This window comes from Leptodactylus fuscus, chromosome 11 (assembly GCF_031893055.1).
Source record: "Leptodactylus fuscus isolate aLepFus1 chromosome 11, aLepFus1.hap2, whole genome shotgun sequence".
NCBI lineage: Eukaryota > Metazoa > Chordata > Amphibia > Anura > Leptodactylidae > Leptodactylus > Leptodactylus fuscus.
The window spans coordinates 5,254,087-5,398,265 of record NC_134275.1 but is presented as its reverse complement, the minus strand read 5'-3'; the positions used below and the strand labels follow the sequence as shown (position 1 = coordinate 5,398,265).

Genomic DNA, 144,179 nt, shown 5'->3' with positions numbered 1-144,179 from the left:
TAAGAAATATTATTATCATAATAATAACAATATAGTTAATACTAGCCTCTGCCCTCGACTTCTTCTGCGTGTTGTTGGCGTCGATGATCCGCCTGCTCCGACGTTTCAACAGCTCTCAAGCTGTCCTGCTGCTGAACTTGTTCTTCGCGCCATGCCTGTGATTGTTCTGGCATCTCAGCAGCTCACTGTTATGCCATATAATGAGCGTGTTGTCGGCATCAGTTATCTGCCTGCTGCGGCGTTTTGGCAGCTCTCAAGCTGACCTGCCGCTGAACTTGTTCTTCACACCATGCTTGTGGTTGTTCCAGCATCTCAGCAGCTCACTAGGACGCCATATAATGAGCATGTTGTTGGTGTTGATGATCCGCCTGCTTCGGCGTTTTGGCTGCTCTAAGAACCGCTTGATGCCTAGCTTGTTCAATCCTCCTCAGCTCCGCTTGAGGAGAACTCTGTGACTTCTGCCTACCTTGATAGCTCTCGTTGTTTTAGAATTTTGCAACAAATTAGATTTTCTTTTCCTACGGCACATTTAAAATTGTCAAACTGCCAATTTGGATTAAAGGGGTTTTCCCATGCCAGTGTCTCAGCACTGGAGCAGATCAGATAATATGCAAATGCTTGTACACAAAGGACTCAGTGTTATCTGTGTGTTTACATAGAGAGACAGCAGACCTGGCTTTATCAGCAAACTCCAATTAGCTGATTCTCCTGGCAGCAAGATCAGTTTAATATAGTATGTGAACATAAATTCATAACAGTCGTGAAGCCATGTCATTTACCAGGATAAAAAGTAGCCGATGTGTTAATCGAAAATTAGTTTTATATTTTCACAATATTACTGGAACGTTCTTGTTTTGACAATTATTCATTTGCACGTGATCTTATTCAATACACTCATTTTGTCGATAATATCTTGGCTCTCATACTCACTTGCCCAAGCACATCCCCCCCCCCCCATCTTGGTATGTACTGACATATACAGTAAGGCCGATGTCTGGTGTTCAGCTGGTATGAGAAAGAGAACAAGTGTGAACATGGGGGTTAATCAAACAGCTGTTAAAGCCGCTAACAAGATGTACAGATAGAAGTTGTGTTGTGCATTGTAAGATGCTGCCAAGTGGTGCAGAGCAACTCTAACCACATCAGATGCTTCCCCAAAAAAACAAAACATGTTTTTAAACTCAGCACGCGGAGTGAGAATACCGACCAGAAACTGGAAGAGCCTGTGAAACCAGTTTTATACAACTGGTATCTCATATGAAAATAACACATAAGTCATGCAAAAAAGTGCCAAACAATAGTCTGAGTATGTGCAATGAGTCATAGTGACATATTACATCCTGCATACAAACAGACAACCATCAGACTATACTAGGGTATCAATGATAAAAGCGGCTGTGTGAAGATAGAGCAGTAACTATCCAGATGTCCACGACCTTATAAGACTCAAGGACTGATGCAAATACCTTAAAGGGATCCTATCATTGGATACCCCTTTTTTTCTTGATAACACGTAGGAATAGCCTTAAGAAAGACTATTCTTCTCCTCCCTTTAGATGTCTTCTCCGCGCCGCTGTTCGGTAGAAATCTGGGTTTTCTTCTGTATGCAAATGAGTTCTGTCGCAGCACTGGGGGTGGTACTCAGCACTCAAACAGCACTGGAGGTGTCCCCAATGCTGTGAGAGAACTCTCCAACGACACTTCTATCTTCTTCTGGAACGCCCTCTCCCTGTGTCTTCTTCCATCCTGGGTTTCAATTTTCTAGGCCTCGGGCTGAGCCGACTGCGCATGCCCAGGCCACAAGAAAATGGCCGCTTACACAGTAAGCTGGTGTAAGCGGCCATTTTCTTGTGGCCGCTTACACAGTAAGCTGGTGTAAGCGGCATTCTCTTGTGGCCTGGGCATGCGCAGTCGGCTCTGCCTGAGGCCCGAGGCCTAGAAGATTGAAGCCCAGGACGGAAGAAGACGCAGGGAGAGGGCGTTCCAGAACAAAATAGAGGCATCGCTAGAGAGTTCTCTTGCAGCATTGGGGACACCCCCAGTGCTGCGAGACAACTCATTTGCATATAGAAGAAAACACGGATTTCTACTGAATGGCAGCACGGAGAAGACATCTAAAGGTAGGAGAAGAATAGACTTTCTTAGTGCTATCCCTATGTGTTAGTCAGAAAAAAAAGGGAATCCAATGATAGGATCCCTTTAAATAACATTTTCTCTTGCATGCACAGGTTGATGAGTATTACTCTATGGACACCATAAAAACAAATTTGGAACAATGAGTAACTGGACCTTTGTCTACATTGGCAAGACAAGTGATTCTATTAAAATCCATATTAGTATTTGATAACGTGATAATACTTGACACAAATTAACAGTGACAACTTTGGCAAAAAAAAAAATAAAAAAATAAATAGAAATTTGCTAATATAGACAGCATGCTTACAAGTTTTCTTGATTAAAAATATCCTACCATTTTGTGTTAAAAGACCCTATGCAGACTGATTTGTCTCTATGTTGACCCTGCAGTCAGACCTTCCACCTGATCCTGACACTTAGTACGACTACAAGATCAGACAACACAGGCATTGCTACTATGGAAATGTATCCACTGTCATAACTTCCAGTTTCACATGAAAACATTTGGGAGATCCTTCCTCCTACTAATCCTACTATCCTATCCTATCCTACTAATCCTACTAATATTATAAATGTGAAAGTTTGTATATTTGTTACTGGAACGGATTTGAATGAAATTTGGCACATAGATTGTAACCTCAAATTAAAACATAGGCTACTTTTTATCTCAGTAAATAACATGGGTTTACAACTGTTATGAATTTATGTTCACATACTACAGTACACTGCTCTTGCAGCAGCTTATCTCAGGTTCTGATAAAATCAGGTCTGTTATCTCTCTATGTAAACACACAGCTAACCCTCAGTGGATTCTGTACTGCATTTGCATATGATCTGATCTGCTGCAGGCAGTGCTGACACACTCGATGGGAAAACACCTTTTGCTACTTTTAAACATGTCGGGGGGAAAAAAATCTAATTTGTTATAAAATTCTAAAACAACGACAGCTATGAATGTAGCCAAAAGTCAATAGAGTTCTCCTCAAGCGGAGATGATGGGGATCATCGGCACCAACAACACGCTCATTATATGGTGTCCCAGCGAGCTGCTGAGATGCCAGAACAATCACAGGCACAGCACGAGGAATGAGTTCAGCTGCAGGACAGCTTAAGAGCTGCCGAAACGCCAGAGCAGGCAAACCATCAATGGCAGCAACACGCAGACAAAGTCACGGGCAGAGGCTAGTATTTTATTAATGTGTTGCTCTCAGGTATGAGGTTTCTAAATCCATATTGTCTTGCTTGTCTGTACTCTGCACTTTTATCTAATATGGCTTAGAGATTTGTGAATGGAAAACACAAATTGTAATGTACTTTTCTTTCCTGGCATGGAACGGTGTTACTCCACCCTTACACCCATTGTCCAGACACTCCAATAATATGCACCTGGTTCTACAATACACCAGGACAACAAAACAGCCAAGTCCCCAGCTGTACACCCCACCTCTAATAACAGGTAGCAGACCAAATACACAAGCTATGACCAAGCACAACTAATGCTCAAAATATCCTCATAGACACAAAACAAATAACATGGAGAACCATGAAGAACAACACAGGGAGATGATCTCATGTATGGGTGCCCTCATGCAAGTCATTTTTACACGGGCCAACAATCTTCAAGACACAAGTGACTGATGATTACCAATAGGGGTCTATTAGAGCGGCGTATCCTAGCTAACATGGATGTGGAATCTTTGGATTGTAATATCTCAGATTGGGATGGAAATGGCCTGTTGGATCTACTTAGAAAATAAAAGAACTAGCCCTGAATTTATGGTGGAGGTTACAAAATCCATCCTCAATTCCAAGGACTTGTCCTAGGGTGAAAGCATCTACACGGAATAGGACGGAACAGCAATGGGAAGTAAAAAGTGATTATTCCTGTCCTGGAGAAAACCCTTTTAAGCTATTAGATATAATTGTATATGTTCTAATTCTAAAAGTGAGGGCAAACATCAAAAGATGTTATGAGTCCGGGCTACCATCCAAGAACACGTGATAACCAAATTGTCATCGCCACCAAAATAACAAGAAGTAAGCTCATACAAGTCGCGGCTAAAGAAGAAAGCTATCTAGTGACTTAGGCCCGGTTCACATCTGCGTTCGGGCCATTCCGTTCCTGCAATCGTTATAGTTTATGGAGTCTGCCGGTTTCCAAAGATAACCGCTTTTTTATGCAGATAGATTTCTATTTGGGGGGCCCCAAGCAGTCGGCTCAGCCATTGGGCCTCTGCACATGCCCGTGGTCATTTTCTTGTGGCCGCTTACCGCAGCTTACTGTGTAAGCAGCCACAAGAAAATGGCCGCTTACACCAGTTTACTGTGTAAGCGGCCACAGGAAAATTGCCATGGGCATGCGCAGTCGGCTCTGCCTGTAGCCCGACGGCAGAGTCGACTGCACATGCCTAGAAGTTTGAAGCCAGCGCTGGAAGAAGATGCAGGGAGAGGACGTTCCAGAAGAAGATGGAGGCGGCGCTGGAGAGTTCTCTCGCAGGATTGGGGACGCCCCCAGTGCTGTTTGAGTGCTGAGTACTGCCCCCCGTGCTGTGAGAGAACTCATATGCATACTGACGAAAACCGGAATTTCTATTGAACGGCGGCGCGGAGAAGACATCTAAAGGTAGGAGAAGGATAGCCTTAAGGCTAATCTTATGTGTTAGGAACAAAAAAATTCATTTTAATGATTGAATCCCATTAAAGGGGTTGTCCCATAACAAGGATCCTATCTATACTATATTGCTTTATCAAAACTGCTTTGTTTGGCCGCTATCTTAATTTATTCACTTCATTGTTTACACTCCATTTCTATGGCCCTTGGGATTATCTGCTCATTTGTCAAGTGATGTAGCTGCCTGCTCGAGGGGGGGGGGCAGCTCTGAGCTGTTTGTGTCTGATAAGTAGCGGAGCTTCTCAGATAGGGGAGGTGAGAGCTCCGGGATTTCTGAGCTCTTATCAGTCGGTTTAATTGAATTTGGCTGATAGGAGCTGAGATAGAGAGTCCGTTACCTCTGTATGTAATGCAAACTGACTCAAATCCAGCTCTGGTACATCAGCTTCACACTGTGGTAATTAATTTACAACCAATCCCATGCAAGTGAAACCCTGCCCACCAATGTGCCGAGAAAAGCAGGAAGTGAAAAGAGCACAACAGCCTGCAGGTTAGTGAACAAGTGTCATGAGAATACCCCTTTAAGGAAACTTCAGAAGTCATAGAGATAGTCCAAGCTCATGACAACCTTTGACACACGTGGCTTTAATGTGTTGCGTGGATTTATGTCATTGTAGATCACTTAAAGAGAACCTGTCACCAGGTTGGGAAGGGACAGAACTTTGTGTGGTGCTGTTTCTCCTATGACCCCTGAGTGTTATCGGTTGGGGTGTGTCCCTTTTTAATCAGAGTCAGTGTTGACCATGTCATTTCATGGGGAATGCAAATATTTGCCAAAGTAGACATGTCAGGCGTGGTGGCGAGTCCACTTCGCGGAATGTACCAATCCCACCTCGTGGGGGCAGCTATGGACCCAATCTCAGATGTCTGACAAATAGAAAAGTTTGACACTTCTTATTGATGGGCCGCTCTGACCTATTTCTAAAACTATCCACTATACATTCTCTTCCTTATATTGATGGCTCTGCTTTATATCATTTGTCTCATTTTCCACATTATGTATTTGACGGGGTTTTTTGTCTATCAATATTGACTCCATGTTGACTCCATATTAAACCATTACTGATGGAAAAATCTTGATAGTGTCATCACAGTTAGTGGAGGAAGTGTTGACCCGCTGGATTGTGATGGATTTGGCTAACCATGCAGCAGAGCCTTGGCGACTATGACTTCTTTACACTAGAGTCCCTGCACATAAATATGGACTTTGCCACAGGAATCTCCGGCTTGCTAACCCCAAAGTAGTCTTTATTTGCAGAGGCTTTTGTGTATAGGGACTGAAGAAACCCAAAGTATGGTACAAAGGGAGCAGGTGACAATTACAGTCAAGCATGCAGAGGTTAGGAAAGGCTAAGTAGTTTCCCTACAATGTGCAACCACACGGTCAATGGACCTTGGTGCAAAAACTCAGTTTGGACTACCTATACCTTTTCTCCTTATAACAGCCAGCTGTGCCCCCTGCATACATTTTAGTATCTTATACATTTCCCTTTTTCTTCCCTCTCTGGGCCCAGACCTCCAAGAAGACTTGTTCACAACATGTCTGAGCATACAAGCTTCCCATCCCCTTTCAGTGCCCGCACACAGTAATCAGGTCTGCTGTTGTGTCCCAGGCTCCCTTCATAGACTCCTTCTTCAGTATATGCTGACCGGCTGCTAAATTTGGCAATAAAACAATAATTTTCTCCTTTCTGACAGTAGAAGACTGTATATCATAAATCTTCTTCTCCTGTCCTACTCCAGTGCACCAAAGGGCAGGGGTAATAAATTTACAATGCACAACTGTCATCCTTCAAAGGAGATCAAAGAAGTTTAGTCGACCTTAGTGTGGTTTGGGTGATTTCTGGGCCCCCTGGCTTATATGCCAATACAGGAGAATAGTCTGAACTAGACAGACATAGGTAACAAGCTATGTTACATCATACACAGTCCAGTCTTATTAATGTGACCAGCGCCTACTATTGACGTTAACCTTAAATAACCAATGGCAGAAGGCGCGTGTCATCAGCCATCTGAGTGCACTCATCATTGTGGAAGGAACGATGGATCGGCACAAGTATGCATCTATCCTTGCGGACCATGTTCACCCCTACATGCGAATTGTTTTTCCTCAGGATGATGGCATCTACCAGAAGGACAATGCGACGTGTCATAAAGCTCGCAGTGTACGTGCGTGGTGCAAGGAGCACCAGGATGAGTTTACCGTACTCCCTTGGCCAGCGAATTCCCCGGACTTGAACCCAATGGAGAATCTGTGGGTCCACCTCGATTGGGTTGTTCGCGCCATGGATGCTCAACCGCGTAACCTAGCACAGCTGGCCACAGCACTGGAGTCGGCTCAACATCCCAGTGACATCATCACAACATCCCCTCTCTTCCTGCAGGTCTCGCAGCGGTCCGCTCTGCCAAAGGGGGTTATTCTGGATTGTGACGGGTGGTGACATTAATGTGACTGGACTGTGTATAAACAAGAAGCCAATACAGAAGTAGTATGACTAGTGAGCCATGTGTAGTGATGTGTGGGGTGTCGCGTCCTGATGAAGAGAGGAGTTTCTCTCTTATATTCCTACACCAAGACACTTTTGACGTCCAGGACATGATATTAATTTGACTCAAACACTGATGATCTGCTAATGTCACCGAGAGATCCTCCAACCACTTCCTCTTCCTGTAGACGATCTAGATCCTTCCTTACAGAGAGCTCCGTCTTCTCTAAACTGTAGTTATGCACCAAGAAATAATACTGCTTCCTGCATTTGGAAATGATGGTGCTTTTTATATGCAATATGGTTCAACTTGCTTTATTCTGTATTTAGCAGTAGAGGTCATGGCCCCTTCATCAAGCAAACGTTACAGGGTTTGTTTATAATCACCGTACGCCTCGGTTCTTCACCTGTGGTGTGTGTAGCTGAGTGGGTGCGACCTGCCCCCCTGCTGTGTGTGACATGTTGCAGGTTTGGACCCCTTTGTCACCTAACCATTTTGACTTTTGCATACTTCTGAGGGTGTTGTGTAAGTGGTCCCTTCCATTGCACCCTTTAACGCCTATATAGCGATCTTGTCTTTGTTGCGTGAGGCCACAGGTCTCTACTTTTTTTTAAGAGTGGTCCTTGTCCAGCTAACAGCTGACCCAGGCAGGTTGGGAGACGCTGATGTATAGTACGGAGTGATCAGGCAGGGGAATAGTCTAGGCACAGGCCGAGGTCAGGACTTAAACAATGTGATCAATGTCCAGGGAATAGATCAGCTCAGTTAGTATAGGAGGTCAGAAACAAGACAGGGTCAGACACAGGTAAACGTCAGAACACTGGTCAGATAGCAGGAAACAGAATATGTGGACTATGGAGTTCAACTCCTCTATTTTTCCACAGCCCAAATCAGGCTGATCAGGAGGGCCAGCTCTGTCCTGGGGAGTCCCCTGGACCCAGTACAGGTGGTGGGTGACAGAAGGATACTGTCTGTGGTGACCTCCATGCGGGAGAACAAATCCCACCCCATGTATGGGACCCTGATGGGACTTGGCAGCACTGTAAGTGACCGTCTGCTTCACCCCAAGTGTGAGAAGGAGCTATCGCAGGTCCTTCCTTCCAACCGCGACCAGGCTGTATAATCTACATCAGACCAAGCGAAGACACTCCGCACAGACAACTAATGATTATGACTATGACGTCTTCCTTCTTTCTTCTTCTGTTCCTTAGCTGCTATGGACTCCTAGTATATCTTCTCTTCTCAGTATATGTGTCCTGTAATATATTCCTGTGTATTACCCTGTATCTGTATTACTAGGCTGCTGTAACATACTGAGTATCCCCACTGTGGGACTATTAAAGTATTATCTTATCTTATCTTATCTTATCTTATCTTATCTGAAAGAAACAGTAAAGTAGCAGTAAACCCAGTGCATGTATTGGTCCAGATATCTCCTTCTTATTTGCAGTAAGATACAAGTTCCTATTTGTCCCCTGTTCTGTTTTACTGTAGATCTAACTCAATGGATTACATTAAACCATTGCACATAAACACAAATCGCTTGACATTGTGGTTAGGAACACGGCTGTCCACACAGGCCTGCTTTCCATAATAGGAATCCCTATGGTGTCTTTATAGTAACAAGCAGTATGATCCATTGCAGCGCTTTGGGGTGACTTACACCCATATTTATCAGGCATTACCATATGACAATAAATATTCCATTAGACTGAATAGTCTGCAATGTGTCTGAGAGCAGACGGAGTCTCCCGGCATAATACCGCTTTGTGAAAATGGCTCCATAATAAGGAGAATATTTTCATGCATCAAATCTAGAAAACAACTGTTCCAGCTTGTACAACGTCTTTTTTTAGCAATGCGCTTGCAAGCTCGAGAGTCAGTCTAGACTGGCCACATGGGACCGCAACAGTGACTTGTTGTATATGAGATTGACCTAATATGAATAGAAGCAGCAAGGGCTGAATTATACACTTGTTCAATGAGAACAAGAAGGATTCTTATTATTTAGTCCTAAAGCGCCAACCTAGACCGCTGCAATGTACAACCAGTTAGTAATGGCAGAGACCACAGATCCTCGGGGGGGGGGGGGGGGGGGGGACCTCTACTAGTATATTAAAGAATTGAAGGAACAGCGATTCCCTAATACATGCGGACTATAGCAGAGTCCAGGGTAAAAATTCAGGTTGGTATCTAATGCACTGCCAAAATGATACAGGCCTGCTGGAACCCTCTTAGCACCCAGAACAGTGATCAGCCTATGGCACGGGTACCATTATTATACTTTGAGGTCTACTCAGATCTCAGACTATACTAAGTGGGGGCTCAGGAGAGATGAGTAAAGATAACAAATTGTTATACTCACCTCTCCTCACATCACCTCTCTGATGTCAGCCAGAGGATGGAAGAGGCCTGAGGAGGACACCAAGGGACTGCTGGATGCCACGAGGATGACGAGGAGCCAAGTTAAGTATAATAGTTTATTTGTCTTACCCCCCCCTGAGCTTACACTTATTATTCTCCGGGGTCTTAGAAGATTCCACAGGACAATGATTGCACTTCCAGTTTGTGCCAATCAAGTTCAGCCATAAATTAATCAGAGGGCTGAAGCTTACGAATCTTATACGGTTTGCCCATCAGTAGTAAATGTATAGCACTGTGCAAATATTTTTGGGTAGGTGTGAAAAAAAGATTTTCCAAAGTAAGAATGTTTTCAGGAAAGAAAGTTAACAAAATAAAATGAACAAACTAAAGAAAATCCAAATCCTATCAATAGTTGGTGCGACCTTTGCCCTTTGGAGGAGGAGTCCTGAAAGTGATGATCCGGCCCCCCACAGAACCCTGATCTGAACATCATCCACTCTGTCTGGGGTGAGGCCTGGTTCACATCAGCGTTCGTATTCCGTCCAGGGGAGTCCGCATGAGTTACCCCCTGACGGAATACTGAATGCAACTGCAAGCGGTGTGCCAGTGAAAGCACATGGACCCTATAGACTATAATGGAGTCTGTGTGCTTGCCGCGCACTGCCTGCACGAATCATGCGGACAGGAAAGTAAGATTGTGAACTACTTTCCTGTCCGCATGATCCCTGCGGAGATCTAGCGGCAAGCACACAGACCTCATTATAGTCTATAGGGTCCATGTGCTTTCACTGTCACACCGCTTGCAGTTGCATTCGGTATTCCGTTCGAAGGGGTCCTCATGTGGACTCCCCTGGACGGAATACGAACGCTGATGTGAACAAGGCCTTACATGAAAAGACAGAAGGATTGGAGCAAGCTTCTCCAAGATGGCAAGAACAATCTCCCTGCCGAGGTCCTTCAAAAACTGTGTGCAAGTGTACCTAGAAGAATTGATGAAAGGTCACACCAGATATTGATTTAGATTTCTCTTTTCCTCATTGGGGTTCCAATTTTTAACAGAAGGCACTCGGATGAGATCTGAATGCCTTTTGTCTTACATTAATTTCAATGGGTGGTTGTGATCTGTTTCCAGTGACCTGGATAAGACATGCTCTATATGCCTGGGACACACCATTGGCACCCCCTTGGACTGCTCAGTTTCAGCATTTGCAGGCTGGTGGACTGATTGAAATAATTAGGATGTTAAAGAGAGTCTTACACACTTGGCAAATACAGTAGGCGGTGGCGGTAAGATGGATGGAAGGCTCCATTCTCCATCCGCCAGTAGTCAGGAGCTAAAGGAAGGGCAACCCCTGAAATGTAGATCTCTGCAAGGCGCACTTAGCACTGCTGAGAAACAATAGCTGCCTGTAGCTTTAACCTTTACTGTAATCTTCCAAGAAAGCATAGGCAGCTAATGGTCTTCACCCACGCTCCTGGAATAATATTGAAATGCTGCATCAGGTTGACCTCTGTAATCAGAAATATTTCAGTACAAAAATAGAAGAGCCTGTTTTCCTTGGCAAGTGATAGCACGTCTTTTCTCCTCTCCTAACCACATCACTTGATGGAATTGTTCACTTTTAATCAATATGGCCAGCCTCAGATGACTAACCCTCGAGGAGGAGACCAGGCTTGCTTCACATGTCTTTTCAAGTCTCGGCAAAGTTGTTATCTTTGGCCGTCGTAACATGTAGCTGGTCAATCATTACACACTAAGAATAACTTGTCAAATGCACCCAACCTGAAGCAATGGCTTAATAGATTAATAAGGCAAGTGTTATTTTGTATCCCCTTGTATAGGCGAAATGTTATAGTGGTCTAAAGAGGGAGCAGATGACTCCGGGAATGACAATAACCATCATGACCTGTCAAGCTGGATGTTATAACAAGTATATGTAAGAGGGTTACTGGTAGAACAGCCATTCCCTGTCGTCCCAACAGCGGCACAATACGGGCCTTGTGCCGCTGTTGGGACTAAGGAAAAACAGATTATCTACATAATCATCCATTAGTATCACCGCCCCATAGGGTCTAACACACTGTTTAACCCAATATAATCCCAAGGTTATCAGTTCCACTTCAGCTTCCAAAACTGGAACCCACCAAAAGTCATTCTGATCTGCAGACATCAGTGATGGACCGACCACTGGACTCCTTTTTGCCTTAAAAGAAATGTGTCGCCACAATCCAACATGTCACCCCAAACCAACATATAGATAGGGTGGGATCACCGCAATCAAACAGTGGTTTCCCTTTGTGAATCGATGCCTTTGTTATCAGAATATTGTCGTCTATGTCAATATGCAAATGAGCTCTTTGGAGCAACAATGGCATACCCCTGTTTCCCCGAAAATAAGACAGTGTCTTATATTAAATTCTCTTCCGAAATATATGACCTGTCTTACTTTCGGGGGATGTCTTATGCAGCGGCTGGAGCAGGGGACAATCGGCAGTCATGCCGACGCTTCCTTAGTGGAGCGCCGGCATGACTGCCAGTTGTAGGTGGTCCAGGAGGTGAAGGGGGTGGTGTCTTATTTTCGGGGAAACAGGGTAGTTGTTGCTCTAAAGTGGTAAACCGCAACGGCCCCGTTGCTCCAAAGAGCTTATTTGCCCATTGACAAAAACAGTCATATCTTAGCAACGTAGGCACCCATTCCCAAAGGGATTCCCAGGGGATGGAAACCCGGCGGTCAGTTTTCAAACCCATTCACCTGAATGGGTTTGCAAAGTGTCCGCCCTTGAGCGTCTTGTGCCTGTCCGCATTTTTTTTTTTAGTTGGACATGCAGGACTTTGTGTCCGGTTAAAAATAAAAACGGTTTTGGTGCGGGGAGGTAGAAAACGCTCACAGGTGGTCACTTTGCAAACCTATTCAGTGTCTCAGGACAGAAGACGGAAACCTGCAAAGTGGAGACCGGGCGCAGGTGTGGACCCGCCCTTAGCAGTTATGTATAAAGCTATGAGTCCCAGCGATTTACTATCCAGTACTGTCATTGGTATGGGACAGTATGTGTCAGAAAGGCAGGGACTCCTAGGAGCAGAAGTAACTATAATGCTAGGACTGAAGTTCACCCTGGTAATTCCAGCCAACACACGGACCTGTGGACTCCATGTGTAACCACTTTTTGTGGTCCTCCTATCCGTTCCTTTGGTCCTTCGGAGGTTAGGGAACACTAGTGTGAACCTCGCAGCAGAAGTTACTCACATTGACATTGAATTTACTTATCTTAGAAATCTCACAGAACTCTACACGTATATTCAGAAAAGAATTTTGGACCAATGTCAAGGCTAGCCATTCATTTTGAGGACTAATAGATTTGAAGGGTCCTTAGATCCCGGGTATAGGAGTACACGTATAAACATACACACATCCATCCAGTGCCGACCCACAGATCTACACGAAATGTTTATCAGAAGGTATAAGCGCTTTTTATGCTACGACAAGCCCTCGCACAGAACTTTCACTGTAAATTATTTGATTCCATTTATTTGCGTTTTCGGGTTTCTCTTCTCGTTTCTGACCACGATGCCAGGCGTCATGTACAAATGCACGCTTGTAACAATCTCTATACAGTATATATCAATTTACAGTGAGCCTTTTAGCAGTTTCTTCTACCCAAAGCAAGAACTACAAGTCTGAGGATGCGATAAATAAAAGACTTATGTTGCAGATGGATACATTGGCCGCCCTGTTTATTTGACCGTCTTCCCAGTATGATTATAATCGCTATGTAAAGACTATGAGACACTGTTGCCTGTTCGCTCCCCATTGCACTTAAGCGTGGTGTCTTATGGTTTCAGCAAGTCTTTCTGTACTGAATGCCGGCGTGTTTGCACAGGTGGCGTCTAAGGATCGGTACGTATAAAGTTGTCAGTGTGATTATTGAAGCCGTACGTTTAATAAAGTACTAAATAGAGACTGTAAACATGCGATACAATGTAGCGGCTGTAAACACTAGAAGCCATGTAGGCCGCTCATTTAGAGCCCAGAATTGTAGCGCACTCCATTTTGTTGGTCACCGTTTATTAGGCACAAGTATCTCGCTCTCATGGGATTCTCAGCTGGTTATTAAATCTAAGAATGAATAACTTATTCTACCATGGATGAAAAGCCTTTTCTTCTCCTGATATAACTATATGAGCTTAGGGAGTCCTTGCCAAAAGTATGGACCGAGAAACTGCATTAAATAACCGAAACACTTACAGCCATTGTGCTTTTCTACAAGACATCAGCTGTGATGCTCCATAACCCACAACCCAAGGATGGGCTGACGTGTGCCAAGGAACCTGCCAACAAGTTATAAATAACCCAATAAGGTTTCTGCGCACAGAACAGGTCTGCTGGACAAGGTGCGGGATAAAACTGCACTCAGGCATCATTTCTTTTCAGCAGGTTTCTTTATTTGAATGTTCCCTTCCCCCAATATTTGAAGTTCTGGATCCAATGATTAGGCCTGGTTCACATCTGCGTTCGGTATTCTGTTCGGAATACCGAATGCATTGACAAGCGGTGAGCTTATAAAAGCACACAGACCCCATAGACTATAATGGGGTCCATGTGTTTATTGCGGTATTATAGTCTAAGGGGTCCGTGTGCTTTCATAAGCTCCCTGCTTGTCAATGCGTTTTGTATTCCGTTCAGGGGGGTCCCCATGCAGACTCCCCGAATGGAATACCAAATGCAGACGTGAACCAGGCCTTAGACACCCTCACCTTGGATCCAAATTCCAGCAGAAAACTAAACGCACCCATTAATATTTGGTGGTGCACGGTGGTATTATGTGGGGTATAGAAGTTTTCATTAAACTTTGTATAAATTAATAGTAGAGATAAAAATAAGAAACTTTGAGATGCATCTTATTGCAGAAAAATGCCTCTTTCTACACTTACCCTTGGTTCACATTTGCTTATGTATTCCGTTCAGGGGAGTCGGCATGAGGACCCCCTGAATGGAATACCGAATGCATTTGCAAGCGCTGTGCAGTGAAAGCTTTCCGCTCGGTGTTCGCACAAGTCATGCAGAGAGGACAGTAAATTGTGAAGTACTTTCCTGTCTGCATGTTCCCTGCGGAGATCTCGTGCCCCACCAAGCACACGGACCCCATTATAGTCTATGGGGTGCATGTGCATTCACTGCACACTGCTTGCAAATGCAGTCTCCATGCAGACTCCCCCAAACGGATTACCGACGCAGATGTGAACGAGGCCTTATCAGGCACGGTTTCACCTTCTCCTTACTCCCAAACTGACACTAACTCTGAAGTCTCTGCTGAATCGGTCTTGGTTTCCCAAGATGAACTTCCAACTGATGGAAGTATCTAATTACATGTATCTGTAGAAGTATATGGAAATGGGCAGAAGGGATCCAAAAACAAAAAAAGAAAAGCAGATCTATAGGCAAACAAAGGGTGCAATAGACAAATTTTCAGTATACCCCAAGCACTTAATGCATATCAGTACTGGCCTTATATTGAGTCTATAACTGAGTATTATTTGGATTCTACTTATTATTTGAGCCGTATATATTGGCATATCTCTCACATAGGGGGTGCAGCGGTAGCAGATTTTCCTGGGCTCTGGGACCTAAAGCTGACTATATATTGGCCAGGCACCTGTGTTCTCCATAGGGAGAGTAGAGGAAGCCCCTGCCAGACACCTATCTCCCAAAAGGAAGGGATCGGGCATGTCAAATTCAACAAACCCCATTCTTCTCTTCTGGTAAAGTTGGGGCGCAGTGGCTGGCCTCTCTAAAATCAGGGGCACTTAATGGTACCGTTCCCCTTGGATATCCCAGTATATATAATACACAGATCTGATACAAGGTGCATGCACTGCCGCTACCATTACTGATCTGTGACTCATCTTCATGTACCAATAAAGCTTTTCTAGATGTTTTTGTTTTCCGACAAGGATTATTTTAGCGCGGAGATTCGCGAGTTTCCTGAAGGAATTTCCTGATGCCGTCTGTCCACAGCCGCCCCTCTAGGTGACGTCCAATCCCCTCAGTGCTTTACCCCCAATAAGAGCAAGGACAGAGGTTAGCCAAAGCAAATAAATCAGAAGGGATACTTTGTGCAGACAGGTGCGGGGTGGTTCAGATTTCATAGCTTGTACTGAAAAGCTCACAGATGTGCCAAACTGATTCCTGACAGCAATAAAACCTGTTGTTGCGGCTGTTTGGCAGAAGCGGTTTGAGATCATCCTCCTATGTCTGCGCATGTCTACGTGCCAACGTCTATTCAGTCTGAAGCACCTGTTTGCAAACATATCTTCATACTTGTGAATGGCTTTCCTCAGAAGTCTGGAACCGATGACTATTATGTGCAAATCATCCTGAGATTTATCATGGTGATCAATGCAAAGGGGCATAACTGAAGGTTCATGGGCCCTGGTGCAAAAGCTGCAAATGGACCCCTGACAAGCGTGCACCGCGCTCCATCCAGGGTTTACTTCTCTTTTCTTCTCCACTGGGTCCAAGGGGCTGTGACTTGCTCACAACCTGTCTGTGTCATCTTCTCATCATTCCCATTCCGTTTTATTGCCCCCCACATAGTAATGGCACCTCTTTTGTACCACAGCCTCTCCAGAGAATCCCTTCTTGACTATATGCTGCTGTGCTGGCCAACTGCTAATTTTGCCATTAAAAGGTTAATTTTCTGCTTTCTGACAGAGTTAGCCTGTGCATCATAAATCCTACTCCAGTGCACCAGAGGAAATACATTTATGATGCACAGAATGTGGCCCCCCTGGCCTTGTCATAGCTACAATCACTGAGACCCCTACGGTTATGCCAGTATATGGAGGTGAAGGTTAATCTCTTTAGTTGGGTGATCCTTGCATGACCAAGAGAGCTTAGCATTGCATCAATGTCAACGTTGGGTTTGATTGTTACTCTTTTCCGGATATTCTGTGCAACCATCGGTAATGTAAAGTGTTAGGTTTCCTTTGCAGGTGCAACGTTTGCAGGCAGAACATTGGTTGCACCCAGGTGTTGTACCAGTTGTTTGAATGTCCCATAGTATATCAGTATAAACTCCATGCAAATGTTGGGCATGGGGTTTGGGCACAGTATATGGCAAAACAGTGGGAACAACTTAGGAAGACCTTTAAACTCTGGCAAAGGTTATAAGTAGAGATGAGCAAACGCTGTTCAGATCAGCCGATCCGAACAGCACGCTCCCATAGAAATGAATGGAAGCATCTGTGACGCCGGCCGCCGGCAAAATCAACGTCACAGGTGCTTCCATTCATTTCTATGGGAGCGTGCTGTTCGGATCGGCTGATCCGAACAGCGTTCGCTCATCTCTAGTTATAAGCTCTGTTCACACACGGTATATAATTAAAGGAGGCCTATCACTATATCCGTCTATACACTGATCATGATAAGTAGAAATAAAACGGAAATAATATCAGAAGGGCTTTGCAGAATTGGTGCAGGTTCTCAGACATATAAGCAAAGAAATACGTCAAAAGGCAAATGCCATAGAAGAATATCAGGATGTATACGCTGAACGTAGAACCCAAATCATTATATGCACCTAGCCTTAGTGCCTTAGAAACTAATAGGATCCATTCACATAGTAGTCACGCTCAGGTTTTTGCAGTATCGGTTTTGCAAGTTGCAAAAAAATACAGAAGTGTGAACAATGTAAACAATATTTGCATCACTGCAGCCGTTAGGAAATCAGAAGCTGAGAACAAAACAGGATATTTTTTAGAAAGTGTCTTTATTTCCAACCTGAGCTACATTATATTTACTTTACAATATTCCATTTAGGGAGAAAAGATTGAATCCTGATCAGCGATTGAGCAAATTTCACGATCGTGATTGGCTGGAAAATGATCAGAAATCAGATTTTAAAATCGATCCTGAAATCTCAAGATCGGCTGAGCCCTGATTCCTCAGTTAAAGGGGTTTCTGGGCTTGTTAGAAATCCTACAATAGCAAAATCGTTCCCTTACGTTGGTGATGTGACGTGACTATAGATCCATGCGCTCCTTACCAGTGGTCTGATCTCAGTCTTATGTTATACAATGTGTTATTCTAGGAATTTGGGTAAATGTTATTTATCATACTGGGATTTATATTCTACTAGATTTATTGTCAGGGCGGAGTTGTATTTTTACGGCGCATTAACCATTGATATAAATATGGCAGCCTATCCAGACTATATTTTAATGAGGTGAACCTTGTGTTATTCAGACAAGTAAAAAATCTTCCTGCCTGGGGAATGCATGTAAAGCATTGTGCAACTCTACAGGAGGCATGAGTCAAATCCTGCCGGAGACAATAGCCGTCACATTATAAGATAGTCTGGGTCTGAAACACTAACAAAGTGCACATTGTCCTGACCTCTGGCTTGTCTGTGTGCCAGCATCCCAGTCTACCGCAAATATGCAAGAATCTATTCACCGGGTCATTTGTGACTTAAGATGAAAATAATCTAATGCTTGGTATGTCATAAGTCATTCTCGAAACTTGCATTCATCGTAAGCCCGGGATAAAGAGAAATCATAACAGGACAATATCTTATGTTTGGCCAATTCACTGTGCACAGCTGGGCGAGGGCAGGTAGCCCAGAGATAAGCTGCAAGAAACTGCAGATCATTGTGGATGTTGCCAGGACGTGAATGTGGAATTTATCAGCGTGGTCCTGGACCCGTGACGTGCCAAAGCCTTGACCATTCTGTTGGACGAAGAGCTGGGGAGCTTGGGACTTGTACCTATCCACTGCCTGTGGTCAGAGCATAGGCTCACAAAATGTAAAACTGGCTATAGATTAGGAAATTAGAGACATCCGCTTAGCCATGCATTGCAGGGGTAGGGAACCTTGGCTCTCCAGCGTTGCAAAACTACAACTCCCAGCATGCATACTTGCTCTGCTGTTCTTGGAACTCCCTTGGAAGTGAATGGAGCATGCTGGGAGTTGTAGTTTCACAGCAGCTGGAGAGACAAGGTTCCCTACCCCTGCATCTGTTCCTTTTGGAATAGAAATACTAATTTGGCAATAAACTCCGCATCATGTTAGTAGGCTTATTAACTGAGTCATGCATGATGTTAAGGGGGCTGCCCTCTAGAGGGCGACATACAGAGGCACTGTTCTCCTAATTACATCCTGGAGAATAGATTTGCATATTTTTTACCCAGTACCACTGCATTATACAGACAATCTATTGATTTCAAAGAGTGCTTAAAGGGCTTGTCCTCTACTTGTTCCCTTGACCAAAAAAACATATCACGGAGCTTCCAGGCGCTGGAACCTCAGGATGAGAATCTTAAGAAAGGGACCCCTCTATTAACTCAGGAGCAGGACCCACCAAACACTTACTGCCAGACTCCCACACAGGAGGTATCCGCCGGAGGATACCCGAAATTTCTCGAAAGGAGACCACCTCCATTCATAGTGTTATGGAAAAAATGACAAGGATGAAGATTTCCAAGGAGAGAACGTTGTAATGTTGTACATATGTGCACTAAGGGCGGCATCTTACTTAGACAGCCTTTTGGAGTGATCTGTAGTCAGCGCTAGGACGCCCATGTCCTTTTAAGAGAAAATATCTTGTTTTCTACACGAAAAGATCTCAAGGGACAAAATCAGGAAATTCACAGCTGACTATGGATATATTAGAGAACAATGAACTCCAAATAATTCTAGAGACATTTGTTCATGGTTTAGCTAATTATGTAGGAAAACTAAATGCTATGGAAATATCCCAGGGTTAGGCCCGGGGGCTGTATACTATGGGGGCAACTGGAGCGGGGGCTGTATACTGTGGGGGCAACTGGAGCGGGAGCTGTATACTGTGGGAGCAACTGGAGCGGGAGCTGTATACTGTGGGGGCAACTGGAGCGGGAGCTGTATACTATGGGGGCAACTGGAGCGGGAGCTGTATACTATGGGGGCAACTGGAGCGGGGGCTGTATACTGTGGGAGCAACTGGAGCGGGAGCTGTATACTGTGGGGGCAACTGGAGCGGGGGGGGGGGCAAACATTAAAAAAAAAAAAATAATTTGGTCCCGTCCTTTCCAAATAAATAAACTTTGAGGATCTGAAAACAAAGAAATATCCCCTGAATAAATTCTTAACATGGACTGGCAGCAAGTCACATCTACAGCTGGTTCAGAAACTTATTTTCTGAGAAGTTTTCCTCTTTCTGGTCTGGTAAATTGTTAAATTCTAACACCCATTAAAAAAAGAAGTTTTGCACAAATATTTTCACGTCTGCACCTATTAGCACCTTCGCCAAGGTTTCCGGTCCTTGTGTCTTACGAGCGGCTGACGGTGGAGCTGAACATCAGCATAACAATAGCACGAGCCCGCACCGCTCGGCGCACACTTCCTGTTGTTGAAGTGAATGAAAATCTAGGCTAAAAATAGTCGCCCGGCTGCAGTGGTGGGGACGCGAATAACTGCAGAACGTTATAGTATGTAACGCGCGGATACATTAATGAAGTAATTGTTTAACATTCCTCGGCTTCCAGGCTCGATGATGTGAACGCTTTTGGCTTCAGCCACAGTTTATGTTATACGTAGACATGTATGGTATGAATCGTCTTCGGGAGATGGCGGTGATGTGCAGACGAGCGCAATAGTCTTTAGGCCGGAGGGTATTGGATTTGGGTATTTTATAACTCACTGAAATGATCCCCTAAAACTCAACCAATAATTCTAAATAAAACACATGCAACTAAAAGACAGACGGATACATAATAAGCATCTGCTCCAGTGACCTGTATAATCTATGGCTGCTCTATAAATATCCCCAATGCACCAGGGACAATAACACCCCTGTAATTTAAATAACCCTGATAACAGGCGATGCAGCCCCAGCATAGAGGACCCCACGTGCCTGTCCATCATACCCCACAGGTCAACAAGGGACTACGTTCCCTGCTCCATACACATACATAGACCAGAGCAACGGACCCACGTGGGATTCTGCACCAGTAACAATGTTGTCGGATACAAAAATAAAAAGCTGTGCATAGATCTGTATTAACATGCCCCAATGATAAATGGCTGGCAATAAATGGAGCCCCAATAAAGTCCCCCAACTGGATATACAATAGAAAGCAACACCTAAACCCCACAGCTATATACTATAATTGGTACATAGGCACCATGTCTCCCTACAGAGAAAGCCCCAGCTGACCAGAGTTAACCTGTGCAGATTACAAGGGGTTAAAATCTGTAGGGATGTCAAAGGTGGAAGCGCTCCGCAGAGGTAACAGGCCCAAATAAATGGGGAAAAAAAAAAAAAAAAAAAAATCAGTGCAGAGTCTCAAGCCAAGGCCTCAGAATCCGCATCCTGCACTAATTGTTTTCAATGAGAGCAAGAACGAGGGAACAATCTGCAAAATCTGCTACAAAATCAGCGCCAGATTCCACCATGTGAACAGGGCCTGATTCTCTTAACAGTGCAATGAATGCACCAATCTGTATTAATGGAAGTGCTGAATACAGAGACTGCACGGGCCCCCACATACATATACAAAGTGATAGACTGGGTGTAATATATACAGGGATGTAACTAGCCCCTGCACAGAGTCCCGAGTTGGTCAGAATCTTCAAGGTGTGTGCGCGTGTGTGAAAAAACACCCCGGACACTCCTGGGCTCTGGCGCACTCCCTGCTGATGTTTGTCATCTTCAATCATGGAAGAGACATCACTTGAGCCAGCCCTGTGTTGTGACGTGTAAGGACGTGAGCCCAAGCCCACATGATGTCACCAAGTAGCCCAAAGCCTGCCGGAGCCAGGAGAGGTAAGTAACTGTTTTTTGTGTTCCCTCACCTTGCCCTCCCATCATTTTACTCGGGGTCTGCAAAGCACTTGTGTGGCGCCATTTCCAGAACCCGCTGTAGTAACATCACTGCACAGACCCAGGAAGGTTTTTAGGAAAGTTTTAATAATGCATCAATCTTACAATAATGGCAGACAGTCTACACCAGTCTGAACTGCGCTGTAAGACCAGACCTACAGCTGAAAGGACAAGAAATGCAACAAGTGAGAAAAAGCTAAAACGCAGTTACACAAAATCCGCATTCACTTGAGCTCATCTTAAACAAGGTGGACTGCAGCTCTGGAGGTGACTAGAGCAGAGTCTTCATTGGTGTCCCTTGTCGATATATCAGAACTACAAGTCCCAGCAGTGATTCGATGCACGACAATGGAGTTAAAAAAACAAAAAAAACAAAAAGTAAAGTTTTAATAAGTGCGAAGGTTACCCTACACATACACCGACTCTTAAAGAGCTCCACATTGACTCCCGGCTGGGTCTAGTAGTGCCATACAATACCGGGCAGCCAGTGGGCAGGTGTCGGGTATAAGGCAGACTTTTTTTTTTTTTTTTTTTAAAAACTAAGGTCTGGGGTCATAGGAAGCAAAAGAAAACGCAACCCGCACCCCATCTAAAAACACTGCACAGAACTAAAACACTCCTAGTGAAGAGCCGCGGAGCTCCAACGCCCAAACTAAAACCTCAGTCTAGTTTCCGAGAGGTAGCCATATGGAAACTGGTTGTACCACGGATTGAAGGCCGGCAGGTAGCCCATGGGTAGTGGCGGCAGCATCGGCATATAACCCCGCGGCCAGAGGGAAGCTCCCGCTTGAGGTTGGACCGTGGCTTTTCTGCCGCTTCTCTCACAGCAGCTGCAGAAATTGGTGTGAATCATCTGCAAGAGAAGAAGTGGAGCAAAATTATAGTGAAGCTGAAAATCTGGGCTGGATCCTCACTATAGGGAGGTCTATGGAATACCGTCCCTGATACTTGGTATCAATTCTAGATAGATTACTGCCGCATTCCTGTACACGCCATAGAGTGCCCCTAGTGCATGGGGGGGGGGGGGGGGACACGCCATAGAGTGCCCCTAGTGCATGGGGGGGGGGGGGGGAACACGCCATAGAGTGCCCCTAGTGCATGGGGTATAGGGGGGCATGCACGCCATAGAGTGCCCCCAGTGCATGAGGTATGGGGGGGGGGGGAACACGCCATAGAGTGCCCCCAGTGCATGAGGTATGGGGGGGGGGGGGGAACACGCCATAGAGTGCCCCTAGTGCATGAGGTATGGGGGTGGGGGAAACACGCCATAGAGTGCCCCTAGTGCATGAGGTATGGGGGTGGGGGAAACACGCCATAGAGTGCCCCTAGTGCATGAGGTATGGGGGTGGGGGAAACACGCCATAGAGTGCCCCTAGTGCATGGGGTATAGAGGGGCACGCACACCATAGAGTGCCCCTAGTGCATGGGGTATAGGGGGGCACGCACGCCATAGAGTGCCTCCAGTGTATGGGGTATAGAGGGGCATGCACGCCATAGAGTGCCCCCAGTGCATGAGGTATGGGGGGGGGGGGGGGGGGGACACGCCATAGAGTGCCCCTAGTGCATGAGGTATGGGGGTGGGGGAAACACGCCATAGAGTGCCCCTAGTGCATGGGGTATAGAGGGGCATGCACGCCATAGAGTGCCCCCAGTGCATGAGGTATGGGGGGGGGGGGGGGGAACACGCCATAGAGTGCCCCCAGTGCATGAGGTATGGGGGTGGGGGAAACACGCCATAGAGTGCTCCCAGTGCATGAGGTATGGGGGGGGGGGGGAAACACGCCATAGAGTGCCCCTAGTGCATGAGGTATGGGGGGGGGGGGGGAACACGCACGCCATGGAGTGTCCCCAGTGCATGGGGTATAAGGGGGGGGGGGGGGGACGACACGCCATAGAGTGCCTCCAGTGCATGAGGTATGGGGGTGGGGGAAACACGCCATAGAGTGCCCCTAGTGCATGGGGTATAGGGGGGCACGCACGCCATAGAGTGCCTCCAGTGTATGGGGTATAGAGGGGCATGCACGCCATAGTGCGCCCCCAGTGCATGAGGTATGGGGGGGGGGGAAACACGCCATAGAGTGCCCCTAGTGCATGAGGTATGGGGGGGGGGGCACACACGCTATAGAGTGCCCCTAGTGCATTAGGTAGTGGCGTTCACCATTGTGGGGGAAGTGTACCTACATTGGAGTGGTCACTCCGCTAGAGCATTTTTGGTGCGTGTGGTTTTTTTTTTTTTTTTTTTTTGGGGGGGGGGGGGGTGTGCTTATTTATGAGGAATACAGTGTTCTAGAACGGAGTCCAGCATTACGATGACCCTTTGCCTGACCTCTTACCCTCTTAAGTCCTGGTATTTTCTCAGCATCCACCATCCACTTCTCCAGCAGGGGCTTCAGCACGCACATTGACGCGAAGGTTAGCTGGCAGCACTCGAACAGATGTATGACCCACGGAGGGGCCATCATCCCTGTAAGACAAGAAGCCAACATGAAGGCTCCAAGATATGGAAACTAGAGAGCCGAGAAGGAGTCCACGCCCTACATGCTATAGAAGCCACTTACCATAGAGAATGGCTAAGGAATGGCCGACCTCTTCTTGTGTGAAGTTCAGGTCCATGCGCTTCTTTCTGAACAGTTTGGCAAACTCCTTCATTTCCGTCGTGGTGGGCACTTTCTTCAGGAGGAAGAGAACACACACATTATCACTACACCGCGCACATAGCAGTGCCCATAAACCTAAACACAGGGAGAACTACAACTACATTAAGATCCCTGCTGGCTGTCAGTGACTAGAGACATTCTGGTTAGGAAGACTATGGCCCAACACCTCACCGTGGAGGGTTTGTTACAGTTGCACCAGGTCCAGACAAGTCTTTCCTGTACTGATTAGATTCTGATACAATGTATCAGACTGGAGCATAACATTGTCTACACTGGATACATTGTAACACATCCTTAAAGGATCAAAATAAACCTAGCTCCTCCCCCCCCCCCCCAAACCCCTCAGCAGGTGCACTAAAGGTCACAATGGCCAGGACAGGGTTAACCCCATAGTACAAGACCCTGCAATGCTTATAAGTCTTTACATCATGGACACACAAGCCCCACTATACAGTCCCATTAATATTGTCAATTTTCTTGTCCCCAATTTTAGAGACTTTAGAGCAAGTAGCCCCCACACCCAGCCCCTTTAAGGACCAGATACAAGATGGCTGGCTCATAGTTAGATCTGTCCCATAATCATCAAAGTAACTACAACGCCTAAAAGTTAAAGACAAGAATTGCTGGGACTTGTGGTTCTTACCTCATCCCCAGGCACCTGCTCTTCATCACGGATTTCCTCCCGATTCATGGTCAGGTCGATTGGAGAATTGCTTTCCGTGGACCGGGTGTGGTCAGTCGGGGTATCGCTGTCGCAGCGGCTGCCCTCCATATTTGGTGCTGCAGGCTCTTGTGGAGTTTGTGGGCTACATTTGCTTGCAGTTGGGTACGCACCGGTGTTGGGGACAAAGAAGCTTTGCTGGGGGTGGTTGCTGATGCTGGCGCCCCCCATCCGGTAGGGGCTGGGATACTGACCAACGGGTAAGACACTGTGGGGTCCTTGGCGAGCTTTACCCTCATCTTTCTCCTTGACCTTGTCCACATCACAGGGGTCTTCCTCCTTCACCTGGTGTAGGGGCGCATGAAGGCCCAGGTGACTGGGGTGGGGCAGGGGAAGAGGAGGTGGGTGGGGGTACCAGCCCATGACCGGAGGCAGCTGCACCCCCACACCCAACCTCATTGCAGGATGAAGAAAATTCCTGAAGTCCGGCACCGTCCAGGGGTTGGAGGGGAAACCAAGATATCCCTGGCCATTCATGATGCCGCAAGAAAGGTCTGGAGGGGTTAAAAATAAAGACCAAGGCAAGAGACCAAGACCCTCAATGGAAGAAAAAATAAAAAGTCTCCAAAAAGTTTAAGATTTCTCCAAAGAGATCGCGGGGAAGAGAAGATCCTGGAAGTGGCGGCTCAGAAGCCTCAAAATCTGCCCCACAAGCCCAACTCTAAATGCACAAGGGACCCTTGGAAGGGCTATTTACAGCCCCCTGCCCCACCCGCCTTGATAGTCTCGGTAATTAACCTGATCAGCTATTGGCTCCTCTGCCCCCTCCCCCCTTCTACACCTTTTGGGATTACATTTTTTTTAACTCTTTATGGATTTCCCTCCATTTACCCCTCAGTTTCTCAAAATGATCAACCCCAGACTTGGTTATTAATGTTATAAGGGGGCAATTTAACCCATTAATGTGAATCATGGCAGCACGGTGGCTCAGTGGTTAGCACTGCAGCCTTGCAACGCTGGAATCCTGGGTTCAAATCCTGCCAAGGACAACATTTGCAAGGAGTTTGTATGTTCTCCCTGTGTTTGCGTGGGTTTCTTTCCATACTCCAAAGACATACAGATAGGGAATGTAGATTGTGAGTCCTATATGGGACAGCGACTGACAATGTCTGTAAAGCGCCGCAGAATATGATGGCGCTATATAAGTAAGCATAAAAAAAGAATCCTGGGTGCATGTATGTATAGTAATGTCCAGAGTCTAGTGCTGCACGACCGCTCATGGAACCCTGTTTTGCCTTTTGCCCCCACATCAGTGGGATCCATTCCCTGACTATTAGTTGCAATAAGACCCCGGCCTACTAGACCTTCTTTCACACGCACCCCTTTCCCTCCATCTTGCCCCTGTATAACAATAACATCATTACTCACAGCCCAATCTTGTGCTTAAAGTACACAACTTTATTGGGGGCAACACAGTGGCTCAGTGGTTAGCACTGCAGCCTTGCAGCACTGGAGTCCTGGGCTTGAATCCTGCCAGGAACAACATCTGCGTGTAGTTTGTATGTTCTCCCTGTGTTTGTGTGGATTTCCTCCCATTCTACAAAGACATACTGATACTTAGGGAACTTGTAAAATCGGACTGGATCAGTGAGATCAGCTCAGGCAGCCGAGCCAAACGCTGTCATCGCCTTCATCAGACCCGCCTTTACACACAACCATGTCCTATAAAGCAAGGCTAAAGACACTAACAGGGTAGAAAGCACTGGCTCCTCTATAAACCATTCGGCTAGTTAGCTATGCGCGTATAGATTGTATTTATGTTGGCGCTGCACTGAGTCCCATCTATGTACATGTCGCAGCCTCCCCTACAAAGGTCCTACAACAGAAATAATAGCGGCATGTCCACAATGAACTATGTATGAAATAGTATTACGTTATACCTGTTCCCGCTAAATGACAGACGTGTAGGTAAGGAGGGGCGGCAACGTTATGCTATGGTGCCACCGAGATTAACCCCTCCGATAGTCTCCCCTCAGCCATGAATGCATTATACGCTGTCCCATTCACATAATAACGTTAATCATATACTTCTCCTCATACAGACTGGCCAGGGCTATGTCCAGGGTTTGTGTGGGCCTTTGGGCGACAGAGCCTCGGTGGCCCCTTTTGGAGCAACCCTTATGCACTCACATCCCATCACAGCATTTTGCGATGGACTAGGCCCAAATGAATGGGCTGGAGCCTCGCGCTCCGGACACCGCCGCTGATCAGCAAGATAGAGCAGCTCGCTTCTTTTTTCCCGCTACTAACTAGCAAAAAAAAGAAGCGAGCGGCTCCCAATGAAGAAAATGGGTGCAGCAGATTTTGAGGCAGATTCCGCGTCAATATCCACTGCCAACTTGCCCTGTGTGAACTAGCCCTTATGCCATTACAGGAACTTATCTTCTGTCACGATAGATAGGGGATAAGTGTCAGATGGGAGGGGTCCAACCACCGGGAATGGTGTACCCAAATTTCCCCTAAAGCAGGGGTAGGGAACGTACACCTCTCCAGCTGTTGCAAAACTACAACTCCCAGCATGCATACTTACTCTGCTGTTCTTGGAACTCCCATGAAAGTGAATGGAGCATGCTGGGAGTTGTAGTTTCACAGCAGCTGGAGAGCCGAAGGTTCCCTACCCCTGCCCTAAAGCCTCCCTGTGAATGTAACCAGTGCACTCCATTCTCTTCTATGGGGCGGCCAACCTACGATCTGCAGCAGCCCAGTAGTAGAGAAAGGAGTCCATGGGACCTGGTCATGGGTTCAGCACTTACTGAGTAAGAAAGGAAGACTCCAAAAAAAAAAAAAAAAACACTTATTGCGTTTCAGTGTCCCTCAGCTATATAACCCTTACAACAAATTTCCCCCGAGGCTATAGTCCTACATAGTGCTGCCTGTTACACACAAAGCATCAGGACAAGGCAAGTCCCCCTAGAGACACGCTACGTAATCCCTGGCACAAACCTACATGGCACCCGCCACTCTGACACAGCTTCATTGCAATTATTTTATTTTTATCCCAAATATGTTTTTAATGTTGAAAGTATTAGGACGTCATGTCCTCTGATGACACCAATGGGATATGACGTCTGCAGTCACCTGGTTACAGAAAGTTGCAGAAATTTGCAATGCAATGCAATACTATTTTATGGCATATGACTAAAGTTGTGGTGCAGCCTTGTCCCTCTTTGTTTTTCGTGGCCTTTGATATATTTATATACAGTCCTATGAAAAAGTTTGGGCGCCCCTATTAATCTTAATCATTTTTTAGTTCTAAATATTTTGGTGTTTGCAGCAGCCATTTCAGTTTGATATATCTAATAACTGATGGACACAGTAATATTTCAGGATTGAAATGAGGTTTATTGTACTAACAGAAAATGTGCAATATGCATTAAACCAAAATTTGACCGGTGCAAAAGTATGGGCACCTCAACAGAAAAGTGACATTAATATTTAGTAGATCCTCCTTTTGCAAAGATAACAGCCTCTAGTCGCTTCCTGCAGCTTTTAATCAGTTCCTGGATAAAGGTATTTTGGACAAACAATTCAAGTTCAGTTAAGTTAGATGGTCGCCGAGCATGGACAGCCCGCTTCAAATCATCCCACAGATGTTCAATGATATTCAGGTCTGGGGACTGGGATGGCCATTCCAGAACATTGTAATTGTTCCTCTGCATGAATGCCTGAGGATTTGGAGCGGTGTTTTGGATCATTGTCTTGCTGAAATATCCATCCCCGGCATAACTTCAACTTCGTCACTGATTCTTGAACATTATTCTCAAGAATCTGCTGATACTGAGTGGAATCCATGCGACCCTCAACTTTAACAAGATTCCCGATGCCGGCATTGGCCACACAGCCCCAAAGCATGATGGAACCTCCACCAAATTTTACAGTGGGTAGCATGTGTTTTTCTTGGAATGCTGTTTCTTTTTGGACGCCATGCATAACGCCTTTTTTTATAACCAAACAACTCAATTTTTGTTTCCAAAATGAAGCTGCCTTGTCCAAATGTGCTTTTTCATACCTCAGGCAACTCTATTTGTGGCGTACGTGCAGAAACGGCTTCTTTCTCATCACTCTCCCATACAGCTTCTATTTGTGCAAAGTGCGCTGTATTGTTACCGATGCACAGTGACACCATCTGCAGCAAGATGATGCTGCAGCTCTTTGGAGGTGGTCTGTGGATTGTCCTTGACTGTTCTCACCATTCTTCTTCTCTGCCTTTCTGATATTTTTCTTGGCCTGCCACTTCTGGGCTTAACAAGAAATGTCCCTGTGGTCTTCCATTTCCTTACTATGTTCCTCACAGTGGAAACTGACAGGTTAAATCTCTGAGACAACGTTTTGTATCCTTCCGCTGAACAACTATGTTGAACAATCTTTGTTTTCAGATCATTTGAGAGCGGGCTGTCCATGCTCGGCGACCATCTAACTTAACTGAACTTGAATTGTTTGTCCAAAATCCCTTTATCCAGGATCCAGGAACTGATTAAAAGCTACAGGAAGCGACTAGAGGCTGTTATCTTTGCAAAAGGAGGATCTACTAAATATTAATGTCACTTTTCTGTTGAGGTGCCCATATTTTTGCACCGGTCAAATTTTGGTTTAATGCATATTGCGCATTTTCTGTTAGTACAATAAACCTCATTTCAATCCTGAAATATTACTGTGTCCATCAGTTATTAGATATATCAAACTGAAATGGCTGTTGCAAACACCAAAACATTTAGAACTAAAAATGATTAAGATTAATAGGGGTGCCCAAACTTTTTCATAGGACTGTACAGTGTGAGTATTCTGTGGCTATATAATAATAAAGGTTGCGTGCATGGGACAGATATAGCGGAGGTTTTCACTGCTACGGCTTGGGGTACGGCCATAGTTCCTCTGACTTTAGCTGAGCTTGCATCTGTCAGCTTAGCAATAAATGCAGTTACCAGAGGAACAGGTCTAAGTCTGGAATAACTTGTTCTCATTTGTTAGATTTCCGTCGCTCTGGTCGTCCAAGTGCAGGGTTTTTCTGCAGGAAATCCTCACACTGAGTTTGGTTTTTTATTAGACACAAGTTAAAGAAAATTCAGACCTAAAGGCTATGGATAGAACAGGTAACTGTAGTCTCCATCCCTTATCATCAGCACCTCATGGTGCACGTACAGTATATGACCAGATCTTACATCAATCCTAGAAGGCATAATGTTGTTTTCTCCAGTAAGTCTGTGCAAATACCGACATGTCTGCAATGTACAGTGAAATGCACTTGAGAGACCTAATACATATGCCCAGAATTGGTACCAGAAGATCTAGAATTGGTGTCAGGGGCGGACATCATCTATACCTGGCTTGTACAGGGCTAGCACTCAGGTTAACAGAACAGCTTGGCTGGGGAAGAAGAGTGACAACCATACCAAGGAGACAATGCAAAGCTAAGGCTAAGGCTTCATGCAGACACTTACGTGTACTATCTGCGTCTAAACAAGTGTCTTATGGGTCCATGTGTCCATTAGGATGGATCCAAGTAGATCCAAGGCTCTCGGATTGTATACTCTACTGTGTGCATGAAGCCTAAGGAGACCATCAATGACCCTCCAGGCAAAGCTAGCGACATCGCTGCCTGGAGAAATCCTTCGCACCATTTTGTTACACATGTAAATACCTTTCTAAACACATATTAGGACCCAACAAAGTGGCACACCTAATACTAATAGTGATACAGCGATTCTGTACAAACTTCGCTCTCTATCTAACTAAATTGGAGAGCCCTGTGCATATACCAATTGGACAGCCATGCAAATGCAGATATCTGCGGTCGTGATGTACGTCGTGCCTTCCGCCGCTAAATAGGAAACAGCATTGGAATTAGTGATATGTAAGATGCCACGAAGTGCAGAGGTGTCCGATTTTGTGAAAGGGGTAATTGTCGGTAATGGTCGATTCTTAAGGGACATAGAAAACGAACTGAATTACCCAAAATTGACAGCGGCCTATGTGATTACAAAGTGGAAGGTGAACGGAGATTGGTGGAATGTGCCCCGAGTCGGCCGACCCCCGAAACTGGGAGATAGAGAGCGACGAGTGCTGGCCAGAGAAACCGCACCCAACCGATGGCTGACATACACCAGGAGCGTCACCGGGCATCCGGGAGTATTGTGTCGCTCAATCCCATCCGTAAGGAGCGTCTGCTGGGGGCTACTGACTATTGGAAAGGAATAAGTGTTGTTTTCTATTCTACCGCAGGGGTCCATATACTTATTGGTAGGCAGAGTATAGGCAACAGTCATCCAGATTCAGACGGATTCTTCAAAGATCTGGAAATGCTCAGCGGACATTTCACTATAGTGCAATGCAGGATATTTTATAAAACAGGGTGCAAGTAGCCATATGCTTGGATAGGTATATATATATATATATATATATATATATATATATATATAGGTGTATACATACGCTACAGTATATTGGGATACAACCTGGTGATGGTTCCCTTTAATTTTGAATATTTATTTTTTCTAGGATTCAGTCTCACGCTGTCACACCTAGATTAACAGAATTGGCAGTAATATGTTCCAACAGCTGTCTCGCTGCATTTGGCACACTAAGGGAAACATGTGAGGACTTTTATAGACAGCAAACTCCATGTCAGAGGGGTGTCCCAGTTCTGCGGTTATTAAAAAAAAAAAAAAGCGTATTACCCAAGTCCTGCACTCCTACAGCTGTCTGCAAAGAAAACAGCCCTGTCTATATATTATTTTAGCATTCCTGCCATGTTGGGTTGGATTTCTAGATCTGTCTGTGCAGTTTTGCAGCTGAAGAACCAATTCCTGCTCTGCAGCACAGGCCGAGCTGTAGACCTGGATCTGCCGTCCAGACAAATTGCACGGCCACTATAATTTATACTGACGGGATAATTGAGGAGCATTTAGCAGATCTTAGCCTAGCGATTGCATAGAGATTTAGTTGCTAGAAACAATTCCCTTGTGCGGCACCCACATAAAGCTCCCCGGAGGTAAGACATTGTGGCTGTCCTCAATATGAGATCTATAAATTGAAGTGGAACGTCTGTGTCTGTTTCATTAAATATCTGCTCCGGCAGAGTTCATTGTTTAGTCAAGTCCTGAGTAATATCTCTCTGGCAGACATCCTACACAGCGTGGCTCCTATTTATCTGCTACTTGCCAAATGGAATGTTTGGCCAACTTTCCGCAAAGCGTTCATTTACAGCGGCGGACTCGGAGTTTCATTTCGGAGTATGTATTTCTTTTAATAGGAGTGATTAATGCTGGACGGCGACCGCTTCCTCGTGGCGAAGCGTTTCTGATAGGTGTGCGGTATGTGATCCATTGCGGTATAGGAGTAGGCTGTTTTATTATATTGTTTTTTTAGTTACAATTTGTATCTCTTTAGGTTTACTTACGTTATATGTTACGATACCAAATAAAATGATATCAATGATTTTCCACTGAGCAGCCTGCAATGTATGAGAACGTATGCAGGCTGCAGAGGACAAACAGAAATAAGCCACACAATGTCTCATTTCATCCATGAGGACGATGCCATCCATAAGCCTTGTATTATCTCGTATTGACGACTAATGCTGACCCCGGTGTAACTTGAGGTTCCCATGCCTGGGTGCAAACGCTCAGCTTGGGCCCTCCGTGTGACTTATCCTAAGAAGCGTCAGTCAGATTCCAGCCATACATTGTAGCAAGGTTTATATTCCCGCTTCCTTCTCTATATAACATATCCGTGTACACAAGTTTCCCATCATTCCCTTTCATGTTAGAGCATATGCCACTGACCAACAGATATTTTGCAATGAAGGGGTTATTTCTCTCCTTGAAGACATTGGAAGGCAGTGTATCATAAATCTTCGTACTCCAGAACACCAAAGGGCAGGAGTAATAAATGTATGAGGCACCGTCAGCAAAGGAAGTCAGAAAGTAGATCAAAGAAGTGTAACTGCCTTAGTGTGGGTTGGGGGGATATCGTCACTCCATAGGGAGAGAACCACCATTTAGAGTGGTGAGGGTGACTTGTGGCCCCCTTGGCTTTTGGGACCAGCGGCAGCTGCAACCACTACAACCCCTACTGTTAAATTAGTGGCACCAGCTAAAGCTTACTGATGCAAACCCCTGGTTATAGTGCAAGGATAATGTGCAACTACTAGTGTTGTTATGCCTGGTGCACCAATTAGAGATGAGCGAACGCTATTCGAATAGCACGCACCCATAGGAATGAATGGAAACGGCCGACAGACTTTGCCGGAGGCCGGACGCTTAACCCCCTGCGTGCCGACTGCGTCCATTCATTCCTATGGGTGCGTGCTATTCAAAACGGGAGTTTTGAATAGTGTTCGGTCATCTCTAGCACCAAAGGTTCAAGTCTGACTACCAACTACTACAGCATATATAAAGGCTGAGGCCCCACATTGCGGAAACGCTGCTTCTTTTTGTTGCAGATTTTGCTGCGGTTTTTTGAGCCAAAGTCACGAGTGGGTTAAACAGAAGGTAGAAATGTAAGGGCTTCCTTTATATTTCCCATTCTTGGCTCAAAAAAATGCTGCAAAATCTGCAACAACAAAAAAAAAGCATTTCCGCAATGTGGGGCCTCAGCCTAACAGCTTTTTTTGTTGCAGATTTTGCTGCAGTTTTTTGAGCCAAAGCCAAGAATGGCTACAAAAGGAATGGGAAATATCTAGGAAATTCTTATACTTCCACCTTCTACTCAAATCTAATCCTGGCTTTGGCTCTAAAAAACAGCAAAATCTGCCACAAAAAAGCTGCGTTTCCCCATAGTGGCCCCTGCACACAGTATTATCCCCCATAGTGGCCCCTGCACACAGTATTATCCCCCATAGTGACCCCTGCACACAGTATTATGTCCCACTGTGGACACCCATTAACAATTATTATACTCTGGGTATAATAATCGGAGACCGAGAGGGGGACAAACATAAACACTGTTACTTACCTATCCCTGCGCTCCCCGCTTCGGCTATTTTCAATGATGTCAGGGACGTCATGTGACCGGTGGCATGCGTCGCATAAGGACATAGGCCCCGGTCATGTGACGTTTGAGACGTCACACAAGTAGGCCCCGAAGCCTTTGTGGAGCATGGAGAGGTAAGTAACAGTGTTTGTTATGTTCGCTTACCTCTCCCGGGCCTCCGATCATTATACTTGGGGCTCTGAAAAGACTGAGTATAAAAATGATGTTTGCGGGGCCCGCGGTGTCACTTACCAATCCCAGCCCCTGCCAGGATCAGTAAGTAAGTAGGGCCCGTTACCGGCTGGAGTAACTCCAGCCGGTAACGTCCTGTTAAAAAAAAACAAACCCCGAAGTGGTAGCAGCTGTCGCCGGGCCCCCTACTGTCCCGGGCCCTGTGGCACCTGCCTCCGTTGCTGCTTCCCTGGTAGTTTCGCCTCTGATCTTAATCCAGACACTTACCTACTTTGTATCAGTAAATTTGCACTGAGACGAGATTGTTGCGCTGCGAGGCGGATACTGAACTCCATGAGCAGCTCCACAGTGACATCTGCAGGCGGAGCTCAGAATAAAACCTTTCCTCGGAGTGTTAGAATAGACATCGACAAAAGGAAAGAAACAGCAGGAGCTGCAGGTGCAGCCAAGCTCAGAAAACATCTGAAGCAAAGACGAGGCCAAGACGTCTCAGACTGGGGGGCTACAAGGGGGAGCAACTGCAACAACTGTAATGCAGCAAAGTGGAATTCTTCACACTACCGTTGGTCTCCGCTCAGCAGTGTCAAGATTTTTGCAACGGACACTCGCTGGTCTGTTTGCAATTTCCATTCAATTCAATGGCATTTTATCTTGTGTCCTTTAGTGTCTGTTTACAACCATGTCTACGCTGAAGGAAATCAGGACGCTACGTCCCGTGCCCTGTCATTCCTCAACTGCACGTGGCCGGACGATTACTTTCAGAGCATCGTGCACCTTTGGTGGGTTTGTCCACTTGTGGTCGTCAGATTGTGTCCATACTCTTAGTCCTAAACCTGCTTTCTGAGCCACAGCGAAGGTAATGTGGTTTCATGAGTCAAATTTCCCATTTTTCCCTCTGACCACATCTGTTTCTGATCGCCTTTAAGTTCTTGGTGCACAAATGGAGTAAAATCTGATTATTCTATTGCTTTGGATTATGTAATTTCCATGTTAGCGAGCGCGTTGCACCCTGCTGTGTAGACACTTCATCAGTCATGATGTTCCCCATACACAGCTACAGCAAACCCAAGGAAGATCAGGATAGAATATCGGCCATGGCTTCAATCGCCGGCTTAATCATAAAGCTTTTGGAGTGAAGGCGAGGTGCAGCTTTGCAACAGACCTTATATCGTTCCAAAGCAAAAATCTGCAGGAGACACAAACGGGCGAGCGAAGCAGCTGCAGACTCACAATGGTGGATTTACAAAGGGGAATCTGATTTCTTAGAGAACATCTACATTAGACACCTCCTTAGGTAGGAGAACAATTCCCGGCATCGATTAGGGACTAAAGAAAGTTGGAGGAGTGCAGGGTCAGAGGATCCCGGCTCTAACACATTCATGGTTTAGCATTCTATGGCCTAGGAGTTGTTGGCCTCGGGTCCAAGGAACCTCCTGGAGAAGTGGATGGTAGGAGGGAGTATTCCGGGACAGCGACCCCAGCAGGCTCACTCACTGTACACTGACACTCGCTTTTTCGTTCCTATTGCTGGAAAAGCAAGGGATAAAAACTTCTGTGATGTTTGGTTCACATCTACATTTGTATTCCGTCCGGGGAAGTCTGCATGGGACCCACCCCCGCCGAACACAATACCAAACCAAACTGCAAGCGCTGTGCAGTAAAAGCACACGGACTTCATAGACTAGATTGTTTTGATTGTTAGTTTTGATGCAATTGTAACTACACCATGTGAACGCATCCCTAAAGGTGCACCATCCTATACTTTCCACCAAGCACATGCAAAAATTCCACTTTTACCATTACCCCACATAGTATAATGCTCCCCAGTGGCCCACCACACATTGCATGCTTCCTAGTGACCCCCGGACACCTAATAATGCTCCCCAGGCAAGTAGTGTCCCTCTGACCCTCAGACAAGTAATGTCTGTAGTGGCCCCCTGGCCCATTAATGTCCACCAGTGGCCCAACAACTAATAGTGTCCCCCACGTAAGTAATGTCCCCCGACAACCAAGAATATCCTTCAGTAGCCACACTCACCAATCCTTGGTCCTGAAGCCTTCTGGATCCCAGGAGAGGTGAGTAACAGCGTTTATGTTCCCTCACCTCTCCTAGTCCTCCAATCATTATACTTGGGGGGGGGGGATGGACAATGAAGTAAGATTGCAGAATCCTTGTAATATGCAGATTTCAAGGTCTTTTGGACTATCCTATTACATCCTTGCCGATGGCTATTATAGGAAACTGCTCGTGGGAACTTTTTGGGTCCGATAAACTTGAGGAAATCATAGTTGGTCAATCTTATGGTCACACGGCCTCCTTACTCTGCACTAACCCGGACCCATTTTACATCCGTGTCCCATCTGAGTCAGCCCCCCCACGGGTCCATTCACACGGTGTGAACAGCTTTTCACTATACACATGTATGTGGCTCAGCCGATCTGTTCTTAGTAGGAAAATGAGAATAATCCTTAAGAACAAAAAGATTGGGCATACCGAAATCCTCCCCCACCCCATAGATCTGCAGTCAGGGAAAATTTGGAACATCCTCGTACCTATTAGAGGGTCACCTGGTCCCATTGATCAGCCGGCATCCATATCATGTACATGGCCACAGGTGGTGTAAAAATGGAAAGTGGGAATTGAGTTTCTTCTTCTCAAAGTCAATACAAAAAGTTTTTTTTTGTTTGTTTGTTATTTATTTACACATATACAAGTCAGAACATTGTTATTGCATTATGAAAATATTGTCAAAGACTCAAATATACAACATTCTACTGACACAAAAATACAATCTATCGTGTCTGGACCAGATCAGTACACGGACACTACACTCCAGTACCAATCATGCACGGGGGTCCTGTACAATGCAGAATTTATTGATATTGGGGGGTGATCAGATGGAGACTGAAGACTGTACGGCAGCTGATACAATGATGAGAATATAGATCTGAGCCAGCAAATGTTTCATTAGATTTACAGAAGACACTTTATACATCTATATACACAGAGTCGCACAAGTTACAGCCACTGATGTGAATACAGGACTCGGATTTTGGCAGCACTAGCAGAAAGCTAATGTGAATAAGCGGCAATTGCATTCATAAAGCAGCACGTTAACGCAACCATGGCACGGTAGGGTTTGTGTACCTGGTGAGGAACTTTCTCAATATATATATATATATATATATATATATATATATATATATATATACACATATAATCTAATTTCAACCTGTTGCCATACAGGCCCAAAGCCTGTGCTAGCAGTAACAGGCTATTACTACTAGCACAGGCTTTGGGCCTATATGGTACTACTAGCACAGGCTTTGGGCCTATATGGTACTGCTAGCACAGGCTTTGGGCCTATATGGTACTGCTAGCACAGGCTTTGGGCCTATATGGTACTGCTAGCACAGGCTTTAGGCCTATATGGTACTGCTAGCACAGGCTTTGGGCCTATATGGTACTGCTAGCACAGGCTTTGGGCCTATATAGTACTACTAGCACAGGCTTTAGGCCTATATGGTACTGCTAGCACAGGCTTTGGGCCTATATGGTACTGCTAGCACAGGCTTTAGGCCTATATGGTACTGCTAGCACAGGCTTTGGGCCTATATGGTAACATCCTAGACCACGTGACGTCTCAGACATTACCATATAGGCCTGAAGCCTGCTAGGATTAACACTGGATCCCGGAGAGGTGAGTAACACTGTTTATTATGTTCCCTCACCTCCCCTGGGGCTCCGATTATTATACTCGGGGGTCTGAAAAGACCCCCTAGTATAATAATAGCGGCAGTGGGATTGCGGCCTGGGCTCAGGACTATTCACTGCCGCCCTCTGTGGCCTATAGTATAAGGTGAAGCGGGGGCGGCAGTGAGCAGGTCGGGGGGGTTGGTAAATAGTCAGATACCCGCTGGGGATACTCCTGCAGTTAGTGGCCTATTATAAGACAAACAAACAAAAAGTTCTTATACTTACCAACCTCGCGCTGCGTCTCAGGGGGTTAATGTGAGGGAGATGATGGGGTTAACTGCTATTACTATGATCCCCATGGAGTTACTAAGCTGCAATGCACATGACCAGGCTTTTTATCAGCAATGGTGGATTTCCCCCAAAAACACTAACACAGAAGACAGGCAGGATTTTTTGTTATTCACTAATATGTTAAAAAGCTACACTGGACCTACCAAACTGTGACTGTGACACCAAAATCTAACTTTTTTGAGATTACACAGCATACCGTATATATAAACACAATTTAATAGTTCATATATACATCCACCTTCATGCAACTTTGCAGCAAACAGAGCAAAAATTGCACAAAAATTTAAAATTGCCACAAAAGTGCGGCTCAAGCAACCCAGCCTGCAAACACAATGTACTGTCCATAAAACTGCAATATGTGAGGAGTTCATACATACCACACATATATATATACAGTACATACCACACACACACATATGTACAGTACATATCACACACACACATATATGTACAGTACATATCACACACACATATATATATACAGTACATACCACACACACATATATGTACAGTACATATCACACACACACATATATGTACAGTACATATCACACACACACATATATGTACAGTACATATCACACACACATATATATATATATACAGTACATACCACACACACACGTGTATATATATATATAGTACATACCACATGTATATATTTACAGGGACAGGTGTTAAAGTAACGCCAAAATCGCAGAAATGCGCCATCCCATTTTGTGCATGCAAATTAAATAGGACTTTACATAAAAATATTATTTTCCATCCCCCTATAAATATTGGAGCAATCTATCCGTCATCTCTAGTGATAATCGTTATTACTATTATTTTAGCGTGTAACCGACATCACTAGAGACGTATTTTACTGTAGAAAGATCAGGTATGGCCAGGACAGGGATTGGGTGAAATGTAAACTTTATTCATGACTTTGTGTAAGTGTTTGGTGCGACTTTTTTTTGGCGCTGCAACCTGGACAATGGTAAACATCTGGGTCAAAGCGCCAACAAATTTCCTGGTTCTGTTTAGAGGGTATAACATAAGAATACCCCACTAGTAAAGCTCAGGGGAGAAATACATTATACCTGCATGTGACAATCAGAGAGCAAAAGTATAGTATAGTATGCGCTCTGATTGGCATGAGAGGGGTTAATAGGGACAGAAGAGCCCCTGCCACCCCCCTCCTGGGGTCACATGTAACAAGATTCTCATCTTTAAAATGAATCTTAAAGCATCAAAATATGTTTGTGCAGTCTAGAGGTTCCGGATTTAGTAGGGAGGACGTACTAGCTAGGTCCTCCTCTGCTGAAGTGTCACTCTGAGAGGACGTAGAGCTGACGTCCTCGTCTAGAAAAGGGTTAATCCCATCTAATGTCCTTTCCGTGTGTTCTTCAGCCCAAACAAGTCTCTTCTGCTTGTTGCTGGTCCTTAGCAGTGGTTTTCTAGCAGCTATGTTACCATGAAGGCCGGCGGCTGCACAAAGTCTCCTCTTTACAGTTGTTGTAGAGATGTGTCTGCGGCTAGAGCTCTGTGCGGCATTGATCTGGTTTCTAATCTGAGCTGCCGTTAATCTGCCATTTGTGAGGCTGGTGACTCGGATGAACTTATCCTCCGCAGCAGAGGTGACTCTTGGTCTTCCCGTCCTGGGCCGATCCTCATGTGAGCCAGTTTCTTGGTAGCGCTTGATGGTTTTTGCAACTGCACTTGGGGACACTGTCAAAGTTTTTGCAATTTTTCGGACTGACTGACCTTCACTTCTTAAAGTAATGATGGCCGCTCGTTTTTCTTCACTTAGCTGCTTTTCTCTGGCCATAATACAAATTGTGAGGGGAAAAATATCTGTGTAAAGAGAGAGAGGTTAGTTTTCCGCCATCTTGGTCTGCATGCTCCAATTTGTTCTAATATTCTTCATTGTTTAACAAGTTGTCTCATGTAGTTTGCTTAAACCTTGAGATTTGCAGTTGTGCTCTCTTATCTTATTTAGAAGAACAGGTTGGAATGTCCATAAGGAGATTGTGTCCCATAACAAGACAGAACGTCCACAAGATATGAAGTCAGTTCTAATCTCCATTTTATCAGACTGCGCTGACCTAATTACACACTAAAATGGTGGACACGGACAATCATGTGTTAACTCAGGGATAATGTATGCGCATATTTATCGTTCTATACTCTGACCAATGATAATGCCTATGTCTAGGTGATGTAGTTTGTTATGCCTAAATTAGCATAAAGCCAATATTCCTCTATATAAGCTAAGTAACGTAATAAAGGTCAGAATACTTTTATATACAGCATCGGAGTAAGTGTGTCTTTGTGTTCCCCCAGCTCGGCGGCCATGTTGTTTTAATTTGGAACCTACAGCATGTAATCCCCGGGGTGTTCCCCCAACGGCAAACTTGGCACCCAACGTGGGGCTGGAGGAAAGACATCGCTTGTAGCCAATAGGCCAGGACTTCGGATACATAAAACAGCGCTGTAAGGTAAGCCCTGGACTTGCCGTAAACTATCCAAGCTCCTGTGTTGTGTCTTCCCTGAATTGGTCCAGGTTGCGGACTTACATTACGGCCGTGTAAGACCAGACTAACAGGAGACAAACTTTGGTCTCTTCTGGATCCCCAAAAGTGAGTGGAATTTCTGGTGTGGAGTCAGAGGGCATTTGTGACTCTACCCAGAAATACAACTTTAGTCCAGTGTTATCCCTGGTGCGGAGTCATTGGGCAATTGTGTCACTACCCAGGAAGACTATAGTTTATCGGCCGGCTAGCTACCAGCTAGGATGGGGGGGTGTCGGATCCAAAGTGTGGTCGCCCCCATATGGGTGGATTAGAAAATCTGAAGGAACAGATGTGGCCAAACAGAGCAGAAAACTGACCAGGATAGCTCACCTCCCTGATGGCGGCCAGATGAATGAACCAATTTGGGAAAATCTTAGACAAGAAAATGGAGGGTTCATTCGAGAAAATGAAGGGCTACAGCAGAGGTAGACATGCTTTGGTGGAACTTAGCAAGAAGGTGGAGGAGGGGAGGATGAGACAAGACAGGTAACTAAGATTTCAGCTATAAGTGATTTGAGCATGCGCAGTACGCTCCTGTAGTTCTATGCAGTACAGAGCGTACCAGCACAGTAAGCAGCCACAAAAAAATGGCCGCCGGCATGTGAACTCGGCTCTGCCTGCGGCCCGATGGCAGAGCCGACCGTGCAGGCGTCCAAGTGTGACCCCTAGCGCCGGAAAAAGAAGAGGCCGTTGCTGCTGAAGATGGAGGCGGCGCTGGAGAGAGTTCTCCAGTTCTCAGAAAAAAAACGCATCTATGATGGGATCTCTTTAATAAAGTATTACTGTAAAAACAAATCTGCAAATCATACTTATTGTGCACAGTGGGCGGTGCGTGCCCTCCTCCACCTCATCCTTCGTTCACGCCCTCCTCTCGTTTCTTCTTTGTAAGACGTCTTCCTGCCCTGCCGATTCCCTGCCTCCATCCTTCTTCATTCCGGTGGTTTTCAGCAAATTCCCGCGCGTGCGTAGTAGGGCTCCCTCTGAAGCGCTACTGCGCACGCTCCTGCACTATTTTTGTGTAGTGAAATGCGCAACGCTCATGTAGTTCACAGGGGACAGAGCATACTGTGTGCGCATGTGCAGTACGGTTGCGCATTTAAAAACACAAAGATGGCACGCATGGGAATTCGCTGAAAACCGCCGGAATGAAGAAAGATGGAGGCAGGGAATCGGCAGGCCAGGAAGACGTCTTATCTTGAGGTGGAGGAGTGCACGCACCGCCCACTGTGCACAATAAGTATGATTTGCAGATTTGTTTTTACGGTCATACTTTATTAAAGGGATCCTATCATAGATACGTTTTTTTCCTGATTAACACGTTGGAATAGCCTTAAAGGGATCCTATCATTCAGAAGTCATTTTTTCTTTCTAACACATCGAAATAACCTTAAGAAAGGCTATTCGTCTCCTACCTTTAGATGTCTTCTCTGTGCCGCCGTTCCGTAAAAATAACGGTTTTCGCAGGTATGGAAATTAGTTCTCTCGCAGCACTGGGGGCGGGTCCTAGCGCTCAAACAGCACAGGGGTGTCCCCAATGCTGCCAGAGAGCTCTCTAGCGCTGTCTCCATCTTCTTCAGGAACGTCGTCTTCTTCCTCCGCAGGCTTTGAAAATTGTAGGCCTCGGGCAGAGCCTGCTACATATGCCCACAGGCCACAAGAAAATGGCTGCTTACTTACTGTGTATGTGGCCATTTTTCTTGTGGCCGCGGGCATGTGCAGTCAGCTCTGCCCGAGTCCTATAAGAAGATGCATGTAGATGATGTTCCTGAAAAAGATGGAGGTGGTGCTGGAGAGTTCTCTGGAAGCATTGGGACCGCCCCCAGTGCTGTTTGAGCGCTGGAACCCGCCCCCCAATGCAGCGAGAGAACTCATTTGCATACTGACAAAAAAACGGTATTTTAGGCGAACAGCGGAGCGGAGAAGACATCTAAAGGTGGGAGAAGAATAGGCTTTCTTAAGGTTACTCCTATGTGATAGGGAGAAAAAAAACTGATAGGATCCCTTTAAATGATTAGGGCTATGTGTATCTCAATTTAGTAAAAATCTGGGGCTTGAGCCCCTTTAACCCCTTATACAAAAACAACAGCCAATAAAAAAGAGGAAAGAAGTTACAGAATAAATAAAAAATGCAGGAAATAAAAACTTTTTATTTTAAAAAAAAAAAATTTCAAATTTTTTTTTTTTTTTTTTAAAACCAACAGAAACTAATGTGTGAAGTGCCCCCCCCCCCCCCCCCCGGCTGTGCCCGAGCCCTCACACCCGGCGCCTCAGCCCCTCAGCCGGTCACCACTGCCGCCCGATACCGACCAATGCACTTGCCGGAGTCCGAGTGTGTAGCGGGGCTTCTCCGGGTAATTGTCGCTCCCTCTCCCCCGCTCTGTGCCGGGCGGAGCCGGGGGGGGGGGGAGGCCGCCACTACACACCGGACACCACGGGAATTTTTCCTGAATTTTTTCCCGATTTTTCGGAGCGGAGAACGCGGCTGTCGAGGAAGGGAAACCGGAATAAAAGACACAAACCGCTCCGGCGAGTTATTCCCTGGGAAAAAAAAAATCCCTCCTTACCTCAGTCCAATCGAAAATGGTACAGGCCAAATGCTAGACGGCGTGAGGACCTGCTGACGTCATTGGGTCACATGATCGGATAGGCGTGCGCATGGTGGACTGCTGGGGGAGATGTAGGGTGCACTGTGTACCGTGGAGGGAGAGCTGCAGGGTGCACTGTGTACCGTGGAGGGAGAGCTGCAGGGTGCACTGTGTACCGTGGAGGGAGAGCTGCAGGGTGCACTGTGTACCGAGGAGGGAGAGCTGCAGGGTGCACTGTGTACCGTGGAGGGAGAGCTGCAGGGTGCACTGTGTACCGAGGAGGGAGAGCTGCAGGGTGCACTGTGTACCGTGGAGGGAGAGTTGCAGGGTGCACTGTGTACCGTGGAGGGAGAGCTGCAGGGTGCACTGTGTACCGTGGAGGGAGAGCTGCAGGGTGCACTGTGTACCGTGGAGGGAGAGCTGCAGGGTGCACTGTGTACCGTGGAGGGAGAGCTGCAGGGTGCACTGTGTACCGAGGAGGGAGAGCTGCAGGGTGCACTGTGTACCGTGGAGGGAGAGCTGCAGGGTGCACTGTGTACCGTGGAGGGAGAGCTGCAGGGTGCACTGTGTACCGTGGAGGGAGAGCTGCAGGGTGCACTGTGTACCGTGGAGGGAGAGATGCAGGGTGCACTGTGTACCGAGGAGGGAGAGCTGCAGGGTGCACTGTGTACCGAGGAGGGAGAGCTGCAGGGTGCACTGTGTACCGAGGAGGGAGAGCTGCAGGGTGCACTGTGTACCGTGGAGGGAGAGCTGCAGGGTGCACTGTGTACCGAGGAGGGAGAGATGCAGGGTGCACTGTGTACCGAGGAGGGAGAGATGCAGGGTGCACTGTGTACCGTGGAGGGAGAGCTGCAGGGTGCACTGTGTACCGTGGAGGGAGAGCTGCAGGGTGCACTGTGTACCGTGGAGGGAGAGCTGCAGGGTGCACTTGTGTACCGAGGAGGGAGAGCTGCAGGGTGCACTGTGTACCGTGGAGGGAGAGCTGCAGGGTGCACTGTGTACCGTGGAGGGAGAGCTGCAGGGTGCACTGTGTACCGTGGAGGGAGAGCTGCAGGGTGCACTGTGTACCGTGGAGGGAGAGCTGCAGGGTGCACTGTGTACCGTGGAGAGAGAGCTGCAGGGTGCACTGTGTACCGTGGAGGGAGAGTTGCAGGGTGCACTGTGTACCGTGGAGGGTGACATACGGGGTGCATGATGGACTGTTGGAGGATAGATATGCGGGGTGCACTGTGTACTGGTGGGGGGAAAAGATGCAGGGTGCATTGTGGGGGAGATGTGGGGTACCCGATTGCCTGTGGGGTTCATGGTGAAAGGTGTGGGGTATATAGAGCTGTGTTACTTTAGGAGATGGCACGCTATGGTTGATGTTTGGTGGATTAAGGGTTACGCTGGGTTCACACTAGCGCCCGGAGTCCGTTCTGTGGTTTTCGTCTTCTGCATGCAGAAAACGGAAACCTGTCAGACCGGGTCCGGCGGTGAGCGTTGTATGTTCTCCGCTGCGAAACTGTTTGTTTTTTTTTTAAATCAGACACAGTACTGCATGTCCGACTCTGTCAGATTTTAAAAAAAAAAAAAAAAAAACGTTTTGCGGCGGAGAGCATAACACACTCACGGCCGGACATCTTTCTCACCCATTCAAATGAAAGAGTCCTGCAGGTTTCTGTCTCCTGCCTCTGTTTTGTGCAGGAAACAGAAACCTGCAGAACAGAGACCGGGCGCAGATGTGAACGAGCCCTAAATTCACACGTAAATAACGTGCGGCTTATTTTGGCCCCGGAAAAAAAAAAAAAAAAAGCTTCCTAATTAAGAAGCTTTTTTGGAGCTTTTTTTTTTTTTTGTTATTGTAAAAACAGCTTCCAAAAAAAAAAAAAAAAAAAAAGCCAGGCTGTTTTCCCCTCCTGTAAAGTGAATGGGCTGAATAAACCGCGTCGCTTTTTTTTTTTTTTAAAAAAAAAGCGTCGCTTATTTTTGCAAAAAAACACACGGTTTTTGCCTCCCATTCACTTCTATTGCTTTCTTCAGGCAGAATCCGCCTGAAGAAAGGTCATGTGGCTTCTTTTTCTCTGCTAGCAGTCTATATAGACTAACATTGTATGGAGGAGGATTATGATGTGGCTTCCACTGTCAAAATCCTCCTCCATGTCCCTGTGTGAACTAGCCCTTAGGGTAAGATCACACAGGACTTTTTTGTCAAGATCTTGAAGCCGTATCTGCCTCAAAATCCTGACCAAAAAGATGCCTCCCTTTGAAATCAATGAGAGCTGATCAGTTCTTTTTTCCGGCTCCCTGTAATGTCCATGTGAAGCCGGCCTAAGGGCTACGAATATGTGAGGGGCCTGGAGGCCGTAATGAAGTAACTCCACTATGGAGATCCTTAAAGGGGTATTCTAGGAATATGCTGCCGAGCTCCACTTCTACTCAGACAGAGACATCACGTTTGTACATGACACTGCCATGCTGCAGTGCAATCCAATAAAAATGAATGGGGCTGAGCTGCAATACTAAGCACGGCCTCTATACAGTGTGTGGCGCTGTGCTGGGTAAATAAAGAAGAGACTGCAGCAATCACTATCATAGTCCCAATAATCCCTTTAATTAATACCTGCATGTAACTAGGCTGAGGCCACACAAGGTTTAGTTAAGTCAAAGTGAAGCCGCTAAATACTACAAGGGCTCGTTCACACGGGCACAGATTATGGCGCAGAAGCCACGTCATATAATCTGCCCCCTCACAATGGTGGTCTATGGAGACAGCCAGGCTACTTTGACGGGGGAAAAAAAGCGGGCTGCCCTTTCTTCAGGCGAACTCTGCAGCTTGTGGAGATGCAGCATCCGCCTTGCGGCAGCAACCTCGAGTCGGCCCATTCATTTAAGCCTACTCCGGAGGGGGAAGCCGCGACTGTCAGAAGTCGCGCCAATCGTGGCAGGTGGGTTTTGGCGTAAGAGTGATGCACCTCCCCGCGTCACTCTCAACGTCAAAATCTGCCATTACGCTCCCTGTGTGAACTTAGCTTAAGAGTTCAGACCCATCCAATAGGGGGCAATAATGTTCCCTACAAATGATGGGAAATAGACGGCTCACAGAGTTGGCTGAATACTAATGACTGGCGAGGATCTCAGTGGTGAGATTAGCCGCTCTGCTGCCTGAGGCGGACGATCAAAAGACGCCTTGTTGTTCATCTTTTGATAGTCTGCTTCAGGCAGCGGGAGGGGGGGGGGGTGCTGGCGGTAACATTACAATAAATACAATGCAGTAATACTCACAGGAGACGTCTCCCCACATTTCCAGTCTCTACCCTTTGGACCACCATCACCACTTCTTACAGCTGTGACTTGACTCTAATGTTTGAGACACAGACATCTCCGACTCCCCATTCCTCCACGCACTCAACCCCTATTTATCTCCTATCTGTCTGTATATACTCAAGTATAAGCAGAGACCCCTTATTTTACCACAAAAAACTGGGAGAATTTATTGACTCGAGTATAAGCCGAGGGGGGGAATCCACCATTGCAGATAATACGTCTGGTCATGTGCATTGCAACTTAGTAACTCCATGGGGATCATAGTAATAGCAGTTAACCCCATCATGTCCTTCACATTAACCCCCTGTGTGCCTCACATAAGAGTTACTGATAGGTGGGACATATGGAGGTAATAATTAGGTATCTTCATAATTAAGGTCCTTCATTAGTCCCCTCATGTGTCTCACCTATTAGTAACCCTTATATGGGGCACACAGGGGTTAATAGGAGGGACATGATGGGGTAACTGTTATTAATGTGAGGCCCATGGAGTTACTGACACTAAATAACCCCAAATACCTGACATTACTAGGCAGAGTAACTAGAGGAAGGTCCCTGTGTGTCACGTTACTGCAGCCTCCTCCTCCATACAACAGACATCTTCCATAAGACACAATGAATCTCGGCCACTCACCTGCAGGGGAGATGCTAAATCCTAGTGGGCTAAAGGACCTCTGATGATGTCATGACCATGTGACTGGACTCTGGTGTGGGCGGAGCTACTAGGATTTAGACTCCACCTTATCTGCAGATGTTACATACCAGTGGCTACAGGAACACTGACGACATCACAGTCATGTGACCTCATGACAAGCCAATCACAGAGCAGTAGCACTAAAGGACCTCCCCCTTCCAGTGCTCTGTGGACCCTGACTCGTGTATAAGCCGAGGAGAGCATGAAAAATGTGCTGAAACAGTCGGCTTATACTCGAGTCTATACGGTATCTCTCTAATGTACACGGCCACATTTGGTGTAAAAATGCAGAGTGGGAATGGAGTTGTTGATCTCTGGAAAAAGCTAAGAATTTCTTTTGCAAGGTCAAAAATCAATACAAAAATTTTAGTTTTTTGTTTCTTTTATTTACAGATATACAAGTCATAACATTGTTATTGCATTATGAAAATATAGTAAAAGACTCAAATATACAACATTTTACTGACACAAAAATAAAATATACCATGTCTGGACCAGATCAGTACACGGACACTGCACTCCAATACCAATCATGCACGGGGGTCCTGTACAATGCAGAATGTATTGATATTGGGGGAGGGGGGATATGATGGAGACTGAAGACTGTACAGCAGCTGATACAATGATGAGAATATAGATCTGAGCCAGCAAACGTTTCCTTAGATTTACAGAAGACACTTTATACATCTATATACACAGAGTCGCACAAGTTACAGCCACTGATGTGAATACAGGACTCGGATTTTGGCACCACCAGCAGAAAGCTAATGTGAATAAGCGGCAATTGCATTCATAAAGCAGCACGTTAACGCAACCATGGCACGGTAGGGTTTGTGTAACTGGTGAGGAACTTTCTCATCAGATCAATGCAATAAGGCACTGCAGAAGGGAACACGGGAGACATGCGATCAAAAAGATTGGTCATGTTACGGATACAGGCTGACATAACGCGATTTTTTGGTCAAGGTGCCGTGAAGAGTTCAGAGTCGGCCACAAAAATAAAAAGTGAACTTGCTGCAAACTTTCCGCGGTGCATTTAAAACCAGGGGGGGGAGGGGTTAAAATAAATATTTGGCACACGGCTGAAAATTCTCAGCAATTACATTGGTTCTGGCGGATCTACAACATGATCTAAGACAGGAAAGCGCCTGCTTACTGTCCTTGTTTTGTCAACCAACTTTATTGACATGGTCTCGGTACAAGGATTTGTGAAGAGAGAATACTGGTAGAATTAGGGTCCGTTCCCACAATGTAACGCGGCGTTGATTCGGACACGTAAACTCGTGTCAGAGTCAGCGCTGCAGAACAGCATCCCATCGACTTCAATGGGGCCCGTTTAGCGCACGTGACCCATTGAAATCAATGGGTTAAAAAGCCTCGCACCGATTTCAATGCGTTACGCACGCTAAACGGATCTTGCATCGTGTCACGGTAAAGACCAAGGCCAATGAGACAAGACAATCAAAACTATACCACAGACTATTCCTTAGTATTGTGCAATTCCTATGTATTAAGGAGCCTTGATAAACAATAAAACACATTGATAGATCTGATTTCTAGTTACTGTACACAATATAAATAACGGCGAGAAAGGCATCAGATCATCTTGTACATTCTATGCAAATAGGACAAAGAAATAAAACCTGTAACTATGAAATCCATGCAATCCTATATACAGAGTGTCCCTGCACGGACCCTAGATGACAGGACTGCAGTGACCTTGTTAAATCCAGGACCATTGCACTACTTAGGTCCTGTTCACATCTGCGCCCGGTCTCCATAGGGGCATTCCTTCACCTCTTCGTGCGGAAACCAAACCGACCCCATTATAGTCTATAGGGCCCCATGGGTTTCCTAAGGCAAATGCATTTTTTAAAATGCAGATTAGGTTTCCGTTTAGGGGGTCCCCAAGCAGACCCCCCTGCGCAGATGTAAACCAAGCCTCAGCATGTTCTATACAGAGTTACCGATAGACAATAGAAGCCATATACTAGCAGAGTCCTACAAAATAACCTCCAGGTCTGTAAATCCACAAGAAAGTCTGCTCACATGAAGAGACCCAAATGCTGGTCCCACAAGTGATCTGGAGCCTTCTCTGGGAATCGTGAGAGAGACTTCACAATTTGGTCTGTGTTTCATTTGGCAGTAAGGCTGGGTTCAACTCTGTGCTGGAGACTCAATACTGTGCAAAGGTTTTAGGCAGGTAAGAAGGCTTTCAAAAATAGAACAAAAAAAATAAAATCTAAATCCCACCAATAGTTGGTGTGACCTTTGCCCTTTGGAGGAGGAGTCCTGGAAGGGCAGATATGGCCCCCACAGAGTCCTGACCTCAGTCCATCTGGGATGACATGACGAAACAGAAGGATTGGAGCAGGCAACATCCACAGAATATCTGTGCTTAGATCTCCAAGATGGCGGGAGCAACCTCCCCGCTCAGTTCCTTCAAAAACAACAAGTGTAGCAAGAACTGATAGGAATAAGGCAGTCAAGAGTGGCACTAGCCCTTCGTTCACATCTGCGTTTGGTATTCCATTTGGGGAGTCCACATGAGGACGAATGGAATACCGAACACAACTGCAAGCACTGTGCAGTAAAAGCACATGGACCCCATAGACTACAATGCGGTCCGTGCGCTGCCTGCACGAATCATGCAGACAGGAAAGTAGATTGCGAACTACTTTCCTGTCCACATGATCCCTGCAGAGATCTAACATCAAGCACACAGACCCCATTATAGTCTATGGGGTCCTTGTGCTTTTACTGGCACACCGCTTACAGTTGGTATTCTGTTCCGGGGTGTCCTCATGCAGACTCCACTGGACGGAATACCAACACAGATGTGAACGAGGCCATAGTCCTATAGAGCTAAGTGAAAGAGCAGCAGCAGACGCGTGATCACAAATGAAATGGGAACAAGGGAACACCAGCAAAACTATTCTATATCCACAGGAACCCATCTTAAAAATAAAAATAAATAGCGGGGCTGTAGCCACCAGTCAGAGCCCATCTTACATTTACTTAATCACTGTGCAAAATTTGAAGCCGCCCTGTGTTTGATTGCTACGGGAATGGAGGACAATTTCGATAAAGAGGTCTTTGCCATGTAGTGGTCACAGTTTCTATTGCACAGACCCAACATGTAATTTAGGGGTTTTTTTTTAGGCCAGACCTCAAAAGAAAGAACTAGTCTCAATGGTGCAAAATACATCACATGCCAAATGTCTCATCAAAACATAAGCAAATCCTCAACTTCGTCTAGTAAGTAAGCGGCCATTTTCTTGTGGCCATGGGTATGCGCAGTCAGTTCTGCCCAAGGCCTAGAAGTTTGAACCCAGCTCTGGAAGAAAGCGCAGGGAGGCTGTTCCTGAAGATGGAGGCGGCGCTGGAGAGTTCTTTCGCAGCATTGGAGACGCCCCCAGTGCTGCGAAAGAACTCATTTACATACAGACAAAAAAAAACAAAAAAAAAAAACACAATCGGGATTTTTACTGAACGGCGATGCGGAGAAGACATCTAAAGGTAGGAGAAGAATAGTCTTTCTTGATTTTAATGAGATAATCCCTTTAACCTGCAATACCAGGCACAGTCACAATGCAATGTATATCACTGTGCCTGCAAGCAACTGATCAGCAAGGGTGCCAACTCTCAGACCCCCACTGATCTGAAGTTCAAAACTGATTCCAAGGACCTAAACCAAAAAACCCTGAAATACCTCCCCCTTAACTTCTTAAACATTTGGACAAACTTAATCCAACTAGGTCAGTTCTTGTAATATATAAGTAGCGTCTAATAACGGGAGGCGGCAGCTGAGGCCTAGGGATAGGTGCGCAGGGCGATTGTATACAGTCTTTTTTCATTCCCACTTTCAACGGCAAAATCTAAAAATTAAATAATATTCTCCATCTACAACAATATAATCCCACCCAACAATAAATAAGGCAAAAATTAGGCTTCAAAAATTCATGTTTTGGATAAATACCTGAAACAAGCAGGCAAATGGCATAGCATTGTACATAGCATTCTGTACACATATTACAACCTTCCACTCCATCGTGTAAGAGTCCTGTGACCGTCCTTCAGGATGGAATGAGGATTAAAAAAAAAAAAAATAAAATTATAATTATATATACACAAATATAAAAAAAAAAACAAAAAAAAAAAACAGAATACACAGGGTTTAAGGAGACCAGAGCTCCTGACTTTCCCCCACAGTCTTTAAGCAACAAGGGTCGGGGACACCATGGCCCGGGCTTGTGTCACTCACTTGGGTGACAGATCATCCAGTGATATGAACGAGGAGCAGGAGTTGGAGCAGGCGGCCGGCGAGTCGGTCACACAGCTTTCCTTCACCGCAGAGTCAGATGAAGAGCCGATACTGCTGCTGCTGTCAAGATCCGAGGAAAGGCTGCAAATGAAAAATATCATTAGATTAGACGTCTCACAAGGCGGCATGTAGCTGTGGCTCAAGAGGATGGAGAAAAATATATATGTGTAATGCATGATAGTTGTCTTCAGGTTTCCTCCCTAAGGAAACCCAAATATTCAGTGTTCCCAATTAAGCAGCAAATGCTACAACTCCTTTGATAAATCAGACAATCTATTTCATAACCCTCTATCACAAATGTAAGGGTAAGTTCACACGGGGTTTCTGGATCGGAACCTGAGGCAGCTTGGTACGGGTAGCTGCGACTGGATGCCGATGCAGTGCACTGGCATACAGCCGCGCACTCCGCTCCGGATTAGGCCCAAATGAATGGACCTAGTCGGGAGGAGGGGGTGTCCTCAGGCCGAATTGTGAGGCAAATCCACCTGAAAGAATGAGCATGTCGCTTCTTTTTTCCGGGAGCCGGAACAAACAGCTCCTGGGAAAAAAAAGAACTGACCGGCTCCCATTGACTTCAATGGGGAGCCATCTTTTTGGTCAGGATTTTAAGGCGGATACAGCCTGACCAAAAAAAACCCCATGTGAACTTACCCAAAAATCGTGTTGGTTGACTAAAGTGAACGACCATTGTTAAATTTTACATAACTGCTAGACTTGGCCATTTACACGGTTGTAAACATTCGTCTAGAGAATAACTGAAGAGGAAATTATAATATATATATATATATATATATACACACACATATACACACACACACACACACACACACACACACACCTCTATCAATATCTAACAAGACGCAGATACCTACCAACTGAAATCGGACAGATGAGAGATGTCAGGAGAAAGCATGTTTGTGGTCCCTTGAAACAGTCTCTTGGGTTGACTTTCTATTTCCATTTCAACTGGTAGGAAGAAGGAACAATGGTAAGAAAAGCCTAGAGCGGTTTATTAACAATCTTTGTTGCAGTATGGCAGAGAAATTAAAGCAGCCGTCCCAGTAATATGAACGTGAATAGCAACAACCATACATTTATTTAGATACATGCAATCCCAGACACACAATGTGCAAAAATATATGAAGTATAATACCTTTCCTCTTTATAGGGCCAAGGACACTTGGACGTATACAGTTAGGACTCTGACTTCTTCTGCTAGAGACAAGAACATACAAGTGTTACAAAATAAAACAAACACACACGCTATCTTGCCCTTTATGCACCAGAATCTGTGGGAGGCCCGGACCGCTCCTGCCAATCCCTGCCACAAAACAGCAAAAAGTTGCAAACTTTTACAAATTTCAGCGCATGTCTGTTTTGTGCAACTTTACAATAATTTTTTTGGGGGGCGAGTGAGTTTTATTTATTTTTTAATCAGTTTTAATAACCAATACAATATAGAATACTCACGTGGAAAAGCGTCTTGTAGGGCTGGGGATAGGGCTTGGAGGTAAGCCATTACTGCTCACAAACATTTGCAGAGATGGAGAAAAACATTGCTGTGTAGGAGAAAAAAATATAAACAAAAAAGATCAGGTTCTTTCCAAGTCTAAACGTGAGCATAACATGTGCAAGTTACATGAAACATAGGAATATCTACATTCTTAAAATTCCAATATTTGAAGAGTTTTTTTCGTGAAATATATATATAAGCCATCATTGATGTACGGCAATATACAACCACTCAGCCTGTATGTAAAGTCTGGCAGCCCTGATAAGTCCTCACGGTTACATTACAGATATAGAGGAGATGTGACCTACAAACACCACAACTGGACCATATGAAACGTGACGTGTACATGAGATATCTACAATACCTTTCCAATGCCTCTGGTGGGCGAGGGAGCTGGTGACACAGGTGTAAAGTCGATACGCTTAGGAGAAGAATATTTATCCAGTTTGTCGAGATCATTATCACTCTGCAGAGGAAAAAAATAAATGTATAAATTACTCAAAAATCATGCCACTCCTGTCTAAAGGTTGTATGTGGTATTACAGCTCTCTCCCAGTTATTTTAATGGAGCTGAGCTGCGATACCAGACAGAGACTGTTGGGGGAGGTAGAACAGTCTAATGCAGACTTGGACAATGTACGGCCCGGGAGCCACATCCGACCCTCTGACTGCTTCTATCCGGCCCACATAGCTAGTGGAAGTTTTTTTCAAGGACCTGTGATGATGTCATCACAGCCTATCACCAGGATAGGCTATGATTCGTTAGTGGGTGGAGCCACAGGGGACTATGTGCTTTCTGCAAGCTGTCGGCACTGGGGGGCTGCTGGATGATAGAGAGAAGAGACAGCATGTGTGAGCAAGAGGGGGAACTAGGGGCAGATGTAGGGGGGCAGTTACACTGAATGCACATGGAGAGGGGACATTAAAATACTAGGGGGCGGATGGAGGAGGATATTAAACCATGGGGGGGGGGGGTAGCTGGAGGGGGACATGTCTCCCTCCAGCTGCCCCAGTTTAATGTCCCCTCTAGTTTCTGCTGGTTTATACTGAGGCACCAGGAGAGGGGCTTAATACTGTGGGACATTTGGAGGGGAAGTATAATGTTAGGGCGCCTGGCCCTCTAGAACCGTTACAATTTCTCATGTGGCCCCATTGGAAAATTAATTGCCCACCCCTGGTCTAATGGAGCCAACAGAATCTTGAAGACAAAAATAAATAAATAAAGTTTTCTATGTCTGAATAAACCCCATACACGATGGAAGGATAAGAATCTTACCAGGCTGAAGCTCTCCTCCCAGGACAGGCTCATCTGCATCGCAGTCTGGATCTCTCTAAAACACAACAAAAAGAAATAATGGGGTCAACTTAGGCAAGACAGACCTGCAAAATTTGGTGCAAGCTTATCAAATAGGAAGGGGTTGCCCAAAGGGAACAACTAATATAGGTGGACACTCACCGCTCACGTGCAGTTTCACGATTCATCAAATCCACACCTTCCTCCTTTAAAAGTTAGAAGAAAAAAAAACAAAACATTTTGCTAAGAGCCTATATGACCAATAAGAGCACATGTGTGCAGAGGATGTGCATCATATAACGTGGGAAATGTGATAGGAATTCTATAGCTAAAATAAATTGTAAAACAAATTATAGTGATCAAAAGTGCAGTAAGCTAAATAATGTATGTAGACTTAGGCCTGGTTCAGTATTCTGTTCAGGGAGTCCACCTGGTGACCCCCCCCCCCCAATGGAATACCGAACGCATTGACAAGCGGTGAGTAATGAAAGCACACGGACCCCATAGACTATAATGGGGTCCGTGTGTTTTCTGCACAGAATATGCAGAGAGAGAAGTGCTTCATGAACAACTTTCCTCTCCACATGACTCGTGCGGACACTGCAGGGAAACTCACAGACGACATTAAAGTCTATGGGGTCCATGTGCTTTCATTGCTCATCGCTTGTCAATGTGTTTGGCATCCTGTTCAGAGGGGAATACTGAACGCAGATGTGAACCAGGCCTAACTGCAAACTACTGTTGTGAGTTATTCAGGAGTGGATCCAGGCTTCATGCACAACAGTACGATGTCCAAGGTGGGGCAGATTTTGCAGCAGAATGTATTTGGATGACAGGGTGACAGCCAAGTGCCTTCAGCGATTCAGTCACCTCTATGGGAGCTCCAATCCGTACCAATTATATACCTGCTCTATAGACACCAGAATGCAGCCTCAGACACCCCCCCTCGGGAGTACCTGAACCTGCACACTCGGTCACATGCATTAGTCCGCTCTCAACAGGAATAGGAACCTTCAAGCATGAAGCTATAGTTCCTGTTTATGCTACATGCAAATTAAATACTAGTATCTTTAGCTACACTGAAGTATAGAAAAGAAACAAATAGTAGCATTGCAAATACTGAGGGTGAAATTCTATAACCAGCAGAGATGAGACCCTGCCGTTCACTTCAATCCTACACGGTCTCTTCTATGGGCACATGTAAACTGATATAGAAGATTTTTCTATTTTCTGGAAGGAAGAGAGTCCGCAGATTCTTATTTGCAGGTGATAAGTTGAGGAGGAGACACTTTCCTCTGCTAGACTAAAGAGTTTCAGAATAATTACATACAACCCTCTTAGGCTAGTACTTACCCTTTTCAGTTGATACAATCTGCTGCTTGGAATACGGATAGGAGAGGAGGACGGGATCTGCAAATAAATAAAAATAAAATCATAAGGTTTGGTCGGAATTTATTTTTTTTGTTGCACTGCAAACCTTTTGCATAAAAAAAAAAATAAATTATATATATATATATATATATATATATATATATATATATATATATATATATATATATAGCGCAAGTAAAGGGAGTCTATCATTGCCAAGACTGTTTTTTAACTAAGCGCATCTTTACCAAGCCTTTAGCAAGGCTACTCTAGACATACCGGTCTTTCCTTGATCCTTGCAGCCGGTTTTTAATTAGACTGGTTTTCTTCATATGCAAATGAATCTTCAGGGAGCGTTATCTCTGTCTCCTGAGCACTATTGTGTCATCAGCTGCCTCTCTTTCTCATAGCCCCCCCTTCATTAAAGACGACCCCCCCCCCCAGCTCTCAGAAGATTAAATTTGCTTATGTAGAAAACCGGTTTCATTCAAAAATGGTTGCAAGGATCAAAGACAGACGGGTAGTCATTTAGCAAGGTTATTCTAGGTATAGGGAAAGATAGGCCTAGCTAATAACAATCCAGGCACAGAGACTCCCTTTAAGCTTTCAGCACACTCGCATAAATCACTAGTGGAGGGTGTGAGGTGTATAAAGAATAACTAGATCCTCCGAATACAGGACATGGCTCCAGAGGTTAGCCAGTGGATATGAAATGTAAAGATTAGAGATGAGCGAGTAGTATTCGATTGAGTAGGTATTGGATAGAATACTACAGTATTCAAAATATTTGTACTTGATCGAACACTACTAGCTATTCCCAGTAAATATTCGATTCAGAACCAGCGTTGATTGGCCGAATGCTGTGCAGTGTATAGAATTCAGCAAATCAACGCTGGTTCTGCAGGAGGCTCGTCCTTGCTAGTCGGGAGAGCTGGCAGCTTGCTGTTACGAGGGAGCTTACTTTTTATCAGCGCAACTGCAAGCGCTGTGCAGTTAGAGTGCACGGACCCCATAGACTACAAAGGGGTCCATGCACTTTAACTGCACAGCGCTCCTCCTAAACACTCTCCTCCTGCTACTCGTGGACTTGGTGACTCTCCTTTAGTCGTGTAGTGGTTTCCCCTGAAACAAGCATTTTTTCCCCATAGACTATAATGGGATTCGATATTCAATTGAGTAGTCTAATAACGAGGCTCTACTCAAAACGAATATTTCACTGTTCGCTCATCTCTAGTAAAGATTGAGACTCCTTAGTAGTTGATACCTTTTTAATGGCTAACAAAAAAATGTTGTCCTATTGCGAGCTTTCGTAACAACTTGGTTCCTTCATCAGGCTATGATACCAGCCTGATAAAGGAACCAAGTTGTTCTGAAAACTTGCAATACGTCATCATTTTTTGTTAGCCATTAAAAAGGTATCAACTACTAAGGAGTCTCAATCTTTACATGTTATTAGTATGTAACTACTGACTGTATTTGGCACCGTCTATCTAGTGTACAGGCGCATATATAATAGCCACTTGCACAGTGATTGTCAGGCTATTGTATTCTTTTGGAAGTCCAACAAGCCTTTTTAGGATCATTTTGGTGAATAGTATGGACCTGTAATATACTGACCTTATATAGGGGAGCATAGTCATAAATACAACCATATATAAAGTTACACATTTTCGCAAACAATTTTGCACAGTTTTAAAGTTTCTCTCTAACCAGGTTAGTGGTGACAGACAGATATATATACACATACATACATATACACACACACACACACACACACACACACACATATAGCTAATGGATAGGACCATGAATGCAGGAACTTTCTATAACCTGGTACTTGTCAGACAGTGCAAGGATTTCCTTATTGTGGCCGGGTTATCTTATCCCACCCAACAACCTGTCCATTATAAGGATGGCACGACTGGTTTTCTGACAAGTGCCAGACCATAGAAAGTTCTGGCATTCATGGACATATGCATTGACAACTGATCAAGACAAAAACAAACAAACCCAAAAACCCCGTCATCTCTAGTGCATTAACCCTGTGATCGCTTAGACTCTCTTACCAGACTATGTCGAGTCACTAGCGTCGTGCTGTTCCTGCGCGCCCTGGATCCATACGGCTGAAATACTTGAGAGTGATCACTAAGGGAGAGAGAAATAATTTAAAAAAATATTAGAGATGTAACAGAAGTTTACTGTATTCTTGCATTGCAATACACATGGTCTGTGCAGCAGAATATCAGCTATTGTTCCCTGTTATCAGGCAGGGCCGCACGGGATCTGCCTCTATGATCACTACATAAGTGAAGGAGATCAGCAGCTTTCTTAGAAGATGGATTTATAAGTTGCCAGAAAGATTTGGAAGAAAGAAGCAACTCCAAATATATATATATATATACGCTGTTGCAATCTTGTATCTGTGAGTTTGTCATAGACTTCTCTACCAGGAAGTGTTATCCTATGGAAGAAGCAGCGCAGTCCATGACATCCTGCAACAGCTGGACAACAGGTGAAGGCAGCCATGGGACTACAAGTCTCAGCATGCCGGGGCTCCCATAGAAGAGAATGGAGACTGCTGGGAGTTGTAGTACCACAGCAGCTGCAGTATCACAGCCCCGCACCCCCCTTACCTGAGGCCGTTTATATGGGGGGCGCTGTTGGACCTCCGGAGCCCTCCATCCCCCGGGACCTCCACCACGTCCAGCTCCATCTTCTCCTGAGCCATGGTCTCAGCGCTGCTCCCCGGACCTCCGGGGGGATGATATGCGGGGCTCTGAGTCTTCTCAAGGGCTCATTCCAGCTCTAGGCCTCAGTGATGGCGGGGAGTCGTTGCCGTGAGCTCAGTGCTCCATGCCGGGGGTGTAGGAGACAAGTTGTGGCCGCTTCCCTGCTCCTCCAGTCCCCGCTGCCGCCGTGTGTGAGGCCGCGACCCCGGGACACCTCAGGCCCAGTCTTATATAGAGAGCCCTGAAATAAGCAGTAGACGGCTGGTGCACATGCGCAGTGCGGGCCGCCTGAGTGTCTGTGAGGCTGAGGAGGAGAAGCGCCCCGAGGCCTCCCTCCCGCCCACCAATAATGTCTCCCTATAAACACAAGTCACCCCAAAAATAAAGGCAATGCCCACTGCTCAATGGCTGAGTTACACTTTATTGAAGCCATGTAGGTTTCTGGCCTGGCACTCAGTGTAGCCGCCATTACAAGTCCCAAAGGGGCATCACTGGCTTCTCCCAAACTCCTAAATCACTGGTGACTGGGATGTGAGAGAAGAAGGGGGACATAAGAACTAGTCAGATAGCCATTCAGGGAAAGCTTTGGGTTACTCAGCTGGCCCAGGAACAGGTGCTAGGCTGAAGTCACACTGAGGTGTATATATATATATATATATATATATATATATATATATATATATACATATACACACACACATATATATACATACATACACAGTATATATAATGCAATTGAAAGTCATAGCCAACAATTAGGCCAGGTTCACACCCGCGCCCGCTCTCTGCTTTCTGAGAGAAACTGGACAGGAGACGGAAACCCGGCGGTCAGTTTTAAAACCCATTCACTTGAATGGATTTGCAAAGTGAGCGCCCGTAAGCATCTTCTGTCTATCCGCGGCAAAACCGTTTTTTTTTGTTTTATTGTAACCGCATGTTCGACTTTGCGTCCAGTTAAAAAAAAGGTACTATTCCGTTATCGGGCCAGCAGCAGCGCATTTCAGCACCAGCTTTCGGGACAGCAGTTCAGTTCAGCAGCGGGAATTACAATGACATCCGAGGACTGCTGGCCCGATGCTTGTGCCCAGTAGCCAGTACATCAATGACCCCCCCTCCATCTCCTCCTCCTTCCAGTGCTGCCCCCCAGCTCTCCTTACATCTACCCCGTACCCTCTCCCCGCCACATGACTAAGCCGATGCTGGCCCGATGATAGAGGCCGTGCTTGTGTGTAGTAGGCAGTACATCGATCGATGCCCTCATCCTCCTCTTCCTTCCAGTGCTGCCCCCCAGCTCTTCTTACATCTGCCCCGTACCCTCTCCCTGTAATAGGCCTCACCGTAAATCTTGAGCAATGAATGCTACTAGATAGCCGCCGGACGCTGCAGAAAGTTTGTCCCTCCGGCTCGCTGTAGCTCACCGTTCCTATAGTCGGCGTGTTTCTTGTCAGGGCCTGGATTGAGCCCCGGTGTCTTTCCTTTCGGTCTCGGTACTAGCGCTGAGGTGAGGCCTAGTCGTGTGGCGGGGAGAGGGTACGGGGAAGATGTAAGGAGAGCTGGGGGGCAGCACTGGCAGGAGGAGAAGGATGGGGGAGGGGGGTCATCGATGTACTGGTTACTGGGCACAAGCATCGGGCCAGCAGTCCTCGGATGTCATTGTAATTCCCGCTGCTGAACTGCTGTCCCGAAAGCTGCTGCTGAACTGCGCTGCTGCTGGCCCGATAACGGAATAGTACCAAAAAAAAAAACGCCACAGAGAGGCAGAAGACGCTCATGGCGGTCACTTTGCAACCCCATTGTTTTAAGACTGACCGCCGGGTTTCTGTCTCCTGTCCAGTTTCTCTCAGCAGAAGACGGAAACCCGAAAGCGGAGACCGGGCGCAGAGGTGAACCCTCCATTACTAATACGTTCTTAAGGAGATGTAACGGTACTTGGTTCTCTATCAGATATGGGACAACTAGGGGCTCATCTCATTTTCCTGGCTGTGTCCGCCACCACCTGTGATGCTTTATGGACGGTATTACGCCTGCAAATCCAGATCTAATGACCTGAACGAGCAATGTTATAGTAAATTATGATGCTGACAATTTGAGTCAGGCCCTAGGCCGGTTGTAGATAACTAGCCAAACAGCCATGAATTAAAGACATGGGGGACACACAGAAGTCAGCCATGTGCCATCCACAGCCCCTTTCATTAAATGAATAGGCGCCACGGAAGCCAGGCCACAAAATCGGACAGGAATAGGCCTGTCACATATTTTGCGGCCTGCACACGTCACTGTGTAATTCACAGTCCTATGTATGGGTGAGTGTGCTATTGGGAAAATCACGGTCAGCACACTGATCTTAGCCATGGTGGTTTGCAAGTAGCCTTATGCTCATGGCATTTAAAATCCATGAAAGTGTATGGGCAGAGAGAGTGGTAAGACCTAGGAACGAAGCTGACCAAGTTATTTGCTACCCACATCTGGGAAAAAAGAAGGGACCTGAATACAACATGCCCCAATTCTCCCCCCCCCCCCAGTGGACTGAGGGTCAATGCAGCCAGGGTAATACCTATTGCAAAGCAGTCACACCATACTCATTTTGCCACTGATGTCAGTGCAAAGGGGTGACATGTACATCTTTTTCCATTCATTCTATGGGAGTTCCGGCTACTCTAGCAACTCCTATATAATGAGAGACATATAGGCCTGAGTAGAGATGTCACAAATCGCGCAGATTCCCATCTAAGAAATATCCATTCCATTGCATAGGAGCGAAGCTGACATAGCACAGTATGCCATTACGGAGTGTACTGAGCCGCCTGCTTGTACATAAGACTACAATAACTATCCATTGCATAAAACCAGATTCTAGCTCTTACATTTCAGAGAGTTTTCCCCAAGAGAAGCTATTGATGGCTATTGATGACTTGTCCTTAGGACAGGTGATGAATATCAGATGGCCGCTCAGCCCGCTCACAGTCCTGATATCGATAGATTTAGGATAGGTCATTATTATCCGACTGACGCCCTCACTGACCTGATATTGATGACCTATCCTAAAGAGAGACTATCAATGTCTACCCTCTCATTTATAGTCATGCCCCTAAAACATAAGCTCTGGAATCTGGTGGTTTGCTATGGACAACTCGTAATACCAGTTTCCATAGAATGCAAGCTGATACTTTGGAGGGGTCATCGATAAGGGCACTTTAATTACAGTAACACCAAAGGGGGGGGGGGGGGGGGCAAAAGGGAACATCTCTAGCAATGGTTTTGTTTGAGGTTAAGGCATAACAGTGTCTCCTACATATAAAAGAGACTGAATTACCAGACAGGAGGAGGACACAAAGGTCTTCTGGTACCTGAAAAGGCGGGGGATGATCACAGACCCTATTAGTAATCCTATTAAAGTCTGTGTACAGGAGTGTTTAACATCTTAATAGGGTTTTAGCTTCACACCTAGGTGTACAGAGCTCAGGAACAAAGGATCTGATTGCTTTATATTGCAAATAACATCTCCATAGACAACTTAAAGAGTCACTTGGCCACCTTCATGTAAAGTCTTCAAGAACTAGCTGAGTCTTTTCTTGACTTTATGTTAATGTCCTCATTTACACAAGATGGACACAAATGAACAGAGTCATGGGGAAGAAAACTTTGTAATGTTCTGCTATTGCACCTGGGGAACGGGTTTTCAAGACTCAGTGTCTAGAGGAGAATTCCAGTAAGTGATCCCAATTGCACAGGCCGTTGGCTCCACAAGAACAAGGCTCAGCCCTTTGTGCCTGCGTATAAGGCTGCGTCTATGTGATGATGCTTTTTAGTAAAGAAGTGCATGTGCTTTGTCATTGCAGTAATGGGTAGCACATGTTACTATGCGCCATTCATGTGCTAACAGCCAGGCACCAGAGGTTTTTTTTTGTTTTGTTTTTTTAAAAATGCATGTGCTAGGGTTTACAGCAATTCAAAAAAACATGTATAAAAAAAACGTTTTGGCAAAAATGCACCATGTGAACCCAGCCTAACGCCCCACGTATCAAGCCACAGCCAAAAATAAATCACTTTTTTTTTTTTTTTTATTAATTTAAATACCACGACACTTCCGATGTAGAGATCTCCTCTGCAGACTTTCTATCCCTATTATACCTATACAGTAAATGCCAGCGCCGCACCTCCCATGAGGCGACTGCTTCAGGCGGCAGTATGCCAGGGCCCCGGGGGAGGGCGGCATTTTTGCTGACCTAAGCCAGTCCAGGACAAGCTGCCTCAGGCGGCACAAACCCTAGTTTCACCCCTGATGCCAGTGTTTTAATAGGTATTATTGACATGCTGCGATTTACAGGCTGTAAAACGCCACGGTTGCTGTTTCCACCGCGGCCAGATCGCAGAGTTTTCACAACGTGGGTTCCTTTCATTAAATAAATAGGAGCCATGGAAACAAAGGCTGCAAAATAGGACTGGAATAAGACCCGTTCTATATTTTGCATCCCACACACATGGGACCACAAAATTCACAGCCATGTGTATGGCCCATGGATATGAATGGGTCAGCGTGCTATCCATGAAATACATGGACAGCACACTGAACACAACCATGGTCGTCTGCCACCGGCCTAAGGCCGAGACCCCACATTGCAGAAATTCAGCTTTTTTTGTTGCAGATTTTGGTGCTGTTTTGGGAACAAAAGCCAAGAATGGCAGCAAAAGGAATGTGAAATAGATAGGAAGCTCTTATACTTCTACCTTCTGCTCAATCCACTCCTGGCGTGGGCTAAAAAATGCAGCAAAATCTACTACAAAAAAAATTTGTGTTTCCATGTGGTCTTGGTCTTAGACCTCCTTCACATGACCATTGTGGGAGTTTTTGTGTCCACAAATGATCCACATTCTGCAAGACAAAAAAACAAAACAGGTCTGCAATGCATTGGCATATCAGCTGCATAATGACTTGCATGCTCCCTACAAATGTATAGGTAAGTCTATGCTGTAAATACAGACAGGAATAGGACTTGCTCCATAGTTTGGTTTCTGTAGCCCAGGTATAGCTCACAAAAAACTACAGCCATGTGTATGTGGCCATAGAAATGTATGGGGCCCCGTATTATCCACCACTGCGGATAATTAGGTACATTTATGAAGCTACTTGCAACTTTTTTAACGCAACTTGTGTCTTTTTGTGGTCTTTTCTTCCCTGTGATTTATTTATGAAATACAGGGGAGGGGCAAAAACAATTTTTTTTGTAAAAGTGAAAAACGCAAACATTAAGTAGGGATGTAGCTAGAGAGCACAGCGAGTGAAGTGGTAGCAGACGCTACTAGACCCATGGGTAGGGTGGTGCCCCATACAGATTTTGCATTAGGGCCCATGAGCTTGATGTTACGCCTCTGATAGCAGGTGCACAGGTAGCAATTGCTATAGGACTCTGGAGCCTCAGGTTGTCCAATGTATACTCTGTAACATAAGAAGACACCAAGATTAGAGACAGCACATATTTTGTATTGGAGACAAGGAATTTTAGGTGACACCTCTGGATTTACAGAGAAGGTAGATTTACTAAACCAGATCAGCTAGTCTAGACAGTCTAGACAGCCTGTCTAGTCATGATAGGTTATGAGTATGGTGGGTATATAACACCCAGGACCCCCCGTCTATCAGCTGGTTGAAGAGTGTAAGTGCTGCAGCTTCTTCACTATATACCAAGCACAGGGCGGCGGTCCATATTGTATTGGTTGTGCTTGGTATCGCAGTTCAATATTGATGAAACAGCGTTTTTAGCTGCTGCAAAAATGCACCAGAAATAAATATTGTGTTTTACATTACCAGCAAAGTGAACGAGACTATGGTTAATCGTATTCACACATTGCAGAAAACCAGCCGGACCTCCATAGTTGGGTTATGATGGATCCGGCCGCGATGAGCAGGAAACCAATCCATTTACTAATGTGCTTTTGGAGTTTGGAAGGGAAGAGATAAGGAGCTGTAGGTATTGCCAATGTGGGGCGTGGTTCCTATAACTTGGTGGGACCAGAGCAATGTATGGGGATCAGTGAATTGGAGGACATGACACGGGAGAACACGAGGATTGCCTGCACAGTATAGTGGGAGAGCAATGTGGTGGAAAGGGCCACGGGAAAGTTTGGTTTGCCTGAGATGGGAGTCCATGGGCCATCACTCTCCAAAAGTCGTGTCATATTGTGGTTTCCCACCCAAGTCACATTTCACAAATTTGGCATGCATGAGATTGACAATAGCCATACCCACTTTTTAATAGTGAAGTAAAAAGGTCACCATATTTTTGCACAAAATTGCAAAATCCTATTTTTGGACACCAGAATTCCGGCAGGCAGAAATTTTATTTTTAGGCAATTGTACCAACAAATGACCCTTTGCTGTTAAAATAGGGTTAGGACTCTAATTTTGTTCACAAATAAATGAAATTTAGTAATATTTTTGTAAATATATATATTAATTTTTTGCAGTTTTAGGTTGAGACCCCAATGTTGCAGCGGCAACTTTTTTTGTTGCAAATAAAAAAAATTTTTCAGCCAAAGCCAAGAACATCTAGAGAAGGAATGAGAATTCTATGATAGTACTTCTACCTTTACCTTCTGCTCAATCCACTCCTGGCTTTAAAACAAAACACACAACCATTGCTTGTACACAATACAGACATTTATTCCAAGAATAAGACAAATATAGGAATTTATGGAAATCTTAGCTATACAAAATAGATCACTAACCTAACATAGACGACAAGGAGTATGTCAAGGGTAGTCAGTTTTTTTTTTCTTTAAAAAAAAAAACAAATTCATCAAGCTTAAATATAGAGAAAAAAAAAAAAAAAAAAAAACACAAAAAAAAAAAAAAACACACACAAAGAACGATCCGACCAGGACACACGACCTAGGTGGTCATGTGCCCTGACTAGGAGCTTACAGTGATATGAACATGATTTTTCCACCTTTCGCTCCTTTTAAAGGTTCAATCCATTGTCTGCAGAGCTATAGTGTATAATGCAGAGTTTGCATGTAAATATTAGTCCGCTCCCTCCTATACATCACTTTATGGATTAATCCCATACCAATAACAAAGTGCCTCGTGCACATACTGAACCCCCCTCCACACACAAGGGGCTAACAAAGGCCAAGTTAGGGTGTTGCATGACAATGATGCCTTATAGCGCCCCCCTCAGTGTACTGTCTAGTGCAGATCCTGCTCCATTAGGCTAGGGCTACACAATCACTTTAGACTGTGCAACAGGGTTGTGTCATTATAGATAGGTCTCCCATATCCACAGGATAGGAGATGTTATATTGCTAGAGGTTTGACTTCTAGGACTCCCAGCGATTGAGAATGGGGGGGATAGAAAGTCCCAAAGGGGAACAGATGACTTCCCTGGTAGGCCCCTAGCCTCCCCCACCAATGCCACTACATACAGAGTGTGTGCCCATGTAATAAAAGGAGTATAATATTTAACAAACTACCCAGTTTATTATATACAGATGCTTTGGGTGGCATCTAGACATAGGCAGGCCTTTCCGTCATACCCTAGTCGAAGGCAAGGGACAGGTATTAAGCGAATATTGAGAGAAAAATAAAAATGGGGCTGGCAATATTTATAGTTGGCTATATAGTGGGCCCTAGGTACCCCAGTCTAACACTGAGCGCCAATCACCTCTATGGGGTTGCTGGAAATTGCAATCCCGGCAGCCCCATAGCAGTGAATGGAGCACCAATAAGTTTCTGTCTGTGCATTGGCTGGACTTACCCCTCTGAACAGTATGTCAGGAGAGCGGCTCCTAGCATTATCTATGCTGCTATGGAGTCTCTTCTTCCCAGTGACCTACTGTCCAGGACGGGCGGGTATATCGTGGGGAGGCAGAGACCCCTACCATCATATACAACTAGAATGCCAAGAATCCCGCTCCTGGCATAAGTTTTTGTGCTACCATTTGCAACTAATAGTCACGTTTGTGCAGACGTCCTGCAGGGCTGGATTTCTGGTGACTGCTGGGTGACATTTTCTAGCTTTAGGTAACATTGCAATTTTCTTGCTGCAAAGAAATACAAAGCTCAAGGTACATGACACCAATCCTTCCTTCATTAACCACTTCAAAGAACACTGAGCGCTAACCACAGAAGATAAAATGGAGCGTTTTCTGCATTCTACATATTTACATGTTGCTAGTGGCTTTTTACATATGGCACTTACGTTTTGTGGTCCTAGTGACTGACCGAACAGGCTCAGTTTTTGCACAAAAATTGCATGCCTATGGGTGTTGTACATAGACTTTCAGATCAATAAGGGCAGCTGACGACAACTAGATTGCAAATATCTTAGACCTGTACTGCAATAATGGCGGCTTTTCAGAATTTTGACAATTAGCTATACTAAGGCTTGGGTTCCAAGAAGATCTGATTGGTGTAAAGTGTCACCCCGACCATTCGGGTGACTGCTGTAACTAGCAGAGGACTCTGTATACTGTGACCACGCCGAGTTATTGCAGCTGAGCTTCCATTTATTTGAGAAATCCTGCCAGAAAAGACGAACCCTTTCCGTGCTACACAACCCGAGCCATATAAATCTGACCTGTGCTTAGCAAAATTGTCCAGATTAGAGGACTGGACATGATGAGTCCAACGCCAGTACGGACAGTGTCACAATATAAGAGCAGTAGGTCGATAGGACAGTCCTCATTGCCCATAGGGCACCCAGATCAGGTTGGCCACAAGTTTAGCAATGTTTGCACACAATGAGGAAACCGAACATTCAGGAACACAGATTCTCCTGCCCCAAGCAGACGTCTATGACCCTTATGAATAGTGAAAGGTTAGGTATTAATCCGAATTTACCGCCTACCCATTCTTGGCCCACTTGTACATTAAATGAATAAAGCTGCATTATGATTCCCTTCCCAAAAGAGACTTTCTGACCAGCCAAAACAATGATACTACATTCTCCATCGATGACCGCAGACACAGAATAAATAAAAAGCAAAAAACTACACATAAATACCTGGGACACACAGGCAATATGTACACGGATACTGTACATACTATTCTGTACACAAAATACACAGTCTCCTGCCCCATTTCTCAAGTCCTGTAACAGTCCAGCAGGCAGGAGGGGAATTTATTATATACAAATAAAAACGTAGAACACAGTAGAGAAGACCAGGGATCTCGAGGAATCGCCACACAGTCTTTAAATAACAAGGGTCGGGGACACCATGGCCCGGTCTTGTGTCACTCACTTGGGTGACAGATCATCCAGTGATATGAACGAGGAGCAGGAGTTGGAGCAGGCGGCGGGCGAGTCGGTCACACAGCTTTCCTTCACTGCAGAGTCAGATGAAGAGCCGATACTGCTGCTGCTGTCAAGATCCGAGGAAAGGCTGCGAATGAAAAAGAATATTAGAGATAGAAACAAAGAGAAGCACCTAAATATAGTGTACTCAGTGATGGAATCATATGTAACTAGGCTCTCCATAACATAATAAATGAGTAGAGCAGGGGTAGGGAACGTACGGCACTCCAGCTGTTGTCAAACTACAACTCCCAGCATGCATACTGGCTCTGCTGTTCTTGTAACTCCCATGGAAGTGAATGGAGCATGCTGGGAGTTGTAGTTTCACAGCAGCTGGAGAGCTGAAGGTCGCTGACCCCTGGTGTAGAGCGAGTAATTAGAGATGAGCGAGTAGCATTTGATCAAATACCTCACCTGCATAGATATTGGTGTAAAAAAGCAACAGGGAAGCGGCATCAAATTTTTACTGCGTTTACCGCGTGGTATTTGACCAATTACTAGAGATGAGCGAACACTGTTGTCCAGTTTCAGCAAATAAAGGTTATTGTCTATATTTTATAGTATATCTTCCTCAGTTTTCTACATCTCTGCTTGCTGTCAATCATTCTGATCACCTCCAATGGAATAAAATCTGTCCTTGGTATTTCACCATGTTCTGATTTTTACTCAGTGGAAACAAGCAGAGATCTAGAAAACTGAGGAACTGATACAGAAAGTATAAACCAGAACATTTGCTGATCCTGTACATTTTTAGTGACAAAATTTACGCCTAAGGCTGGCCTTACACGAGTGCAAGTTAAATCCATAATTGTGGGTTCTCATCTGCGGACACATTGCATTCAGTGCGGCCTCTTACACCACCAGATATTTTATCTGTGGCGTCTCGTGCCATGACCGGGGTCCGCACTGAATACCGCAGGTCCGCAAAGTCACGGACACAATGACATAGACTGTCTTTGAATATGCACTTTGCAGATGGACACGGACGTCTGTGGAAGAGCAAAATTAGTGTTGCTGATCAGAAAATTGCGGACTGCAAAAACCACTACTGTCGTACAGTAAGGTTGGTCTTACACAAAAACCAGTCTGGTCTGCTGTGGATAATCTTACCAACTGTAATCTGACAAGTGCGTCATGTCTGAAGAAAGCATGTTCGTTGTTCCTTGGAAGAGTCTCTTTGGTTGGGTCTCCATGTCCATTTCCACTGTTTAAAAAAATAAATAAATGTGTTTATTGGTTCTAAAAGGCAGCGAATAGCGGCAGCAGCTTGTAGACACAATGACAGTAGTGTAGGAGTATTATACTACCACTCAGTCTGGACTACACAACTGGCAGCCCTGATAACTCCTTAGGTTATTGTTCTAGCATGACTTACATACACTAGTGTACCACAGGACAAGGCACAAGAGTCACATCTGTCATGCACAAGTAACACCCAACAAAAACTAGTTCAGAAATACTGCATTAAAAGGAGAAATACAGATATTTTTAAGTAGGCAAAATACAATACCTTTCCTCTTTATAGGACCGAGGGCACTTGGACGTATACAGTTGATGGGACTCTGACTTCTCCTGCTAAATATAAGGGAGCGGATTGGAGTCAATTTCTCAACATTAAAGTTTATTAAGGGTTTTTCAAAGGGTTTTACAAAAGGGAAAGGAGGGGAGGAAAGGCAAGGGAAAAATCAAGGGAACAATGGGAAAGAAAGAAGGGAAAAAAAAAAAAAACATGGGAAGGCGGACTCTGATGCAGCAGAGTTAAGATGAACAATGCAATTCAAGTAACCACAGTGATGGAGAAAAAGAGAACAGCAAGAACCGTAATATGAAAATAGAAACAAAAAAAAAACAAAAAAAAACAGTACACTGTAATATGAAAATACAAGTAGTAACCATGTGAGGGCTGGAGAAATTAATGCAGGCAGGAATAGAAGAAAACAGACAGGCATCACAGGGGTAAAGAGGGGAAAAGGGCGCGGAAATCCGAGGTGTAATAGAACATGTTCCACAGAAGCCAGGTCTGATGGTGAAGTCTATCATCAGGATGGAGCAGTGCCAGCATGTCCTCCATTGTACGGATATGGGGGAACTCTAAGCCAGGAAAAGAGCGTGGGGGGGGGGGGGGGATTGGGACTTCCACAACCTCGGGATAACTCTGGAACTTAAGAGAGGAAAGGGAGAGAAGCAGAGGGGCCAGATCGTCTTCCAAAACAACTCCTGTGACCAGAGAAACAACCCCTCACTCCATCCCAGAAGGGGCAGATTGGAGTCAATTTAATAAGAATAAAATGGCAACATTAAACTGGGGCAGCTGGAAGAGGATATTAAACCATGGGGGGGGGAGGGGTAGCTAGAGGGGGACATGTCTGCCTCTAGTTGCCCCCAGTTTAATGTCCCCCTCCAGCTGTCCCAGTTTAATGTTCCCTCTAGATTCTGCTTGTTTATACTGGGGCACCAGGAGAGGGACTTAATACTGTGGGTCATTTGGAGGGAAACGTTATAATGTGGGGGTGTATAATGTTAGGGTGACTGTAGGGGGATTTTACTTTGTGAGGCACATGGGAAAAATGATTGAGAATGGGCGCAGTCAGCGGAGAAGTGGGTGGAGCTAAATTTGCCACGGCGCACATGGCCCTCTAGAACCGTTACTATTTCTCATGTGGCCCCATGGGAAAATTGTCCACCTCCACTTTAAAGGATTGTTACACAAAACACCCACAGGTACGCGTAGTATGAGCAAAGAGTGCAGAAAGACACTTCACATGTAAACCAGATTATATTTACAAGAGATTAGCAAAATGGCAGCACTTTAGAGAGAAGTGCCCACTGGTAGCAAGGATGTGATACTTACGTGGTAAAGCGCCTTGTAGGACTGGGGATAGGGCTTGGGGGCAAACCATTGCTGCTTAGACACATTTGTAAAGATGGAGAGAAACATTGCTGTGGATTACAAAGAAAGTAAAAATTCAGTTCTCTGATCTGCACTGATACACATTACAAAGGTATGAACATGACAGACAATATATAGATATATTTTATCTAATGTAGGAGTGATATACTACAACTCAGCCTGTACTCAAAGACTGGAAGCCCTGATAACTCCTTATAGTTATCTTGCATGGCGCGAGTCAAGATGTTCTATGAAATAAAGAACACAGTAATATCCCACCATGCGCATGCCTAGAGTCACAAGACACCGGTCAAATTACCAGACAATGGGACGAGACAAGAGTCTCGACATTGGCAGTAATTCGCCACTGTGTCACAGGCATTACCTTTCCTATTCCTCTTGTAGGAGATGGTGCTGGTGATACCGGGGCAAAGTCAACACGCTTTGGAGATGAAGGTTTTTCCAATTTGTCATAGTCATTGTCACTCTGTAAGGAAATGCAAACAGCTTTAATCTGTTTCTTCACCCAGAACACAAGTTTCCTGCATCTTTCCAATGAGGGGTTGTCTATGGTTGAGTTCACACGGGGTGTTTTGGTCAAGATTTTGAGGCCTCAAAATCTTGACCCAAAAAAAAAAAAAAAAAAAAAAAAAAAAAAAACGGCTCCCAGTGAAATCAATGGGAGCTGGTCAGTTCTGGCTCCCGGAAAATAGAAGAGAGTTGATCATTCTTCAGGTGGATTCGCCTCGTGACATCCGCCTGAAGACACCCCCTCCTCCCGACTAGGCCCATTCATTTCGGCCTAATCCAGAGCGGAGTGCCGCGACTGCACTGCACCGGCATCCAGTCGCAGCTACCGTTCTCTTGGTCCGGAACCTGAGGCGGCCTCTGCTTCAAATTCCGGACCAAAAAACCCCTGTGTGAACCCGGCCTAGCAGGGTACCGGTTTCTGGAGTTGTAGATGGAGACTAACCAACAACTCACACCATTTTTGGGACTTTGTAAAAGGTTTCCTTCCTGAGTTACAATAGCAAGACATATACAGTACAGACCAAAAGTTTGGCCGCACCTTCTCATTCAAAGAGTTTTCTGTATTTCCATGACTATGACAATTGTAGATTCACACTGAAGGCATCAAAACTCAGAAGTAACATGTGGGATTATAGACTTAAAGAGGACCCTTCACCATATCCAGGCACAGGCAGTTCTATATACTGCCAGAAAGCTGACAGTGCGCTGAATTCAGCGCACTGTCGGCTTTCCCGATCTGTGCCCGGTGTAAAGAGCTTACGGCCCGGTACCGTAGCTCTTCTATGGTCAGAAGGGCGTTTCTGACCATTAGCCAGAGACGTCCTTCTGCCTCGCGGCGCCAATCGCACTGTACTATGGAGCAGGGAGGAACGCCCCCTCCCTGTGCTCACACAGCTCGTCCATAGACTAGCATTATCAGGGAGGGAGGGGGCGTTCCTCCCCGCTCCACAGTACAGCGCAATTGGCGCCGCGAGGCAGAAGGACGTCTCTGGCTAATGGTCAGAAACGCCCTTCTGACCATAGAGCACTACGGTACCGGGCCGTAAGCTCTTCACACCGGGCACAGATCAGGAAAGCCGACAGTGTGCTGAACTCAACGCACTGTCAGCTTTCCGGCAGTATATAACACTGCATGTGCCTAGATATGGTGAAAGGTCCTCTTTAACAAGAAAGTCTGAAAGAACTGACAATCTGTCTTATATTCTCGCTTCCTTTTGCTTTGATTCCTGCTTTGCACACTCTTGATGAGCTTCATGAGGTAGTCACCAGGAATGGTCTTCCAACAGTCTTGAATGAGTTCCCAGAGATGCTTAGCACTTGTTGGCCCTTTTGCCTTCACTCTGCGGTCCAGTTCACCCCAAACTACCCTATCTGGATTGGGTTCAGGTCCGGTGACTGTGGAGGCCGGGTCATCTGGCGTACCACCCCATCACTCTCCTTCTTGGTCACATAGCCCTTACACAACCTGGAGGTGTTTGGGGTCATTGTCCTGTTGAAAAATAAATGATGGTCCAACTAAACGCAAAGCAGATGGAATAGCATGCCGCTGCAAGATGCTGTGGTAGCCATGCTGGTTCAGTATGCCTTCAATTTTGGCCACTCGTTTTTCTTTGCCATAATACAAATTCTAAGAGTCTATTCAGTAGGACTATCAGCTGTGTATCCACCTGACTTCTGCACAACACAACTGATGGTCCCAACCCCATTTATAAGGCAAGAAATCCCACTTATTACACCTGACAGGGCACACCTGTGAAGTGAGAACCATTTCCGGTGACTACCTCACGAAGCTCATCAAGAGAATGCCAAGAGTGTGCAAAGCAGGAATCAAAGCAGAAGGAACACTGAGAATATCAGACAGATTGTCAGTTGTGTCACACTTTCTTGGTAAGTCTATAATCCCACATGTCTTACTTCTGAGTTTTGATGTCTTCAGTGTGAATCTACAATTGTCAGTCCTGAAAATACAGAAAACTCTTTGAATGAGAAGGTGCGGCCAAACTTTTGTTCTGTACTGTATATGCAAAATAGTAATACAAAATACACAAAAAATATTTACCAGGTTAAAGCTTTCCTCCCAGGATAAACTCATCTGCATTGCTGTCTGCACCTCGCTAAAATAATAATAAAAATATATAAATATGACCACTGCGCATTACCTCAGATTCTCTGATCATTTCATATTGACAAATTCTGTAGAAATAGAACTATCACTTCTATGCCGACTTACCGCTCACGAGCCGTTTCTTGGTTCATCAAGTCAACTCCTTCCTCCTTTATAAAAGAAAGAAATTATCCGTCAGGTATAGGTATATATATATATATATATATATATATATATATATATATATATATATATATATATATATATATATATATATATATATATATATATATATATATATATATATATATATATAGCATTATAGGACTGTGGCCATATTCCTAGCACAGTAAACAGCTGACACATCTCCCCAACCATTGCAAACAAAGGTCGCCAAAGAGTTTATACACATGCAAGAGAAATTCATCGGCCATATTCTTTCTTTGTAGCTACAGTAACGTTCCCTTAATCTGCCCTCCAATAACTCAGATAATCCAGGACACAAGGGCACTGGGATTTACACGACATCTCCCTTGTATTTTGTTACCCTCTCCTGTTCTCTGCTTAGGTTATACTAGTTGCGCCCTCTAATTTCAGCTGCTATTTAAAGGGATTCTACCATTGAAATGAATTTTTTTGGCGATCACGTCGGAATAGCCTTTAGAAAGTCTATTCGTCTCTTACCTTTAGATGTGGTCTCTGCCGTGACGTTCCTTAGAAATACCGGTTTTTACCGGTATGCAAATGAGTTCTCTTGCAGCAACGGGGGCGGGCCCCAGTGCTGAAAATGCGATGGGGGCGTCCCCACTGCTGTTCGAGAATATGATCCTGTGACGCCTCTATCTTTGGCTGGATCCTCCCCTTCTCTGTTATCTTCCTCCGACGTCTGCGCAGTTGGCTCTGCCAGTGAGACACCAGCAGAGCCGAGTGCGCATGCCGACCGGCGCCAATTTTTGAGAGGCCGCTCTTGCAGTTCAATGCAGGAGCGGCCTCCAAAAATGCCCGCTGGCCGGCATGCGCACTTGGCTCTGCTGGTGTCTCACTGGCAGAGCCAACTGTACAGGCGTCAGAGGTGACGCAAAGGAAGACGACAGAGAAGGGGGAGGATCCAGCCGAAGATAGAGGCGTCGCTGAGCGTGTTCTTGAGCAGCAGTGGGCCCGCCCCCATCGCTGCCAGATAACTAATTTGCATACCGGTAAAAACTGGTATTTCTAAGGAACGGCGCCGCGGAGACCACGTCTAAAGGTAAGAGACGAATAGCCTTTCTAAAGACTGTTCCGACATGATCGCCAAAACAATTAATTTCAATGGTAGAATCCCTTTATAGGATGCAGAGCTGCAACAAGAGGAGTCTTTCTTTTTGCACTTTGTATAAAGTGATAACAGGGATATAACCGGGATCAGGGATGACTTTTCTGGAAGGCTTGTGTATGAATTTACCCTTTTTAACTGATGAAGTCTGCTGCTTGGAATGCGGACAGGAGAAGACGATGGCACCTGCGAGGAGAGAATAAACAAGACTTAGCTTTTATCAAACTTTTCAGGGTCCTATATAGTGGCTACACCCTGAGGTCACAAGCAGTAGTGGTCACGAGCTGCAGGTCCCCCATTTGCAGCATCACCTGCAAAGAAAGTAAGAGATACCTGACAGACCCCATTACAGTCAATAGGGTTCCCTTGGGATCTGTTGTTCTCCGGCATTAGACAGATACAATTTATAGTTTAGTCAGTTCTCCTGCTCCTATACAATACAATAAAACCAGACAAACTCCCGTTACACTTTTCTCTTACCATGGTCTGGCGGTTTACAACAGTAGTGCTGTTTCTGCGCGCGCGGGCTACGTAGGGTTGAAACACTTGCGAGTGGTCACTGTGGAGGGAAATACAAAAAGACAAGCAGCCATTAGAATATTTTCATGTAATAACTCATTTCCTCACGCAGCAAGGAGAAGGTTTGGCTGGCCGCAGAGCAGACGGCAATGCTGCTACCTTCTTTAAAAGGTAATGTTTCACGATTAAAGGGGTCATCCAAGTTCAGATATTCATGGCACATCCTTAGGATAGATTATAAATAGCTGATCTCCATACACCGTGTGCGGACAATAAGACAGCGCCATACACGGTGCAGTGGCCGTGCCATGTTACTGCAGCTCAACGCCGTTCCAGATTCTGTCAAAAACGGCGTACACCATAACGGAGACCCAACGGTAGTTAATGGAGTCCAATTGTGTTCTTCACATGACCGCACAGAGAAATGAAACCCTGAGACTAAGGCCGCACGTTGCAGAATTGAAGCTTTTTTTTGTTGCAGCTTTTGTTGCGATTTTTTTGAGCCAAAGCCAGGAGTGCATGGAGCAGAAGAGAGAAGTAGAATATCATCATAAATGTTTCCATTCCTTTTGTAGCCAGTCTTGGCTTTGGCAACAAAAAAAAAACTGCTTTTCTGCAATGTGGGGCCTCAGCCTGACCGGGATGGATCCATCTGAGCAATGTTACAATGAATAGGCCAAGTACCTGTGCAGGGTACAGCTGCGGCGAACCAAGAGTTTCCAAAATGGTGACCCTAAAAGCGTTATTTGCCCCCTCTAAGGCCTTTGGGTAGATCATGGATATGTTTAGGTCAGGAGCCGATCCCTGTATTATACAGTGCACAGAAGCAGATACCTCAGAGCCCTGTGTAGCGACTGCACTCACTAATGGATATTGCTATCACCACCACCCCCCAAATCAGATATTTGCAACCCCCCCAAAAAACAAGTAAATTAAAATAACTGGACAAAATTGGTGAGAGCAGACACCTATGGACTCCATACTGTGCACACGGTAACAGAGGGTGCAGCGGTTTCATTGCAGTATTCCGTGGGGTGCAGTATCCCAGCACATAGAGTAGGGCGCCCCCCGCAGGTGCAGACACTGTAACACTCTGCACAGCCGAATTTTCACTGGGAGAACTTTTAGCTAAAGCTTTTGTCTACCAAATAATTGTCCAAATTGTGGACTTGTAACCCAAGACCCCCCACTAACTTCTGAACTGGTCTGCAGTGCGCCCCCTACCGGTCACCTGCAATCCAGCAGCAGTCCCTGCAGCCTGCAACGCACCCCCCTTACCTGAGGCCGTTTATATGGGGGGCGCTGTTGGACCTCCGGAGCCCTCCATCCCCCGGGACCTCCACCACGTCCAGCTCCATCTTCTCCTGAGCCATGGTCTCAGCGCTGCTCCCCGGACCTCCGGGGGGGATGATATGCGGGGCTCCGAGTCTTCTCAAGGGCTCATTCCAGCTCTAGGCCTCAGTGATGGCGGGGAGTCGTTGCCGTGAGCTCAGTGCTCCATGCCGGGGGTGTAGGAGACAAGTTGTGGCCGCTTCCCTGCTCCTCCAGTCCCCGCTGCCGCCGTGTGTGAGGCCGCGGCCCCGGGACACCTCAGGCCCAGCACAATCCACAGAGCCCTGAAATAAGCAGTAGCCTGGTGCACATGCGCAGTCCGGGCTGAGGCCGTGTGAGGAAGAGGAGGAGGCGGAGCCCTGCGGAGGCCCCGCCCACCGTGTAGTCCTTTACAGCCCTATCCATACAGTGCGGTATAGGCAGTATACAGGACTGAGGCGGACTACAAGCATCAGCAGTTCTAGAAAGAAAAGTCTTATTCATACAGTACAATAATGGCGGGGGCGCTACCGCTGGCCTAGGCGACAAATAAATGGCTGCTATTAGGCCACATTCACTTTGATGCGATTTTTGGTGTAGTTTCTTAGGGCCCGTTCACACGGAGTAAACGCGCGTGTATTTTGGCAAAATACACGTGTAAAAATAAGACTCCCATTGACTTCAATTACATTTTTTTTACACGTGTAAAAAAACACGGCAAAATACACGTGTAAAATGTCCATGAAGTCAATGGGAGTCTGATTTTTACACGTGTATTTTGCCAAAATACACGCGCGTTTACTCCATGTGAACGGGCTGTTACGTCAGCAGTTATGTAACATGTAAAATTTAAGAAAAAAAAAAAGTGTGAACACAATCCAAGAACTACAAAGAAGTTCCAGTCGTGTCTGACCAAACAATGTGTGCGCCTTGGATGTAACACGGAGATCTGTAGTCATGTGACCAAAGTCACGCCAAATATCGCAGTATAGCCCACTTGGGGACCACTCAAAACAGAAACCTATACACATAGAAAAGCGGTTACCTGGGAAAACGCGCGGATCCCATAGACTGTAAGGGCCAGTTCACACAGGGCTAGTGACCGTGTATTTTGGTCCTGATTTTGACGTGGGATCAGGACTGAAATGCGCCTGCCACGGCTTCCGACAGTCGCGGCTACCCACTCCGGAGTAGGCCCAAATGAATGGGCCTAGTCCGGAGGGATTGTCTTGACGTGGACGCAATTTCCACCGCGGCATCCGCCTCAAGAATGGGCAGCTTGCTTCGCCCTGCATAGACCTCTATTGTGAGGGGGCGGATTTTGAGGTGGATTCTGCGCCAAAATCTGCCTCCTCTTGCCCCATGTGAACGAGCCCTAATAGGGTACATGTGGTTCCCGCACCAGTGCAAGCAGCACTTTTCTCTCCACATGATTTGGTCATAAACCACATGAACCTCACTATAGTCTATGGGGTCCGTGTGGTTTCCTTAGGTAACCACTTTTTAAAGTGTATTGGTTTCTGTTCGGGGGACACGGAGTAACACGACACTCATTCTGACACGTAAACACATGTCAGAGTGAGCGCTGTAAAACAGAATCCCATTGACTTCAATGGGTTCCACCTTACACACCCTACACATTGAAATCAATGGGAGGCTTTTTATTATTCAGACGTCAGCACAGGCAGCTCCTTAGGAATGGGATCGGAGAGTTTATTACTAAGACGCTTTCCTCTACCAGCTTCCATCTGTCCTGACAATGGCACAACAATGTAATCATGAGATATAGAGACATGTTAGACTAGTACGATCTCCGCCAGAAGATGAGAACCGCAGTGATATCTTTATTGTTATTAGCAGCTGAGTAATATAAGATCTGACTGTCACGAGACTCTCTGTATGTGTATGGTGACTGAATATAGGGTATAAATATGGGTGGAAATGTGTAATTATAGGTGGAGCAGTCTTACATTAGTTGTGTCATGCAGAAGGAAGCTCGCTGCAACTGGAAGCCGTTTATTCACCAAGTAACAAATCTACAGTGCAAATTCCACTGGACAAAATTCTGCACAGCACACTATAGTATTTTGTCGGGTAAAATGACAGGGAACTGTCACAGATCTGATGCACTGAGGCAGCATGACTCCCGGGTAATGTTTACATAGCGTGAGCCACACAACAGCAGATCTGCAGGGGTCTCAGGTCCTCTAAGGAAAGGCCATCATTAGTAAAAACTGGATAATCCCCTTTAATATGTGTCACCTTGCACCAGAATTTGGTGGAAAAGTGACCTAGAGTAAGGCAACCTAGCAGTGACTTGCAGACATAGGATGTTCCAAATGTATCACAGCTCTAAGCATATGCCCAGTGTGGACATGCTCCAAATGTAGAATCTGCACTGCAGGACACTTTCACATTAATTGACTAATTCTTGCATCGTGCCTAAATATTGGGCTATGTACTACCAGCACGAAGTGGTCACTTTGGACCATCCAGTTGCTACATAGGTCCCATGACAATAAGAGGATGTCTTGCTTCTTGGACCCAGCAGTAATCTGTATGGGAACCCAGCAACAACTATTCAGTTCCATTAGCACCACCAAAAGGAAAATGGAGTATTACTCATTGCTCATTCACATCAAAGGGATGTCCATGTAATTCACTCGATTTAACTTGGCCGATAGATGAGCATTCTGAACAGAGAACTCCATTCTATTAGACAGTTTTTTTTACTGGTATGTAAATGAGTTGTCTCACAGCAATGTGGGCGGGCCCCAGCGCTCAAACGGCAATGGGGGCGTCCCCATTGCTGCCAGAGAACTGTCTCCAGCAACGCCTCCATCTTCAGCTGCAACCGCCTCTTCTGTCTTCCGTCTGGGTCAAACTGTGATGCCTGCGCAGTTGGCTCTGCCAGTGAAACACCAGCAGAGCCAAGTGTGCATGCCTGCCGGCGGCCATTTTTGGGAGGCCGCTCCTGTATTTAACTACAAGAACAAGAGTGGCCTCTCATAAATGGCCGGCATACGCAGTCGACTCTACTTGTGTCTCCCTGGTAGAGCCAATTGCACAGGCATTGGAGTTGACCCAGACAGAAGACGACGAGAGAAGGGGAGGATGCAGCTGAAGATGGAGGCGTCGCTGGAGACAGTTGGGCGCTGGGGCCCGCCCCCATTGCTGCGAGAGAACTCATTTGCATACCGGTAAAAAACGGTATTTCTACGGAACGGCGGGCCAGAGGCGACTGAGCAAGGTAGGAGACGAAGAGCCTTTCTTAAGGCTGTTCTGACGTGGTAATTAGAAAAACTGTTGCTTTAGTGGTAGAATCCCTTTAACTGTTTGATGTTGCAATTTTAGTGAGATTAGTAACAAAATCTATCACTACTTTATGATTGCTGATCTCATGTGAGCGCCACAATCCTGGGAATGAAGGAGTTGTACTGAACCACCACTAGTAATATATATATGGTATATATTTATCTGCTTTGCTGCCTTTTCCCGTCCTGTATTTTATCATCAGCGGGTTTGTATGAACGCTATTATTTACCGGTCCCTCGCTTCCTCGCAGCGTCTGCTCACAGAGATGTATTGTTCTATTAAATCTTCCTGATTATTTACTGACTGGATCTCTATAACAATTGCCTTTATGGAAATGTGCTCTGCGTCTTTTGTTTTATATATTGCAAGAGAGGGATCACATGTCCTCGAATCTGCCTGTATGTGATGTGTCACACAATGGAATAGACAGTATGACCTAATAATAATAAGAATCATAGTAATGTTATTTATATAGGGCCAACGTATTCCGCAGCACTTTACAAATGAAAGCGCTCATGAACAGACAGTATTTGTCATTACAAGGTGACAAAGAATTAATATATCAAACAATAGGAGGAGAGATTACTGTCTATTAGGAAATGCAAAGACATGAAGCGGCTGTACGGTACTAGTGCGCGCACAAACAGCACATTACTTATGTGTTTTCAGGCCGCCACACACTGTCATTACATACACAGGTATCATAATTTGACCCATGGCCACACAATGCAGTGCCAACCACTTGCCAGTCATTACCCCCAGTGTTCTCAAAAGTGCAACATTGAGCCCTGACCTTACCCTCTATGCACACATTTCACTTTTGGTGAATGGAGGCGATTCACGGACCCTCAGAATATAGGTCATGCATTACTTTTGTCTGTGTTCATGTCTCCCTCCAGGAATTGGACACGTACATGGGACTGTGAAAATACCCAGTTGTATGTGGGGTCATAGAAATGAATAGGTGAAAGACGCGGCCGGCACAGACAATACATACAGTCGTGTGCACGAGGCCTAAGGGATATTTCACATGAGACGGCCAAATAGTAGATGTTTCTTTCTGAAGTGTATTAAGGTGGAGTCGCAGCTAAACCCTACAGTCAGGTGGTGACGCATCGGCCTCGGAACGTGTGACATTGCCTTTATTCTCTGTACATACTTGCCGCTGATCCAAGAGGATGACCGCACTACAAAGAGCAGCAAGTCATCAGCTGCAGACATGAATTCTCCTGGAAGGATTAGCGGTGGGGTTGAGCCGATCTTGACTTTTCAGCATCGATTTTGAAATCCGATTTCCGATCATTTTTCATTCGAACCTGATCTCGATCCCAATTCCGATCCCAATGCAAGTCAATGGGATTTTTTTAATTAATCGGAGATCGGATTTTAAAAACGATCCTATTCACTATACAGCATGGAATCTAACAAGTGAACGCTTTAATTGTTAGAATCCACGCTGTGTAGTGATTTTTTTTAATCACTAAGTAGCCAGAGGATTTTTTTATTAATCCTCTGGCTACTTAGTCCCCCTGGTGTCCACTTACCTGCAGAGATGGCTGGTCCGGTGCCCGGTGTTCTTGTTCTTCTTCGCCTCGCTGCCCCCTGCCTCCCAGATTAGGAGAGTGTGGGCAGGTACTGGGAGGAGAGACGTCACGTCTCCCCGCCCTGTACCCGCCCACACTCTCCTAAGCCACAAGCCCCGCCTTCTTCCTAGCTCTTTAACACTAACCTGGGAGGTGGGGGCAGCGAGGCGAAGAAGAACGAGAACACCAAGCCCCTGACCAGCCATCTCTGCAGGTAAGTAGCTACTAGAGATGTTAGCTAGTCTCCCATTAGAATGAATGGACGCAGCTGGCGTGCAAGGGGTTAAGGCTGTGTGCCGGCTGCTTCCATTCATTTCTATGGAACCGCAGCTGAGCCTTCACACTGAGTATACAGTACTCAGTGTGAAGGCTAACATTGTTAGCTTTTCCCACAATGCTTGGCCAGTAGCCAAGCATTGTGGGAAATAATCACCAATCTCGATCCCACCTAAAAAGATCGTGTTTGAACACGATCGCTCAACCCTAATTAGCGGTCTAATCTGCAGGCGGCAGGTTATAGAGCAGGAGACTTGGAGGAAAAGAATCAGAAGAGTCATTTTATCATCTACACCGGTACTTCTCAAGCTGTATGGCAGGTCTTGTTGTCAAGGCCCAGATCGTTGGCTGGTAAGGCACAGGCCCATTCCAAAGCAGGAATCTAAAGTAGAAACTGAGGTTATAATGCCAGTTATGCTTTATCAGTGCCCTCTATGGCTATAAATGCTGGAGGACCTGTGAAAACATCACAAGACTCTACAGGTCCTCCACCCGGAAGCAGTTCAGTCAGTTTTCCAGCTCAATGCTGTAGTGGGGTCTGCACTGAACTGAGGCCCGGGGTCCACACCGACGCCATTCATGTGACCATCCGACCACAGACCCCGCTCATGCACACAGTCACGTACATGAGGCCTAAGCCCTTATCTTACAATGCAGCCACTGCACACAAGATGATTATGGTAGCAAATATTACATATAGTAAAAAAAATACAAGAGCCACTGGAGCGGGGGGTAGAAGTGTCCAAAAAAAGTGGCACCAAACTACATCAATAAACTGCTAATCGTATAGAAACCAATAGCTTGTTATTGCAGATGGGGAAGAATGGGTTAAGTAGGACCAACACATTTGCTGTTAGAACAGATTGTTTTGTCAGCGGAGCGCTCCTCGCCGCAGCTAGAACATCGTATCCTCCGACTGGTGAACACAATGAGCAGATCTAACAATGTGTCACAGGTTGAAAGATGGTATAAGTGGGGGACGAAAATTGTTGAAATAGGTGTGTGTCATACAGCCGCCATCGGTGCGGAGACTGGTAACAGCGTCTATAGATGTGAGGGAGGGTAAAAAATATGTTTCTAGGCAGAGAAAATGGAAACTGGGTAAAGGTGAAGACCCCGCATTGTGGACACATTTGCAAGGCTGGCTTGATATGCTGGGGTCTAGGAACAGAGTCCCTTTAAGGCTAAGGCCCCACTGAATGGGTTGCAGCTAAAAAACGCTGGTGGCGGGTGCAGCGACTGCGACTTGTAATCGCAAATAATCCAGCAGTGCCTGATCCTGTAGCAACTTGCAGAAGTTGTGGTCACAGCACTCTTTGCAATGTGACCCTATTCACAGGGTAAGAGGGCGATCTTGTATCGTATGTACCAAATAACCTCAGTCAATAAGGACTTAATCACATGCTGTGTAACGGACGGTACATGCCGCCAGAAATAAGATTTATGTAGACTATGTATTAGCAGTTCCTTCTGGGACATATGTGCAGCAGCGGCGCCAGGAATGTGTCACTGGGCACAAGGGGATTTATTGTGTTGAATCCATTATGGTGACTGCAGTCGCGTCCTGTAGTCATTGTACCTGTTCAATGCTGTCAAAGTCCAGAATGCAATGTCCGCAGCGTGAACACATCTGAGCTCTCCTCACTGCTAACTGGCTGGCCATGCAGATTAGTATTGTGACGCTAGGCCCTTGTAAATGCTGGACGTGTGCTGAAACTACTGCAATACCTGGCCTGACGAATACTAGGTAATGGGGTTATGCAACATACAAAATGTATCCTCTATTTATAAGACAGGGGATACATTGCTGAATGGTGGAGGTCCAAAAACTGAGACTCCCTAGCAATCCTGAGAATGGGGGTGTTTTACCTGAGCATGTGGTGGACACAGATGTGCCCCTGTTCCATTCATTTCTATAGGAGTAATAGAAGTAGCCAAAGCACATTGCAGGGCTGAGCCCTCCCTGAAATGCATGGAACAGGGGCGCGTCTGTGTCCACCACTATATTCTCAATGGGAGCCTCCACCAATCGGCAATTCGTCTTCCAGCCTATGGATAAGTAATGATTGTGACATAACCCCTGTAAGGCGCCCCCTAGTGGCGATGAGACACAGCCTGCCTCTTGTATCACGTGACAATGCCACTGCCCTCGGACACAATGAGGCGCCTTTACTTATAGTGCCAGATTTATCATGGTAGGATACTTGCACATCTTTAGGGACATTTTTTCCAACTGTACACGATCCATTTACTGTTTGTTATGCCAAAATTTTTTGGTGAAGTCACTCTCTTGTCTACAAGGAGTTTCTAATATCCGGTGCAAGGTATGTACACCAGTTTTGCAGCCCAGTTTGCACCCAGAATTTTGCAATTCTTTCTCGTAAGTAATTCTGCCTCTTCGCTTCCACCTTAGCAGATTCCAGATAAGCTCAGTCTGTGGGGTACTGGTGCCTTGAGTTGGGGGCTCCATGTCTGGGTAATGTATCTTATTGGGAGCAGTATGGTTACTATAGTTGTATTTCAGGGGCTACAAGCACCACACCAGCATGTTCATTTTTGGCTACAGACAGTGAACATAATAAGGTGGTCCTGGGTTTAGAATAAAATTACTGTAATAGTTCCCCATTTGCACACCTTCATTGGCATCCATATGGCCAGGGCCCCCGTCCTCAAAGGGGCCCCCGGGATTTGCTGATGCTCCAGATCCCAGGAGCTCCGCTGCTGTATCGGCTTGCTGTGCACACCGATACTGATTAATTCTATCACCGAGCAGGGAGCTATTGCTCCCCCCCCACCGATGAGATCTTTAAAATCCCGGAAGACCCCTTTAAGAATGCTCCAAACCTGCAATAAGTATTATAATGATTACCATGAATACATTAGTTATATTCGCACATCACCATGTGACACGGCCGCCGTACTAGATGACACGTTATTTCCATTCTTTTTTATTATTACTGAAAAATGAAACACAAACAAAATGTAGAAAATGACCGTCCATTGTACAATAAAAGTATCGTATAGGCATACATAGAAAACGCATTTTCTTCATATTTCTTTCACAGACGTCATTTAACAAAAGATCTCGGTTGTCTGTAACAAAGTCGCCGTCAATAGGTTTTCAGCCATTCGGTGACGGATATACACGGATAAAACAGGTTACTCGTCTGCCATTTTTCTTAAAACCCTTCGCTATGTCTGTATGGAGGGAATGCGGTCCACGCAATGAAGTGAATAGACACCGTTGTAGTTCGGGTGAACTAAAACCTTCATGTTCGCAGAACAACCATCGTTATAAGACCTGCAGACGACAAGGTGAGGACAAGGATCAATGATATTAATGTGCCGGGCACAGATAAAGGATATTAGGTTATATGTGTATTACATGGATGCAGAAATATAACATTGCAAAGTACAGTATATACTTATAGCATGCTGCAGCGGGTTACACTGAGGCCACCCACAGGCTGCAAACAGGTACTGCAGCCCAGTGATACAAAGGTCTTCAATACAATTCTAATCAGTATTTTGCATAACCAGAACCCATGTATATTCACTATTACTGAAAATATATTAAGATTGAGGATGAGGTCACCATAGGTCATGAAAGCAGCACCAAATGCTGCAAATAGCACTGCGGTAAGTAATGGGGACTGAGAGAGGGAAGGAGAACACAAACTTCCGTAAATGACTGGGGCAACAATGGTGGGATTAGAACCCAGGACTCCAGCTACTCTCAGTGGTTAGCACTGCAGCCTTACAGCGCTGGAGTCCTGGGTTCTAATCCCACCAAGGACAACATCTGCAAGGAGTTTGTATGTTCTCCCCAATTTGCGTGGATTTCCTCCCATACTCCAAAGACATACTGATAGGGGGAAAAAAAATGTACATTGTGAGCCCTATATGGGGCTCACAATCTACAAAGAACAATTTCCGTAATTGCCTGCTGCAATATGCCGATTGGAGAGCACCTAGAGGAATTAGCTTCTCTACTCTACAGAGATGCATTATACAAGGTAAGGGCGTATACATGCACTCATATAATGAATCATACGAGCCTCATAATGTGGATTTATGGATCAACAGCTGGAACATAGAACAGGGCTCAGTCTGTACAATGTCGGATCAATGGATGTGTATGTAGAAATACATCATTATATAGAGGTTAGGAGGAGCTGAATATAGAAAGCCATCACGGGAGTCCTAAAAATGCATAGGTAATAAATACTGTATGGCAATGCAAAGCTACATTATAGCAAAGTCAGACTCCTACATGGCCATACGAAAGCTCTGATCTCGCCTGTAGTACAGTCTCTTCTATCCGGTAGCTTTAGTTTGTTGTTTTTTATGACCCAGCTCAACCAAAAAATTTGAGTTGAATAGTTTCATAAGGTTATGCACATGTCTGATACGGATGGCCTAACCTTAGTATACACCGTCAGTATTAGATTTGCAAGGATCTGACAGCTGGGACCCCCGCAGGCCTGCTGGAACAGGACAACATGGATTCTGGGAAGGTTTACATGCCGAGAGCTGCACTACTAACGTGCCATACAAAGTGTGGTGTCAGGTTTGGGTACTGCAGTGTTGCCCCATGGAAGTCTATAAGACCCTGCTATAGTAGTAGTAGAGGGATGCAAGGCCCAAAGTGGTGGGTGGGTGTGAACGTAGGGTCCCAACCCCAGGTGTATATATGTAATAATTATTATAAGACCATGCTATAGTACCCAAACCCAGCACTACACTGTGTATAGCAAGTGAGCAGTGGAACGCCTTGCATGTAAACAACACCAGGAGCCATTATGTCCCGAAACAACAGACCCACTGTTGGACCCCTGCAGATCTAGTGTGGATGGCCTATCCCCAGGAGAGCCTAGGTAGATAACCCCCTCTAAGTCTACAGGGGGATGTCTAACACATATCGTCTATATGAATTCATGCATAAATACACCACGTAATATGGCTCCAGGGTGCACGAGATGGAACGTTATTTGGTGTCCAGCAGAATATTTTTTACCTAATACATAGGCAGCCACTAATTTCTGATTCACACTTAAGTGGAGGTAGAGAGGCACAACTGATTCCATTTCACCCAGAGTGGGCATCATCAGTGCGGCAATGCAAACCATGCCAAGGAAGACCATCAGCAGGCTGGGTCCTGAGGAAGAATTTCTGACATCTGGAAGAAGAAGTGAAAGTCAATGGATCACTGGTTAAAATGCAAATAAGGAAGAAGATTTACACTTGTCACTAGCAATTTTGGCTATATAATAAAGCTCATAGGGATGTTACCAATAATTATCGATATATGATGGCTGGCACGTTGGCACGATTTGTGGCCATAACACAGCTGGGTGACGTCACCTTTACAATAGAACAATAATTACCTTTACTATTCTTTGCTCTTGAACTGCTCTCTGTATTGTAATAGGGGAAAGAAACTTACATCTATATATACATTGGCTTGTATGCCTATAAACCAGAGGTATATACTGTACATATATGTATATGGCTATATTCATATAAAGCCACAGCGCTCTGCCGGATCTATTACACAATGAACCTCACTGACTGATTCTGATATCTAGTATTGCCAAACATCGCCATTCTCCATGGCCGCCCCCTGCACAATCCGATAAGGTCACCCACCTGGCTGGCATGGCGTCTGCTCAAAGAAGACACTTTCTGCTAAATGTTCCTTGATCCTCTTCTCTTCTTCCTCTTTGTGCTGTTGCTCCTTAGCTGATGGAAGAAGCGTTGCTATGACCTCTTTGCGCCCCAGCGCTTTTCTCTGGCTTTGTTCGGACACTTGAAGGCGGAATTTGTCAATAACGCCAAAGTGACTGGCTCGGACATCTTTGTGTCGGATAACGCTGGAGTACAAAGGAATAAACACAACAGAGGAGATCAGTAGCCCCGTATATCTGTAATGTCACCTTGTATACGTTCTAGTGTTACATATAGGAATGTTACGTCACTCTATCCGTATATAGACTAAGGACAGAGGAAAGGGTGTGAATCCATTCCCGAAACCTCCCGTATCCAGCACTGCCTACAGAAAGGGCCATGACACTATATTGAATGCATTTTCAGCACGAACACAGTCACCATTATCAAAGAGTCCTGCGCCAAAACCGAGGTCGCAATAGCTGCACTCACATTCTTTGCACTGCTACTCTCAAGAAATGTGGCAAGACGGTTTGCAAATGGTTGGCCAAAATTCTTAGCCCAAATTTGGTTAAGGACTTGAATATCTCAAGAAACAATCCAAACAAATATGACAACCTCCCACAACCACCGGGCGGCCGCACACGGACACACAGGGACTAAAACTATTGCCAGTCTACTAAAGGGAGTCCACCATGTCCCCGAAGCAATCAAACTACCACCACGTTACAGAACATATTACCATAAAACACCTCTGTTATGTATATTGAAAAACAACTTGGAATTTGTGTGCAAATGAGGCAGCTGGTGCACTGGGGGCGGGCCTTCAGCCCTGGAGGACTGTTTGGCTGCTCAAGTAGCATGGATGATGTCATAGCAGTAGAAGGAGCAACTGTCAGTATATGGGGTGACATAGGCAGGAGATGGTAGGGGTCATAGTGGTGAGAGTAGCGCTCCAGGTAGATGATGGCCCGCCCCCAGTGCACCAAATGATTAATTTGCATAAGACTTCAAAGTTGACATATAACAAAGGTATCGCTGTTGTGCTCTGTAACATGGTGCTGGCTATGAATAAGCTTAGGGGAGGAGGTAGAATCCCTTTAAGTAACTCTTTAAATAATGGAGCAATGCAGCTGCACTAGATAGAAGTGCTTATTCATATAGACGGCCATGGCTTTCTGAGATCAGTCCTTGGTCAATGACTCCCCGTACAGAATATACTCGGTTATTTATGATACAACAGGTCCCTTGTCGCTTCGTCTATTTATTCCATTTGTTAAGCTAGATTTATAAGGGCAATGTCAAGAATAACTCGCATGGGCCGTGAAATACTCACATATCAACGCAGCACTGAGGTTTCACCGCACCCGCAGCATCAACAACAGTGTACTTGTTTGGGGATGTGCACAGGACTGTAGGGAAAGAAGAGACTTGGTGAATAAAGATCTGTGCTCCATTACTCAGATTTTATGTTGCAGTAAAGGGGTGCAGTATGCAGGGGGGGTGCAGTATGCAGGGGGGTGCAGTATGCAGGGGGGTGCAGTATGCAGGGGGGTGCAGTATGCAGGGGGGTGCAGTATGCAGGGGGGTGCAGTATACAGGGGGGTGCAGTATGCCCTATTGGGACAGATTTCATTCATTGCATTGCAAAAAGTGACATCTGGGGCAAAAATTCACGTTTCAATCTACATTTTAATACAGACAATTGGCAGCTATAGTCATGTGATGTTCATTATCACGTCTGTCCACCATATGTTGTGATATTATGTGCACAATGCTAATTGGGAAAGGTAATTACATTGAATAGTTTATGGGTTTTTGGGTTTTTTTTAATTGCAAAATGTACTATTTTATTTCCCTGCCTATACAATATATCTTACCAATGAAAGAGGGGTTCCAGTTAGAACAAGGTACAAGTTTGGATAGGGGGTAACTTGTTAATGGGTGAGGGTCCCACCACTGAGAAACGTGGCGGATTGCCTGCCAGTTCCAAACAGGGCGCCTGGTCACATAGTATATTTTAATGGGGACAGCTCAGACTTAGAATATAGGGCTGTGTAACGTGCAGAGAAAATGAGAGGAGGGTCTCTGCACGGACATTATAAACCGTCCAGGAAGCAATTGAATAGCAGCATTCCCATATACCAATAAGGACGGTATCCTGGGATAACCATGGCTGGCTTAGGGCAGTTTGCACATGAAATAACCATCGCACAATAGTGAGGGGAGGCAAAATCTGAAAGCAATGCAGACTAAGCCGCTCAGGTCACGGTGAGCTCCAGACGGGGCCGCTGAGATATCCTGCGCTCACCGTCCGCCCATCTTTCCATTACAGAACACTCCTCGTATGAACCATGTAATTTAAGAGTTCTTGGAAAATGACAATGCAAAGTAACAACATTCTGGCAAGTTCAGAAACTTCTCCCTTCCTAAGTAAACTGTGATGTCCTGCCAAGCAAAATAACATACCGTATACTGACGCACGCAACCTGGTACTATATAACCCAGAAGTGTCTTTAATACCCTTTAAGGAACTCTTGATAAGATTCACAACCAGAGGGGGAAATTTAGGAAGGAGGAAAAAAAACGGTTAAAAAGTTGCAATTTTTCACGGAAACCCGTTTTGCACGATAACTTGCAACTTTTTTTTTTTTTTCTCCTTTTATACCCCGCCCAGCACTTTACACAGGAAAAACAGTACAGGGTTTATATAGTCAGACAATGTAATCTCATGTAATAGATCATGGGATCGGGACCAAAATGTAATGCACTTTATTTAAAAATGTTGCTGCTTTCCACCTGAAAAATCCTCCCAAAGTTCCTGCCACTAAGGAGTCGCTTCCTTCTAGGCAATCTGCTGCTCACTCCTTGTTACTAGGGAAGGTCCAGCTATAGAAACTATTAAAAAAGCAAGACTAACTGCAGAAGAACTGATAGGACACCACGTATGAAGGCATATACAGCCAGGGAACAGAGTGCCCAGGAAGATATGTTTCAACTTGTCATGATAGAAGGGGCTGGACCCTACTATAATTTAGGCTAGAACCAGGAGTCCACTAAAGCACCAATCTGTCCTAACCCATAGATGTCATAGTATTGCTGTACTGCCACACATTTTAATAATGCTTTCATTATAGTCAATGTGGCCTGTTGGCCATCGATAGTGTCTGCTGTTTCAGTGGTCCGTTGTTCTGGTCCTCCAACACACGCTCAGGCACCGATGTAATATAGAGTAAGCCACAAAGGAAAGGCCTATTTTTTAGCATGGGAGGAATATGCAAGATGTAAATAGGGAGACAGTGCCTCTGTTATGCTGCCCTCTATAGGAAGAACCCTGAACATCATGCCCGACTTTCCCAGAAGCCTCCTATAGAGGGCAGCATAACAGAGGCACAGTCTCCCTATTTACATTTTGGGAGACAGATTTGCATATTCCTGCCATGATCCCTTGCAGTGGAGCGACTATGGCTGTATAAGTCTCCACACCCCTAATAGGTGGTCTCTCCTTAAGGAGTGACATTATCCCCATAATCTGCTCTCTCAGCCTCTCACTTCTACCAAGTCAGTTCTCTCTACGCTGCGCTGACGAGGTCCAACCAGACCGAAACGGCCATCCATAGCTGAGAAACTGACTTGGTAAAAATCCCACATTATGCAGTAAAGGCTTCTGGGAAAGTCGGGCATGACGTTCAGGGTGCTTCCTATAGAGGGCAGCATAACAGAGGCACTGTCTCCCTGTTTACATCTTGGGAGACAGATTTGCATATTCCTCCCATGATCCCTTACAGTGGAGCGACTATGGCTGTATAAGTCTCCACACACCTAATAGGTGGTCTCTCCATAAGGAGTGACATTATCCCCATATTTTTTAGCAATCAATGTTGTTAGTTTTGGTGCCTGATGTGCTATTTAGGCTCTGTACTGTCAAGAGGGCGGGGTCAGGGAGGAGCAGCAAGGGGGTGTGATTCTGAGCTCTGACACTGGCTGCCTCTGATTGGAGCTCTGAATCACACGCCCCCTGCCTGACACCGCCCACCTTACAGAGCTTACATAGCACATCAGGCACCAAAACTACCTGCACTGCTCAGGAATGGTGGGGGCTACTGAGAAAATACCAAAGAGTCATCCTTTTAACTCTTTCCTAAAATTAAAAAAATATATATCAGAACCAAACAGAGTCATTGGTTTCTTGTGACACTTACCTTTAAACTTTAAGGCAAATTCATAGGGGTTGTACAAAGTTAACACCTGCTTGTGAGTCGACTGATCATCGGCATAAAATATAAGTTCTGTTGGAAAGACAAAGACGGGAAGGTTTCCTTCCACTAGCTCTGGCTGCCGTTTATGTTGCTGCATTGGCACAGTGTCTGTGTTTCCTCCCCAGCTCCTTTTGTCTCTTGAACTTTCAAGTCTTGTTTTCTTGGTGCTTGGAAGACCTCTAGTGCATGCTGTCAGTTCTGCAGGAGGAAGAGGAGCATCAATACAGCAGTCCTCACAAGACATAGGCAATCCTTGAAGGAACTCTGGGCCTAGCTCCAGTCTGCTCGGTAATGGGGCTATTACAATAATCGCCTCCTGTAGACCTAAGGGGCGCAGGTTCTATTCTGCTCTAGATCCGGAGATCTTACACAATCAATGCTGCATTTTTTCTTAACCCCTTTTATACAACGAGTCAATGGAAGTTTTGCAAGAAATAAGCCCTATATGGGGCTCACAATCTACATAGAGGAAAGAAAAGGCTGCATAGAAGTTAAACATGTGGTTGTGCATAATGGATATACAAGCCCCGTTACGGATAATATATGGATTGAGGTCTGCAGAAGGTAATGTGCTGTAATATAGCTTTATATGGCGGCGAATGTTGTGGCAGTAACTACAGCAGCGAGCGGTGACATGAGGTGAACGCTCCATTATACACACTTGGCAGCGGCCGCGGAGTTCATTGTGCTGCCAGACAAATAGGTAAGTATACTGCCAGGACTACGAGGATGTCCTATATATCCTGCTACCGCCATAGAGTGTATGTGCTCAGATGATCTTTTCGTCATGTATAGCCTGTATAGCCCGGGAAGTCTAGCATGTGAATGGACTCCGCTTAGCAGTGGCGTAACTAGGAGTGGCGGGGCCCCGTGGTGAACTTTTGACATGGCCCCCCCCCCGACTGACACTGAAGACCTCGACCGACCCCCTCCTACGCATTCCTACGCGCCCTATTATACCCCATAGTGACCCCTGCACACAGTATTATGTCCCATAGTGGCTCCTGCACACAGTATTATGTCCCATAGTGGCCCCTGCACACAGTATTATGTCCCATAGTGGCCCCTGCACACAGTATTATGTCCCATAGTAGCCCCTGCACACAGTATTATGTCCCATAGTGGCCCCTGCACACAGTATTATCCCCCATAGTGGCCCCAGCACACAGTATTATGCCCCATAGTGGCCCCTGCACACAGTATTATGCCCCATAGTGGCCCCTGCACACAGTATTATCCCCCCATAGTGGCCCCTGCACACAGTATTATGTCCCATAGTGGCCCCTGCACACAGTATTATGCCCCATAGTGGCCCCTGCACACAGTATTATGTCCCATAGTGGCCCCTGCACACAGTATTATGTCCCATAGTGGCCCCTGCACACAGTATTATGTCCCATAGTGGCCCCTGCACACAGTATTATGTCCCATAGTGGCCCCTGCACACAGTATTATCCCCATAGTGGCCCCTGCACACAGTATTATGTCCCATAGTGGCCCCTGCACACAGTATTATCCCCCATAGTGGCCCCTGCACACAGTATTATGCCCCATAGTGGCCCCTGCACACAGTATTATCCCCCATAGTGGCCCCTGCACACAGTATTATGCCCCATAGTGGCCCCTGCACACAGTATTATCCCCCATAGTGGCCCCTGCACACAGTATTATGTCCCATAGTGATCCCTGCACACAGTATTATGTCCCATAGTGGCCCCTGCACACAGTATTATCCCCATAGTGGCCCCTGCACACAGTATTATGTCCCATAGTGGCCCCTGCACACAGTATTATCCCCCATAGTGGCCCCTGCACACAGTATTATCCCCCCATAGTGGCCCCTGCACACAGTATTATGTCCCATAGTGACCCCTGCACACAGTATTATGCCCTATAGTGCCCCCTGCACACAGTATTATGTCCCATAGTGGCCCCTGCACACAGTATTATCCCCCATAGTGGCCCCTGCACACAGTATTATCCTCCATAGTGGCCCCTGCACACAGTATTATGTCCCATAGTGGCCCCTGCACTCAGTATTATCCCCCATAGTGGCCCCTGCACACAGTATTATGCCCTATAGTGGCCCCTGCACACAGTATGTAGCCCCATAGTGGCCCCTGCACACAGTATTATTCCCCATAGTGGCCCCTGCACACAGTATTATGTCCCATAGTGGCCCCTGCACACAGTATTATGCCCTATAGTGGCCCCTGCACACAGTATAATGCCCCATAGTGGCCCCTGCACACAGTATTATTCCCCATAGTGGCCCCTGCACACAGTATTATGTCCCATAGTGGCCCCTGCACACAGTATTATGCCCCATAGTGGCCCCTGCACACAGTATTATGCCCCATAGTGTCCCCTGCACACAGTATTATCCCCCATAGTGGCCCCTGCACACAGTATTATGTCCCATAGTGGCCCCTGCACACAGTATTATCCCCATAGTGGCCCCTGCACACAGTATTATGTCCCCATAGTGGCCCCTGCACACAGTATTATGTCCCATAGTGTCCCCTGCACACAGTATTATCCTCCATAGTGGCCCCTGCACACAGTATTATCCCCCATAGTGGCCCCTGCACACAGTATTATGTCCCATAGTGGCCCCTGCAAACAGTATTATGCCCATAGTGGCCCCTGCACACAGTATTATTCCCCATAGTGGCCCCTACAAACAGTATTATGCCCATAGTGGCCCCTGCACACAGTATTATGCCCCATAGTGGCCCCGGCACACAGTATTATCCCCCATAGTGGCCCCTGCACACAGTATTATGCCCCATAGTGGCCCCTGCACACAGTATTATGCCCCATAGTGCCCCCTGCACACAGTATTATGCCCCATAGTGGCCCCTGCACACAGTATTATTCCCCATAGTGGCCCCTGCACACAGTATTATGTCCCATAGTGACCCCTGCACACAGTATTATGCCCCATAGTGTCCCCTGCACACAGTATTATCCCCCATAGTGGCCCCTGCACACAGTATTATCCTCCATAGTGGCCCCTGCACACAGTATTATGTCCCATAGTGGCCCCTGCACACAGTATTATCCCCCATAGTGGCCCCTGCACACAGTATTATGCCCTATAGTGGCCCCTGCACACAGTATGTAGCCCCATAGTGACCCCTGCACACAGTATTATGCCCCATAGTGGCCCCTGCACACAGTATTATGCCCTATAGTGGCCCCTGCACACAGTATTATACCCCATAGTGGCCCCTGCACACAGTATTATGCCCCATAGTGGCTCCTGCACACAGTATTATACCCCATAGTGGCCCCTGCACACAGTATTATGTCCCATAGTGGCCCCTGCACACAGTATTATGCCCCATAGTGGCTCCTGCACACAGTATTAACCCCAATAGTGTCCCCTGCACACAGTATTATGCCCCATAGTGGCCCCTGCACACAGTATTATGCCCCATAGTGCCCCCTGCACACAGTATTATGCCCCATAGTGCCCCCTGCACACAGTATTATGCCCCATAGTGGCCCCTGCACACAGTATTATTCCCCATAGTGGCCCCTGCACACAGTATTATGTCCCATAGTGTCCCCTGCACACAGTATTATCCCCCATAGTGGCCCCTGCACACAGTATTATCCTCCATAGTGGCCCCTGCACACAGTATTATGTCCCATAGTGGCCCCTGCACACAGTATTATCCCCCATAGTGGCCCCTGCACACAGTATTATGCCCTATAGTGGCCCCTGCACACAGTATGTAGCCCCATAGTGACCCCTGCACACAGTATTATGCCCCATAGTGGCCCCTGCACACAGTATTATACCCCATAGTGGCTCCTGCACACAGTATTATGTCCCATAGTGGCCCCTGCACACAGTATTATGCCCCATAGTGGCCCCTGCACACAGTATTATACCCCATAGTGGCTCCTGCACACAGTATTATGTCCCATAGTGGCCCCTGCACACAGTATTATGCCCCATAGTGGCCCCTGCACACAGTATTAACCCCAATAGTGTCCCCTGCACACAGTATTATGTCCCATAGTGGCCCCTGCACACAGTATTATACCCCATAGTGGCTCCTGCACACAGTATTATACCCCATAGTGGCTCCTGCACACAGTATTATGTCCCATAGTGGCCCCTGCACACAGTATTATGCCCCATAGTGTCCCCTGCACACAGTATTATGTCCCATAGTGGCCCCTGCACACAGTATTATCCCCCATAGTGGCCCCTGCACACAGTATTATGTCCCATAGTGGCCCCTGCACACAGTATTATCCCCCATAGTGGCCGGGGGTCATGGTGGCCGGGGTCATGAGACGTCAGACGACTAGGCCTGAAGCCTGCCCGGATTGTGGAGAGGTAAGTAACAGTGATTTTTATGTCTCTTACCTCTCCCGGGCCTACGATCATTATACTCGGGGGTCTGAAATGACCCCCAAGTATAATGATAGTGTTTGTGGGGCCCGCGGTGTTACTTACCGATCCTGGCGGGGCCGGATATATATAGGGCCCGTTACCGGCTGGAGTAACTCCTGCCGGTATCGGCCTATTAAGAAAAAAAACAAAAATGCAGCGGTAGCGGCTGTCGCCGGGCCCCCTAATGTCCCGGGCCCTGTGGCCGCTGCCTCTGCTGCTATGGCGGTAGTTACGCCATTGCCTCTTAGATCTATCCTGAAACCTTTCTGACCATGGAGTTGACCTCGTATGTGAAGGCCAGGCCCGGCACTCCATAATGGTTCCTAATAACTCAGTCACTTAATGTCATGTCACATTGTTTTACAACTGATATTGAGAAGCCGGCTAAGAGGCCGTCGTCTGAAGCCAATAGCCATAAAATGAGAACCCACATGAAGTAAAGACCATTGATTATGCTGTTACCATGGCGTCTGTCCGGGGGGGGTATATTACATATATTGCAGGGCACTTAGGCCTCATACGCCCGTTTCTAAACAGCTTTCTGAAGGAAATAATGAATCTATTGGTCTATCCATAGGATATTGGTTAACTTGAAGCTCAGTGGGAGTCCGACCACTCAGGCCAGCGGAAAAATGGGGAACTATTGTGTATTGAGTAGCAGTCAGGCATTGTGGACACTGCTCCATTCACTTCAGATGACGTCGTACAGTGCTTGGCTATCTCCGATTATCCCATTGAAATAAATGATGTGGCGACCAATGTGTAGTCCCCGACCACCGAAAGTCCCTCATTCTCCCGATCAGTGGGGTCTTAAAGGGATCCTATCATTGGATCCCCTTTTTTTCTGACTAACACATAGGAATAGCCTTAAGAAAGGTTATTCTTCTCCTACCTTTAGATGTCTTCTTCGCGCCGCCATTTGGTAGAAATCCGGGCTTTCTTCAGTATGCAAATAAGTTCTCTCGCAGCACTGGGGGCGGTCTCAATACTGCGAGAGAACTCTCCAGCACCGCCTCCATCTTCTTCTGGAACGCCCTCTCCCTGTGTCTTCTTCCGTCCTAGGTTTAAACTTCTAGGCCTCGAGCAGGAGTCAACTGCGCATGCCCAGACCACTAAGTAAACACAAGAAAATGGTAAGTAATCGGCCATTTTCTTGTGGCCCAGGTATACGCAGTCGGCTCCTGCCCGAGGCCTAGAAGATTGAAACCCAGGACGGAAGGAGACACAGGGAGAGGCGTTCCAGAAGAAGATGGAGGCATCACTGGAGAGTTCTCTTGCAGCACTGGAGATGCCCCAAATGATGTTAGAGTGCTGGGGCCCGCCCCCAGTGCTGCGAGAGAACTCATTTGCATACAGAAGAAAACCCTTTTCTACTGAACGGTGGTGCAAAATAGACATCTAAAGGAGGGCAACACGGTGGCTCAGTGGTTAGCTCTGCAGCCTTGCAGCGCTGGAGTCTTGGGTTCGAATCCTACCAGGAACAACATCTGCAAGGAGTTTGTATGTTCTCCCCGTGTTTGCCTGGATTTCCTATATGGGGTTCCCCAATCTACATTAAAAACAAGACATCTAAAGGTCGGAGAAGAATCGTCTTTCTTAAGGCTATTCCTACATGTTAGTCAGATGATAGGATCCCTTTAATGGATCATCCAAGACTTCGTACAACCCAATGCAACTAATCTTTGAAAATCTGAGTTATATCTCCTAAAAACCCAGTATCACAACAGATTTGCTTTATCTCTGTACTGAGAGCAATAATGTACATTCAATGATGAAATATATAGAGGACGTATTTAACAAAAATAAGCAAAGTCCATTTTGGATTTATTTATGACCTCAATATGATCTAGTGAAGATGTAGATCGGCTGCGACGCGTTTCTCGGCTTCTCTGGGGCGATGGAGCGGATGATAAATATCCACTTTAAATAAATATGAGCCTTCTTATATTGCGAGTATATTTCAAATGTGCTGCGGGTTGTAGATCATGCGGCAGAGGATAGCGGTTTCGTTTCCAGTCGCCTATGCTAATCCCTTTATTGGGTGTATTTAATCAGTGACTGCGCGTTCAGAAATGATCCGGCTCTCTGGTCACAACTGGCTGATAAAGTGCACACGGGAGAAGCGCTCGGACTCGTCCTCCCCGTCATGTTAATGACTAGCTACGTCCCAGCAAAATAAATAACCAGTGTGACGAAGTGGAAACACAAAGTTCTTGCTGCGCGAGTCCGTCAGGTGTCAACAATGCACCCACGGGGGAGGGCTATTATGTGGCCTGCGTTACCTGTATAGCAACAGCTTCCTCAATCACATCGGGTTATACTGGAAAAAGTATAGAACACGGAAAGTTAGGTTAGGATTCATCCACATGGTGCACAGAGTTCCTATGGTTTTAGGAATACATACTCTGTGTGCTGCCATATGGTGCAGACCCTATTATAGTCTATGGAGTCCGCAGGCGGACCTTGGTAAAGGCTTCCTATATATTGTCCATTCCTATTTAAGCCACTCTTGGCTTTGGCTCAAAAAGCTGCATCAAAATTTGCAGCAAATGTGGAACCTAAGACTAGTCTGAACCTTCTATGGTTGGCACTTGTCAGATAACCAGCCATGATGTCCTTATTGTGGTCGGGTTATCTTCTCATACATGTAGTGTCCTCCTGATAACCAGCCATGATGCCCTTATTGTGGTCGGGTTATCTTCTCATACATGTAGTGTCCTCCTGATAACCAGCCATGATGTCCTTATTGTGGTCGGGTTATCTTCTCATACATGTAGTGTCCTCCTGATAACCAGCCATGATGTCCTTATTGTGGTCAGGTTATCTTCTCATACATGTAGTGTCCCCTCCTGATAACCAGCCATGATGTCCTTATTGTGGTCGGGTTATCTTCTCATACATGTAGTGTCCTCCTGATAACCAGCCATGATGCCCTTATTGTGGTCGGGTTATCTTCTCATACATGTACTGTCCTCCTGATAACCAGCCATGATGTCCTTATTGTGGTCAGGTTATCTTCTCATACATGTAGTGTCCTCCTGATAACCAGCCATGATGTCCTTATTGTGGTCAGGTTATCTTCTCATACATGTAGTGTCCTCCTGATAACCAGCGATAATGTCCTTATTGTGGTCAGGTTATCTTCTCATACATGTAGTGTCCTCCTGATAACCAGCCATGATGTCCTTATTGTGGTCAGGTTGTCTTCTCATACATGTAGTGTCCTCCTGATAACCAGCCATGATGTCCTTATTGTGGTCGGGTTATCTTCTCATACATGTAGTGTCCTCCTGATAACCAGCCATGATGTCCTTATTGTGGTCAGGTTATCTTCTCATACATGTAGTGTCCTCCTGATAACCAGCCATGATGTCCTTATTGTGGTCGGGTTATCTTCTCATACATGTAGTGTCCTCCTGATAACCAGCCATGATGTCCTTATTGTGGTCAGGTTATCTTCTCATACATGTAGTGTCCTCCTGATAACCAGCCATGATGTCCTTATTGTGGTCAGGTTATCTTCTCATACATGTAGTGTCCTCCTGATAACCAGCCATGATGTCCTTATTGTGGCCGGGTTATCTTCTCATACATGTAGTGTCCTCCTGATAACCAGCCATGATGTCCTTATTGTGGTCAGGTTATCTTCTCATACATGTAGTGTCCTCCTGATAACCAGCCATGATGTCCTTATTGTGGTCGGGTTATCTTCTCATACATGTAGTGTCCTCCTGATAACCAGCCATGATGTCCTTATTGTGGTCAGGTTATCTTCTCATACATGTAATGTCCTCCTGATAACCAGCCATGATGTCCTTATTGTGGTCGGGTTATCTTCTCATACATGTAGTGTCCCTGACTGTTCACAAGATCATCATGACTGGGTTTCTGACAAGTGCAAGACCTTTGACCGTTCCTGCATTCATGGTTTTATCCATTGACTACTGATCAAGACAACACTAAGATGGTTGGAGCAAATTTAAAAAATTCTGCAAAATTTTTAATTATTTAGATTTGCAAAAATGTTTCACTTTTAATTGTCTACTAAGTTAAATACAGCTTGTTCATGGGAAAATCCCTTTAAGTCCCAGGGTGAGGACAATCCAGTACAGTCAGGTGATTTCCGAAACACTTTATTGGACTGTACCATTTTATCTCTTCGGGGGCATTCTCCCATGGTGGTAGCCACATGCATCTGCCAATGACTGCCTGGTTATACAGTATAATCCTACAGCCATTGGCGGTTGCATGCGGGTGAAGTTGCAAGCCTCTGTGTAACACAAAGTAATATGGCAGCTATTGTGCACAGAGATGACAATAACCCCTATAAAGGTAGATTTACAGGTAGGCGGAGGTGCAGCCAGCAGCCCAAAAGTCAATAAGGGCGAGCCACCAGACCATCTGAAGTAGTCACAGCAGAATTCCCCATCACTCCCCATGCACAGAATAGCACTACCCCTTCCTTGCATAAGGTACTTGAGTTTCTCCATCGCACAGCTATACACTAGTTATACATGGAAGACTCTTCCTGCAAAAATGACATTGGCTATATAATATTTATTTGCTTTTTTTGCACCCCTCCTTGGCTAAAGATACTCCTAAAAAAATGTTAAGAGTATTTTTACACTTCCTAACAAAAAAAATGGAAGGCGACCTCTGGTATTGACCCTGAAATCAAAGAATAAGACAAGTGTAATTACAGGTCCTTGTCTGGTGCTCTTCTCCCAATCTGATAGGAAAGCTGGGTCATAACCAATAAGAATCCTATTACATCTCGCAGGGTGCTTTATCTAGCTCGCTCAGTATCCTGCAGACACATCTGCTTGTTACACAGCGATAATGGAAGGGGATACCATGCACTTTAGATCTGGCCCCGGTGGGAGTTGTGAAGTCATTACCCACCGTAGAAACTGAAAAAGGCAGGAGAGAATCTGCGAGGGTGCGAGTACACGTGCGGGGATCGCTCACAGCACTTAGACTTGAAACGACGGCATTGCCAGGTGCAGGCGCAGAAACCGCAAGTCGTGGAGTCGGGGAAAAAGTTGCTGACTCATGCTTCAATATAATACGATACAATATTTTATATGATACAATTATCAATATTTATAGTGTCTATATTTAATGTCATAGGATTACAGTCACTTACTATATATATATATATATATATATATATATATATATATTTTTTGTGATTTAGGGGAGCGCTACACATCCATTTGACCATGGGGCATCAGTCAGGATCGGAGGTTTGGCCTACTCATTCCACAGCCCATGTAATATCATCCTTATACACTATGTGATCAAAAGTATCCAGACACCCCCAATAACATACGTGTTTCCTATTAGGTGCATTGTGCTGCCCCCTACTGCCAGGTCCTCCATATCAGCGACCTCAGTAGACATTAGACATTGTGAGAGAGCAGAATGGGGCGCTCTGCAGAACTCATGGACTTCTAACGTGGTCAGGTGATTGGGCGCCCCACATCACGCAGGTCAATGCCAAACGACGCCTCGCTTGGTGTAAGGAGCGTAAACATTGGATGATTGAACAGTGGAAAAACGTTATGCGGAGTGACGAATCACGGTACACAATGTGGCAATCCGATGGCAGGGTGTGGGTATGGCGAATGCCCGGTGAACGTCATCTGCCAGCGTGTGTAGTGCCAACATTAAGATTCGGAGGCGGTGGTGTTATGGTGTGGTGGTGTTCTTCATGGAGGGGGCTTGCACCCCTTGTTGTTTTGTGTGGCACTATCACAGCACAGGCCAAAATTGATGTATTAAACCCCCTCTTGCTTCCCACTGTTGAAGAGCAATTCGGGGATGGCGATTGCATCTTACAACACGATGGGGCACCTGTTCATACTGCACGGCCTGTGGCGGAGTGGTTACACCACAATAACATCTCTGTAATGGACGGGCCTGCACACAGTCCTGACTTGAATCCTATAGAACACCTTTGGGATGTTTTGGAACGCCGACTTGGTGCCAGGCCTCACCGACCTACATCGATACCTCTCCTCAGTGCAGCACTCCGTGAAGAATGGGCCGCCATTCCCCAAGAAACCTTCCAGCGCCTGATTGAACGTCTGCCTGCGAGAGTGGAAGCCGTCATCAAGGCTAAGGGTGGGCCAACACCATATTGTATCCAGCATTACCCATGGAGGGCGCCACCAACTTGTAAGTCATTGTCAGCCGGGTGTCCGGATACATTTGATCACATAGTGTAGGTAGACAGAAAATAAGTAGTTAAAATCCTATATCTGTTATTAGTTTCCTTCCAGCTATCAGGATTTTCTAAGACACATGGGGAATATTGAGCACGGCCCTGATAAACCGCAGGCTATATCTGGCACTGGTGACGGCAGCTGCGCACTATGTGAACCAGGCCTTACAGGCAAATTCTTGTCCTGAACATTGCTCCGGGCCCTGTAAATGAAGACATGGAGGGACTTGCGAAATCCTTTAAATGCGTTTCAAAACAGCGAAGCGCAATATAATGAATGGAGACATCAGGTGGCATGGGAGGGGGATAGAGGACCCCTGTTCTAGAGACAGGTGCAGGTCCCAATCTTACATGGTCCCTATTGTCTACTCCTTTTATTCTACATATACTCGTATCACATAAGATGCTTCCATATGTAAAGAATCATGAGGGCGCTCCTCACTAGTCTCTGCGGTGTCTATCGGACTGGAGTTATGGAACGATCATTGAAAGGAGAGGAATTTATGAGGAAGATGTGAGCGGAGCGAGCCACTCCTCGCCTCTACCGGCAATATAGAACAGACAGAGGGGCGTTGTTTTGCCAGATTTGTTGCTATTAGTTATAGGTCGGTCAGCCATAACACTACAACCACGGAAATTGTGACAATGGCACCTGTCAAGGGGTGGACGTCTGATCTAGAATGGGCACGGTCACTGCAGATGGCTGTATCTCTGGTTTTATACCACCTAGGAAAGTGGCTCTGGAATTCTGACGTAAGGTGTGTGAGCTTTATATGGAGCTATTCATTCTGCATATAAAATTACATTGCCAACTATAGATGTAACCATTTGTCTAGGTAGTATAACACTGGAAATACAGCCATTCGAAGTCACACTCCCTCCTGGCAAGTGCTACAGCTCTATATACTGAATTGAATACAGGTGCATAGAGTCTCCCTGGCAATGCTTAGTTAGATCACTGCCAATGGGAACTTTACAACCTGTTTTAGGGAGTTCTATAGGCTTTGGAAGTTAGATAGGTTAAGTATATGTCAAAAATGTTCACTGCCCCCAATACAATAGCAAAAATAAATAAATAAAATGGGAGTTCTACTTTATCAGCAGGAGGTTCAGGTATTTTGCCTTATGCTTGGTTCACATCTGCGTTGGTATTCCCTCCAGGGGAGTCCACATGAGGACCCCGCCGAACGGACTACCGAACGCAACTGCAAGCGGTGTGCAGTGAAACCACACAGACCCCATACATTATAATGGGGTCCGTGTGCTTGCCACAAGATCTCTGCAAGGATCATGCAGACAGGAAAATAGTTCACAATCTACTTTCCTGTCCGCATGATTCGTGCGGGCAACACACAGACCCCATTATAGTCTATGGGGTCTGTGTGCTGTCACTGCACACCGCTTTAGTATTGCGTTCGAGGGTCCCCATGTGGACTCCCCTGGACGGAATACCAACGCAGATGTGAACCAAGCATTAGGGGCTACTCATACAACGATGTGACTACTGTGTCATAACTCTTCCATTGACATGGCCGTGGTCAGTCTGGGTGGACGAAACACGGTCCTGTGAATAGCCCTTAAGAACGTAACTAATCCATCAGCAATACTGACGTTTCCGTGATTGTCTTGAGAGCCTTTCTCTTCTCAGAATCCACTTCTGGCTTTGGGTAAAATAAAAAATTGCAGTGACCTACAAGAGGTATACAGAACAGATACTTAAGTACACTCGGGATAACGGAATAAACACTTGGGCGCACTTACTCCTTCCATTCGGCCTCTATTAGCTTTCTATAAGGCTTTGATCAGCGGTCTCCTCTGGCTTGAAATATAGAAGTAAGCAGTCTGGAGTGTTTATTCGTGCCTGCCAAAAAGGTTTTTTTTTTCTTTTTAAAGTATTTTCAATGTGGTTTGTCTTCAGCCAAAAAAGTAGTTCACGTACTGAAGCTGGAAGCGATTTGTAAGTGGCGATCAGCTTTCAGTAGCAGGGAAGGCTCTAGGGGGCCACTATAGGAAAAATGTGCCGTTATATGGTGCCCACTGACCTAAAGGGTTAACCATGTAATATATTATCGACTGCATCCTCCATTGGCTGTCCTGTGCATGGGGCTCCGCTTTAGGACACAGGTTATATGGAGAGGGTTTATAACCCCTTTAAGCAGCGTATACATCTGTAGAGCTGATGTGGTCGTATCAACTGTTCCTGTGTTGCAATAATCGAAACCTGATGGATTCTACCAGACGTTTATAAGCAAAGCCAAAATTGTGTGTAACAGCTTATCAAGATGTCCGCGCTTGAAGTTATAAACCTAAAGCCCCAGGACAAACAACCTGCCTCTGTTTTGGCCTTGTAAGGGGCCGTTCCCATAAATTTATCTACAGAGGAGCGAGACACAAAATCAACTGCAAAGTCCGGCCGCAATCGTGGTTTTCAATACCATCGCTTTGCGGACAACACTCAAATATATCTCTCTGGACCGGACATTGGAACTCTGGGCAACAGAGAGGTAAAGTGTCTAGTGGTCGTAGCCTCCTTCCTCTCCTCCCGCTTTCTCAAACTCAACATGGAGAAAACGGAGTTCATCATCTTCGCCCCAGCACGTACGGCCCCTCTACATGACCCATCTATCAAGATTAATGGAACCACATGTACCCCTATCCCACGGGTCTGCTGCCTTGGGAAACCCAGGACTCCGACCTATCCTTCAAATTTCACATACAAAACCCCAACACCTCCTGCCGCCTCCAACCGAAGAACAGCTATCGAATCTTCTCCTTCCTCACCCCCGAAACTACCAAGATGCTCGTCCAGGCCCTCATGATCTCCCGCTAAGATTACTGCAACACCCTTCTCCATGGACTCCCAGCAAACACCCTCGCTCCCCTCCAGTCCACCTTAAACTGCGCTGCTCGCTTAATTCACCTCACCCCCCGATCTTCATCGGCTGCTCCCCTCTGCCAGTCCCTCTACTGGCTACCTATAGCCCAGCGAATTGAGTCCAAGCTACTAACGCTAACATACAAAGCCATCCACACCCTGTCCCCTCCATATATCTCTGACCTCACCTGTCCCCTCCATATATCTCTGACCTCACCTGTCCCCTCCATATATCTCTGACCTCACCTGTCCCCTCCATATATCTGTGACCTCATCCACACCTGTCCCCTCCATATATCTCTGACCTCATCCTCACCTGTCCCCTCCATATATCTCTGACCTCATCCTCACCTGTCCCCTCCATATACCTCCGACCTCATCCTCACCTGTCCCTCCATATATCTCCGACCTCATCCACAACCTGTCCCCTCCATATATCTCTGACCTCATCCACAACCTGTCCCCTCCATATATCTCTGACCTCATCCACAACCTGTCCCCTCCGTATATCTCTGACCTCATCCACAACCTGTCCCCTCCATATATCTCTGACCTCATCCACAACCTGTTCCCTCCATATATCTCCAACCTCATCCACAACCTGTCCCCTCCATATATCTCTGACCTCATCCACAACCTGTCTCCTCCATATATCTCTGACCTCACCTGTCCCCTCCATATATCTCTGACCTCATCCACAACCTGTCCCCTCCATATATCTCTGACCTCATCCACACCTGTCCCCTCCATATATCTCTGACCTCACCTGTCCCCTCCATATATCTCCGACCTCATCCACAACCTGTCCCCTCCGTATATCTCTGACCTCATCCTCACCTGTCCCCTCCATATATCTCTGACCTCATCCTCACCTGTTCCCTCCATATATCTCTGACCTCATCCACACCTGTCCCCTCCATATATCTCTGACCTCATCCACACCTGTCCCCTCCATATATCTCTGACCTCATCCACAACCTGTCCCCTCCATATATCTCCGACCTCATCCACAACCTGTCCCCTCCATATATCTCTGACCTCACCCTCACCTGTCCCCTCCATATATCTCTGACCTCACCCTCACCTGTCCCCTCCATATATCTCTGACCTCACCCTCACCTGTCCCCTCCATATATCTCCGACCTCATCCACAACCTGTCCCCTCCATATATCTCTGACCTCATCCTCACCTGTTCCCTCCATATATCTCTGACCTCATCCACACCTGTCCCCTCCATATATCTCTGACCTCATCCACACCTGTCCCCTCCATATATCTCTGACCTCATCCACAACCTGTCCCCTCCGTATATCTCTGACCTCATCCACAACCTGTTCCCTCCATATATCTCCGACCTCATCCACAACCTGTCCCCTCCATATATCTCCGACCTCATCCACAACCTGTCCCCTCCATATATCTCCGACCTCATCCACAACCTGTCCCCTCCATATATCTCCGACCTCATCCACAACCTGTCCCCTCCATATATCTCTGACCTCACCCTCACCTGTCCCCTCCATATATCTCCGACCTCATCCACAACCTGTCCCCTCCATATATCTCTGACCTCATCCTCACCTGTCCCCTCCATATATCTCTGACCTCATCCTCACCTGTCCCCTCCGTATATCTCTGACCTCATCCACACCTGTCCCCTCCATATATCTCTGACCTCATCCTCACCTGTCCCCTCCATATATCTCTGACCTCATCCTCACCTGTCCCCTCCGTATATCTCTGACCTCATCCACACCTGTCCCCTCCATATATCTCTGACCTCATCCACAACCTGTCCCCTCCGTATATCTCTGACCTCATCCACACCTGTCCCCTCCATATATCTCTGACCTCATCCTCACCTGTCCCCTCCATATATCTCTGACCTCATCCACAACCTGTCCCCTCCATATATCTCTGACCTCATCCTCACCTGTCCCCTCCATATATCTCTGACCTCATCCACAACCTGTCCCCTCCATATATCTCTGGACTAATCTCCCGCTACCTGCCCACACGTAACCTCAGATCCTCCAATGACCTCCTGCTCCGCTCTCATCCGCTCCTCACACAACCATCTCCAAGATTTCTCCCGTGCATCCCCCATACTCTGGAACTCCTTACCAAGACACATAAGACTGACCCTCACAATCACAAGAAGGCCCTTAAGACTCCCCTATTCCGGAAGGCCTACACCCCCCTACTCCCACAGCTATTCCTCCCAACCCTCACCTCCTATACACTTGGACAGCGGGTTCTGTCGAATATGCTCATGTTCTCAATAGGGAGACGGGAATGAGCCACAGACTGACTCTTCTAGAGAAGGCTTTTCTTTTGTGAGAACAGAGGATTGAGAAGGTTATTCAGTTCGGACCTCCACTTGGTATTTTTGGTCAAAAGAATGAGTGGATGTCTGAAATACTAGAAAATAATTGTTTTTCCCGGCTCAGGTGGCCGCTACAACGTCAACACAATGAATCCCAATAAAGCGATTCTGGTATTAAGAGCTGTGCAGAGGTTAGCCGGCTGACTTCTATATTGTGTATATGCTGCAAATCGCCTAAATCCTACAATATCTGAACTCTAGATACAATGCAGACATACAGAACGAGATAGAAGCTGACAGTAAATGCAGTTTAACCAGTAAAGTTATAATAAAGAGGTGGAAACGCTCTTACCTGTTATAACACCGTGTTCCTTTCCATGATTCGGGCTGCAAAAGATCAAAGGAATGTATTGTAAGACCGACTATTACATTAGTAGCGTAATTGGTGAGTCATGTCGTGTCTGAGGAAGAGATGAAATCACTGATGCATGCCAGAACTAAACATGGCCTCCCTTGTGTACCTGCGCACCTACACGCACGCCATGGATTGGACATGTGGATGCTGATGTGTCGTAGTCACCTGCGCTGCTTATAGCGGTGACATTCAGCTGATACTTATCTATGCGGTAATGCACGACAATGAGGAAATGTAACATAGACACAACTTTTACCAATAGAACCCCAACATAACGAATATATAATAATAATAATAATGAATATATAATAATAATAATAATGAATATATAATAATAATGGATATATAATAATAATAATGATGAATATATAATAATAATGAATATATAATAATAATGAATATATAATAATAATGGATATAGAATAATAATAATGATGAATATATAATAATAATGAATATATAATAATAATAATAATAATAATAATAATAATAATGGATATGTAATAATAATAATAACAATAATAATAATAAAATAATAATAATAATAAAATAATAATAATAATGGATATGTAATAATAATAATAATAATAATAAAATAATAATAATAATAATAATAATAATAATAAAATAATAATAATAATAATGGATATGTAATAATAATAATAATAATAATGGATATATAATAATAATAATAATAATAATAATGGATATATAGGTGTTGAGCTTTTCTATTCCAGCTATAGGCAGGTATCACACTAGGTTCACACTAGCATTCACCTATCCATTATTCTGATCCTTTGGAGGCTCGGCAGACGTTACAGCAGCGGTCACATACGGACCCCATTACCTAGAATAGGATCTGTCTGGTGTCGGGCTTGCAGGGCTTTTTTGGCCAGTGATTTTGGACACTCACTGCGATGGACTCCAATGCAGATGTGAACGTAGCCTTAACCCCTAATAGACAATAAATGCTACACTGGTCATGCTCCAAACTCTGAGACCCCCAGGTGCAACACGGTGGCTCAGTAGTTAGGCCTGCAGCCTTGCTGTGCTGGAGTCCTGGGTTCAAATCCTGCCAGGAACAACATCTGCAAGGAGTTTGTATGTTCTCCCCGTGTTTGCGTGGATTTCCTCTCATTATACAAAGATAGGGAAAAAAACTGAGACCCCCATTGACCCAAGTCCTCCATTCCCACCAAGCTGCGAGACCAATGAAGTAGCCGCCCAATATGTGACTGCTACTCTGTTTAAAGTCTATGGCACTAACAAAAACAGGAACGTGCCATGCTTGGTTGTTTCCATAGCCATTGAATGGAGAGGCAGGCCATAAGTCTTGGTATATGGGGAAGATGACACCTCTATGTCTTGGTATATGGGGAAGATGACACCTCTAGGTCTTGGTATATGGGGAAGATGGCACCTCTATGTCTTGGTATATGGGGAAGGTGACACCTCTATGTCTTGGTATATGGGGAAGATGGCACCTCTATGTCTTGGTATATGGGGAAGGTGACACCTCTATGTCTTGGTATATGGGGAAGATGGCACCTCTATGTCTTGGTATACATGTTCTGAGCGCGCCTACCGCTGAACGTAGTGGAAAAGCATTTATGTTTAATCCATTTTTATTGTAATTTTATGCAAAATACAAGGACAGAGTATAAAGCGGGAGCAAGAAACCAGAACAAATCCACAAGTAAGTGCATGTGTAAGCCACGGAGTCCGAAGACCGGCTACTCAAGGGGAAAACAGGCCTGCAAACAAACAATAACAAGGAGGGGGAGAGAGGCAAGGACTCGCCCAAATCTCCCAAGTAAATGGGTAAGGAAGGGTAAAGACAAAAAAACATTGTATAAAGGAGAAGGAAAACCAGTATAACGTAGGACATAGAATGACTGGTGGGGACAGTTGTAAGATTACTCCAGGAGATAGGTATGGTAATGGCGTCCTGAAAGGGTTTCACCCCCCAGTAGGGGGAACAGATAACAAAGGTCAGAAGGGAGGGAAGTTTGGGAGAGAAACAGAAATTTCCTAGGCAGTGGGAGAGGATCACAAAGGGCCGGCGAAGCCTAAGAAAAAAGGTTGGCGAACTCCGAGGATTCTTGGAACGCCACCCATGACCGGCAGAGGACATCAAACATGGAGGAGTCAGGAGAATCCTCCGCAACCCAAACCTCCATTCTCCTAATAAGAAGCCACTCCGTCAATGAGGGGGCAGTGGGGAAATGATGTAGGAGTTCTCCCTTAACCCTGGATATCTTGCCCAGTATGAGGGAGAGGAGGGCCAGCTGGGGATAAGGCAAATATTTCCTTGTTATGTTGGGTTGTTAAGCAGTTTCTTACACTCCAGATAAGCAAATCTGTGCAGTTAAGCAGTAAAAGCTCCCCCCTCCCATATCCTCGCCCGGGACAGCTGGGTGGCTACCACTGTATATTACACTGTATAATAGCAGCCATATTACTTATCCAGCTTTCCCAACATGTAGTTACGATTGGAATGAAAATATAATAAAATTATTTTTGTACAAATTGTAAGATATTAGTCACGTCTTTCCTGTACTTGTCCCGGATTCTTAAATTTGGTAAGCAAATGTTCATGTGGGGGCAGGAACTGTTGAGTCATGAAGAAGAAGCCCCCCTCCCCCTCCTCCATATTTCTTTATTTTAAGACGTTACGTCCTATCTTGCCTTCACCTATTTTAGATATATTTTACTCCTTTAGGTTCTGTTCACACAACCCTCACATGCATTCTTTACAAAACCATGGCAGAATACGTTTCAAACACATCGTGCGGGGTCCCATTGACCTCTTGTAGCGTCCTCCAGATTTCTGTTTTTGATGGTAAGAAGATAGCTGCAGGCTGCCATTATTATTACTGTCAAAAACACTGGATCAGAAAAATGCAAAGAGCCTTAGGGGAGGCCGAAGCCTTTAGACGACCATCATTCATGCAAAGAATCCCAACATGGACACTAATAACTAAACTGCCCGGCCGGGGGTAGTCAACTGGGTAACAAAGAAGCACAGTGGGGCAAATTTATTAAGACTGGGATATCGTACATCAGCCTTAATATATGGCAAAGATATGGCTGCAGCCTCTTTATACATCTGGCACCAGGTTGGAACTAGCATAGCATGCCAGGCGTGAGTATCCCTGACTCAACCCGTCCCCATCCCTGCCCTGCAACACCCACATTTGCAGGGGATTGAGGTGCATGTTTGGTGCAAGAAATGTGCACCTCGATATCACTCCTCTATGGCAGTTTTTTGGCCTCCCCTCCCCTCCGTTGAGTCAGGCCGATGATGAACCCAAAGCGGCGGCCATTATACTAAACACTTTTATTTTCCGGTTGAACACGTCCAGCAATCTACTCAAGTCTATCACTGCAATTGTTCATGGCGGATCACCAGCCATTTGTTAGAGAATTGGCGAAAATTTAACGACTTTACATGCAACAAAGAGCCACGAACATAACACCACAAATAAACAACGAAAATATCCAAATACTATAAAAATGCACAGAATGAGGGCACATTACCTGACATATGTCGCCATATTATGTGAAACCTGCACGTTATACGCCATACCAGCACCTACGGCTCAGCATATCCCACTTACAGATGGGATACTTACAAATGTGGAGGACGGTTCCTTGTCCTGGACTCTCAGCACCTCTGCTCTTTGTTTTCCACTCCCTACTCTCCCTCTCTTTTTTTTTTTCTGTTTTTTGTTCCTATTTGCTGGTGTATTTTCCCAGCCTCTCTAACTTGCACAATAGTTTTCCTGCCCTCCCCCTCCATGTTGAGCCTGGGCTCCACGTGGCTAGTCATGTGACCATGTTTACAGGGCGCTGCTGCAGTCTGTCAGGCCCAGGGTTACAATGTCACTGCCTCAGCACTGTCACCCTGTCTGCGCCCTGACAAGCCAATCGTGGAGCTGACTTGGCCACGGACAACGCTGACGTCTGTGAAATCCTAGGCTCAGAGAAGCAGGCCTTGCAAGATGGGGCCCGCCCTGAGTCAGGAAAACAAACGGGTCCTGTCCTAGAAGAAAGAACAACAAGAAAGCAGATGGTGCCATGTTTCTTTCTCCAGAATCCCCTTGCAATGGCTGCTCTAGTACGGAGTCCGGGTTATAAAGCTTTAGGGAATGCAATAAAATGTGAAATTTACGGTGACATATTTCTGGTTTACGTAGAGCGTACTGTATATCGCCGCTGGTTTGCTTCTATCAATTCTGCAAGTATTTATTCGCACATAAGTGTTTTGCATCAGGGGCAACACAGAACAGGGGAACCAGGGTCTCCAATGGAGGGAACCGCTTTTATCAATGATGAATTTTGTTACAAATCTGGATTACATTGCTATATGTAAAAGGAAGCGCAACGTAGTTTGTAAAGAAAAAATAAAAAATCACAGATCCCGTGACTTGCGCCCTTTGCAGAATGACCACAAAGCAGAGTGACCTTACCCTGCAGAGACCTGACCCCACTGTCTGTTCGGTAAACAGCAGCCTACATTGTTTCCCGATAACCCAACACAATGGCAGGTCGCCCTGCCACATTACCAATATGAAAGCTGCCAGTACGATCCAGGTTACAGCCAGTATGTTGTTTCTTTACAGAAATACTACAAATGATTGTTTTGAATAGGAATTTGGGCACTACGGGGCATTATGTGGCCATCATACCGTATGGAGGTGCAATAGGGGCGTTATACTTTGTGGGGGCACTGATGGGTCACTGTACTGTGAGGGGTAATATAATCTGGTAGGACATTAAGTAAGGCCTCATTCACATCTGCGTTGGTATTCCGTCTGGGGGAGTCCGCAGGAGGACGCAACTGCAAGCGTTGTGCCGTAAAAGCACACGGACCCCATAGACTATAATGGGGTCCGTGTGCTTGCTGCCAGATCTCTGCAGGGATCATGCAGACAGGAAAGTAGTTCACAATCATGATTCGTGCGGGCAGCGTGCGACAAGCACACGGACCCCATTATAGTCTATGGGGATCCATGTGCTTTTACTGCACACTGCTTGCAATTGCGTTTGGTTTTCCACTTGGGGGGGTCACCATGCAGACTCCCCCGGATGGAATACCAATGCAGATGTGAACCAAGCATAAGGGAGCATTATACTGTATGGGGACAATAATGAGGCTTCATCACCATATGTTACATAGAAGAGGGCCCCTTTATTGTATGGGGGTACAAATGGTGGTGGGATCAACTGGGGCATATTGGGGGTTAAAGGCATGTCTCAACATATGTAAATACTGGAAATATTCAGCTACTGTTCAGGTCGGACCTTTACTAAAATAATAGGAGTACTCCTGGTATAAGGCGTTGCCTTTTGGACCATGGTTTTGGGTTCTTGCACTGTGTGAGGTCACTTTTAAGCAGATACTATACAAGGTAATAAGAATGTCTATGTTGATATGAATTACTACAAGGCTGTATCCTAATACCGTACACGTGACGTGACATACTTATACACCCGAGTCAGCAGCTGCCTGGAGATGTGTGTAATGTCTGACGCAACACAGCGAGTGTCCTATCCCATAAACATGACTACGCACGGCCAGATTCCAGTATTACCCGGGAGGGCGGCTCTGAGGCCGGGGATATGGAGTAAGAGGGTCACCATATGACTATAGTAAGCAAAGTATTCTATGTACGGCCGGTTCAGAGCACTGCGCAATAAATGGTCAAGTCTTACAAGACTCTGCAGACTGCTGAATACCCGGCATCCTATCCTACTAATATTATAAAGGTGAAGGTTTTAGGTTTGGATGTTTGTTCCACTATCACAGGCAAACGCCAGAACAGATTTTGCTCAGATTTCGCACATACCTAGATATTTAGCCGGAAGGAAAGATAGGCCACTTCACGAGCCGTGCACTCCCCGGACAGCCCCACCGCGACCTGTGAAACGACACTCCGGCTCCGCTGCAGGAACTGAGCTGACGTCATCACAGCTCTTTCAGTGGTGCTCCGATTGGTATGTGGCAGGCTCTGGGCGGCCCGGTGGAGAAGCGGCGCACCCTGATATGTCCGAGGCAGTCTGTGGGCGGGCTGGTCTCCGCTGTGCGACCCGGCCAACATGCCTGATACTCGCGGCTCCAGAGTGCCGCTGCCATGCCGCCTGCTCTGCGGTGCCCAAATACTGTATCAACATCGGCAGCGACTCTGCTACCTGCCTCCCAAACAGACGCGGCAGCAGAAGAGCCACCCATCGTACCACAGCCAAGGTGTGTAGGGCCATGGGGAACCCAGGGAGACTGTAGGGTGCGGGTACGGTGGGCTGACCGTGTATGGGCCTGCGGGCAAGGCATGCAGGACCCTGAGTAGCGCGCGGGAGGATGGGGCGCCGGACACACTTTGGCAGTACAAGGGAGGGGGGGCCGGGCACGCAAACGAGGGAGAGCACTGAATAAGGGTTGCAGTGGGAGCAGAGATGCCACTGCAGCAGAAGAAAGGGGACCCAAAAAACGGTACAAGGGGCCCGTAACATGGGGGAGCCTCGGCATGTTGGAAGGCGGGGGCCACTGGAGGTGTAGCGGGACAGAGAGAAAACCCCACCTCAGGGTTGATACAGGTCCATCTGTGCGCACAACGTATTATCTCCACCACCGACACACCAATTCTACGCACCTCGGCGCCACCACCAGCCCGCAGATGACGTCGCGGGTAGATGCTAGTGGTAAAATAAGTATAACTGATACATAGTATAACGTTGTAAAGCTGTCAGATACATTTGCCTAACAAGTAAACCCAAAATTGATAACTATTACCATTGTGATTGCTTATTTTGGCTGTATCGGGCAGCAGATGCTTCCATCCATTGTCACAGGAGGACAGAGATTCCTTTTCGGCCCCGTCTAACAATGGGAGGAAGGTGTCTGTGATGTACTGGGGGAATCAGGGATGGAGTAATGGGAGAGCAAGGGGGAAATTAAGAAGATAAATTAATTTGCCAGAATTACTAAGAGGCCCTCAATAATTCTTGTGCATGTAGGTGCGGCTGAACTCAAGTCTGCGCCGACTAGTCTAGATGTCGTATAACTTACACTGGTGCAAGTTATTGTAACCCTAAAATTAGCAACAAAACTAGATTTCTGCCCCGCTTCACCCACCATGAAACCTTGTAAAATCGCAAGTACATTAATCCACCCCCGAGGCCCCGTATTCTGCGGGTCGGTATTACTGTAGGACCGATATTACTAAATAATAACTAATTGCCTTTAATTATTACGTATTCACCGTCCCTTTATAACTCAGTGTCCTAGATCATATTCATCCTGTCTGTGAAAATAATGTATTTCATTAAAGATAACCAAAAAGTAATATAGAGGAGCGTTATTAATAAGAAAAAGTGGGCAGTGGGCCAAGAATCGGAGCCGGAGACCTGAACTGAACCGAGGAAGGATAGAAGGATACTGACCAGAAAGATGAGGCTTTTCATACAGAAGCTTCTTGCAATGTGAGCTGCAATACGATGTCTAAAGGGGTACTCCGACCCCAAATCAGGTGTCCTGGTTTTGCAGATAAACATGATGTCGTTTAATTTCCACAGTCCCGATCTGTTCTTTGACTCCATCTACTTATCCATAAGAACTATGCGACTCCTCCGTAGGCATCGGCGGGGCCTACAGACTCGGCGGCCACATAACAAGGCGCTTCTCCCCCAGATTAATGTGAAATATGTTTTTCCTGCGCACAAACAGCGAACAGCCCTAGAGACAAAGTGTCTAGAAAGAATGATCGTATTAGACGTTTCCTGCGCTCGCCCCGCGTTTGCCTTCATCTACGTCTGACTTTTATGAAGCGGCTTCCTCTCGTGAATTCGGGTGCAATTCTCTTCTCCTTGCAGACTATTTATGACCCCTATGGGAAAGGCCTTGTATTCTATTGTATAGTGGTAGATTCTCCAAACCGCGGACACATCACATGTCCACATACAACGACACGCATTCCCCAGGCTAACATGCCATGAAACGTGCAATTCCAATTAAAACACTGCGGAGCCCTGACCTTATAGGGATTGTCAAGGATTTTGGCAAACTCCAGAAGGGCCAAGCCTGGACTACTTACCTTTTCCTGACGCTCTGGTGTCGGCCACCGCAGTCCGTTGTGTTGCAAGTCATGTCTTGGTCACGGTCAGAAGCCTCACCAGTATCATGAGGGGGAGCAATGATGTCAATGCGGGGCGAAGGGGGTCCAGGGACCAAGGCACAGGCTGCAGCAGTGGAAATCGGAGCACTGGTGCAGCCCCTTATAATACAGCGCCCCATATCATGGTACTAACCTGCCCTCTCCTCTTCCAACAGACACTTGAACGTCAGTTGCCAACCTACAGTCACCTGAACATGGTGATTTGTCCCTGTGCCTACCCCTGTAGTAAGAGATCAGCGTGAAGCGTCATGTGGACCCTGAGCCACGCTGTGACTAACCTGGATCTTGTACTGTGTGAGGTGACACATAGGGGACATTATACTGTACGAGGTGACACATAGAGGACATTATACTGCGTGAGGTGACACAGGGGACATTATACTGTATGAGGTGACACATAGGGGACATTATACTGCGTGAGGTGACACATAGGGGACATTATACTGCGTGAGGTGACACATAGGGGACATTATACTGCGTGAGGTGACACATAGGGGACATTATACTGTATGAGGTGACACAGGGGACATTATACTGTACGAGGTGACACATGGGGACATTATACTGCGTGAGGTGACACATGGGGACATTATACTGTACGAGGTGACACATAGAGGACATTATACTGCGTGAGGTGACACAGGGGACATTATACTGTACGAGGTGACACAGAGGACATTATACTGCGTGAGGTGACACAGGGGACATTATACTGTATGAGGTGACACATAGGGGACATTATACTGCGTGAGGTGACACATAGGGGACATTATACTGCGTGAGGTGACACATAGGGGACATTATACTGCGTGAGGTGACACATAGGGGACATTATACTGTATGAGGTGACACAGGGGACATTATACTGTACGAGGTGACACATGGGGACATTATACTGTGTGAGGTGACACATAGGGGACATTATACTGTACGAGGTGACACATAGGGGACATTATACTGCGTGAGGTGACACATAGGGGACATTATACTGCGTGAGGTGACACATGGGGACATTATACTGTGTGAGGTGACACAGGGGACATTATACTGCATGAGGTGACACATAGGGGACATTATACTGCGTGAGGTGACACATAGGGGACATTATACTGTATGAGGTGACACAGGGGACATTATACTGTACGAGGTGACACATGGGGACATTATACTGTACGAGGTGACACATAGGGGACATTATACTGTACGAGGTGACACATAGGGGACATTATACTGTACGAGGTGACACATAGGGGACATTATACTGCGTGAGGTGACACATGGGGACATTATACTGTACGAGGTGACACACAGGGGACATTATACTGTGTGAGGTGACAGATAGGGGACATTATACTGTACGAGGTGACACATGGGGACATTATACTGTATGAGGTGACACAGGGGACATTATACTGTACAAGGTGACACATGGGGACATTATACTGTGTGAGGTGACACATAGGGGACATTATACTGTACGAGGTGACACATAGGGGACATTATACTGCGTGAGGTGACACAGGGGACATTATACTGTACGAGGTGACACATGGGGACATTATACTGTGTGAGGTGACACATAGGGGACATTATACTGTACGAGGTGACACATAGGGGACATTATACTGCCTGAGGTGACACATGGGGACATTATACTGTACGAGGTGACACATAGGGGACATTATACTGTGTGAGGTGACACATGGGGACATTATACTGTACGAGGTGACACACAGGGGACATTATACTGTGTGAGGTGACAGATAGGGGACATTATACTGTACGAGGTGACACATAGGGGACATTATACTGTATGAGGTGACACAGGGGACATTATACTGTACGAGGTGACACATGGGGACATTATACTGTGTGAGGTGACACATAGGGGACATTATACTGTACGAGGTGACACATAGGGGACATTATACTGCGTGAGGTGACACAGGGGACATTATACTGTACGAGGTGACACATGGGGACATTATACTGTGTGAGGTGACACATAGGGGACATTATACTGTACGAGGTGACACATGGGGACATTATACTGTGTGAGGTGACACATAGGGGACATTATACTGTACGAGGTGACACATGGGGACATTATACTGTGTGAGGTGACACATAGGGGACATTATACTGTATGAGGTGACACATAGGGGACATTATACTGTACGAGGTGACACATGGGGACATTATACTGTGTGAGGTGACACATAGGGGACATTATACTGTACGAGGTGACACATGGGGACATTATACTGTATGAGGTGACACATGGGGACATTATACTGTACGAGGTGACACATAGAGGACATTATACTGTACGAGGTGACACATAGGGGACATTATACTGCCTGAGGTGACACATAGGGGACATTATACTGCCTGAGGTGACACATAGGGGACATTATACTGCCTGAGGTGACACATGGGGACATTATACTGTACGAGGTGACACATAGGGGACATTATACTGTGTGAGGTGACACATGGGGACATTATACTGTACGAGGTGACACACAGGGGACATTATACTGTGTGAGGTGACACACAGGGGACATTATACTGTGTGAGGTGACAGATAGGGGACATTATACTGTACGAGGTGACACATAGGGGACATTATACTGTATGAGGTGACACAGGGGACATTATACTGTACGAGGTGACACATGGGGACATTATACTGTGTGAGGTGACACATAGGGGACATTATACTGTACGAGGTGACACATAGGGGACATTATACTGCGTGAGGTGACACAGGGGACATTATACTGTACGAGGTGACACATGGGGACATTATACTGTGTGAGGTGACACATAGGGGACATTATACTGTACGAGGTGACACATGGGGACATTATACTGTGTAAGGTGACACATAGGGGACATTATACTGTACGAGGTGACACATGGGGACATTATACTGTGTGAGGTGACACATAGGGGACATTATACTGTATGAGGTGACACATAGGGGACATTATACTGTACGAGGTGACACATGGGGACATTATACTGTACGAGGTGACACATAGGGGACATTATACTGTACGAGGTGACACATGGGGACATTATACTGTATGAGGTGACACATGGGGACATTATACTGTACGAGGTGACACATAGAGGACATTATACTGTACGAGGTGACACATAGGGGACATTATACTGCCTGAGGTGACACATAGGGGACATTATACTGCCTGAGGTGACACATAGGGGACATTATACTGCCTGAGGTGACACATAGGGGACATTATACTGCCTGAGGTGACACATGGGGACATTATACTGTACGAGGTGACACATGGGGACATTATACTGTACGAGGTGACACATGGGGACATTATACTGTACGAGGTTACACATAGGGGACTTTATACTGTACGAGGTGCCACATAGGGGACATTATACTGTACGAGGTTACACATAGGGGACATTTTACTGCGTGAGGTGATACATAGGGGACATTATACTGTATGAGGTGACACAAAAGTGGTAAAAACTGTGGGGAGAACTTAATGGGCATCACTAAAAAGACATAATGTCTGGGTCACAGGTTACTGTGCGGGTGCACAATGGGAACTGGGCAGAATTAGCAGCATTGCTTAACAGAAATAAAATTGTGCGCTACAAGAGTGTGAGGTATAGAAGTGCGCCGGGTATATACACTGTGGGGCAGGATATAGACGGAGCTCATCTGATCATTAATACTGGATACTTCATTAGACATCATTACAGATCTGCAGCATCTTCCAGTTTTCTTGAACCTGTTATCAGTATATGCCAGCTACGTGAGGGGCAGAAGCGCCAGGCCAGGTACTAGCAATAGTCTTACTACATGCGCCATATAATATAAAGCCAAGTCCTAGTACATCCGCCGTATAATATACTGTATAGCTGAGTCTTAGTACATCCGCCGTATAATATATAGCTAAGTCTTGCTATATTACAGCATATTATATATAGCCAAGTGTTAGTACATACAATATATACATGAGTCTTAGTATATGCGCCATGTCTTATTACATAGGCCATATAATATACAGCCGACACTTAGTACATACATCATATAATATACAGCCAAGTCTTCATATATATGCCATATTATATATAGCCAAGTCTTAGTACATACAATATATAGACGAGTCTTAGTATATACGCCGTGTCTTATTACATAGGTCATATAATATACAGCCGACACTTAGTATACACATCATATAATATACAGCCAAGTCTTCATATATACACCATATTATATATAGACAAGTCTTAGTATATACGCCATGTCTTACTACATAGGCCATATAATATACAGCTGAGTCTTAGTATATACACCATATAATATACAGCTGGTAGTACATAGACCATATAATATACAGTGTTTGTAGCCGGTGAGCACCTTCTCCCTGTCCGGGTGTATTATGTGCAGGTCTCTCCCTCTATTATTATTATTATTATGTAATCTATTATTTTGCAGTTTTGCATTGCCGGTGCAGGGTCTCCTCCTCTCCAGGTCGCTGTCATCCATGTCTGCCATTACGGTGCTCAGCCCTGTGGTGGTGGCCGGGGCTCTGCCTCACATACACTGTTTACATGGCTCGGTGTCTATTCGGGTCACGTTGTCCCTCTCCCGCCCCCTCTCCCGGTCCCCCCTCCGGCTTTACCTTCTCGCCGCTGCTCCCGTCGCTCCGCTCTCCGTCCCTTTGTCAGCCGCCTCTGGCCGCAGTGCCGCCCCGGAGCCACGGCGGTGACGTCAGAGCTCCTGCTGCGGATGCTGCTGCTGCTGCTGCCGCCTCTGTCAGTGCACGCACAGCTCAGCTCAGAGCAGGACACGGGCGGCGGCATCACATTGTCAGCGGCCACCGCGACTGCCTGCACGGCCATACAATGCATCAGGACATGGCTGCTGACCACAGGGCTTAGCTAAGGGTTAACAATGCAAGGATCCGAGTTCAGCTTTCTGATTCTCCCAGGAGGAGGGGCCAAGGAGTTCTAAATTCTGGGGGCGGGAAATAACATCTCTTCTTACCTGACAGATCTGGTGAAGAAACTGCATCTTTGCCTCTGTGATCCCTTTGCAGAAGCGAATCCTGGCCAGGATCTCACAGGATGACCTGGGATGGTTGCAGGAGGTCCTGGCTGGTGGTTCAGGGTCATCGTTGGCTCCAGCTGGAGTTACCAGGCCGCAGAGACGCAGCCGTCCCCTACAAGGCTCAGGTGCAGCCCCTCTCCCAGGTCCAATAATAATAAAGAGGGTGCAGATAGGGCCCGCTGTCCCCTTGCAGGGCTCTGTTTCTGCAGCTGCAGGAGTCTGGGTGCCACAAGGTCTGTAAGTCCCATGGTATTGTAGGATGGAGTGCAATGGTGTCAGCGACTGCCTGCTCTGACAGGGTAGGAAAGAGGCTGGGGCATCCGTTACTTTGGCAAGTTTTAGGGAAAAAGTACTTCTGGGCACCATGGCACCCTTGCACCACAGAGCACTATAGCAGGAATGCAGCATGTAGGAAGGCAGTTAGCAGGGTGCAAAGGCTGAGTGTGCTCCTTGCACGTGTATTGCAGACAGCAGCTCAGGAAGGGGAGGGGGGTGTGAGTGCAGCTCCTTAGAAAAGTCTGTGCTCAGTGTGCTAGATTCTGCATTCAGGCTGCAGGTTCAGAGAGCCCTGACAGTCCACAGGACGGTTCTCCCTTTGGCCTCCTCCATTCTGGCTTACCTCCGCTTCTATTTAGTGCTGGTGATGGGAAACAAGTGCTGGGAGAAAGCTTACCTACAGAAACCTTGTCTGCCCCCTCACATCTGTTTTCCTCTACACAGACTGCTGCAGGGTTCTCCTTGTTTGCCTTGCACCTCCACTCAGCTGTGGACCTTCCAGATCTGCTTGCAGAGGGCAGGACAGATCAGGCCAGCAGTCAGATGCAGATACATACACAAGAGGGTTCCCAGGATTTAGCTTTCCTGTTACAAAAAGTTGTCAATAAAACTATATGGTGAAAGTGGGCAGTATAGCTCACAGGTTACACTGCGTCAATTGGTGTGGCTGATTCATTTAGTTTAACGTTTCGGGAGTCCGTGTTTTGTGGTGTGGTGCCGTTAGGTGTCCACTTGTCGTCTGATGTTCGGGAGAAAATAGTCTATTGGGAACATGTCGACATGTGGTCCTTGGTCTCTGTTGACCAGGTCACCATCGATAAGGAATGGGTTTTTGAGCAAGGGGTAGATAAGAAGTCTCGGGTCACCAAGATATTTGGGAACTGGCTTCAGTACGTTACTTGTTCTCATGGCCTGGCCAAGGGTCCTGTGTTACTGGTTTATCTTGACACCATTTTTACCACCCACAATCTGCACGGAGGTGTAGCTTGGTGGTGGTATGACGAAGAATTTCATCGCAGGCTTGTGCTTTCCGCTGCTGTGGGTTCAGACACAAAGACTACTGACGTGTAGATCCAATGGATCCTTGCTCAGAAGCTGCGGCGGTCCTGACAAGGGCCTAAAAGTCTTCCCTTGGGAATGGTGCACTGCTGTATCCGACATTCTATTCATTGATATGATGCTGTCTGGACTGTAATCTCTGGCAGAGTGTAGCCCTAAAGAAGTGAATGGAGCGCCAGCCATACCAGTGCACCATTCGCAAAGAGGCTTTAGGGGGACTTTTAGTCCCCAGTCCTCCTGATCGCTTGAGGGGGTAACTAGCGATTGGGCATTTATGGGATAAGTGTCCATAACGGCACAACCCCTTTAAATACTTCCCTATATTTTCCTAAATTGAGTTTCCAATCTGGAGCTCTTCTATAACCTCAGTAGCCCACAAAGTCACTTATACCATTAGTCTGTCAGGACATCTCAGAGCAGAAGTGATGAATCAGGCCCATGTCACGGATAAGCAGGATTTTATCTTTTCTGCTTTAGTTTAATTTTTAATGTGTTCCAATGTGTGTGCGAAACATTAGTAACACGAAGAAATGAGGATCTGGCTGCTATTGTTCCATAGGCGAAATGCTATGCCATGCTTTCTTATAGCTCAAAGGAATCCTAAATGTCTCACAATAGTAGATGAGAGTCTTACTTTTGTTAAATGTCAGAGCAGTTCTTTGCTGTACAAGCCTTACATATGTTATATAGCTTTCATTAATAGAACACCTAAAGTCTTGTGGGCCCCGGTGCAATCTTATGTCCGGGCCCCCTACCTCATCCCGACAGTGAATTCTTGATAGTGATGGTTACGGGTGCTAAGGAGTTTAATCCACCTTAGTGTGGTCGGGGAATCTGGGGGTCTCCTTGGCATATGGGCCAGATGGAAGCTGCAATCTCAATACTGATGCCAGTGCTTATGGGCCCCGGAGCGACTGCACCCTCTAAATGAATTATATGGGCGTATATAAGAAACTTTCCAATATATCCTATTAAAAATATATGTTTAGTTCACTTCTCAGGCTTAGTTGCTTTTTACATAGTAGTCTACAGAGAGGGGGAGGTGGCTGGAAAAGACACCTCCTACAGTGTGAATAAAAGAGCTCTTCTGCTGTATCTTCAAGATAAGACTCAATCACAGCACAGAAGGAGTCAATACATCATTGAACTAGTCAGCAGCAGCTACCTCCTCCCCTCTCCCTCTCCATAGACCTCTGTGAGGCAGGAGACAGATTCTGCAACAGTCTGAGCGAAGATGAGAAGGAGTGGAGAAGGAAACAGATTTCTTTAGTAAGTTATATTACAACGTTTCTTATAGTCACATGTACTAACCATTTACGAAATGCAGTATAATGGAAGATATACCTCAATCTAATACTGCTCTGATAGATTGAAGATGTGTAGTCCTGCTCAGTATTACTATGGATAACCAGCAGAAACAAAGAAAGTGACATCCCTTAATGGAAGGCCCTCAGAGGTAGCAAGGGTTCCAAGGTTTTCCAAAGACTAGGATAGGTAGCATACTTAGTATTACGGTCTCAGGAGAGAACCCATTTTTATTTTTCTCGCCAAAGGAATGAAAGTCTTCGCCGAGGAAATGTCCTTCACCAGCAGAGCTATTACCAGGATTACACAAGAAGTATTGATATGTTGAGGTTTTTCCACATGACCCAAAGGGTTAAGGGATGGCATCAAGTCTTTGGCCTTAAAGGGGTTGTCAAAGGTTAAAGTTTTTACCCTGAGGATAGGCCCTGGGAGCCAACAGTCAGCCCCGCAATCATCAGTTGTACCAAGCTTGGAAAACTGTCCCTTGTTTTGCAGCGAGGTGCCGTTACTGCAGCTCAGCGCTCATTGATGTCATTATGAGCCGAACTGCAGTCACTGCGCCTGGACACTATACAGGGGACGCAGCTTTCTGCTTCTATCCCTTTATTGTGTATTGGATGGACATGGGAAGTGACAAAGTACCAACTGGTTCCAAGCCTGGGTTAGGGGCTGCCACCTAGCTTCCTACAGGGTGCTATCATAACCCACACTGCTCCTCTACTACAGCACAGATCATACATAGGGCACGGTATAGCAGGTATCTTACCACAACATGGACCTTTTATTCAGTCCTATGAATATTAAACAAAATGTTAATAACATGAACTTTAACTAGAGCCGAAAACTGTGGCCTTGGGAGTCTGACTTCAGGACTTGAATGCATAGATCTCTGTAATGGCTTAACCGCAAAGTTCTTTTCTTCTTGTCTGCAAAGTCTCTACTTGCACTGTGACCCAGCTTGGCCTGAATGAGGAGTTCTACCTCCCCCACTTCTTCCATAGTGTCAGCTTTACGCACCAGTGTTGTCTCCACTCCAGGCAACCCTTCAAGTGGGGCCACCACCTCTGACCATTAGGCGACTCAGCCCTCCTGGGACTTGACTTTACTTCCTGATGAAGGCACTGGAGACCGACAGCCTCTCTGCACCTGCATCTTCCAGCGTATGGCCAGTTGTGATGTCTTAGCTTCCCCTCCACCAGATTTCCAGGGCACCCAGTAAGGGTCCCCCTTAGGATCATTCCACAACTAGCATGGTGACAGCCCCTTCAGCTCCTCTTCATCTTTGGAAGCAGTCTTTGTTAAGATGGCGGTCGTAGCCTACATTCACCCCTGGATAATTTCCACCCAGCAGGACACTACCCTTCCCAGGTTACTGGGCCCAGGCCGCTCCTCTTAAGCTACCATCCCCTGTGGCGACCTGACATAGTACATCTTCAACTTGGGGCCCCTGGACATGTGCTGCAGGTCTCGAACATGGTGTCTGTAGACCTGGAAGGTGGAAGCACCCCTGTGCTATCACTATGTTGTCCTAGAGTGGGGTACCAAGCCCATTGCACTATACAAGGGCCGCTAATCCTCAGTCTGACCTCTTTACAAGAGCATGTTTGCAAATTTCACCTTTTGCAAATGAAATAAAACCCAGCCTAGTGTTCATATAATTTGTACTGAGTGACTGACCCAGCTCGCCCGTCCAGGCTGCGCCCCCTCCTAGTGCTTACGTCATGTCATCATATTCTGGCAGCCATCACAAAGATAACCCCTTGTTGGCTGATTGAATTGCAAGCACCAACACAAGGACTTTTACTACAAAAGATAAGCTGTGATTTATTTCTAAAGATAATAGTACTAATGGCCCTGCCAGGGCCCGACACTGAAAGGGAAATGGCTGCCGGGCAAAAACGTATTCTTGTGATGCTAGTAATGAGCATGGGAATGCTGCGAGCGCCTGCACGGAGAACGGCAAGCCACACAGTGCGAAATATCAAAGGAAAGCACTCATCCTTCTCAGACGTTTATGGAGAGGAGAATCAGGAATTTTTAAGATCCAGTTATGATAGTCCAGCAGCGAAATCATCTTCTGGTGCAGAAAATTACTGTAGTGGGTCTTCACTGGCCTAGTCTCCATTAGACTTTATTCACACAACTGTATTTCACGTACATATGCTGAGAATACGTAGCCATTCTTTTCAGTGTGTTCATTCAGATATCCGGTTTTTTTTTCAGGGTCCATGCGTCTGCACAAAAAAGAAAATGGAAGTAGCATGGGTCAAGTCAAAATATAATGGCATCCATGTGTCATCCGTTTTTCACTGACCCAGACATAGAGGGTTGGGTGCTCTCGCTCCGCCTCCTCAGTGATGTCATGTGTCTGAGGTCACCACTGAGACCTGTGACTGGCCTCAGGGGTCACATGGGCACACCGAGTGACATGAAGTCATTATGCTCCACAGTGGTGCCCATAAAGTATAATATGCTCCACGTTGGCCCACACACAGTTCTATATGCTCCCTCGGTGGTTGCACATAGGATAAAATGCTCCCCTAGAGCCGCTTCAGGGGAACCCCATGAAATTCAATGAATATTTGTGAGTTTTGGCCCTGAGACCCCAGAGTATCATAGGTAGAGGGCCAGGGGAAGTGATTAAAAATAACAAACACATGCTCAGTGGGCCTCACCTCTCCTCTCCCTTCGTCTGGCCCTCTTCAACATCTTCTTTGTTCCTCTTATGACTATGACTTGGCTAACGTGCCTCAGACGTCACTACTGGGGCCTGTGATTGGGCCTTTTCGGTTTGTGGGGCGCGCTGAGTCATTATGTCGTCAACATCCCCCATGTCCAAAAGAGCCCTGGAAAGGATGCCAGGATCATCAGAAGTCCAGGAGAGGTGAGTATAAATATTTCTCATTTTTAGTCGCCTCCCCTGGCCTGGCATCTATTGAGAAGGGGCTCGGCGATATTCCAGGTCCCTTTCCATTAACAATATGTATAGTGGTTGGGGAACCGGGCTTTCCCCGACGGCTAGCATGGTGGCTCAGTCGTGGTCGCACCCCCTTGTGACCATGATCGTTACGTCACTGCAAAGCGCCCTTCAAATTTTGGTGTTTTCTACTGGACCACCATTGTGTTAAAGCTAGGGCTCATCGGAGGATCCCCTGGTGCTCTGGTGGGCTAGTGTGGCACTGCCGAGGACTACTGTAGCATAAGGCCAAAGAAGTATAACAAACAGTCGTTTCCATTTATTGAATTTTAATATTCTTCTTAAAATTGTCCGGCCAGAATCCATTAGCCAAACCTCGGTAACGAAACTTTTCCATTCGCTCTGCGCAGGAGAACTCCATGTAAAGTAGATAGGAAGCGTTTATTTAATGCCGTATTATATCTTCCTCCGCTGACACTGTATATTGAGAGTAACACAGTAGATGGCTGTATATAAACCCTGTCTGGTGATCTAAGCTGGCGCGCTGGCAAGTGCGGGAATATTTATGCTAATCCAGATCCACGAAAGACACGTAATGTTTAGAAAGGACATCAACTCTGCAGCTCTGACCTGAGAATACAGCCTGCCTATTGTCTTAGGCTTCTGCTCTTGCCTAATAGAGATATTTGCAATGTAAAATACCGCTTACGTTCGCCAAACATAGCTGCCTATTCACGGAGACAACTTTTTCCTGTTGCCTGTGTGTAAAAAAAAAAAAGCTTAGTATTTCCAGTAACCTCTTACTCAAATATCAGGTTGGATTGGAGAGCGCAGAGACTATCAATGGCGTCGTCACGTATGTCCGCGTGTAACGTTATCCCTCATAGATCTTATTGGAAAGCATATACGGTATGTAATGACGTGCAGCAGAAAAAGGAACCCATTGAAGTCAGTGCAGTGCTGAATCTGACGCAAATTCCTCACCAAATTCAGCACCATTTTCCTCCATGTAAATGCACCCTTAGTTATCTGGCACAGATATTTTGCAGACGTTGCATTGACTAATGATGAGCTGCAGTACTACATACAGCCTGTAGATAAGAGTGGCGCTGTTCCTAAAAAAAAAACAACTTTTTTGTCGTACTTGACAGCCCTACTAACAGAGGGGTTGATGCCTGAATGAGCTGTACATACTGTAGTATTCTGTGAGCCCCTGCTGAATCTTTGTGTGCCTCTGATTTTTGCGCAGGCACAGGGGGGGATATTCTCAGGACTTTCTATTGAAGGCCGTTCTTTCTATTGCACAGCATTAGTATCAGCCTAGATGTCAGGGTCCAGTTCACGTTCTTGAAAATGTAGAATATATATTCCCATAATGGTGATGTTATTGTAAAATCAGAATAAAAATCACTATAGAACAGCCGACAATGCGACTAATAGGAATCGTGCCAGAATACAGCTAGTGAGAGTTGGAAAAACAAACTTGCTGTTATTTTATATCGTGGAAATAACCGGAATTATTCGGAAGTGTGATCGCCGGCTGAGGACCGCTCCGTTTTTTTAAGTTGAAATAATATTTATTGCAAAATCAGCAAAGGGCCTGCATTGTCACTGCCGGGTCCTCACAGGTCCTCACGCCAGGGCTTCACTTTTAGTTCTAGATAAATTTCCCAGTAAGTGAATGGGGTGAGCTCATCTATAATGATGGCCTTATGGCAAGTTTGGACTAGCCCACAGAAGAGCGCGTAAATCCAAGGGTAAGTCCCAGGGGTTGTGTAGCCTTAAACTGGCCCACACTGGAGCAGGTAAATCTCCTGGTGAACTCCCTGCATAACCAGTGCATGGCGCAGTACAACGTCTCAACTAGCCTATGCATTGATATCATGAACTAGAGAGATAACGTCACAAACTACCCAATTTATTATTATACTGTATAGATGCATCAAGTGGCTGTTCTCATTTAAATCATTGCATTCTTCCTGGCCCCTACACCCAATATTATGCCCTATAGTGGCCCCTGCACACAGTATTATACCCCATAGTGGCCCCTGTACACAGTATTATGTCCCCATAGTGGCCCCTGCACCAAATATTATGCCCCATAGTGGCCCCTGCACCCACTATTATCCCCCATAGTGTCCCCTGCACACAGTATTATCCCCCATAGTGGCCCCTGTACACAGTATTATCCCCCATAGTGGCCCCTGCACACAGTATTATGTCCCATAGTGGCCCCTGCACACAGTATTATACCCCGTAGTGGTCCCTGCACACAGTATTATGTCCCATAGTGGCCCCTGCACACAGTATTATGTTCCATAGTGGCCCCTGCACACAGTATTATGTCCCATAGTGGCCCCTGCACACAGTATTATACCCCATAGTGGCCCCTGCACACAGTATTATGTCCCCATAGTGGCCCCTGCACACAGTATTATGTCCCATAGTGGCCCCTGCACACAGTATTATACCCCGTAGTGGTCCCTGCACACAGTATTATGTCCCATAGTGGCCCCTGCACACAGTATTATGTTCCATAGTGGCCCCTGCACACAGTATTATGTCCCATAGTGGCCCCTGCACACAGTATTATGTCCCATACTGGCCCCTGCACACAGTATTATGTCCCATAGTGGCCCCTGCACACAGTATTATGTCCCATAGTGTCCCCTGCACACAGTATTATGTCCCATAGTGGCCCCTGCACACAGTATTATGTCCCATAGTGGCCCCTGCACACAGTATTATGTCCCATAGTGTCCCCTGCACACAGTATTATGTCCCATAGTGGCCCCTGCACACAGTATTATGTCCCATAGTGACCCCTGCACACAGTATTATACCCCATTGTGGCCCCTGCACACAGTATTATGTCCCATAGTGGCCCCTGCACACAGTATTATGTCCCATAGTGTCCCCTGCACACAGTATTATGTCCCATAGTGGCCCCTGCACACAGTATTATGTCCCATAGTGACCCCTGCACATAGTATTATGCAGCATAGTGGCCCCTGCACACAGTATTATGCCCCATATTGGCTCCTGCTCACAGTATTATGCCCCATAGTGGCCCCTGCACACAGTATTATGCCCCATAGTGGCCCCAGCACACAGTATTATGCCCCATAGTGACCCCTGCACACAGTATTATGCCCCATAGTAGCCCCTGCACACAGTATTAAAGTTGACTCCACCTCTGTCCTGTGTCCTTGTGTGACCACATTGAGCATGGAGAAAAGAAAGAAGACCAAAGAACTGTCTGAGGACTTGAGAAGCAAAATTATGAGGAAGCCTGAGCAATCTCAAGGCTACAAGTCCATCTCCAAAGCCCTGAATGTTCCTGTGTCTACCGTGCGCAGTGTCAGTAAGAAGTGTAAAGCCCATGGCCCTGTGGCTAACCTCCCTAGATGTGGACGCAAAAGAAACATTGACGAGAGATTTCACCGCAAGATTGTGCGAATGGCGGATAAAGAACCTCGACTAACATCCAAACAAGTCCAAGCTGCCCTGCAGTCCGAGGGGGCAACAGTGTCACCCCGTACTATCCAGCGTCAGCGTCTGAATGAGAAGGTGGAGGTGGTGAAAGGTCCTCTTTAAGGCAAACACTGGCCGCGTTCTTAATACTGTAAGTTATTACAGTGGTTGCTATTTACATGAGGATTCTCCAGACGTTGACGTGATCCTGATTCCAGGCAGAATGCAACGGTTCCCGAGTAAGGTTATTGATTTCTTATGTCATAGCTTTTACATGTATAATGCCTTTGCTCTTTTTAGTTGATGCTTATATACATCATATCATGTCGTATTTATAGGAAATTTTGGATTATGGTCTGCAACCTTCAGCTGTATAAAATTATAGATCCCTTCCTATCCAGTAATGCATTTGTCATGATAAGGTGGATTCACATCATAGACGAGAAAAGGCCATGAAGTGTCAGCAGCGCAGACGGAAACTAAGCACTCATGCCAGCTGCCACAGTATTTCATTAATTCATTAGAAACTGATTGCTTACATTTGGTCTGCACCATGTCTTGACCAGGAAGTCTAGTCGGACCCTAATAGATGTGAATTTATAATACTTGGGGAGCAATAGACAGCCGACCCATTTCATAGAAGAATAACTACGTACAGAACCTTCACCACCTCCAGTGCATCTGTTAATAGGCGCTGCTCTACTGATTCCAGTGCAGTTGGAATTTTGTCTCTAGTCCTTACACTTCTCGAACAATCAGAATAATTTTGGTGCCTTATAGACTGCTTAGGCTCTGCACTGAGCTGGGTGGAGTCAGCCAGAAGCAAGAAAGGGGGTGTGATTGAGATCTCCAATCAGAGGCAGCTAGTGTCAGAGATCACGCCCCTTGTCTGCCTGACTCCGCCCCCTGACAGTGCAGAGCCTAAAGAGCACATCGGGCACCAAAACCAACCACAGCTATTGCTCAGGAATGGTGGGGGCTAGAGAAAAAATATCAACTATGCCAGAATCAATGGAACAGCGACTATTAAATGATGTCAAGAACAAACTTGGTAGAGGTATTTTTGCTTAGGTTTAATGTTTTTCTTAACATGCATTGTAAAAAAAAAAATAATCTGCTTTTTTTTCATATTAAAATTCTGCTAAGATTTCCGTACATGTCAATATAAGGGAGGAGTCAAAGCCGGTAAAATCTAAAAAAAAAACATTTTTAAAGACATTGTTAATATGATAGACAGGTAGTGATTATATTGTGTGGATTCAGAAAATCCTCATTTCTGGTGACAGATTTCATCACGTCGCTTATTTTTAAACCTTTTCATTTATACTCTTAGATTTTGGGCTTTTTCGTCTTCACAGGGAATTTTCAAGTGCAATTTTTTGAAGCCAAAACCAGGAGTGGATTAAAATAAGGGGAGCAATAACATTCGTCCTCTGAACTTCTCTACCTCTTTGATCCATACCTGGTTTTAGCTTTAAAAACTGCGGAGTCTGTGACTTTGGAATCCACGCAAACACGGGGAGAACATGCAAACTTCTTGCAGAGGTTGTCCTTGGCAGGATTTGAACCGAGGACTCCAGTGCTGCAAGGCTTACGTGCTAACCACTGAGCCACTATGCCGCCCTGACTTTTGGTATTTTACCCTACAGAAGGTGCAGAAACGCCCTCAACAAGGGGGTCTGATGTCAGGGAATTCCATTCCCCTTACATGTGAGGTCCAAGATGTGGGAGTCCCATCAATCAGACATAACATATATGTCCTATATGTCTTTTGTGACAAAACCTATTTGCCAGTTATATAAACTTTTATGTCCTTTGAGGGGTAAAGGACTCTATAAGGGTGTGTTCATACCACATCTCATCCCTGTTTTGGGTTATGGGGGGATGCATACTGATTTACTAGGATTCCAAAGCCCCTTCAGTGATCAGCCATTCCCGGGAGCCCTTGGGTGCAGGAACTATACATTGTATGGAGCCAAACCAGAAGGCTCCGTATACTGTACTGTGTAATGCATATGCCAGGGGCAGAGCTAGTGTATTCCAGAACCTCCCTAACCATGTGGGTCTGCCTATTTTAGAACTGGGTTTTGTAAGTCCCACTCTATTAGTCCAGAACATAAGTGAACTTCTGCAAATCTCTGACTGTCCTGTGCAGGACACATGGTGCACAATTGCCCATTGTGTTAGGAAAAGGAGCAGTGACAGCTGGGATATCTAGTGCACAATGTAATTTGCACTTCCCTCCAAGTGTTACATAGTACCGTATATAGCTGATACTTGTTGCTACTCATCCTATGACACATTGACATTGGTCATCACTCCAGTAATGGAATAGTATCAATGACCCTGGACTCTGCATCACAGGCATTATAGAATTGCATTTTGCACCAAGACTAATACTGTCACTTGTGGTCCGGTCACTACGTGACGCCATGGCCGCCTCTGTGTTGCGGTTACCAAGCAGCAGCTGTGAACATATTGTAATCTTCAGCTGTATCAGTGCACAGTTTCTAAAACAAAACCAACATTGGTTTATATGAGATACAAGCACTGGCCTAGATACTGTTCGTTTTCTAACCACTACATTTGTCACAGCAGCTACTGAAAAAAGCCTCGAAACGGATCCTAAAAAGATAGTACAATACTATCAAGATATATAACTACGGGTGACAGTGGGCATATACCACCTCTCCATTAGATCATTCCGCCTGCACGTGCTCTGTGTTGCAGGTAGGGCAGAAAGTGTTTCGATCAGTTTATTTTGTTACTTAATGGCGCTTGTTAATCTCTTGCCAGTTGTCTATCGAGGGGGACCCTTTAACTAGAACATACCTGTACATCCTTGCAAAATTAGATTCTGGACGAAACCGTGCAGTTGCAGAGGTGCGGGGTCAGCAGTCAGATTCCCCATAGGAGTTTATTACTGTCCCTGCACAAGAATGCCTGAAAAATCTCTCTGACGTTCCTGCCACTAGGTGTGTCTCTTCTAGCAACTTTGCTGTTCACTGCCTATCACTAGGGAGATCTGTCCATAAATACATCAGGAGCACATTTGTAACACGGGGAGGCTACAGTTGTTGGACCCCACTGTTGGGAGCTTTTTCTGGCTTATACATCAAACAGAGGCCACTAAGGTAATGTGAACATTGAGTTAAGCCCGGTCCAGCTTCCCTTCAGTCACTGTAATGGCGGGGATTAGTAATTTTGCTTACCCCGCTGTTTTACCTTTAGCTTTTATCTCTCTGTAGTTTAAAGCGGGACTGTGTGAAATCTCACAAATGTATAAAAGGTCCGTAGACAAAAATATCTTCAAAGTTGGATGTGACCAGGTGGTGAATAGCGACTAAAGCCTCGATATTGCAGAAGATGGCAACACCTCTGGGATTTCCATCTGCTACCTATTTCCACGTTTCTCTCCTACAATGACCTCTGATCCTCGAGCAGAATACAATTTCCATCTTCCCAGCGATGACTCAATTCATCCTCCGGGGTTTACACAAAGCTCTTCTTCTTGCCCTACTTCTATTCAAACACCATATTACGGTAACTCTTCTGAATTTTACTCGCTTGTCTGTTTCCAAACTGAAACCAAGATGTCTCCTGTCTAATGAATTATGTAGATGTTTTGCAATGGCTGGAAAGTTGCACAACTTTTTCAGCTTGTTCTATTTCGGGCGCCATAATATGTGACAGTAATTACCTGCAACGAGAGGGTCACATGTCAGGGAGGGAGCCCAGTCTATTACAGGACATGTTCACATTACACCGCACTAGTCATAGGTCAGTCTCAGCTTTTCAGCAATTTTCTTGCAATGTTTTTTTCCGTTTTTGCGGGGGCGGTCACCACCCTAAATTTAGTTTGCTCTGATGTCACTATCAAGAGAATACAGGCTAAAAATATTACTATGACTGCGAAGACATTGAGCATTTCTAGTTTCTACGCCGGTCGGGTTAGAGATTAAAGAACTTATTTTTACAAGGAGGGATTGAATGGAATGGAATGTAAATGCAAGACTTGTACTTTCCAGGGTTGTGGAGTCGGAGTCCATTTTTTACTCCATTTTTTTTTTTTGTCCAAGTCATTGGCATTGTGTCTTCTTTCTTGAATTAGCGGAGCTTGCAGCTTCTGTCTGATAATGGAGGTCAGCCATTTATGAAGGAGTTGGAGTTGGACTATAGAAAAATAGAAGTTGGAGTTGGTGGTTTGGCCTACTGACTCCATAGACCTTTCCAGGGGGATAGATATAGGGGTGCAGAGGGAGCAATTGCTACTGGGCCCTAAAACTATTCTACGATATAGGATTAGATCAGGATTGTAGATAGCACCTGGCAACTTGAGTCCCTGCTACAGGTTTTCATTGAGGCCTAGGAGCTTCCAGAAAGGCCTTAGCCCTGGTACACAGGGCCGGCGTCAGCGCACGGCATAGTCGGGCAAGTGCCGGGGCCCACAGAGCCTCTGGGGGCCCCCCGGCACTTGCCTGTCACGATTTCAGCTCATCGGCGTCCGTCCGCCGATGAGCTGGAATACATACGCGATGCAGGAGCTGCGAGATCAGCTCCTGCTTTAAAACTCCGGCCCGGCTTGCGTGTGTAGGCGCGATGACGTCATCGCGTCACGCCTACACACGCAAGCCGGGCCGGAGCTAAACAGGAGCTGATCTCACAGCTCCTGCATCGCGTATGTGATTGGAGGGAGAGAGAGGAGCGTCGGGGGAACGAGGGAAGGTGAGTGATAGAAGGTGAGTGTGTTTGTTTTGTATTACATATTAAGGTGAAACATAATGAAGGGGGCCCATGAAACTGGGGGGCAAATGAAGGGGAGGGGGGGGAACGGCATGACACTGGGGAACATGAAGGGGGTGGGGAGAGAACGGCATGAAACTGGGGACAGAGATGGAGGGGGCCCATAGAAACTGGGGGGCAAATGAAGGGGAGGGGGGAACAGCATGACACTGGGGCAGATGGAGGGGGGGAGAACAGCATGACACTGGGGCAGATGGAGGGGGTGGGGAGAGAACGGCATGGAACTGGGGACAGAGATGGAGGGTGCCCAATGAAACTGAAGGGGCAAATGAAGGGGAGGGGGGAACGGCATGACACTGGGGCAGAGACGGGGGACATGAAACTGTGGGCAGATGAAGGGGGAGAACGTGATGAAACTGGGGACAGAGATGGAGGGGGGACATGAAACTGGGGGCAGAGGAAGGGTGTATATGAAACTGGAGGAGACATGGAGGGGGGGGCATATAATTTACAGGTGACTGTAGGAGGATTATACTGTGTGGGAGCACATAATGAATGAGAATGGGTGGAATCAACATAACAGTGGGTGGAGCTAAATTTGCAGCGGCGCGCAGAGCTCGCCGCACATTTTGCCCCTCTTTCTACTCTTTAAAAGATTGGGAGGTATGGCGTTGGTGACGCCACACTCCTGCATGACATCACTCGCTTCATCTGCAACGCACAGTGTCTCGACTCCCCCGCCTCCTTTACAAGGGGGCCCACTGAGGCTCTGTCGCCCAAGGGCCCATAAAAACCTGGAGCCGGCCCTGCTGGTACATACAATGGTGTTGCCATAGGGCAGGAGTTATCAACTACTTTTAGTAAAGGCCTGTTGACCGGGTTCCACCATCGCAGAACAACAAAAATTCTGGCCCCCTTAGCTCTCCTTTGTAAAGATAAGATCCCAGGATCCGGTTGTATATTGTACAGGGTATACACTGGTAAACTTTATTATTCCCCTGATAACAACAGTTTATGTACTTGTGTTTTGATGGTGCATTGCAACTATTAGACGCTTAGCATTTGTTCTAGTGTCACTTTAAGTATTTTGTTGCTAAGTCATCGCACCTTCTTTGACCTAGTTTTTTTTTAGGAAAGGAGGGGGTCAATGATTCTTTGAGAGGAAGAAACCTATAAAAATGAGCTTTCCTGGACTTTTCGGGCGTTCTATCTGTAGTTCCATTTTGGACTGTTGTGGCTACCCGTCAGTGTACATGGCAGTCCGGGGATGGAGCACATTTTTTTTTTTTATACCCAAACCTCAGCGTTGCAAATCCTGGCATGCATCTAGAGACATGGTACCTGTGCACACTGAACACAACACCTGTTGAAACTGGAAAACTGTCGGACCTTATAGATCAGGGTTAGGGAACCTTTGGCTCTCCAGCTGTTGCAAAACTACAACTCCCAGCATGCATACTTACTCTGCTGTTCTTGGAACTCCCATGGAAGTGAGTGGAGCATGCTGGGAGTTGTAGTTTCACAGCAGCTGCAGAGTCGAAGGTTCCCTACCCCTGTTATACAAGGTTACTTAGCGTGTTACTGAACTTTGCTGTACTTGAGCACATTATGTTAATCCCTGCTGTGTTGGAGCAAGTGCTGTTAACTACTACAGTGCCAAACATCAAATTAAGTATCATTGCTACCAAAACCTGCATGTGAGTGAATACACTTCTTTCAACTTAGCAAGCACCAGAGTGAGTTGGGTCCCGGGCGCCCTGTCCTTCGGTAGGCTGCGTTTAGATGCCCATGTGGGCCATGACTCAGGGTGAATATAATATAAGAAAGACTTTAAATATAAAGCTTGTCATAGACTTCAGACAGCTGTCGTCTGACTGCTATTCTACATGATGCCTCCATACACATGCATGCTCAACTTAGATGGGGAGAGAGTAAAAAGTTGCTGCCATAGACCTCTGATGTCAGCTTATGTCCCCTGAGAACTAAAGGTCTGGTCGTCTACATATTCATTTGGCCATCTTTAGCCTGTGGCCCTCACACTGTAACGGCACTACAGTTCCTAGAATGGTGTAGCCATGTCCTCCCACAATAGCTGACTTGTTCCACAACAGCTGGAGAACCATAAGATGCTAAACTACGCTGCAGGAAAGAAGACAACAGACCCTTCCTGGGCCCTCCAGCTGCTGGGACCTGACACTTTCCAAAAAGTTCTGACAACATGTCCAAGCGTACAGGGGCTTGTAACCGCACAACAGCTGGAGTGTTGCATTACACGAGCAGCTTCAGTAATACATTTTTGCATTTTGTCATTGACAAGGAGAATATTTACTTCTGCAATTACATTCATGTTACTTCTTACATTCTTCTCTTCTTTCCATACATTTATTTGGATAATTGAAATGAACCGGATTAGAGATTGTCATTTTCTACAGACGTCAGTAAATCCCTGGTTGTCAAACAGCCTACAGGTATTGGCTGCGACTCTAGCTCAAGCTGCAAACAAACGGCGGAGGAGTGTGCACTGTGACCGCGGCAGAACGTACGTCAGGTGTTGTAATCCAAGCAGGTTCACACAGAGAAGAGGCCAAATCCTGGTAACTTGATATTAATGTGAATCTATTGGTCCATACCTGTGCTGTCCACAAATACTGATATATTCAATCCGTAAAAAAAAAACACACCCACATATCATCCGCAATCACGGATCTTGTAGGATTCCCTACACTGGTCTGGGCTGCAAATGCGACCAACACAAGGCATGCTTTACAAATTACAATCCTTGCATATGGCACAGATACACAGCAGCAAAAAGTGCGGTCGTGTGCCTGGGCCCAAAGAAATTAATGGGACAATACTCTTATCTGCATTTGTGGATTGAAAGTACAGTCGTGTGCATGAGGCCTAAGGCACGAAGCCCCACGTTGCAGAAGAGCTGCTTTCTTGTTGTAGATTTTAGCAAAATCTGCAACGAAAAAAAGTTACGTTTCTGCAATATGGGACCTCAGATGCAAAAATTCAAGCCATTCCTTAAAGGGTTCGTCAAGGAATAACTATTTCATGACCTATTGTTAGGATAGGCTATAAATATCTGATCGTGGGGTCTAAAAGCCGGTCCCCACACCGATCAGCTGTATGGGGCTGCTCCCGACACCTGTGTTATATGATCTGTGCCTAATGTATCCGGATACTACATGACACCTTTTTAGGAAAGACAAATTCTTTCTATAGAAACAGAAAATCTTGCAAATCACCAGGGGACACGAACTGATGAAAACACTGTCACAAAGGCCAATTTAGAAAGCCTCATAGTTTATTTACTACCTTATAGAAGTTAACAAAAAAAGAGGAAAAGTCCTTCACCCATGGAATATTTCTAACAGTCTTCTGAAGATCTTTTTCGAAAACAGAATCTACCTTAGGCCCCGTTCCCACGGAGTAAAGCGCCGCTCATTTAGACACGTAAACACGTGTCAGAGCGCGGAGCTTCAAAGCAGATCCCATTCACTTTAATGGGTGTCGGCTTATGGGCGCTACACATTGAAATCAATGGGAGGCTTTATAACCCATTAATTTCAAAGGGTAGCGCGCGTAATCATAGGAAAAGAAAAGCAAGTCTTGTATGGATGAATTACATGACAGACACCAGTGCCCAATGATCACATTTACAATTGGGTTGGTGACCACCGAAATAACACAGCATGCAGCGCTATTTCATCCGGTATTTTTGATGGCATCTGCAACAGAAGATCCTAACGGAGTCTCCAACACAGGTGTAATCTCAACCCAACACTGACAACTTCAGACGACCCCCCCAGCCTCAATGATTGCATAAGTTACAACCATGGAGTCAGAGGTGGGTCACCGCTATGGCCAGGGATAAGCTGAACAGGCATTTCTCTAGTATCATTGCATATGAAGGTCTTAGGGATCAGTAAGAGATGAGTATGCATACCTCCCAACTTAAGAAAAATAGAAAGTAAGACAAAATGTGCGGTGTGCGCTGTAGCAAATTTGGATCCGCCGACTTTTATGTTGACTCCGCCCATTCTCATTCATTTTTCATGTGCTCCCACACAGTATAATCCTTCTACAGTCACCCACAAATTATATGTCCCCCTCCATCTCTCCCCAGTTTCATATACACCCTTCATCTGCCTCTAGTTTCATGTCCCCCCCTCCATCTCTGTCCCCAGTTTCATGTCCTCCCTCTCTGCCCAGTTTCATGCCATTCTCCCCCCTTCATCTGCCCCTAGTTTCATGTCCCCCCCGTCTCTGCCCCAGTGTCATGCTGTTCTCCCCCCCTTCATCTGCCCCCAGTTTCATGGGCCCCCTACATTATGTTCCACCTTAATGTTTAACACAAAAAAAAACACTTACACTCCCCTTCCCTCACTCCCCCCGCCGCTCTCTCACTCATACACATAGTTGTAGGCGCGATGTGATGTCATCACATCGCGGCTACAAATGCTGGAGTGCTGGAGTATATATAAGTGAGGACTGCCTGGGATTGGCTGGAATGGTCGACAGGTTAGACCTTCAAGTTGCAAGGAAGAAAGGCATGCCTGCCTATGGTCAGGTCCATCAGCAGCATGGAGACATAGGAACTGTGTATAGCTAAGTAACTGGCTATGTCTGCTGGGAGAGATAGTGCACCAGTGAGCACAGACAGCAGGCATTACAATAGGTGTTCATTTTATTCTAATAGATTCCATTTTTGACTAGCAGATGTGATTTTTTTTCCAAGGAGGTGGTGTGGAGACTATGTGTCTTCTATGCCAGACGTAGCTCCTGCTGCAGCCAGTTACCTTACACCCTCACATAGGATTATAAGGAGGAAAAAGGCTGATCCCCTGGGATACAAATAGAATAATTCTTAATATATCTCAGCTTTTATTGCATCACCGTACATAGAATCAATGCAACATTTCTTGTGTGTATTTGTTGTTTTACACTATGAAGTGTGAAGGTGAAAGCGGAATTCATATTTTAGCCAAGTGGAAACTCAATAAAGATTTTCCTACAAAACCTGTATTTTTACTTTCCTTCCTGAAAACATCAATAACAAGCCAAGCGAGCAGCTGAAGTGAAATATACCAAAGTCTTATCTCCCAAGAATAGTTAACAGTAGATAATCTTTCAGCTAAGGATTGATGCACTTCCCTTCCTTCTACAACAAGCTCGGGTAATTCCAAGTAGGTCTAATTAATCTGGACACGGTAAAATAGCCGGGATATGGGGATTATGGATGAGAACGACCGGACATTTCCAAGGTAATAGAAAATGGTTTATTATGCCACAAGCAACAACGGCTTTCATGGATAATGAAGACAGAACTTTACATTATGCATGGCGGCTATGGCTGCACGATACGCTCTTTGTCTTGTTCGTCCAGATAACAAGGACAATTTCTTGCAGATACAGCTCCTGTTATCAGATCCTATGATTAGTAAAATCTAGGCATGAATGGCGCTGTGCAAGCTCCTACCGGTATAGTTCCTACATATTCCATACATTCTTATAGATTACCGGTTAAAGGCAACCTGTCAGGTCGATTTGGGACACTAAACAACTCACACGTCATTATAGACCTTGGTTTAGTGTCCCTTCCAATACACCCTGTTGTAAAGCCATCTGTGCATGCATTTATAAAAACATAAACCTTAAAGGGGTTGTGCCATTATGGACACTTATCCACAGGACAGAAGAATAATGTCCCATAGTGCACACAGTATTATGTCCCATAGTGGCCCCTGCACACAGTATTATGCCCCATAGTAGCCCCTGCACACAGTATTATCCCCCATAGTGACCTCTGCACACACAGTATTATGTCCCATAGTGGCCCCTGCACACAGTATTATGTCCCATAGTGGCCCCTGCACACAGTATTATGTCCCATAGTGGCCCCTGCACACAGTATTATGCCCCATAGTGGCCCCTGCACACAGTATTATGCCCCATAGTGGCCCCTGCACACAGTATTATGTCCCATAGTGGCCCCTGCACACAATATTATGTCCCATAGTGGCCCCTGCACACAATATTATTCCCCATAGTAGCCCCTGCACACAGTATTATCCCCCATAGTGGCCCCTGCACACAGTATTATGTCCCATAGTGGCCCCTGCACACAGTATTATGCCCCATAGTGGCCCCTGCACACAGTATTATGTCCCATAGTGGCCCCTGCACACAATATTATGTCCCATAGTGGCCCCTGCACACAATATTATGTCCCATAGTGGCCCCTGCACACAGTATTATGTCCCATAGTGGCCCCTGCACACAGTATTATGCCCCATAGTGGCCCCTGCACACAGTATTATGCCCCATAGTGGCCCCTGCACACAGTATTATGTCCCATAGTGGCCCCTGCACACAATATTATGTCCCATAGTGGCCCCTGCACACAATATTATGTCCCATAGTGGCCCCTGCACACAGTATTATGTCCCATAGTGGCCCCTGCACACAATATTATGTCCCATAGTGGCCCCTGCACACAGTATTATGCCCCATAGTGGCCCCTGCACACAGTATTATGTCCCATAGTGGCCCCTGCACACAATATTATGCCCCATAGTGACCCCTACACACAGTATAATGCCCCATAGTGGCCCCTGCACACAGTATTATGCCCCATAGTGGCCCCTGCACACAGTATTATGTCCCATAGTGACCCCTGCACACAGTATTATGCCCTATAGTGGCCCCTGCACACAGTATTATGTCCCATAGTGGCCCCTGCACACAGTATTATACCCCATAGTGGCCCCTGTACACAGTATTATGTCCATTAGTGTCCCTGCACACAGTATAACACTATGCAGTGTGTTCTTAAGCTCCCTCTAGTGTCCCATTCACTTGAATATAACCAATGAAGAGAACACACTACTGAGACGAGCACTGCAGCCCCTTCAAACATCGAAAAAGTCAGACCCCCACTGGTCTGATATTAATAGCCAATCCTCAGGAAATATCAACATCATCTATAACTCCACTAACTTTGCTCATCACGGCGAGAAGTGTAAAAGGACAAAAAAGTTGTGAATTTTTTTTGAACAAAATGGTGCACACTTACAATTTTCTCAATGTAAAAGCTAGCCCCCTATAAATCCCCGCCGTAATTGTATTCATCCAGACTCCAGCATTAATCCGCCTTAGTGAATATTAGCATTTTATGATCATCACTTGACATTAACAAAACATCCCTAATGTTTGCTTCTGTCTGGTCTAACAAGTTTGTCTGCATATATAATAGCAACGTTCCTCCCCGCCTGGTTCTCCTGTATATTCAGTTAGTAATATCATTGGTATCCTAGAAATTGTAGCCTCTGCCCCAACAAAAAGACTTCTGTGCTGTCGCCGGGCTGGGCCATTTCATTTCTGATCCTTCCTGGGCATTTGCCAAGAGATAAGCAAAAATTTCCAAGTTTTCTAGACCAGAAGTAATAATACAATCGAAACTTTCACCCCAATGTAAAAACACGATGGAAGCTTTTTCCGTCATGTTTTCTATTTTTCTTATGGAAGAAACAAATCTTGCATGTAAAAGTAAACATTGGAGTCAATGGGAAAGGACATAGATGGAAGAAGCTCCTCCTGTGTTTGTTACTTTGTTACAGTTAATGTCTGTTGCTGTCATTCTATGACGGATGACAGCAACGGACATTAACAATGGCAAAGTGAATGAGGCCTTATTGTCTATATTTTTTTAAAATCCTAAAAAACATGCAATTCCAACTCTTGCCACTAAGCCTAAAATAGTATGTGTGTTTTATAGATATCCCCTAGTCACAATGGTTTGGAGAAGACTCTGTTGACTTCTATGTGAGAGTTTTCTAGGCATGTTCTATGACTTCAGCAGAGATCAATGCACAGAGGGGAGTAGATAAGCTGTAAAATTTCCTATTGCAATTGGTGAATTCTTCATCCGCCAACATTTTTTTTTTAAAGTAGATTGTAAGCCTCATATAGGGATCACAATGAACATTTTTTTCCCCCCTATCAGTATGTCTTTGCAGAATGGGAGGAAATCCACACAAACACAGGGAGAACCTACAAACTCCTTACAGATGTTGTTCCTGGTGGGATTTGAACCCAGGACTCCAGCACTAGCAAGGCACTGAGCCATCGTGTTGCCCCCATCCGCCAACATCTTCACATGATAGAGCAGTTTTTTGGCGCTCAGACCATATATCACATATCAAAGTTTCATCTGCATGGGCCGATAGGCGGTGTATGGTCTGAGCTCCGACATGTGAAGATGCTGACAGATGACTTTTTTGTTACTTTTCTTATCATATGTTTTCGCACATTATCTAAGATCCTGGTGCAAGGATTCAGGCGTAAGCTGTAACTTCTTATCACTTTAGACAATATATTATTGCTATAACCTACGCTTGGCGAGAGGTTTTGTTGAGTCCTAAAATATTCCAGATTTATTGCTGCCATAAACTGGTCTTTGGGGCAAATTCTATGCGTAAGAGTGCACGGCTGTGATAACGTTGGTGCATTGGAGGACTGCAGGGTCTAAGTTCTAACTCACAGACCGCATTAGTATAGAGGGCCAAGGTGTTTCGGCATGCAGTCTTGCTATTTTGTCTCCGTTGCTGACTCCGTCACATATTAGTCTTGGCATCTTCCTGTAGCTAAATGCATGCAATGTTATATTCTGCCATTGATACATGTATCTGCAGAGCTCATTATCAGGTGGATGAGACGCCAGGAGCTGCAGTCAGCACTGGATCTTGTTTAGTGGGTTACATAAGTCCGGATGGAGTTGCTCAGCTTTTTTTGAGACAAACTGGGGAATATTTATCAAAGGCATCAGAATAGTAGAGAGGAATGTGTGACGCAGCGTGTGCCATGTTTATGAAGGGCTCGCCTCGTTTCTGATTTTCTTCTGAAATTTGTTTGACAGAGTTGTATTGAGATCCATCAAGGAATAAACAATGGCTGCGCCAAATTTATTATTAGCTTAGGCTAGTTTCACACTAGAGTTATGTCCATTGTTCTCATCCATCAGAGGACTAGAACTGAAATTAAAGTTGCCAGATTTAGGATTTTTCATCTGTATCCGTCAAGATTGACTGCAATGTCAAAATAAAAACTGACGGACCCTTCGGTTGGGTTTTGGTTTTTCTTTCACACTATGCTGATAGCTGTACTTTAGTTTCCGTTCTTCTGATGTGTTGGAGACCAAAAAAGATAGGTGAGAAGACAGATACAAATAGGGGTGCAACTACCAGGGTAGCAGCGGCTGCCACAGGGCCCGGGACATTAGGGGGCCTGGCTGTAGCCGCTACCGCTGCAGATTTTTTTTTTTTA

The 144,179-nt window shown here is 45.9% G+C and overlaps 3 protein-coding genes and 2 non-coding genes across 11 annotated transcripts; all 5 read right to left on the bottom strand.

The window, feature by feature from the left end:
• Positions 1–47,694: 47,694 nt before the first annotated feature.
• PABIR2 (PABIR family member 2) lies at positions 47,695–58,711 on the bottom strand. 3 transcript variants are annotated; one of them, XM_075258925.1, is made up of 12 exons: positions 58,382–58,711; positions 57,815–57,893; positions 55,731–55,787; positions 54,540–54,583; positions 54,360–54,414; positions 53,448–53,549; positions 53,041–53,129; positions 52,724–52,785; positions 52,443–52,536; positions 51,511–51,651; positions 51,226–51,320; positions 47,695–48,125 (listed from the first exon to the last, which is right to left on the bottom strand). In XM_075258925.1, the coding sequence occupies exons 1-12, from the start codon at positions 58,474–58,476 to the stop codon at positions 48,052–48,054; spliced, it is 987 nt and encodes a 328-aa protein (XP_075115026.1). In that variant the 5' UTR covers positions 58,477–58,711; the 3' UTR covers positions 47,695–48,051. The 3 variants fall into 3 exon arrangements, with proteins under 3 accessions (XP_075115026.1, XP_075115027.1, XP_075115028.1); XM_075258926.1 differs by having other exon boundaries at positions 52,724–52,782; XM_075258927.1 differs by lacking the exons at positions 47,695–48,125; positions 51,226–51,320 and having other exon boundaries at positions 51,456–51,651; positions 52,724–52,782.
• Positions 58,712–65,122: 6,411 nt separating this feature from the next.
• On the bottom strand, positions 65,123–76,772 carry LOC142185169 (PPP2R1A-PPP2R2A-interacting phosphatase regulator 1-like). 3 transcript variants are annotated; one of them, XM_075260441.1, is made up of 10 exons: positions 76,405–76,772; positions 75,088–75,166; positions 74,737–74,793; positions 73,422–73,465; positions 73,251–73,305; positions 71,046–71,147; positions 70,622–70,710; positions 69,281–69,342; positions 68,881–68,974; positions 65,123–67,858 (listed from the first exon to the last, which is right to left on the bottom strand). In XM_075260441.1, exons 1-10 carry the CDS (start codon positions 76,497–76,499, stop codon positions 67,714–67,716), a joined length of 822 nt encoding a protein of 273 aa, XP_075116542.1. In that variant the 5' UTR covers positions 76,500–76,772; the 3' UTR covers positions 65,123–67,713. The 3 variants fall into 3 exon arrangements, with proteins under 3 accessions (XP_075116542.1, XP_075116541.1, XP_075116543.1); XM_075260440.1 differs by having other exon boundaries at positions 69,281–69,345; positions 76,405–76,771; XM_075260442.1 differs by lacking the exon at positions 71,046–71,147 and having other exon boundaries at positions 69,281–69,345.
• LOC142185803 (small nucleolar RNA U109) lies at positions 69,056–69,196 on the bottom strand. Its single transcript, XR_012711975.1, has one exon. It is a non-coding gene; the product is annotated as a small nucleolar RNA U109 (small nucleolar RNA).
• On the bottom strand, positions 70,811–70,946 carry LOC142185802 (small nucleolar RNA U109). The gene has a single exon (XR_012711974.1). It is a non-coding gene; the product is annotated as a small nucleolar RNA U109 (small nucleolar RNA).
• Positions 76,773–84,543: 7,771 nt separating the features above from the next.
• Positions 84,544–120,729, bottom strand: MOSPD1 (motile sperm domain containing 1). 3 transcript variants are annotated; one of them, XM_075259464.1, is made up of 7 exons: positions 120,648–120,729; positions 107,732–107,766; positions 91,481–91,735; positions 88,615–88,690; positions 87,261–87,484; positions 86,629–86,790; positions 84,544–84,912 (listed from the first exon to the last, which is right to left on the bottom strand). In XM_075259464.1, the coding sequence occupies exons 3-7, from the start codon at positions 91,632–91,634 to the stop codon at positions 84,881–84,883; spliced, it is 648 nt and encodes a 215-aa protein (XP_075115565.1). In that variant the 5' UTR covers positions 91,635–91,735; positions 107,732–107,766; positions 120,648–120,729; the 3' UTR covers positions 84,544–84,880. The 3 variants fall into 3 exon arrangements, with proteins under 3 accessions (XP_075115565.1, XP_075115564.1, XP_075115563.1); XM_075259463.1 differs by lacking the exon at positions 120,648–120,729 and adding an exon at positions 111,430–111,735; XM_075259462.1 differs by lacking the exon at positions 120,648–120,729 and adding an exon at positions 111,335–111,424.
• Positions 120,730–144,179: the final 23,450 nt, after the last annotated feature.

Excerpts from the sequence above, each read along its gene's own strand:
- MOSPD1 (XM_075259462.1), bottom strand. The coding sequence starts at position 111,381 with ATGGCGTATAACGTGCAGGTTTCACATAATATGGCGACATATGTCAG. Across the intron at positions 91,736-107,731 it reads GGAACACGGTGTTATAACAG|AACTGACAGCATGCACTAGA; the intron begins GTAAGAGCGTTT and ends TTCCTCCTGCAG. Across the intron at positions 87,485-88,614 it reads CCTCAGTGCTGCGTTGATAT|CGTTATCCGACACAAAGATG; the intron begins GTGAGTATTTCA and ends TTTGTACTCCAG.
- LOC142185169 (XM_075260440.1), bottom strand. The coding sequence starts at position 76,499 with ATGGCTCAGGAGAAGATGGAGCTGGACGTGGTGGAGGTCCCGGGGGAT. Across the intron at positions 75,167-76,404 it reads CCCCATATAAACGGCCTCAG|TGACCACTCGCAAGTGTTTC; the intron begins GTAAGGGGGGTG and ends TTCCCTCCACAG. Across the intron at positions 67,859-68,880 it reads CACTTGTCAGATTACAGTTG|CCTTTCCTCGGATCTTGACA; the intron begins GTAAGATTATCC and ends TTTCATTCGCAG.
- PABIR2 (XM_075258925.1), bottom strand. The coding sequence starts at position 58,476 with ATGGCTCAGGAGAAGATGGAGCTGGACGTGGTGGAGGTCCCGGGGGAT. Across the intron at positions 51,652-52,442 it reads CATCTGTCCGATTTCAGTTG|CCTTTCCTCGGATCTTGACA; the intron begins GTAGGTATCTGC and ends TTTCATTTGCAG. Across the intron at positions 48,126-51,225 it reads CATTTGCCTGCTTGTTTCAG|TGCCTTATTGCATTGATCTG; the intron begins GTATTTATCCAA and ends TCCCTTCTGCAG.